This window comes from Vidua chalybeata, chromosome 2 (assembly GCF_026979565.1).
Source record: "Vidua chalybeata isolate OUT-0048 chromosome 2, bVidCha1 merged haplotype, whole genome shotgun sequence".
NCBI lineage: Eukaryota > Metazoa > Chordata > Aves > Passeriformes > Viduidae > Vidua > Vidua chalybeata.
In genome coordinates this window covers 2,109,558-2,250,051 of record NC_071531.1, presented here as the reverse complement: position 1 = coordinate 2,250,051, position 140,494 = coordinate 2,109,558, and the positions used below count along the sequence as shown (strand labels likewise).

Sequence of the window (140,494 nt, the reverse complement as noted above, 5' to 3'; positions counted from 1 at the left end):
CCCGACCCCTCCTCACGTCCCTGAAGCCTCCAGCACCTTCCCTGGGTGGAAACCCCCATGGGTTTAGAACTGGACTTGCACCACCTCATTATTTTCCCAAATTTCCTCCTGGAATAGGAAGCTTTTTTGGGTTGTCTTGGCTGGGAAGCCAAGGATACCATAATAAGCCAGGGAAGCTTTTTGGGGTTGTCTTGGCTGTGGGTGCTGCCCTTCATCTCATGGTTTATTCCTGCTTGGGACCATTCCCACATCATCTCTGCTGGAATTAAAATTCTCTCTCTTTGAAATGCTCCTCAAAAGACACCAAATGTTCTGTTTCCATCACGAAATTATGCAGCTTTTTGTGGTGTGTTATTTGGGGCTTTTTTTTTTTTTTTTTTTTTAGAAGAGGAAACTGGAAGTTTCATCTTCAACCTGAATTTTTATAAAAGTCACTAGACCTGGAAAAACTGGAAAGGCAACAAAGAAAACAGGATCAGGTCCACATTATGGTTCCATTTAATTTTACTCCCCAGATTTTAGAGTTTTGTCCCCTCAGTCCCACAGATGACCAGTGGTTGAGGAAGGTACATTTAGGGAGAGTTTTATGTCACATATGGCATTAATTGCCATTCCCCTCAAGGGCTGCCACCTGCTTTTTGGGGTGGCTGAGTGGATCGTTTGTCACATCTTGAACTCAGTCTCTCAGTCCTCCCATAAAATCTTTGGTGTGGAAAAAAAAAAAAAAAAAAAAAAAAAGAGTGAAAGAGCAAAATGATCTGACTGTGGTTATAAAATGATTGATGTGGTCAGAGGAAGGGATATTCACATTTAGCTCTTTGGTTGGCATGTGAACAAAAGCTCTTGCAGCTCATACTTTTGCTGAAGGAAGCCAAGATTATTAGTTTTGAATGATAATAAACATCCACCATGGGACAACAGAGAGGAGGATATTATAACTTATTTTATCTACATTTATAAATATATTCTGCATGCAATGGGACTGTTTAGTTCTGCCCTTTATTTATAGTATTAAAATACACACCAAACCCCTTCATTTCTTTTCAGAAAGTGACTGGATTTGGTTTACTGGAATAAAATAATAATAATAAAATAATTAACTGGTTTACTGAATCCTGGAGGTATTTGTTTGCCTGTCAGACTCTGCTGGAGGAGTCAACACCCCCCAAAAAATGGCTTTTTTCTTGCACTTGACTCTGTGGCTTTGGAAGAGTAATCAGTACCCGTCTGAATAATCTTAATTTGGATCTGTCTGCAAACACACAAACACGATGGAATCCTCTGAATGAACATGATAAATCAACATTTATTTCCTTTAGAGCCCATCCCTCATCTGGTCTGGAGTACTGGGTGGTAATCAGGGAAAGGAATCGTTCCCAAAGCTCTGGGGAGGCTTGGGCAGATCAGAGATGCCAGATTCCATTTCCAGGGGGTACCAAACACGACAAAAAATTCAGTGGCCGATGAGAGAAGGTGATGAAATGCTCGGTGCTGTTAAAATCAGGTGATTGGTTCTGTGGGAAATGGATTTATAGAAAATTATTAAAGCTTGATAGAAGGCTCACACAGTGTGCATCTGTGTGCAAACTTTGAGATAAGAAATGCTGACTTAGAAATGCCATGGAATAGGACAGACATTGCTGAGAGAGAAATGGAGCTAGAAACAAGTTTTAAAGGACAGTTTTGTAAATAAAATTAGATATTTTAGAGAAATAGAACTATGAAAGATGCATTGTAGTGGAACCCATGAGGGGTTATTTTAAATTATTGGCTTTAAGGCATTTACAGCATGGTGTGGCAAAAGCTGATAGGCCAAGAAACACTTATAGTATATTGTAATTAGGAAATAGTCGGCTTCTGAGTGTAATTCTGTATTGTCTCACCCTTCTCATAAGACTGAAAATGGAATAAAAGTTGTTAAAATGCCTCTCAGTTGCCCCATCTCTAAGTCAAAAAAAGGCATAATCCAACAGGTTCCGCTGACCAAACACGGGGTGACATTTTTTGATCATTTTGACTTTTTTTCCTCCATGAAAATAACTCCAGCTGAGGGTAAATTCATGGGTGCTTGAATCCCTGATGCTTTACAGTGAGACCACAGAGCCATTGCTCTAAACTTCATGTCGCATTTTTTTATAAGAGCATTGCTCTGAACCTCATGTAGCATTTCTTTATAAGTTGATACACGGGGAAAAGACAAGACAAGAGTTTATTTATTTCAATATTTACACACGGGATTGGAGTAAAACCAAATCTTTGCCCTAAAAAAATTGACGCGAGGAGCAAAATAGAATTTTTGTGTTTGGCGGGACCGTTTTCCTCCCCAAATAAGAGCAGCCAAAGCAAACTCAGAAAGTCTCTGTGCTGGAAACAAGCATATCCACTTGTGGAACATGATCTGTGGAGCCAGGGCCAGGCTGTGCGTAGGCTGGGCTTTTATCAGCCCCTCAGATTAGAGGGGAAGGGGGGCACCAACATCTGCACAAAGCCGTGGGGCTGCAGTGACGCAGAACTGCGGGGGGCTCGGTGCCCTGGAGGATTCCTGTCTGCTGGCAAATTACAGAGAGCCCCGGGGATAAATCAGGGTATTTGTTACCCTGGATGCCAGGGGATGATGGAGCTGGGGTAGCCCCGGGGTCAGCAGCTCTGCTCTGCGCTCCCATAAATCACCCGCACACCTCTGTGCAGGGAAAGGAGGGTCACAGTTTACAGCAGCAGGGCTTTGGGAGCCTGGGGGGCAGAGTCTGGAGCTCTGTGCCCCCCCAGTGCATGGGGGCAGTTTGCTGGCTGCCCATTGTCTCGGAGTTCTTGGCATTCACAGCCCCCCCTTCATATTGTAATTATTATATATTATATATTATATATTATATATTATATATTATATATTATTGTATCTGAGTTCTTGTAATTCACAGCCCTCCATTCATATTGTAATTATTATATATATAATAATTATATATTGTAATATGTATATAATATATATTCTTGTATCGGAGTTCTTGTAATTCATAGTCCTCCATTCATATTATAATTATTACATATTATATATTATATATTATATATTATATATTATATATTATATATTATTATATCAGAGTTCTTGTTATTCATAGCCCTCAATTCATATTATAATTATTATATATTATATATTATTATATTGGAGTTCTTGTAATTCATAGCCCTCCATTCATATTCTAATTATTATATATATAATAATTATATATTGTAATATGTATATAATATATATTCTTGTATCGGAGTTCTTGTCATTCACAGCCCTCCCTTCATATTGTAATTATTATATATATAATAATTATAAATTGTAATATGTATATAATATATATTCTTGTATCTGAGTTCTTGTAATTCATAGCCCTCCATTCATATTCTAATTATTATATATTATATATTATTGTATCGGAGTTCTTGTCATTCACAGCCCTCCCTTCATATTGTAATTATTATATACATAATAATTATATATTGTAATATGTATATAATATATATTCTTGTATCTGAGTTCTTGTAATTCATAGCCCTCCATTCATATTGTAATTATTATATATTATATATTATATATTATATATTATATATTATTGTATCTGAGTTCTTGTAATTCATAGACCTCTATTCATATTGTAATTATTATATACATTATATTTATATATATAATATTGTAATTTATATTTAAATATTATATATATATAATTTATATACATATAATATATAACTACAGTTGTATATTATATATATAATATATATTATATATAGAATATTTATAATATATATAATATATATATATATATAATATATATAATATATATTATATATATTATATTTTTATATATATTTATATATATATAATATATATATATATATATATATATATATATATATATATATAATATATATATAATTGTATCTGAATTATTGTAACTCACAGCCCCTGTTGTAGTTCAGAGACCTCTGTGCTTGCCCAGCTCCACGAGCGTTTCCCTCCCAATTGTTCTGGGTGATTTTCCCCACTCTTTTTTTAACTGGCTCAAGCCTTGGCGTTTCTGCCATTTCGCGTGGCAGATTCCTGCCCAGTCTGCTGCAGTGCACAGAAATCCACGCCGAGGGCCAAAGCAAACCCTCCTGCTCCTTCTCCCAGCCGGGTTTCCGTGCATCAGCCCAAACAAGTGACCTCGTTCCTGCCAGTATCCATTGAGAGCAGCCCTGCCTTGTTTATGATCCGTGTCCCACCTGGGCTCGCTCCTGCTCCCCACTCTCATGTTATTTGTGTTATTTAATAGTGCTTAGAACGGTTTCCAGCCCAATTTAACTTCACCTTTCTTGCGAGGTTTTGTGAGTTTTGGGGATTGTGATCCCCAAACTGGCTCGTTGCAAAATCTTGGTCGGTGCTATCCCGCAGCGCAGGTGCTTCCAGCAGCTTCTTCCCAGCATTTCAACCATTGCTTTGTTAAAAACCAAAAGGAAATCCGATGTGTTGCCAGTGGCATGACCTGCTGGGGGTCTGCATCCTCAGCTCTCCTCTCATTCCCAGATTGCTGGTGGCTTTCCAGAGGCAGCACAGCCCCTCTCCCGACCCTCCTTCCCCAGGCTCAGCCCCTGGGGTGTTGCTGTCCCACGTGGAGGGGCCGGAGCTCTCCCATGCAAAGATCTAAGGGAGAAAAAATGCGCCAGCACAAACCCTGAAACAGGATCTGGGCTGCCATGCTGCACAGCAGGAGGGGGAAGGGGAAGGGCAAGGCCATGTGCTGGATGCAGGAGTCAGCAGGGTGTCTCCCCTCATCTCCGTGCTCAGGGACTCAGGGCACCCTTCCCCTCTCACTTCTGCCCCCATCTCGGCCCCATAAACCTTCATCCCACAGCTGCCTGGGCATTCACAGCCCTCTCACATCTTTTATTTTATTTCTCTGCCTTTTTTTTTTTTTTTTTTTTTTTTTTTTTTTTGGTTCCCATGTTTCTCCCAGACTGAATTGCAGGCAATGTCTGAGCAGCTCGTCCTAAACGCAGAATCCTTGAGGTTGGAAAAGCCCTCCCAGCCCATGGAGTGCCCACCTTGTCCCCAGCCCAGAGCTCTGAGTGCCACCTCCAGGGGACACCTGCAGGGATGGGCACTGCAAAGCTCCCTGGGCAGCCCCTGCCAAGGCCTGAGCAGCCTTTCCATGGGGAAATTTTTCCTGATACCCAACCTGAGCCTCCCCTGGCACAGCTTGAGGCCTTTCCTTCTCATCCTGTCCCCATTAGAAAAGGGTGACTCCCAAGTGAGACAGCAAAATTGGCTCACTTTCTAAAGAAATATCAACAAACACAACCCATGCAGGAAAAAAAAAAGGCTGATTTTTGCATTAATATTTGTCTGGCTCAGCCCACAAGGAACATCCAAGCCACCACTCACCTGATCCCACTGAATGTTCCTTAGCTGAGCTGTAAAGTGAGACATTTCCACCAGGCTGCTGATGTTCCTGGAGATAAACGTGTTGAGTTCCTGCTGCTTTCACCACTTGGCAAGAGGAGGGGAAGGCTGGTGCCCAGCAGTGAAAGTGTTACTGAGCACCAGGGGCAGCTGGAACTGCTGAGGGAGGCACATGGAAAACATGACGCCGAGCAAGCGGGGCTAATTAACACTGGCTGCTTAAATTAGAAAGCTTTTAATGGCTAATGTTTAAAAATAACACCTTAATGACATCTAAAAATAGCTGCTGCTGAGCCCCAGAGTGGTTTGACCTCCATTAGATCGGGGGTCCATTTCCCAGGACTGGTGGTGTAAATCACATTTTCCTTTGAGGTCCTGTTCTCCCCGGGATCAGCTGCAAAGCCTCGTGCCTGACCTCGAGAGCCTCTTTGCAAACACACCAGAGTGAGCTGGATCACTCCTCGGGATGGTGGGCAAGGTGTGGATGTCCTGGGTGGGATGAGGAATTGGAGAGGATAAACTTGGGTCATGCTCATCATGAGGGAGTGAAAAAAGGAGACTCAGGGGTGACCTCAGCACTCTCCACAGCTCCTGAAAGGTGGCTGTGGCCAGCTGGGCTTGGGCTCCTTCTCCAGGAACTGACAGAACCAGAGCACACAGCCTCGAGCTGCACCAAGGGAAACACAGGTTGGGTATCAGGAAAAAGTTTTTTACAGAAAGGTGATAAAGTTGTGGAGTGGCTGCCCGGGGAGGTGGTGCAGTCACCATCCCTGGGTGTGTTTAACAAAGCCTGGATGTGGGGCTGGGTTGGACTCGATGATCTTGAAGGTCTCTTCCAACCCAGTGAATTCTGTCAATTCTGTGAGTGGGAGATTCCCAGCCCAGGCAAAAACAGGGATGAGGAAGGGGCTGCTGAGATTAAGGACACAGGAGATCCCAGCTCCATTTCCAGCTCTGTTGCTGATGTCTTGTGAGACGTCTTGAGGTCCCTCATGGTCCTGCTGTGACCCAAAACCATGTGGACATCTCCCTGATCCTGGAGGAATATTCCCAAGATAATTTCCCTGAGATGTGTTGCAGGCTTAGATCCAGATACACCTCACAGAAAATAAATAATAACATAAAAAGGTAAAGTACTGCTTAATTTTCCTTAATATGGGAATCAGACCCAAATAACCTGCAAGGCAAACATACATGAGGACTTCCCGTGGTTGGGACAGAAATGAAATATCTCCAGTGGTGCTGGAGGTAACAGTTTGCTCCTTTGTGTTGTGCTTGGCCCTAACTCGTGGCCTGTCATATCTGTGATAGCTGGGAGAAATCTGCAGCCTGACCTCCCCTGGAATGATGATTTCTGATATAAAACCTTCTGTGATTCTCTCGGAATCTGCAAACGAGGTAAATTCCTTCAGCAGCCACATAAACTCAGGTGTTTTCATTTATGTGTTACATGAAGAGTACCTGAAAGGCCGGGAATTGGCAACAGGAGGAAAAACTTTCCTAAAACCAGGCGCACTAAAGAAAAGCTGCTCTTTGGTTTGCTCTTCCCTTCCAGGCAGCAAATCCAACATCCCATTCCTGCCCATCCCATGGCACATTCCAAATAAAAGGAATGTGCAGAAGCACAGAGTCCTCAGCCAGTGGTGTTGTCCTGCCCAGGCCACAAAATCCTTGTGCTTTTCCATTTTCCCCTTTCTTTTCACAACATCCAAGGGATTGTTTTGGGAAGAGACAAACCATGCTGCAAGATGGAGAGAGAAAATTTCCAAGGGCTGGAGGGACAGGACCCAGGGAATGGCTCCCAGTGCCAGAGGGCAGGGCTGGATGGGAGATTGGGAATTGGGAATTGTTCCCTGGCAGGGTGGGCAGGGGCTGGGATGGAATTCCCAGAGCAGCTGTGGCTGCCCCTGGATCCCTGGCAGTGCCCAAGGCCAGGTTGGACACTGGGGCTGGAGCAGCCTGGCACAGTGGGAGGTGTCCCTGCCCATGGGACTGGCTGATCTTTCATGCCCCTTCCAACCCAAACCATTCCATGATTCCATGATTTTGCTGTCAGGCAGAGATCACTGAATGCCACAACAACAGAGACCAACCCTGGCACTGATGTCACCCCAAGCGCTCCAGACTTGTTAGAGCCAAGTCTGAGACAATGGTAATGTGGAGCAGCTTTCACTTTGCTCCCTATGCATCCTCCTGATGGCATTGATGAGTTGATCCAGATGGTTTTCCTCCCTTTTCCTGCTCGGGCCAGCTCCAGCAAACACTTCCACTTTCTCCTCCGAGCAGGAGTTCAGCACGTGCACGGGGCTTGGCAGAGCCGGAGCCTAAACTTGTTTCTCTTTCTGAGTTCCAAGCTGGGTTGTGACGCAAGGGTTATTTTATACATTAAAATATCGTGTTTCTGCCCACACACGTCTCGCGTGATGGATAACAGAGCTGGCAAGGCAGCCACTGGAAAAGGCCACTTAGTCTGGGATTTATACAGAAGGAAGAGTTGCCATTCCTTGTTTTCCAGCTTGGATTTATACACGACCAAACTGTGGAGGTGTTGTCCCTCAGAAGCTCCAGGATGTTTGCCTGATTCCACACTTCACCCACAACCTGAAATCACGACCTGAAACTCCCCAGATCCTAATGAAAATGATTCCCCTTTGAGTTACTTTATTGAAATGCAACCTCAAGAAGTACTGGCCAGTCAGGAAAGCAACTTTAATCCAATATTTGTTATCCTCTTCCACAGGCTTTAAATCACTCTTTTTGCTCCCTACTTTAAGCAAATACACCCTTATTGTTTTCCTAGTCCTGCTATGACCTTCTGGGAATGTTTTCATCGTGTAAAGCAACCTGCAGTTCCCTACTTTATAAATCTCCTTCATTCCAAGTGTTAACACTACCTAATTCTCTGCTTTAGAGAGGAAATCATGTTTGTTTTTTTGAAGAGCCTGCTGGGAAGAGGAATATTTGCATTTCAAATATTTTTTTTCCATTTCATAAATTGTCTTGAGTTCTCTTCCCAGCGGGCAGCACAAGGCTGTTTATATAAGGGAAGAGGGAAGCTTGCTTTCCCATTACTTCCACAAAAATACGATTAACAGCGATAACTATGCTAATTATTGCCCTCGCTGCACTTGAAATGCACCTCACTGGCTGGAGAGGCAATGCTTTGGGGTAATAATTAACTCCTTTTTCCCTCAATTACCTTTTATTAGGAGAGCAGGAGGTGTCGGGGTGAAACAGCCGCACATCTTCCAAGAAAAGCTCGCGCTTTCCAAGGGAAGCCAAGCGGAGGCGCCTCGTTAAGAGAACCGCGCAGGACAAACATTCCCATGGCGAGCTGGGCCTTGGAGCTGCTCGGCTTCTCCCTGAGCCTGCTGGGCTTCGTTGGGACGTTGATTGCCACCATCCTGCCGCACTGGTGGCGCTCGGCGCACGTGGGCGCCAACATCATCACGGCCGTGGCCTACGTGAAGGGGCTGTGGATGGAGTGCGTGTGGCACAGCACCGGCGTCTACCAGTGCCAAGCGCACCGCTCCCAGCTGGCGCTGCCCGCCGAGCTCCGCGCCGCCCGGGCCATGATGGTCATCTCCTGCCTGCTGGCCGTGCTGGCGGCCGGCGTGGCCGTGGTGGGCATGAGGTGCACGCACTGCGCCGAGGGCAGCCCCGCCAAGGCCTCCATCGCCGGCTCCGGCGGGATCGGCTTCGTGGCGGCCGGGCTGCTCTGCCTGGTGCCGGTGTCGTGGAGCACCAACGACGTCGTCGTGGATTTCTACAACCCCACGCTGCCCGCTGGGATGAAGTACGAGATAGGGCAGGCTCTTTATCTGGGATTTGTCTCCTCGGCCTTGACCATCCTGGGCGGGGCCCTGCTGTGCACGTCGTGCCTTGGGAATGAGACGCCTTTCCAGCCGCATGCCGGGGCCGGAGCGCCTCCATCCTCCAGGCCACCGAGTGCCTTCAAGGGCAACCACGCTCCTTCCCTGACATCTGCGTCCCACAGCGGCTACAGACTGAGCGACTACGTGTGAGCTCCTCCCGGGATCTGGCACCGCTGCCTCGGGAATTCTGTGCCTGGCGCCAGAGAACTCGGAATGGATGCTGAAGTTTACCGTTGTTTATTCCTTCCTTTTCTTCCCGGAGGAGGAAAGGATGTGGATGCGGAACTGCTGCCTGCAAAACCTGGGAAATAAAGGCAAAGGAGGCTGAGATATTCCCAAGGCAGCACATCCCTGTCTACCTCCCATCACGGCTTATGCAGGCAGGTAATTCAAGGGTAATTCTGTTAAAAATAATGGTTTGGTTTGGAGTCGGTGCCCTGTGAAGCGGAACTGGCCACATCGCTTTGTTTCTTCCCGAAAAAAGACAGTTTTCCCTGAAACCTGGCATTTCTTGGGGATACACAGTGATTTCCAGCACTGATTGCCTGCTCGGTTCCTCATTTCCATAATTCATGAACGCTTTGTCATGACAAGGTATTAATTTTGCTTTCACTAAACTTTTTGTTTGTTTTTTTGCAGTCCCTTGAAATATGAATTTCAATGGCACTGTGACAGATGTATTTGGCAGCCTGTTACAGCCAATATTTGAAGTTATATTACAATGTTTTGACCCGATCAAAATAAAATTTCAGCGCATTTTTTGAAATGCATCACAAGGTTAACAAACCCTCTCAGTGGCTCAGAATTGTTTTTTTGACAAATGTCAGGAATAGAATGGAACCAGACATTTGATATTAAATATGCTTTAAAAATTAAAATTAAAAAGTCTCAGAATTTGTCGCTTTTAGCTTTTGAGCAGATTTAGCATTCTGCACAATCTGTGCATTATAGGGAGTGGAAAAACAGTTTCTAGAATCCTATTTCATAAGTGCCATGTAATGAAATGTGCTCATTTCCTAGGATGAATGCTGGTATTTTGTGCCTGAAGGTGCATTAGGGTTGGCAAGGATATTTCCATCCCCTCCAGCGATTTCTGGGGAACTTCCATTGGGGCACAAGGCACCCTCCATGGACTGTGACCACTGCTCGCCAGAAGTACCAAATCCAGACATTCCCTTCTAAAATCCTCACAAAATTCCATCGTTCCACAGTGCATTCAAACAATCAGAAATCAAAATAATGAGCAAAGAAGGCCAGCCCTCTCCATTTTACATTACAGCAAAGTGCCAGGCACACATATTATTAGGATATAAAATTATGGCAAAAAAGAGAAAATCAATGGATTTCTCTTAAACCAGAAATTTATAGGTCTCCCATTTTCAACAGATGGACCAAGACACTAAAAAAAAAAAAAAAAGTAATTCCAAGACCTGTGAGGCAACAATTCTTCATCTGGCAAAAAGAAAAATCTGTTTGCAATTATATTGTCACCTTGTGTCGCCTCCAGAGCTGGGAGATTTTCAATATTTCCCCTGGTTCCACTCTGAACCTTCCTTTTTGTGGTTGACCACCATTGCCTTTGGCTTCATGTTGATTTGGACTGGGACAGGGGCTTTTCAGCACTGATTCATGTTGCCATCACCACTGTTTTCAAAAATAAATGGGAATTCTAAGCAATTTGCTGAGACCAAAAAATAATAAAAGTGATCTGGGACCCGACTTTGTTTTTTTGTGGTGATAGGTCAAGGGGAATGGCTTTAAACTGAAGGATGGCAGGGATGGATGGGATATTGGGAATTAGGAATTGTTCTTGTGAGGGTGGGCAGGGGCTGGGATGGAATTCCCAGAGCAGCTGGGGCTGCCCCTGGATCCCTGGCAGTGCCCAAGGCCAGGTTGGACACTGGGGCTGGGAGCAGCCTGGTGTGCACAGATTCATAGAATCCCAGAATCCCAGAATTGTTTGGGTTGGAAGGGACCTGAAAGCCCAACCAGTGCCACCCCTGCCATGGCAGGGACACCTCCCACTGTGCCAGGCTGCTCCAGCCCCAGTGTCCAACCTGGCCTTGGGCACTGCCAGGGATCCAGGGGCAGCCCCAGCTGCTCTGGGAATTCCATCCCAGCCCCTGCCCACCCTGCCAGGGAACAATTCCTGCCCAATCTCCCATCTAACCCCACTTTCTTGTCACTTTGAAGCCGTTCCCCTTGTCCTGTCCTGGAAATTGTCTCTCTCCAGCTTTCCTGGGGCTCCTCCAGGCCCTGCAAGGCCACCCTGAGCTCAGCCCAAAGCTTCTCCTGTGCAGGTGAACAATGCCAGCTGTGCCAGCCTTTCCTCCCAGCAGAGCTGCTCCAGCCCTCTGCTCATCCTGGAGCCTCCTCTGGGCTCTCTGCAGCAGCTCCAGCTCCTCCCTGGGCTGGGACAGGGCTGGACACCAGTGGAAGGTGTCCCTGCCCATGGCAGGATGTTACAACTGGATGATCTTTAAGGTTCCCCCCAGCCCAAATTCTGTGATCAATGACCCTGCAAACATCTCAGAGACACCCTGAGTTGCAGGGAATGGACACAAACTGCACAAAGGCTTCTTAAAGAAGATGGAGACAAACTGTTCGTGGTCCATTATGGATTTCTGGGATGCTTTTTTCAGCCCAGTGGAGGTGGTCAAAACCTTGGGCTTTTCCTGCGTTTCCATTAAGAGATGCTGCCAAGTGATTGGATATCAACCTGAGGCAGGGCTTTGGACAGCCATGAATGCTGGAGCACAGTTCCAAGGGAGGAAATGGGCTCTGGGTCATTAGGGGGGTGGTTGCCATCTATTGATAAATTCATTCACTTGCCAGGCTTTGGTGTGGTGGGAATACTCCTGTGTAGGGCTGTTCTTACTGCAGCAATCCCCAGCCAGGCACAATATGTGACAGCAGCAAGAACAGTTTATAAAGTCCTGGCAAAAATACCTGGAAGTGCTTGGATGTAAAATAAGAGGGAAATGGTTTCTTCCACAGAGCTGTGAACCAGTGGATCTTGCTCCATGCTAAAACTGGCATCAAGTTTCTTTTCTTTTCTTTTCTTTTCTTTTCTTTTCTTTTCTTTTCTTTTCTTTTCTTTTCTTTTCTTTTCTTTTCTTTTCTTTTCTTTTCTTTTTTCTTTTCTTTTCTTTTCTTTTCTTTTCTTTTCTTTCCTTTTCCTTTCTTTTCTTTTCTTTTCCTTTGTCTCCTTTCCTTTCCTTTCCTTTCCTTTCCTTTCCTTTCCTTTCCTTTCCTTTCCTTTCCTTTCCTTTCCTTTCCTTTCCTTTTCCTTTCCTTTCCTTTCCTTTCCTTTTCCTTTCCTTTCCTTTCCTTTCCTTTCCTTTCCTTTCCTTTCCTTTCCTTTCCTTTCCTTTCCTTTCCTTTCCTTTCCTTTCCCTCTCTTTCTTCTTTTCCCCCTTTTTTCTTTCCTTCTTTGATCTACTAAAATAGATCAAAGATTGATGTTACATGTTGCCATGTAACATCAATGCTCTTTTTCACTTTTTTCTTAAAAATGACAAATACAGCTTGGTCCCCACATTCCCTGTTCTCATCACTAAAGGGGCACCTGGATGTGTTGATTCCCAACTTCATTCAGATCATCCTTTCCAAATCTTCAGCCCATGGCATCAGAAGTCACGTTTAAACCCTTCACTGAGAATCCTGACAGTTCTTCAGACAGCTTCCCATAAACTCAAACATCTGAATGGGTTTAAAACGCTTTATGGACAAGAAAGGCAGGACAGACCCAACCTCCCTCCTTTTTTCCTGAGGGAAAAGGTGGTTAATTTTATTTTCTGCTTTAAGCAGGAGAAAAATACATTAATTTCATTAGCTCACACTTCAAAGATGTTTGGTAAGCAAACTGTTGGAAAGTGGAGTGAATCAATGCAGAGATCTGACCTGTTGAGAGCACATGTACAGACTTCATATAGATGTGTGGATATTTAAAATGCTGGAAATCCAGCTCCATTGACTTCCCTGAGGTCACAATTTCACCCATAAGCTCATTATTACTGTCAATACTCCCAAATCTATTAGAGAGCTTTTAACTAAAAGGCCTCCAGAGCAAAGAGAATCAAAGTCAGGGGGATTTTGCCCCCTCAGAGGGATGGGGTGGCAAGGAAAGGCTTTTGTTGGCCATTTCACAAAGTGTTTGGTATTGAGCAGAGCAGCTGCAACCCGTGGGATGTGTGAGGGAGTTCTCCCTTCCACTGGAGTCAAGGACAAGCAATTTTATTTCTGAAATGTCATAATCACTGGTATTGATCACCAGGGGTGCTCTCAAATCCATCCAGGCTGGGGCTATCACCACTACTGCTATCCCTGGCAATTCCAGCCCAAGTAGGCTGCCTTGCTAATGAACCTCAGCTGCTTTTCATGGCTCTCTGTGGGAGAAATGGGCTCATGGACAGAGCAATCCCAGCCTTCCACCCTGCCCTGAGCTGCCCCTTTGTTTCATTTGGTCACATTTTATCATTCCATGGAAAACACAGAGAGCGAAAGTTCAGAAGCATCAATAAGCCTTGAAAATCAGAGTTAGGACTAAAGGGCTTGGGAGAGATTGTGGCTGCCCCTGGATCCCTGGCAGTGCCCAAGGCCAGGTTGGACATTGGGGTTTGGAGCAGCCTGGGACAGTGGAAGATGTCCCTGCCATGGCAGGGGTGGATGATCTTGAAGGTCTCTTCCAACCTGGATGATTCTGTGAAACACATGGTAAAGATCAGATAAAATAACACCAGATTTGGGTTACATCATGTTTTCAAAGTCAGATCATTTTAAGCCCACTCACTCTTGAAAGGAAGTTGAGGATGAAGAATCTGGAAATTGGCCTGATCAGCCTTTCCATGGGGAAATTCCTGCTGCTGGCCAAGCTGAGCCTGCCCTGGCCCAGCCTGAGGCCGTTCCCTCTCCTCCTGTCCCTGTTCCCTGGAGCAGAGCCCGACCCCCCCGGCTGTCCCCTCCTGGCAGGAGCTGTGCAAAGCCACAAGGTCCCCCCTGAGCCTCCTTTGCTCCAGGCTCAGCCCTTTTCCCCACTTCCTTCAGCTGCTTCTCACAGGACTGACTCTTCAGAACCTTCACCACCCTCACCAGGAAAGATCCATGTCTGGAACAGAAGCAGAGACTGAATCTCCATCCCAGCTCCAGGTTATCTCCAGCAGCTCCATCTCCCCTGTCCAAAGGAAAAGCTCATTTCAGTAGAGAAATCATTTCAGGATGAGCTGAATTATCTGCTACATCTGATTCCAACTTCTCTCCAAGGGAGCCAAGTCCCACTCCTGTTTCACCTGAAAGCCTCTGGAAAAAGCCACCTCCAGCTCCCTGTGGGTTAATCACAGAATCCCAGAGGATGCAGCCAATAGCTCCTTCCCTATTTAAACACAGTCTGAATTGGGTATTAACTACCTGCTGTGTTTGGCAGCTCTCTTATTCCTAAAATAAATAACTGTATGAAAAGTCATAAACTCTATATTGGACTTTTTCATTAAAAAAAAAAAAAAAGCCAGAAGAAAAATCAAAGTACTGTCAGGATGTTAGCAGCCTCACTTCTTGCAGTAAATCTGCTTCCACAGCTGTTCCTGCTGTACTGTGTCCTTCAGCCAAGAGTAGCTGCAGTCCAACATTTCCTTCTTAAGTTATTCCTTACCCAGAGCAAAGCCAAGGGAATTTTGGACAGGGCTCGCTTGCTCAAAATTATGAATGTGCTCTTATTAGAGCAAGTTGCATGTTTTATATTAAATATTCATTCAAATAACAATCCAGCAAAATGTTTGTCGGGATAAGAGTTACTTTGGCTGAAAGGACACATTTTTCTTCCAGTCTCCACCAAAACTTGCCCCGATTTATCATGTCCAAGATCTGAGAAGATCTTGCTTGAACTTGGTTGAGCTCCTTCAGCTGTGCCAGATCCCGTTCTCCTGTTTCAGAGCTGCACCAGTTCAGGAATTGCTTGGTTGTCACTGGGGAAAAGCCTTTTAGAGGTTCCACTGCAGCTCATAAAAGGGGGGAAAAAAGCAAAAAAGGAGGGGAAAAAAAAAAGAGGAAAGTGGCATTTTCTCCTCCTGCCTCTTGAAAACCTGCCCGTGTTGAGCTGAGAGCCACGGAGTGTCTCATAATGGTTTGATTTCATGGAATCTTGGAATGGTTGGGGTGGAATGGACCTCAAATCCCACCCAGTGCCACCCCTGCCATGGCAGGGACACCTCCCACTGTCCCAGGCTGCTCCAAGCCCCAGTGTCCAACCTGGCCTTGGGCACCGCCAGGTTTGGGAAGTCCAAAACCTCCCTGGTCAACCTGTGCTTCACCACCCTCATAATAAAGAATTTCCTCCCAAAATCCCATCCATCCCTGCCTCCCTCAGCCTAAAGCCATTCCTCCTTTTTCCCATCCCTTGGGAAACGTCCCTGTCCAAGTCAAACCATGAAAGAAAAGTTTCCTCGAAACCCCAGAGAACTGCAGAACTCCACTCCTCGTTCTGAGCCAAAGCCCAGCTCCAGGAGCTGCTTCCATGACCGAAGTTAAAGATGAGCAATGTTGCCATCATGTGGCTGCTCCCAGCAAAGGCTCAGGCACGAGCCCGAATTTATTCATCAGAAAGCATTTTCCACCTGGATCCTGCTGGTAAAACTCAGAGACAATGGTGGAAGTTGTCACTATTGCAGGATATAATTAGAGTAATTATTTTTATAGCAAGAACGTGTGTGCAGTGGGTAAGGTGAAACCACACCTCTGACCGTGCTCCTTACCCTCGGGGATTCAGAGATCATATTGAAAACCTCACTGCAAAATTTATCTTGAGTTATCCAAGCAGAAATTCTAGAAGTGAAAATCCCCTCTTCCTGCAGAAACGAGAAGGAAGAAAAAAGGACAAGGAATCAGTTTCAATACTCTTCATATTTGACATGGCTTGAAAGTGAAATTTTAATGCTCCGACTCTTGAATTACTTTATCCTGACTGCTATAATAATTTGTGATTTTCAGTCATTTTATTATATTTTCTCTTATAAACCCTTCTGTGCAGTATCACATAAATTCTTCTACATTGACAAGAAAAATCCAAGGAAAGGAACTCCCACAGCCACATCAGAGCAGCTGGGGCTGCTCCTGGATCCCTGGAAATGCCCAAGGCCACGTTGGAGCAGCCTGGGACAGTGGAAGTGTCCCTACCATGGCACTGGATGGGCTTTGAGGTATCTTCCAAACCAAACCATTCCATGGTTCTGTGATTTATTTGGAAAATTTCTTCCCTCCTTCTGGGAAGCTGAGAGTGAACAGAAGCAATGGTGAATTTACCACCCCCCCACCCCCGCTCCAGGAACCAGCACATCTCAGGTCCTGGCAAAGTTCCCCAATTTTTTTTTTTTTGGTGAAACCCCTGCCTGGGCATAAAGTGCAGTTGTTTTATGCCCACCCTTTGCCACTACACTGGATTTCCCATTCCAAGGAACAATTACCATGGACAATAACCCATCTTTTTCCTGTACTCTCTGCTCAGAATGACATATTTTATCCAATAAAATACTGCAGCAGGAAAGTGTTTTTTGCTCTTCAAGGAACTCTGATGTGGCTGTTCCTGGCTGTCAATTTTCCCTTCTTCTAATAATCCATCCCACAGCAGAGATGCAGATTTTTTAGAGATTTCAAATTTGGAATATTGGAGCAGACAGCCAACACCTCCTCTCCTGCCCTGCTATTTATTTTTAAGCATATCCAGCTGGTGCAACCCCACTGGAAAAGGGAAAACAAAAATATCCAGAGGCTCCTGCAGCTCCTGCCTTGCAGAAGGAGCACTCAGGGAGCTCAAAGTATCATTTTGAAGGAGATAATTGAACAGGCAGAGATCCCACAGCCATTCCCATTCCAACCTGGCTCATTTCCATTTCCTTCAGCAAACAACACTTCAAAATTCCTTATTTCAGCTCGGCAGAAATCAAAACAAGAACTCCTGCCCAGCTTATTTATTTACTTTTGGTGGCTGAAGGGGAGAAGTTTATGCTGAGACAAAACCTGACATTATTTAGCATCAAAATTTAGCATTATTGTGCTTAAAACTCAAATCATGAGGAGGAAAAATGCCCAGAGAAATAATTCCCTTCAAAACGAAGCTTTCCTGGTTCAACTCTCAGCAAGGAAAACATTTTGAGTGGACAAATAATTGGAGCACAAAGAGGAAGATGTGGGGAGTTCAGTCCTCTCAGAAAAGATGGTAACAACTTGAAAGACACAAACAGGCTCCTCTCCTTTCAGAAGCACCAGGATCAGGTTTTCCCAGGCACTGGAAGAGCCCCAATTTATACCCAGTTTCCAGACAGAAAGAAATCTGTGAATTTTTTTAATTTTTCATGCTCTGAGAGGCAAATCCTCTCAGGTTGCAGGCCTGGAGGCCTCAGGGCCAGGGCTTTTCCTGGGATTTTTCAGCTGAGGGAATACTGCTCCCAGTTCATAGAATTCACAGAATCACTGGGTTGGAAGAGACCTCCAAGATCATCAACCCAGCCCCAACACCTCAGCTCAGCCCTGGCACCCAGTGCCACATCCAGGCTTTGTTAAACACACCCAGGGATGGTGACTGCACCACCTCCCCGGGCAGCCACTCCACAACTTTATCACCTTTCTGTAAAAAACTTTTTCCTGATACCCAACCTGTGTTTCCCTTGGTGCAGCTCGAGGCTGTGTGCTCTGGTTCTGTCAGTTCCTGGAGAAGGAGCCCAAGCCCAGCTGGGCACAGCCACCTCTCAGGAGCTGTGAGAGTGCTGAGCTCAGCCCTGGGTCTCCTTTTCTCCAGGCTGAGCACCCCCAGCTCCCTCAGTGGTTCCTCACAGGGTTTGTGTTCCCAGCCCCTCTCCAGCCTCGCTGCCCCCTCTGGATGTGCTCAAGCATCTCAAGGTCCTTCCTAAATTTGAGGCCTTTTCCTCTCCTCCTTTCCCTTGGGAAACGACAGCAGAGCCCGACCCCCACCTCACTGCCCCTCCTGTCAGGGATTGTGCAGAGCAATTCACAAAATTCACAGAGTTCACAGAATCCCAGAATCCCTGGGTTGGAAGAGACCTTCAAGAGCATCGAGTCCAACCCAGCCCCAACACCTCAGCTCAGCCCTGGCACCCAGTGCCACATCCAGGCTTTGTTAAACACACCCAGGGATGGTGACTGCACCACCTCCCCGGGCAGCCACTCCACAACTTTATCACCATTGCTGTAAAAAACTTTTTCCTGATACCCAACCTGTGTTTCCCTTGGTGCAGCTCGAGGCTGTGTGCTCTGGTTCTGTCAGTTCCTGGAGAAGGAGCCCAAGCCCAGCTGGGCACAGCCACCTCTCAGGAGCTGTGAGAGTGCTGAGGTCACCCCTGGGTCTCCTTTTCTCCAGGCTGAGCACCCCCAGCTCCCTCAGTGGTTCCTCACAGGGTTTGTGTCCCCAGCCCCTCTCCAGCCTCGTTGTCCCCTCTGGATGTGCTCCAGCCCCTCCATGACCTTCCCAAACTGAGGGGCCAGAGCTGGGCACAGCACTCGAGGTGTGCCCTCACCTGTGCCAGGCACAGGGGCAGAATGAGCTCCCTGCTCCTGCTGGCCACACCGCTCCTCATCCAGGCCAGGAGCCATTGGCCTTCTTTTGCCCATTCCAGCTTTTCTGCTGGGGTTGGAGCACCTGCAGGGAGACTCCAAGAGCATGGAAAAGCTTCTCCCACAGGGATTGGGAAGGAGGAGCAGCCTCAGCACCCCCAGTCCCATCTCTCTGCAGCTCTGTCAGATCCCCTTGGAAGGGGAATGGCAGCATCTCAAAATCCCACACCTGAGGAAGAACAGAGCTGCTGTGTGGGGTTGGGGCTGCTCAGGGAGAGGGATAATCGGGACCAAATGTTGGGATTTGACTTTGGAAATGATTGGTAAAACCACTGCTGAGTGAGGGCTGAGAGATCTGAGCAGGAACATCTGGAATGAGCAGGGGAAAATACCTGGGAAGGAAAGAGGGGTTTGGGATGGGAGAAACCTTAAAAATTATCCAACTCCACCTCCTGCCATTGCAGGGACACCTCTCACTGTCCCAGGCTGCTCCAAATCCTGTCCTGCCTGGCCTTGGGCACTGCCAGGGATGCCTCAGGTTTGAGCATTTCTATGTTTCACATTCTGTTCTGCTTTAGTGTGTGGGTCTGAGTTTCACATGAGGGGATGGTGAGTTCTGTTCACAGAGCAGGGAGACAAAACAATTCCTTCTCCAGCTGGGCACCAAGGACAAATGATCCAAAGCTCAGGCCCAGGAGCACAAACAGCGTGGGCTGGAGAGAGAAAAACAAGCAGGATGGGAGTGCCTGGGCTAAAGCTGGAATGGGACAATGAACTGCAAGGTGCAAATGGAGCAGAGCTGATCCCAGTGAGAGCCCCCGGGAGCGCTCGTGCATTTTGGGACCATTTTGGTTCCTCTTGGCTGCAGCCCTGGCTGGGCTCTGCTGCTGCCCAAGGTGGATCCATGGAGGAGATCCTTTCCATAAATCCCTGCTTTATAATTTAGCTCTGCCCAGCCTCTGCTCTAGGGCAGCCTGCACAAGGCACTGCCAGGGATCCAGGGGCAGCCCCAGCTGCTCTGGGCACCCTGTGCCAGGCCCTGCCCACCCTCCCAGGGAACAATTCCTTCCCTTTATCCAACCTAACCCCACTCTGTCATCCCAAACCACTCCTCCTTGTCCTGTCACCCCTCCTCTCCTGTCACCTCCTCCAGGCGCTGAACGCTCTTCCCTTGGTGGACTTTTCTCCCAAAGCCCAAATCCATGCCAGTCTCTCCATAAAGGCTGCCAGGAGCTCTGTGGGTTGTTCCCACATCCACAGGTTCTGCTGGATGTGCAGTCCTGGCAATCTGTGTCCCCTCAGCCCATGGCTAATCCAAGATCTGCTGCTTGGACCCTCCGTGGTGCCAATTCCTCCTGGAAAAGCCTCTGGATTCACTGAGTAGGAGAGGCCGTGCTCTGTTCATGACTGAAGTCATCCTGCTCTGTTTTCCTCCTCCCTCTAAAACCCTGTTTGCTTCTTCAGCATGTGGAAAGAAGCCTGAAATTATCAGGTTGTAGAACAAAAATAAAGAGGATGAAAAATGTCTGGGAGGATGAAGTCTGGAGTTTCTGCTCAGTTTGCAGTTTCTGCTCAGAGGGAAGTTTCTGCTCAGTTTGCTTTGCTTTAGAGAATGCTGTCACCTGCTGGCAGGAGAGTAAGAAATTAGAATTTTGTGGGAAAAAAAAAAAACCAAATCAAAGAGCCTCCTCACCCCAGAGAGGGGAAAAAATCCACAAAAAAACCCTCAAGTAAAACCCAGCCTGGGAAATGAGTTGATCTTGGGAAAGAAGGATCCTCGCTGGGCTCAGGGTCCTGGACAGGAATTCCCAAAGACACTCAGCTCCCTCTCAGCTCCCCTCCCACCCCACTGCTTCTCCTCAAACTCATTTTGTCTCCTTCTGCAGCCCCTCTGCACATCCCAGCTCCAACTCACCCACTCCTGTCCCTTCTCCTCTCCCAGCCACCTCCATTTCCATGGACACCCCTCCTCCTCTTCAACAATTTCCACGTGGCCAGAGAAAATCAGGAGCTCCCACAGGGCAGGAACATCTCACACCTGCCTCAATTCCACCATTTCCATTTTTCACAGGGAGCACTTGAGAGATTTGGGACTGACAAAAATTCCCTGTGCTGGGCACTCGAGGGCTGTGGTTAGTTTAGGAAAAAATCAGGAAAAATTTGTTCCTGGCAAAGGAAGGATGCCCAGGGAAGTGGTGGAATCACATCCCTGATGTCATTTAATTTCTGACATTTTGTTAGCACAAAATTCATCTGCCCCTTCTTCAGGATCCTGCAACTGCCAGAGCAGAAAACACCCAGAGATCCCTGAAAGGTCTTTTTTTTTTTATTATTAATTTGATGGTATTTATGTTTTATATTCTATTTATTTTAATATAGTATTTATTTATATTTTTATCTATTATATTTATTTCTTTATTTGCTAACAAAGTTCATATAAACATAGGGAATGTGCAGACAAAATGCAGAGTCTGTCTGGAATCCATGGGCAAGGATCAAGCAAATTTTGATCAGAAGGCAGTGGCTAATTAATGACAAGAGAAATTAATATTGACAGCTGGGTGGCTAAAAATTAAAACTTCAACAGCACAGGAGCACAAGGTCTGGCTGTTTAAAAATTAACCATTATTACACAGCAAAAAGTCTTTTCAGGAGCAAGACAATCATGAATCCTCACTCAGCTAAAAAGTCACAAAATCTGTTTGAAACCCATCTGAAAAACCACAAATTCTATTTTAAACCCATCTGAAAAAAATGCAAAATCCACTTGAAACCTATCTAAAAAAATGTAAATTCTATTTGAAATGAAACCAATCTGAAAAAATTGCAAAATCCACCTGAAACCTATCTAAAAAATATAAATTCTATTTGAAATGAAACCCATCTGAAAAAATTGCAAAATCCACCTGAAACCTATCTAAAAAATGTAAATTCTATTTGAAATTAAATCCATCTGAAAAAATTGCAAAATCCACCTGAAACCCATTAGAAAAACTGCAAATTCTATTTGAAATGAAGCCCATCTAAAAAACTGCAAAATCCACCTGAAACCCACCTGAAAAATTGCAAATTCGATTTGAAACCCACCTGAAAAATTGCAAAATCCACTTGAAATTAATCTGAAAAATTGCAAATTCCATTTGAAACCCATCTGAAAAATTGCAAAATCCACTTGAAACCAATCTAAAAAATTGCAAATTCCGTTTGAAACCCATCTGAAAAGTTGCAAAATCCACTGGAAACCCAAGAAATATAAGAATTATCTCTCTGCAATTCTTCACTAGAAGAAAACCCAGCTTTAAATAAGTCTAATGAAAATCCATCCTCATCACAGTGAGAAAACAATGATCTCCCACCAAGTTTCCTACAACTTTTTGTTTATTATTCATTGAAATTTAATTGGAGGCAAGAGTTCATTTGCCTGAAGGACTGACAGAGGTGTTTGTTAATATTTCCTCCCTGTGAGACCTTTGTGAGTCACTTCTGGAACATTTGTATTTCTGCTTTTATGAAGTATGAACTGCTAAAAAGAAATTTTAGGTGTAGAAGTTTCCCATCCACTGGATTGTGTTTTATTGGCTAAGGGAGTTAAGTTGGGGAAAAAGGAAAGGGGAAATTTCATTTACACACTCAAATCCTGCTGCCTCAGGAAAATTTCACACCTGCATTTCTTTTTTAAGTCCAGAAATTAAACAAGAAGAACTTTCTGCTGTTTCATTCTTCCAGCAGCTCTTCAGAGGATTTCTTCCTTTTGCTTTCTTGTTTCTTGCAGTTAAATCTTCCCATTTCTGCTTCCACATCCCAGTCCTGAGCTTTGCTGCTGCGTTCAGAGTGAATCAGCTCCACCCCACAGCTACTGGGGAGCATCATTGGACACCAGAAATAAACCAAAATGCTGGAATGACACAATTTCCTCTTTTTTTAGATCTTGAACCACATCAAATCTTATGAATGCATTCAATTCTTTTTGCCAAACAGTTACTGGAAGACATAATGCTTTCCTAAACATGGATTTGGGGACCCTGCTGGAGACTCACAGCTCACTGGCTGGATTTTTAATCCCCAGATTTCCCTGATTTCCTTAATCTTGACATCACTTCCCAACTATTTCTCCTGCTGCAGAACCACATTCCTGAAACCTGGGTCTTCTACTGGAAGTTTCTTCACAGAAATGTTGATGTTTCTACATCAAACATGCACAGGGAGCTTGCACTGGGAATTGAGGATTGAATTTTTGCAGAAAGAAATGCACTCAGACATGGCTGCTTTGACTTCAGGCTGTGAGGGGTCTGCCCAGCCTTTATTTGTTGGACTCACAGCTGGTTTGGTCTCCAGGAAGGGACAATTCCTCAGTCCTGGCACGTTTTGGTGCTGGGGGAGCTTGGAGGCTCTCATCAGATGGCAATGGCTTCTCTGGAAGAGCAGACAAGAAAATAATTTCAAATGAATAAATTCAGATTAAAAAAAAAAAAAAAAAACCCCAAGCCTGGTCTGAGAGAGTCCTGCACCTGCAACAAGGATAACTGGAAGTACAAAAGTCTTTAAAAGCTGGAGAACATCACACCTATGAATTTATCCTTGGTTTCACTGCTATAAAACTGTGGGACAGTCACAGTGAGCTGCCCCAGAGCAGGGAGAACACGTTTCATATTGCCCAAAGCACCTCTCAGACACATCAAAGCAATGAAGAAGCTTTAGAATTTGTAATTAGAGTGAGGATTTTTTTTACAATATAAATCTATAATGGAAAAAAAATTGACAGGGAAGAGACTTTGCTGGTGTTAAGAGCCACAAAAACTCACCATGTTCCTGTTCTGAGGAAGGAGGGATGGGGGCTGGGTCTGGATATGCAGAGGTTGGGGTGTCTGGCTTCAAGGAAATCAAGTTTATTCTCCTTTAAAAGAGCAGAAACAGTTCAATTGCTTTATAGACAGCACTTCCATGAGTATTCCACTTCAAGATTTCATTCATATAAAATCACTTAACTGCAAAGGCACTTCAGACATATTTTACTGCACATTTTCCCTTCTTTTTACCAGCTGAATGGAGCATTATCCACTTCCAACCCCCTGCCATGGGCAGGGCCACCTTCCACTGGAGCAGGGTGCTCAGAGCCCCAGTACAATCAATACCTGGATTATTGGCAATTTCTAAAAATTAGATCTTTTAGGAAGTCACCTAATCAATGTTTTAAGTTCCACAGTGAGGGCCTGGCTAGACTTGCACTCTTCTTAAAATACTCCTGGGCAGAAGGGTGTTTAAACAGTTCTTGGCAGCTGAAGGTTTCAGGTACCATTTTTGTGCAGAAAACTGGACCTTAAGACAGAATCACAGAATATTCTGAGCTGGAAGAGATCCAAGAAGATCAAAGTCCTCCTGGCCAAGACACACACCTTTTGTTGTGAAGGCTCAGGTGAATTTGCTGCCTCACATTTCAGGCAGAAACCTAAAAACTCCACATTTTTACCTCTCATTTGCAGCACAACAAAGAAATTCCACATCAAGAGAGCTTCCACTCAGTGCCAGGGCTGGGAATTTGTGTGCAAAGCTCAGCCTTTAAATGCAGCACAAGCACAGCTCGCCTTGGCCCCCGTATTCACAACTGGAAGGGGCACCAGAAATCTCACCTGGGTGTTTTGAAACAGGACTGCAGCGTGGTGAAGGTGACCCTCCTGGGCTGGGGGGCTCTGCTGCTCTGGGTGCCTGCCTGGCTGCTTCTCCTCTCCTCTGAGGATGGCACTGGAGTGGTTTTGCTGCCCACAGGGGTGGAAGGGGATGGCACTGGAGTGGTTTTGATGCCCACAGGGGTGGAAGGCAGCTCCTTCCCAGCAGTGCTGGGGGTTCGGGGTTGCAGTGGGGGATCCTTGCTGGGAGGGGTCCCCTCTGCCAGCTTGGAGCCTGGGGAAATCACTTTGTGGGATTGGCTCTTCTTGGCTTTCTTGTCTGCTGCTGCTCCAGGAGTCCTGGCATGGATCTGGGGCTTTTCCTTCAGGGGCACTCCCAGCTCATCCTCCTCGAAGGTGACGAAGGAGCAGTACCCGTCCGTGGAGGAAATGGCCAGGAAGGACCCATCACTGGACCTGTTTGGGATTTATTTTTTCCATTAAAGGCCATGATTTTCCTTCAACCAACTGATCAAGAGCCATAATTCTCTAATTTACAGAGCAAACAGGGATGGGTTGCTGCTCAGACACTGAGTGACCACGTGTGTGGCATAAATGAAATATAAACCCAAGGCAAGACTCAAATGTTGTGTGGAACTGGACATGGGAAAAGGACATTTCCCCATCACAATAAATCTGAGGAATACAATTCCTTACCATGAAATGTCACTCAGGGTGTGGTAATGGATGTTGGAGACGTAACCAAAGGGGAAGGACTGCTCAGTGTCATAAAAAAGCACAGAATCTTCTGAAGCAACAGCAAACACCAATCGATAGGGGAGGTTGAACAGGGCAGGGGGGGATTTGGGACTGATTTCATCTGCAAAGAAATGAACAGTGAGAATTCTCTTGTATTTACTGCAAGACTTAGCCATTCATTGAAATAAAATTACATCATCAATCACTATAAACACTGAGCAGACAGCTCTTGCATAAAATGTAAAATTTAACATTCCTGTTGTCTGAAATTGACTCTTTATTTTCTTAGTTGGAAAAACAAATGGCACCTTTCTCTCTCTGCATTGCTACTGTTTTGTTTTGTAAATTTTTCCCTCCATTTTCCAGCTGGAATTTTTCAGCATATTTATAAGAACTTTAATATTAAAGTCTCCCTTTAAAGGAGCTATGGAGACCAACTGCAGACCCTCCTTTCCTTCCTTTGCAAAACCATGGATATAAAATTATGATGGAAATAGAACAGGTAAATCCTGTAAGGAATACTACAAATTTAACCTCTAAAGAAAGGAGCCAAGCTCTGCCTTTTCACCTGAGTAATGTCAGTCTTGCTAAAATATAAACACTCCTGGACCCACAATAAAGCTAGATTAAATAAATAAATAATAAACTCTTGTGCAACTTCACAAAATCCTGTCCCCAGCTCAGAATTCCTGCTCTGCTCAGTAACACCAGCACTGCTTCCTTGAATAAACACCAGTGGTTGTAGCAAACTATTCCAAGTCCCTGTGATGTGGGCAGTTGAGACTAACAGGAATTATTTCACTGCATTGCTCCTCTAGTGCTAAACCAGGTTATTTCTTTTGCACACAAAATGGTTAACAGTTCAAGGAAAATATTTCACAGTGTTCCTGCAGCCTGAGAGGCCAAGGAACAACATTAATCCACTCTACCAAAAGCAACTCATGAGGCACTTGAGGTGAACTCAGGGCCTCAGAGTCAGGAAACAGCTTCTCAGCACTGTCTCAGAGGATTGCTGAAAGGCTGGGCCATAAAATAATGACCAGCCCCATCTTTTCCCAAATTTGTTCCCACTCCCTGAAGCTTCCCATACCTTTAGCAGAGGCTCCTCTCAGCTCAAAGTACACAGGACAGCAGCGAACAGCCAGAGTGCCCTTGCCAGGACAGGGCAGGTGACCCACGGGCCTTCAGAGAGAGGCAGGAGTTCAGAAAACACATTTGCACTATTTGAATTGTTTCTTTTTAAATCCAAACACATTTTTATCTCACTAAGCCCCTACCTTTTAAGATTGTTTCTGGAGAAAACATAGGTGGTGTTTGTAACGTTCTCTCCTGATTCCACGCAGCCAGCTGCAAAAACAAAACTTTAAACATTACTCATCACCTCAGAGAGCTCCTGAGCACACACCTTGTGTCCACAAACATTCCAATTCCTGGGAATTAGGCTTCTCCATAAAGATTCTAATTCCCAGGAATTAGGCTTGTCAGTTGGGCAAAAGCTGAATACATCTTAAAAAGGCATCCCAAATATTTATTTAGTGCTGGTTTTGTTTCCCTTATACACTTCCCCTCTTCAAAGCTGCTTTTTGATGTTGCCAGACATATAAAGCAGGGTTTGGACAGGCACACAGTGATCCCTCCTTGCAGGGCTGTTTTTACTCTGAATGCAGAATGTTCTGAGGGAAGGACAGAGTCAAAAAAAAAACCCACTCATTATCTTTCATTTCTATCTTAAGACTTCTGGTGTTGCAATTTATTCAGCAAAAATGCCATAAATAGCACTTTTATCACAGGAGAAAGGTGATGTTGTGGATTAGTTAATGGAGAGTATTGTGGGGTTTTTATTTTCTACAATAGGGAGAATGAGGAATGGCTTAATTACGATAAATCAGCATCCTTGAGATGCAGGAAATATTAAGGAACATTCAAATTAGGATATAATAGATTGAGGGAGCTGGGAAGGGGCTGAGCCTGGAGCAAAGGAGGCTCAGGGAGGACCTTGTGGCTCTGCACAGCTCCTGCCAGGAGGGGACAGCCGGGGGGTCGGGCTCTGCTCCAGGGAACAGGGACAGGAGGAGAGGGAACGGCTGGATATTGGGAAAATTTCATCCTGGAAAAGCTGCTCAGGCCTTGGCAGGGGCTGCCCAGGGAGGGCTGGAGTCCCCATCCCTGCAGGTGTCCAAGGAAGGCCTGGAGGTGGCACTGAGTGCTCTGGGGACAAGGTGGGCAGGGGGCACAGCTTGGATTCCATGACCTTGGGAATGTCTTCCAACCTCAGTGACAGAACCCAAGTCCCAGGAGATGTCCCCACACCTGGAGTGAGCAGATAGGAGCCGTCAGGAGTGAAGCTGAGCCTGCGGAAGAACGACTTCATGCTGTCATCGTGAAACATCCGAAAGCTCCTCGCCTGCAACACAGAAAACAGGAGTGAGGAAAAGGCCAGGAATGTGCCAGCTGCCATCCCAGGGACACAAAACATCCACTTGGACACTCCAGCCTGATGGAACTTTTCAATAAAACCTTTAAAAAGCCATGGCTCCTTCAAGCTTTCTAAAAATTCTTCACAGCTAAGAAAAATAATCCCTGATCCCTCTTGAGCTGCAAAGTAAAACACTCCCAGAGCTGTCACCTTAAACCAGCCATCAAAAAAATAGTCATAACCTGGAGAACAGCATTATTTAACACCCAGGGTTGCTCAGGCATCTCATTCTCACCCCAGGATTAGAGGTTGAAAGAGAACTTCTCCCATGGCAAAGTGCCTGCTCTCAGGCCTGTTCTTCAGTGTCTATAAAACTCTTACAAATGTTTTTCCCCAAAAAGAAAAGCAGTGAATAGAAAGAATTAAGAAAGTTATAGCCAGCCTGGAGGTGTTATTTTATTATCACTTAGGGCTGTTTGGGGGGGTAAAAAAAGCTCTTTGTTTTCCCCCTTAGGGTTAGAATTTCCTAAATTATCCCTAATTCATATTTTTCTTCAAAATCTAACTACCTTCCTGAAAATTCCAGGCTGTTAACTTTAAAATATTATTACTATTACATTTAAAATAGTATTACTATTTTAACTACTGTCACATCCATTAATAAACTCCCAGCTACTGCCAGGTATGTTTGAAGTTTTTCCTGTTAAGAACTCTTTTCTCCACATTATTTTTAACTTTTACAACTGAAGGATTGTGTTGCTGCTTTCATCAGCAAGAAATTTTGGGGATGTGGTTTCGGGGTGATGATGGTGGGAGTGGATGAGCGTGAAGGTCTCTTCCAACCTTGATGATTCTGCAAGATAGGAATTATTTGGATGGAAAATATTTGATCCTTTGGTTTCATGGAACAGGAAGTTCAGATAAAAGAGCCCCCAGCAGAGTTTCCAGCCCCAGCAGAACCCCGTACCTCTCCTTCAGTGCCCGACCCCGATGGCATCTTGGTGACATTGAAGGCCACGCGCTTGGTTTGGGTGCTGTAAACTCGCAGGACCCTGCGTGGGAGAGCAGAGTCAGCCAGCAGGGAATCATGGAATGCTTTGGGTTGGAAGGGACATGAAAAATCAGCCATTTCTGCCATGGCAGGGACACCTCCCACTGCCCCAGGCTGCTCCAGCCCCAGTGTCCAACCTGGCCTTGGGCACTGCCAGGGATCCAGGGGCAGCCCCAGCTGCTCTGGGAATTCCATCCCAGCCCCTGCCCACCCTGCCAGGGAACAATTCCCAATTCCCAATCTCCCATCCAGCCCTGCCCTCTGGCACTGGGAGCCATTCCCTGTCCCTGTCCCTCCAGCCCTGAGGGAGCTGGGGGTGCTCAGCCTGGAGAAAAGGAGACCCAGGGCTGAGCTCAGCACTCTCACAGCTCCTGAGAGGTGGCTGTGCCCAGCTGGGCTTGGGCTCCTTCTCCAGGAACTGACAGAACCAGAGCACACAGCCTCGAGCTGCACCAAGGAAAATACAGGTTGGGTATCAGGAAAAAGTTTTTTACAGAAAGGTGATAAAGTTGTGGAGTGGCTGCCCGGGGAGGTGGTGCAGTCACCATCCCTGGGTGTGTTTAACAAAGCCTGGATGTGGCACTGGGTGCCAGGGCTGAGCTGAGGGGTTGGGGCTGGGTTGGACTCGATGATCTTGAAGGTCTCTTCCAACCCAGTGATTCTGGGATTCTGTGAAATTGTCTCTCTCCAGGTTTCCTGGGGCTCCTTCAGGCCCTGCAAGGCCACCCTGAGCTCACCCCAAAGCTTCTCCTCTCCAGGCTGAACAATCCCAGTTTTCCCAGCCTTTCCTATGAACAGCTTCCTTTCACCCCAAGTTTCCCAAAAATGCCCCAGGATCTCCCTTCTCATCACCTCAAAATATAAATCTGGACCACCAATTAACCATTAATTAAAATACTCCTCACAGGACACCACCAGAGAGATGTGTTTTAATGACTAAAGAACCAATGAACCCCTTACAATGCCTGGACTCCACAAGCTTTGGGAAGTCCCAGCACATGGATTTATGGAGGAATAAGGGAATTATGAAACAAGGATCTGCCAAGCTGTTCCTACCTGCACTGTGGGTTCCTCAAGAGTGGGAACTCCCCATTCAAAACAATTAACTACATCTCCATCAGTCATATCATCATGGAATGCTTTGGGCTGAAGGGACCTTAAGGATCATTTAATTCCACCCCTGCCTTGAGCAGGGACCTTCCACTGTCCCAGGCTGCTCCATCCCCAAGGATGAATTTATAGCTCATAAACACAACCATGCAGCACTCTCTTAAGAGTATCAATAATGATCAATAACATCAAAACTTAATTCCTAAAGGCAGACTCCTACAAAAGTTTATTTGCTGCTAAGAGAGACTGCAGGAATCATTGAGCACAAGCCAAAAAATTGACTAAGATATCATTTTGCTTTCACATCAACCTGCTTACACAACAAAGTGAATAAAACAAAACCTCATGTTTATCTGGCACACTTCCTTTTAATTCATCCTATTGGAAAGAGGAATATTCAGGAAAAACACTCAGAAAAACAGCTCACCTGTCACAACTCAGGGTTGCAATATACTGGCCTAGAGGATCCCAGGTTACTCCTTGGACATAACTCTTGTGCTCATTAAATATTGAAACTTTCTGTCCTGAAAGTACAAACAGCTTTCAGATCATAAATTCCAATGTGTTTCCAAACATTTCAGACATCAAACAGGACAAAAAATGCTTCAAAACATAGGGAATAATTTTTTAAACATAAAAGTGTTAATTGGGTGGTGGCTGATAAGAATATCAGCACAAGTTGCTTTTAAAGTGCCAGTTTAAGGTTTGTTCACTACAAACTTAATAATTAATTAGAATTAATATTAGATTAATATCAGGAAAAGCAGGAGCACTCTGACTCCACTGATGCTCCACAAGGGAAGGTCTCAAAGCCAAAACATTGATGAGACAAAGTCACAGAGAGTTTCAGAAATACTCTGTGGAGTACTGGCCACAGGTGGGATTTTTCCTATTATTTAAGTGCTGCTTTCTTGCAAAGAAATACCAGAAGCTGACAAGTTTCAAAGTAAATAAATAGTTTTTCAAAAGGAAAGACACAAACAGAGCCAGACCATGCTGCACAACACCAAGAAGTGGAGTAAGGAATAAAGAGGATGTTTGTGCAAGAGTTTTGGGGGATAAAAAATGTGTGAAGTTATTTCCTGAACACTCCAAGGTGAACAGATTCCTCAGGTGTAAATTCTGTTGGCCTGAGAATATTTTATAACTACAAATAGAGGGGTCTCACAAACCGAGAAAATCAATCACAAAAAAAAAGATGTTTCTCATTTTTTGGGGGGGAAATGCCATGAGGCACTTCCAGCAGATCTGGAATTCCAAGGGATAACTGCAGCACTTACCTTTATTGACATCCCACATGATTGCTGTGTTATCCACAGAAGCAGATGCCATGTAATTTCCATCTGAGGTCCAACAAATATCATACACATCTTCCAAGTGGCCTCTAGAAGGCAGGAGAAACCAATTATTAATTTTACAATTAAAAGCTATGTATGAATATGAGTTTTATGAATTTTTAGGTTAAAAAAAAATATCAAGAGGCAAATAAAAACTCCTGCTGGTGCTTCAAGCACTTCTGCAACTCTTCTCACATCAACCCCAAGCAGCTGCCAGGAACTGCTCTTTCAGCTTAAAGCCATTGTTCCTTGTCCTGTCACCACCTGATTATTTAAAATGTCCCTCTCCCTCCTTTTTCTGAGTGCCATTAACAGGGATTAATATCAGAGCAAACAAACTGCAGACAGTGCTGGAATTCTACACAAACTGAAAAGTGTTAAAAACCACTGAGAACACAAACACACTGAAAAGAACACCAAATTCATCAAATAATAAATTACCTCAAAGTTTTGATGACTGCCCAGTTCTCCTTGTTGAGCTGAGCTTCATCTTCATCCTGAAAAACCAACGGCTCCAGCTCTTTGCTGTCATTCAGCTTCCACAGCAAAATGACAGCATCTGTAGGAGAAACCAGAGCAAGCAGCTTTACTTCCCACTCCCTTTTGCTCATTCAGGTGGATTTAATTTAGTTTAACTTCAAAATGATGCTGGAAGAGACAGAGGAGGAGCAGCTCTCACCATCCCCTCCTGAGGCCAGGATCTCCCCGCTGGGAGAGAAGCGCACGACGTTCACGGCCTTGGTGTGGCGCGCCAGGTTGGACAGGAACTCCACGATGGCTTTTCCATCCGGGCCTTTCTCCACTTTCCAGATCTAGTTAGGAGAGTGTTACAGCTTTCCAGGGCAAGATGGGATGGCACAGACTCATCAAGGTGGGAAGGGACCTCCAGGATCATCCAGCCCCACCAGCATCACCCCAAACCCTGTCCCCAGGGGCCACATCCAGACTCCTCCTGAACACTGCCACAGACAGTGACTCCAAACCTCCCTGGGCAGCTCATCCCAAGGCCTGACCACTCTGCCAGGGAAATTTTCTTTCCCAATCTCCAACCTGAGCCTCCCCTGGTGCCATTTGAGGCCATTTCCTCTCCTCCTTTCCCTTGGTAATGCCTCAGGTTTGAGCTTTTCTATGTTTCACATTCTGAGCTGCTTTAGTGTGTGGGTTTGGGCTTTGTATTGAGACATGGTGAGCTCTCTGCACAGAGCAGGGAGACAAAACAATTCCTGCTCCAGCTGGGCACCAAGGACAAATGATCCAAAGCTCAGGCCCAGGAGCACAAACAGCGTGGGCTGGAGAGAGAAAAACAAGCAGGATGGGAGTGCCTGGGCTAAAGCTGGAATGGGACAATGAACTGCAAGGTGCAAATGGAGCAGAGCTGATCCCAGTGAGAGCCCCCGGGAGCGCTCGTGCATTTTGGGACCATTTTGGTTCCTCTTGGCTGCAGCCCTGGCTGGGCTCTGCTGCTGCCCAAGGTGGATCCATGGAGGAGATCCTTTTCATAAATCCCTGCTTTGTTCTTCAGCTCTGTCCAGCCTCTCCTCTAGCTCAGCCTTCACAAAGCATCAGTTTCTGGCGACCACGAATCACTGGGACATGGCAGAAGAGCCTGACCCCACCTCACTCCACCCTCCTATCAAGGAGCATATTTTATGTCAAAGAAAACTGACATTTTTTCTAGCCCTAAAATATGTATAAAAAAATCCCTGAAACATAGGCACCATCAGGGAAGAATAGGTCCATTTGCCAGTGAGGAAGGAAAAAGTTTTATCTGAGACAACTGGAGTAAACTACTAGAGAGACAATTTACAATGTATGTAATGACAAGTGGCTTCAAACTAAGAGAGTAGGTTCAGATTTAATATTAGGATGAAATTGTTCCCTGCGAGGGTGGGGAGAGGCTGGGATGGAATTGCCAGAGCAGCTGGGGCTGCCCCTGGATCCCTGGCAGTGCCCAAGGCCAGGTTGGACACTGGGGCTGGAGCAGCCTGGCACAGTGGGAGGTGTCCCTGCCATGGCAGGGGTGGCACTGGATGGAATTTAAGTCCCCTCCCAACCCAAACCACCCTATAATTCTATAGACACCTGTACAATCTTACACTCTTTCCTGAAACCAGCCACTCCCCCTGGCATCTACCTGCCAATAACCCAGTATTTTGGATAACGAAACCAACCAAGTATTTTGATAATGGAATCAACCCGATATTTTGGATAATGAAACCAAGCCGGTATTTTGGATAACCCCCCACACAGGCTCCAGGTTTAGCTCACCCTCACGGCTGTGTCCACCCCTGCCGAGGCCAGGCGATTGATCCTCCCATCCGCCCCATGCTGGAAGTCCAAGCTGTAAACCGGCTCCTTATTATGCCACACTATTTCACACGTGATGACCTTCATGTTTCCTGGAGAAAACAGAACAAACCCCACATCAATTCTTGCTCCTTCTGGCTCTGGCGGCCAAACTTTGCGCACATTTCCCAGGCACCGCCGGCAGAGCCTGGAATTGCACTGCAGTCATTGACAGGACGCTTTGAGGAAGGTTGTTTCTAAAAGTTGTCATTGTTATGGCTAAAGTTCCTGTTTGGGGATTGCGAGAGGGCGGTGTCAAGCCCTGTGCATCGATTTAAAACTTGAGAGAAAAACTTTTTTTGGGGTAACAACCCTGCCCGGAATCCAAACAACGAGCGGGCACGGGCGGCCCGGCGCGGGCAGGGGAAGGGCAGAGGCGCCGCTGGCCGCTCCCGGAGCCGCGGGGATCCTCAATCCCGCTCTCCAGACCGCGAGGACCCCCAGTCCTATTCCCAAAACCCCAAATCCCTGCGCGGCTCCCCCAGCTCGGGTGCCCCCTCCGCCACCCTCACCTGCGGCCCGCCCGCGGCTCCCGCGCGCTCCCGCCTTCGCCCGCCCCGCGCATGCGCGCGCCCGCCCCGCGCGCCGCCTCAGGAGCCCTCAGGGGCTGGCGGAGGGGAAAAAAAACACGCAAAAAACATCAGAAAAAACCTAAAATGAAACAAGCCTAATGCTTGCACTTCTTCAAAAGAGTGTTTGTTTTGTTTGGTTTGGTTTTTTTAATTTCACAGGCATTGCTGTGCTTCACTGGTGTAAATATATAAAAGTCTTAATGGGTAATTGCGTCTCCAAACTTCCCAAAAACATAATAATAACAGCAAATTACATTGTGAGAAAACGGCTTCTGCTTTCACTTCTTGCCCGAGGGAAGAAGAGCCTCTGGGCAGGGGAGGTTGAAGCCCCGAACGGGGCTCTGGGAGCTCCCCAGACCCCACACGGCCTCACACAGCACGGGAGGGAGCAGCAGAGGACAAGGGAAGATTAATTCTACATCACGGAATCATGGAATGGTTTGGGTTGGAAGGGACCTTAAAGTGCCAGCCCTGCCATGGCAGGGACACCTCCCACTGTGCCAGGCTGCTCCAGCCCCAGTGTCCAACCTGGCCTTGGGCACTGCCAGGGATCCAGGGCAGCCACAGCTGCTCTGGGAATTCCATCCCAGCCCCTGCCCACCCTCTCAGGGAATAATTTCATCCTAATATTCAATCTAAACCGCCTCTCTTAGTTTGAAGAGATTCCCCTTTGTCCTTGGAATTTGTCTCTCTCCATCTTTCTTGTCGCCTCCCTTCACATCCTGGAAGGCCAAAATTAGGTCACCCCAAAACTTCTCCAGGCTGAACAATCCCAATTCTCTCAGCCTTTCTATTCCCATGGGAGAATGCACTGTCCTTGTCCCCCTACTCTCTGGACAATCCTTGAATTCTGGAGTCTTCTCTTTGGGTTACTTTGGCTCCACGTTGTGCCAGGGCCCAACACAATGCTCAGATCCTTCCCAGCCTGGTGCTCCATGGCAGGAGCCGCCCTGCTCGGGGACACAGGGGCTGTGCCCTCCTGTGCCACCCTCATGGGGGACAACAACACCCCGAGCCGGGCGTGTTGGGCTGCAGGAGAAGCCCAGGATGGGCTGTGGGGCTGTGGCCCCATGTCCCTTGTGCTCCCCACCTCTGTGTGGGCAGGGAGCCATGGCAGAGGTGGCAGCCTGTCCTCACAGAGGGCTGAGGTCTGGCTCTGGCTGCCCTTCCCGTCACAACTCGGCATGGCCTGTGTGGAAGCAGTTGCTTCCTTTTCCCCCAGTTCGCCACGGTGGGAATTTTTGCCCAAACAGCTCACTCGGATCAGCCTCACCAAGGCTGGCACCTTCCTGGTGTTGTGGCTGCACTTTTCCCACTGGGAATCCCAGTGCACACTGGGATCTTCTCCTGTGCTGTGCTCATTCCAAACCTTTCCCCTTCCTGTTTGCCAGCTGTGCCTGTCTTAGGTGAGTTATGCTGTGGGAACACCCTCCTTTGGCAGTGTTTGAGACCATTTATTGAATTAATTCTTGACACATCCAGTCCTCTCCTCATCCATCTCCATCAATCTTAACCCCAGTTCCCATACCCCAGAGACCCACAAACCTCTGGATCAATCCAACCCCTTCCTTCTCCATCTCCTTCCAGCTGAGGGAGGAGGATATGTATGGAATAGGGGATTTAAAAATTATTTTTACAAAAGTCCTGAGGAGTTCCACAGCAGTAGGAACTGCCTTAGGATGGTGCAAGTCCATGTGCTCGGTGAATTCTGAAGGCAAGGAAGCCCATCCATGTACCAACAGCAGAACTTCCTGAAATTCAGCTCCATTCCATTAACACCCTCTGGATTATACCAGCGCTGCTTTTCCCATGTCCAGGACATCCCCATCCCATTTCCATACTGGTGTGCCCAGTCCAACACCAGACTGAGCCAGGCTTTCTTCTAACACCCAACACTTCAGCCACTCTGCACAGGCTTTATTTAGAAACAAACACAAGTTGGGATCCTGCAAACTCCCAATTTATATCTTTTTATTTTTTACAAAAAATACATTTTAACAAGTAAATAGAAACCATTTCCATAAGTCCACCGTTGTCCAAAGTGTAAATGTACATTGTAAATTTGCCATTTTTAATATAGACATGTGTTCTATTTTGCCAGTTGTCTACAAGAAATTCAGCTACAGTCTGATGAAACGTAATAAATAATGATTAAGAAATGGAAAAGCTACACACCAAGAAATGGGAAATATAAACTTTGCAAAAGTCATATGTAGTTATATTACAGCCACCTCTTCCCAAATCAAACATTCAATTTCTCTTTTATAAAGTACAACAGTAGTGCATTCCCGATATTGGCATAGAGAGAGATCTTCCATTGAAATACTGTCCATGGAAAGAATTCCACTGAACTACAACTAAAAGGGACAGCAAGGGATTAACTCAGGACAGTAGCAGTGCAAAAGCCAACAATATTGGCTTTATAAAAAAACAAAAAAACCAAAAAAAAAACCAAAAAAAAACCAAAACTTTTTTTTTGAATTTCAAAGCAAGAATAATTTTTCTGGATCACTCTTTGGGTGACCAATCCCACCACAGAGGAAAAGATGGATTTGCTGTCTTTGCCACCCATTTTGTCATTCCCAATGACTTGGAAAGAAACCCCTGCAGCTGCCTGGGAATTTCTCTTGGTACCATTGCTTCCAGGTTTTCCCATGATCATGGAAAAACGAAGATTTACAGCACACAACTCTAAAAGGGGAGATGTGAAAAAGAGGAATTCCCTTTCCTTGCCTATAATAAAAACTGTCTAAAGCTGTTGAAGCTGAACATTTTCACCCTGTTGTTTACACCGCAGATAAAGAAACATCCCTCCTTTTCCAAGTGCTTCCATCCAACTGGTCCACCCCCTGTTTTCAGGATAAAACCCTTAAAGAACCCTTCTTGTGGTAGTACCACATAAATATTCCCCAAATATGGCCCAAATTCTCCCCTACTACTTACATTTCTATCCCATGAATGCAACACAGAACACTGCTGGGAGCAATGGAACAACACTGTGGGATACAACAACTCTGAGAAGGAAATCAAGGAAGTTCTTTTTTCTCTTTTTTTTTTGCATTTCTAAGATATTCCACTATTTTAGAAGAGGAAATACTCACAGGTATTAATTCTTATATAAGATCCAAAGTCAACCAAAAGGTGTCTGTAGAAAAGTATTAAGATTCCTAATAGTAAAAATATCTGCAAATTTAATTACAAATACATTTCCAAAGCAAAATCCTTAATTAAGTACATCAGGGTGGGGTCAGTATTGACAGGTTCCTTGAGGAGGAAGTGAACAGCTAAATGTGGAATATTTACACTGAGAGATCCACCTATGTCAAATATATAAAGTGAAACAGCCCTGTTTACCATTATAACCTACAGGTTATAATGGAAGAGCAATAAAACTCTGCTAAAACATGGAGATTTTAAGTACTGCTGATTTCATGCATTTGTTCTACCACTTGCCCTAAGATTTCATCCACCACATCGATGTCGTAATTCACTTGCTGCAGGTCCAGGTCGGGCATGATGGTGGCCAGGAGCTGTCCCACGTTCACCCGGAGAGAGCGGAGCTTCAGGCTGGGGAGAGAACAGCACAGGATTAGATGGAGATGGAATTCTGTGTTCAGAGCTCACCTAACAAAGCTGGACTCATAGTCCACACTGGATTTGCTCCATGACCCCCATAAACCAACAAAAAAAAATAGATGCCGGTAAAGCTGCATCAAGATTATTTCTAAATCTAGGTTTTTTCAAGCTTCTCTTCAGTTTTCAGCTCGAAGGGGGATATTCCCTCAGTTTCAAACCAATACTAAACTGAATTCCTGTCAGAAATATTTCAGAGTAAGCACTGGTACAATCCTTTCTGCCACAGCACCTGTATTTCTCAAAGCAATATTAAGGCCTGGTATTTTTATCCATTTAGAAACCCAAACTACCACAACCCACAGGAACAAAAGGAGAGAAAAAGAGGGGAGAAGGCAAGAAAGAGGAGTTTGTCCAAAGGCTTTAAAACATAAATAAAAAGTAAGAGGTATAGCCCAGGGAAAAGGCTGTGCCTCCCTTATTTTGGTTTCTTTCCTGGAGGTCCTTGCTGTGTCCTCTTCCTGATCAAATTGTTTTGCCATGAGCCATCCCTTCTGTGGCCCATTTCCTTCTACTCTCAGATCCTTTATCCAGTTCTCCCAGTGCTGCCATATCTCCATCAACTTGTGGGGGAAGTTACTTCCAAGTCCTGCATTTATTTGCTAATTCTTTTAATAAACACACGTCAGAGCTATAAGGGAAAATAAAATTAAATGCTGACAGATCATTTTTGTATGCCTTTTTTAAGACTGAAAGGGGTCTCTGGAAATTATCCAGGTTATTCTGCACTCTGCCAGGGTGGCCAGAGGTTGATGCAGCACTCCCTGGTTGGGCTCCCAGTGCTCAAAGGGAGGAGTCACTTGCCCAGCCCCGCCCAGCAGGAGCTGGTTGGTGCCACCAGCAGAGTGCACTGCTGGCTCACACTGCTCTGCCACCCCCAGCACCACGGGGAACTTCTCCAGCTGCTTTCCCAGGAGCTGCCTCCAGCTTCTGCCCCTGCTTGAATTCACTGGTGCCCCGGTGGAACTTTCAGGGGTTTTTTTCCAGCCCATTTGTCCAATCTGTCAAAGTCCCTCAGCAGCAGCTCTGCCCTCCTGAGTTCCCTCCAATTTGATGGCATCAGGAATTGATTGAGTTCACTTGGCTCTGTCACCCAAGCCATGAATCCCAGAATCCCCAGGGCTGGAAGAGAAATTTGGGATTATCCAGCCCAAAATGACATCCCCAGAGGCCACATCCAGACTCCTCCTGAACACTCCCACAGACAGTGACTCCAAACCTCCCTGGGCAGCTCATCCCAAGGCCTGACCACTCTGCCAGGGAAATTTTCTTTCCCAGTCTCCAACCTGAGCCTCCCCTGGTGCCATCTGAGGCCATTTCCTCTCCTCCTGTCCCTTGGGACACAGCAGCAGATCCCGACCCCCCTGGCTGTCCCCTCCTGTCAGGAGTTGTGCAGAGCCACAAGGTCCCCCCTGAGCCTCCTCTTCTCCAGGCTGAGCCCCTTTCCCAGCTCCCTGAGCTGCTTCTCCCAGGATGTGTTTTCCAGCCCCTTCCCAGCTCTGTTCCCTTCCCTGGCCACGCTCCAGCCCCTCAATGTCCCTTTAAAGTGGCACAGAACTGGGCCGAGGACTTGAGGTGCAAAAGCCTTTTCCATTCTGGGCCTTGCTGCTGATCCCCAGTTTGCCCTCAGTCACCCCATGCTGGTTGTCCTTACTCCCTTTTGACTCTCATGGGGCTGCAGGTGGCTTCCAGGTCGATTTATTCCATGTTTTCCCTGGGATTGAGGCTGCAGTGCCAGGATGGAGCTCTGGCTGTCCTAAACATGGGCATAACAACTGCCTTTTTCCAGGAATGTTAACTTTTGGAGATACTACAAGGCCCTCAGCTCCCTCTGAAATGCCTCTCATCTGGTTCCAGGGATCAATTTGCTGAATTGACCCCATAACTGACTCCCCTTTTATCACAGCTGATGCTTCCCCCCTTGGATTCTCCCCTGGCAGGGACCTCAGCTCACTCTGCTTCCCCCTGCTCTGGGTTCTTTTGTGTGTGTGCTATTCCCACTTCCCGAGAGCTCCAAGCTCTCCAGCTGGAAGTTTCAACCCTTGTTTAATTCCAACACACACCCTGGACCCTGATTCCACAGGATTTGCCTGCAGCAAGGAGTTCTTACAGGAAAGTTTCAAATCCAGACTCTTCAGTTGATTCAAGACAGAAAAACAGACTCTCAAAGTGAAGTTCATTACACTGCAGAAAATAATGATCACATTCCTCTTTCCTGCCTCCCTTTTCTCTCCTTGGTTTGCAAGTTGAGTTTAGAAATTATACAACATCTTGGATATTTTCAGAAGTATCGGTTTGCTATTCTGTTGCGGCCAATCCTGCTCACACAAATAAATCATAAATCACAAACATCACTTGATTAAAAAAAAAAAACAAAACAACATTAGTTAGGAGTCACAAAAGGCAGTAGAAAAGAATTGCAAGCATCACATTTTATTATACAATTATCAGACATAGCCTTCATCACAACATTTAAAATACAACCAACAAGCAAAAATCTTGAAATAACATCTAGAAAGAACAAAACTGATACCTTTCTCCATCAGAAAAATTTACAGAGTCTTCTACATTACTGGTGGTAGAATCATTTGCACGTGCTACAGCCTGTGGGATTGAAGCTTTTAACTGAGCCAGCTCTGCCTTGAGCTCCTCACACTGACAGGCCATTTGATTCTTCTCCACTTCCAGGACTTCAATCTGCCAATCAAAAGAAAAACAAAGCTGTAAAAACTCTTCAAAACACTGTGTAGTAGAAGTGCTGTGAAACAGGGAGTAAAAATAGAGATAACTGAAGTGTCAGGAGTGTTTTAGCAGACATACCTGGCTTTTGTATCTGTCTCTCTCAGTGGTGCACTTGTCCAGCTGCCTGAAGACATCATCCAGCTGCACTGCCATCTCATCCACCTCACTCCTGCTCTCTCCATCAGCACATTTGCTGCACTCAGTCTTTAGGTTCTGCAGGGTGCTGCACTGCTCCTTGAGCGTTGCTATTTCCCCCAGGGCCTGCTCATAGAGAGCTGTCACCTCGGCCAAGCTCCTCCCGTCGGCGTTCCCTTCTCCACAGGAGGGAACCGTCTGCGTTGCCTGATGGCACATTTCCTTTTTTACATATTTATTATTCATCTCCAAAAGCTGCTGTTCCAGTGTTTCCACCTGTTTGGTTAACGCTTCACATTTGCTTTGGTACATTTCTTTTTCTGTGTTCAATAACTGCAGCTGATTTTGCAGTTCATTTTCCATCTCTACAGATGGCTCAGGAACTCCATTGACCTTGTGCTGTTCCTTTTCCATCCCTGCCCCAGGAATCTGGACTGGGATGTCTTCCACCTCCTCCTTTTTCACCACCAGCTTTGGGAGCTCTGTCTGTGTTGCTGAGCTCAGCTGCTCACTTTTTGCCTCTGAAGTGGTTGCACTGCAAGGTTCCCCCACGGGAGAGTTTTCCTTCTGCTTCTCCTCCTGATCCAAATTGATACATTCTGTTTTTACCACAGGAACATCAGGATCTGCTGAAGGCTTTGGAGTGCTGCTCTCCTCTAAAATGATGACATCTTCATCATCATCCTCCTCCTCGTGGTTGCTGAATGTTTTGTCACTGAGCCGAGGTGTCTTTAGGGACACGGGTGTCGCACAGCTCTGCGTCCTCCTTTTGAGACTGAGGAGGAAAATATTAAAATAATCAGTTTATTTGCTTAAATGCTGCTAAATCATTTGTTTCCAACCGTGTGCAGAGTTTCTCTGAGCACTGTCCAAAAATTACCATTCCAAAAAATCTCCTGCAGGGGATTTTAATCAGAGTAAATTTCTGTAAAAACAAGTGCCTGCCATCCACATGCTCCCACATTATTCTGAAACAGACCCAGCATTCCCAGGAACAGTTTCAGGAAAACAGCCTGTGGAGTGTGGAGAACATCAACTCTGCTCCTGAGCAGACAAATCACTAAAAATGCTCCTTTGCCATTTTCTTGCATTCACTTTTGTCTCAGGTCCCTTTAACCTGCAGCTTCCCATGCTCCCAGAATTCCCACAGGAATTTCAGCAGCTGAAGCTGCCCCCAACACCATCATTTTCATTAAGTTATTAATTTTAGAAATAAATAGGAAACTCCTTTGTACAGGTCCACTCACCTGCTATCAGCATCCAAATGAGGGGAAGATACTTTAATTAAAATAGGCAGAGATCTTCTAACAGAAGCATCTGATGATTTTGGTATAAGTAACCTTGGCAGAGCTTCCTTTGCATTCGGAGGTGAGAATGTTTTGAAGTCTTTACTTGAAGAAACAGATGTTTTTAAAAATATTTCATTATTCATCTATAAGACAATGTAAGTTAAGAATGGAAATAAACAGATATTAGTAGATTCTTCAGGAGGGATTTAAGCAGTTCTTTATATACCAACACCTAAAATCCTGACATTTCCATATCCAAGTACCTCCTTGAACCCAGACTCAGCATTTTGGGATAAGAAAGGCTGACTAGACTACTCCAAATCCCAGTTTTTCATTTTAAAGTGCTGTGCAGAATCCCAGGCAAGAGCTTTTCCCAAGCTGTGTCTCTGTCTGGAGTTTGCCCATGAGACACAAACTCCAGGACAGACATCCCTGGGAAAGCTGCTCAGGGTTCATTTAGCTGGCCCAAAACAAGCTATTTTTTCAGTTTTAGAAATTACTTTTGTAGTGGGGGAAATGTAATGGCAGAGAAACAGTAAAATGAAATAAATAGGTTAAAACAGCACATGCAGTGTCTCTTCTCCAGAAACAAAGTGACCTTAGGTCAGAAATTGACTTTGAATGCAACCGAAACGAAATCCCACTTAGAAGATTTGATTCTGAGTTACAATTCAGACATTCCCACCAAACACCTTGATCTGCATCTGGATTCAATGTGAATGAGTGTCTCCTTGCACAAGTGTAGCTGTTCCACCTCTGTCTATCCCCACTGAGATCCCCACTTTTAAGGGCATCTTTACTTCCATATCCTCATCACATCTCTCTCCAACAAATCCCCTTTCAAGAACTGGGTGTCCTTCCATAAAACCAGCCACCAGTGACTGCCATCTCCTTTACTTTTGACCAGAGACCTTTGTCCCTCCCAAATTCCTTCCTAAGGAGAAAGAAATAGTGGATTTTCCATCACTGGGCAGCAAAGAAAGGGGATTTTGGGTTTCCTCATGGTGAGCAAACCCCGCAGAGCCACCAGAGTACAAGTGGATGCTGAAGCAGACATTGGTACCCAGGGCAGGCTCCTGCCAGCTTCAGGAGTTACCTGGTGGCTGTACTCCACTCGCCTCTTCAGCTTTTCCCTGTCCCTGCACAGCAGCAAGGAAAAAACAGAAATGAAGAGCTTAGATTCAAACTGTTCATTCATTATAAAACTAAATCTCAGATCTAAAAGCAAACACAATACTCCTCATCTCAGCTAGATATAATAATCCAAGTATTCTTGTTTATTGAAGGAAAACTTCCTCAGGAAGCTGGAAGCTTGTCTGAAGTTAGCTTAACTTCCAACAAGTTTGCTCTAGATTATTTATTAAATATTTAAAACAATCCCAAACTCCCACTTCTAGAACGTAAAGCAGCATCACAATTACCCAAATCAGTTTTTGTCATACATCTTAGCTCAGAACCCTTTTATTCCTAAATAAATGTATTAATCTTTTCAATATCCTTCAATGTGGACCTTTGAAAGTTACACAGCCAAGGTTTCCTAACAGCCCCCCGAGTTTGCTTCTGGGACATCCAAACCATTCCCACACTGCCAAATCCTATGGAACATCATCCCTCTGGGAGCTGAACTATCACCCCAACTGCTGCTGCACAGCTCTCCTTGGTAGTTTTTAGTGTTGAGAGCCCTGTAAAAGTCTCCAGAACTCACTTTTTCTTGTAGGTTTTCTCGTACGTGGGGTGTATTAAATCGTCATCCTCTGGTTCTTCTGGCACGTTGCAATTCCTGAGGGAAGGAAGAGGACAGAAATAAACCCACAACAGAAGGAGCTGGACACCCCTGCTGCTGCCAGGTGGTCTCTAAGGGCTGGCAGGTGTCCCTGGGCTGTGTCCTTACCGGAACTGGGGGTCAGGGTTGAGGGAGCAGTACCACTTCTCCGGCAAGTGCTCGATTCCGTCCGGGAGCTTCCGCCACTTGAGGCACGCGTCACACTGCACCCACGTCTGGTCAGGCTGTTTCCTGGGCAAAAACCAAAATAAATCAGCACCTGCACACCAGAGAGGGTTCTCCTATCAGATAACCCAGTGTTCATTTCTCTGCTGTCACACTGGGACTCACTGGATCTCCTCGACGGGCAGGGCTAAGGGATATTCCTCGTTTTTCTTGGTTTTCATCTCGTTCCAGTAATCGTTGAGCTTTTCTCCCAGTGCTGCTATCGTGAGTCTACAAAGAAAGGAATTTAAAGACCACCTTGAATAATTCAATTCTAGCACAGAAAGAACCTTTATAAACTCCAGTGACAGGAAAGGTGCATGAACCACTTCAATATTTCTAATTGCACATGAGTGGGAAAAAAGCTTTTCTAAAAGCTTTTCCTTTTATAAAAAGTTTTTATTTCAAAACCTGTAGAAATGAGGAATTGCCTGAAGTCATGTTTGTCAGCAAAGAAATTCCTGGAAATACAAGTCAGTGCACAAAGACTGAAATCAAGAGTGCTGTTGATGGACAGAGGAAATCCTGAAGGGGCTTCACCAGTTCAGCCTCAACCAGAGAATTAAAAAAAGCACAAAACCAATCCAGCACCTCACTCTGGTTCTGGCTGTTCCTGTACATCCCAAGTGCAGGTCCATGGCTACTCTCAGGCTGATGTCCAACTTTACAACAAGGAGCTGGCAAACATTTGATCCCTTCAATGTGATACAAAGTCTGCACTCTGATAAAAGGAGCAGCTCAGTCTCACCCAGGGTAATTTTCAGTTTTGTTTCCTGCTCAGGGCTCACGGTGCAGCTCAGGGACTCCCAGAGCTGGCATGCCCAGGTGGGAGAGGTGAGGAACAACAACAAAGTCCCCAGGTGAGCTGGAGGGGAGGACAGCCCCTGGAATTCACCTCTGAGCAATCCAGGGATGAGTAACCAGGCCCAGCCCTCCCTGGCCTGGCTCAGTCCCTGCCACCGCCCCGGGCCTTGAACCAACACAAATGTTTGTGCAGTGAACTCCTGTGACCCAGAGCTGGGATCCAGGTCACCTCAGCAGGGACTGCTGAGCCTGGGGACACCAGGAGGGCACAAATGAGCAGTGAGGCATGGATGGGACCACATCTCCTTTGTGGGGAGGGAAAAAGTGCAGGGCACCTTTCCATCAGGTCCACAACTTTCCAGCCCAAACCAAAAACATCTTGTGAAGGGCTGGAGCACTCCTGGCACAAAAACCACAGGAGATGTTTCAAGTGTGGTGTCACTGTGCCCACCCACATTCCACGTGCAGGGGAGGTAAAACCAGAGAAAGCTGGGGAGTTACATTTCCATTTAACAGTACTGAAACCAGAGGTGAAATGCAGTTGCTGCTTCCTGGATGGAATGCAGCTGGCACGGGGAATCTGCTCCTGGGTGATAAACAGCACAGCAGAGTGGAGACAGCACAGCCAGTCCTGCTGGAATCCCTGCAGGAATGGGAACTCCACGGCACCAGGAGCTCACAGAAAACAGAGCAGCCAGGAGAGGAGAAACTGTTTTGCTGCTGAAGCAGCAGCTGGGGTGAAATCCCTCTCCTCAGGTGAACTTGGCTCATTATTTAATTTAATTTAATTGTAAGATTAACTCACACCTCCAACCCAAAATTATGTCCAAGAACAACTGGATGTGACACTCTAAGGTTTGAAGGTCTTTTCCGACCTTACTGATCCTCTGATTCCCCCTGCTTGTCTGGATATTGACTTAATTCTATTTTTTGGACAGACTGGTTGGGCACAAAGTTCCCAGATTTCCTGGGGTGCTGACACACAAATCAAACCCAAGGGATTGAGGAAACCTCCCTTGCATGTCAAGTGTTCCAAAAACCCCAAAATTCCCTGCTCACTGTGCCTGCCAAGGGCATTCCCAGTTCCTGCCCCTCTGCCAAGAGAACTGCTGGTGCCACACAGGAAATGGTTCAGCATCGCCAATGTTTGCAATCAACGCCCAAAATTTCCACATTAAAACCCACATTAAAACCACTGTTGGGCACATGGAAAATGCCTCCTCCTGAACAGCCACAAAAGAATATCCAGGGAAAAACATGGGAACAAGGCTGGTGTGGATATTGTGGGAAAATATTTATAAGGAAAAGGAAAGAGACAAAGAGGGGACAGATAAAAAAGGGTCTAAAAAGAGCTGTTTGCATTTAAACCAGGTTTGGCCAGAACACCAGAAACTTTTATTCTTCCTATTTAAAGAAGCAGCTTTATCAAGTATTTCCTAGGAAATGGTAATATGGGCTAGAAAATGCAGATAAAAATACCTGTATTCATTGGTGTAGTCAAAATCTTGTTTGTTGTGAGTTGGTTTTAGGAAGTTGCATTCAATAATCCCAACAACACCCACACCCATGTTGTTTGCCTGCAGGGAATTAAAGTTTATCAGGAAAACCAACACAAAATTCATGCCAATATTGCAAGAGTTTGCTGGAGGTAATTATTAACTGTATCTACACTGGGTAGAAAAGATTTTCTGGCTTATGACTCCTCTCCAAGGAGAGAGTCTTGATACAAACCCCCTAAAGAACAAATCTTCTTCTCCACCCCTCTTTTTGTCCTGAAAGATGTGAACAGATTCATATTTTTGTATCAGCCTCAAAACCAAACAATATAATTTTTAACTGCTGCACACAGCAAAAAAGGTGATTTTGTAAAGTATACATCAATACCTTGCTTTCCATCCATATTCTTTTTTAAAATCAGTGTTTGAATGAAATTTGTCAGGATGTTCAAATATTTTGAAGCCTCAATTTCTTACCTTTAACTGACAGCCAACTCTTTCATAAGCTTTGATGAGTCTGTTTTTGTGGTACATCATTATTCCATAATGATCTTTGTTCCTGCAGTTAAATCCAAAAGTAATCCTGACTGTTTTGGCCTTTGAGCAGATATTAAGGAAAAATAGGGCGAATCTCATGGAACACAAAAAAAAAAAAGAATTACTCTGAGTGGGTCTTAGAGCTTTCTTTTCTTATATTGAGATATTTCCTTCAGCAGGACTTAAAAAAACAACACCACCACCAAAAAAAAACCCAAAAAATAACCCAAAATTGATCAATATAACTGAACAAAATCCAGTCCCAGAATTCACTTCTGCAATGGAAATATCAAAGGATACATTGAGAAATTTGGGTCTGTAAATATCCCTCTCAATGAAGGCCAAACTTTTGGAAACCAGTTGTGTTTTCACCTTCTGTCCTCTCAGGATGATCTGCATGGTTGGCTTCAGGTACAAAATACTGCAGTAAGCCTATAAAACAGATTACATTAAAATTAAAACATTTACACCCTCCAGCATCCAAAAATAATCCCAATTTTAACAATCCAACACGTACTCTTAGGGAGTAATCACTTTCTGGAACAATCTGGTCCAGTCTCTCCTGTTTTTTGTAGCCTCTTTTGCCTGTTTCATCCAAGTCTTCTGGAATTCTGATGTCATATTTATCCTTGTCAAAGTCAAATTCTGGTCTGTTGTTTTTATCTCTAAGAATGAAGATGGGAAAATGTATTAATTACAGGGGAAAAAGCAAATACATGAGGAAGTATTGTGGTGAAGCCAGGAAAGAAGGAAAAAAGGGAGAATTCTTCAGAGATTTGCTAAAATTCACATTTGAGTCCAGCTTGCCATTTTTTTTAAACTGCACACAGCTTGTTCCAGTTATTCCACACACAAAGAACCCCCAAATCCTTCTATGTTTGCACACACTGAAAGAAAAAGTGAAATTAAGGAGAGGTGAGAGACTGGCTTTATCTTACTTTCTAAGATTCCAAATGATGATCCTGGTGCCTTTTTCCCCCATGATGGCATCCAGCTCTGCCAGTAATTTCTCCTCAGAGGAGAACAAGGAATGTGTCAGGATGGCCTTGAGGCTGTTCTTGGATTCTGCTGGGTCACTGATCTGCCGTGGGCACTGTGTTAAGGAAAGGGACTTGGAATGGAGGAGAGATTTCAGAAAATGAGGAAATTTCAGGACTCACTTCCCAGCTTCTCATTCCACATCTCAGAACTCCTACAATGTTACAAGTTTTAACCAATTACAGCATCTCCCAGAATTTTCTACCTTATGACTCCTCTCCGAGGAGAAAATATTGATATAAGCATCCCCATATAAATTTGAAGATTTGATATAAATTTTCATGTAATTTCATATTTGATATAAATTATAGCAAATTTGAAATTTTGATATACATTTGAAATTTTGATATACATTTGAAATTCTGATATACATTTGAAATTCTGATATAAAATAGAAAATTTGACATCAATTTGATATAAATTTGAAAATTTTCTCCTCTCCAAGGAGAAATTTTCTCTCCAAGGAGAAAATTTTGATATCAACATCCATAAAAGCAGCCAAATACTTCCTCTGGGTGACGTTATCCCCCAAATTTGGGGCGTATCCACAACTTTTCACCGGGAATGCTGAAAGGATATGTTGGTTGGTGAATGTCACGATGGGAACCATGACATGCTCTGCTTTGGTGACTTCCAGGTAAGTCTGGGACAGCAGCCCCACGCTCATGGTGTCCCCGTTCTTGGTGAAGACGATGGCGTCCTTGCCCAGGCGCATGGATCCCGACTTGAAGCCGTTCCCGTAGAGCCCCACGGGAACGCGGCCGTTCATCACCGACTTCTCGCTGAAACCGAAGCTGCAACGTGCAAAACATGAGGAGGGTGAGGAGGGTGATGCCTCAGCTTTGAGCTTTTCTACTTTTCACATTCTGTGCTGATTTAGTGTGTGGGTCTGAGCTTCACATTATGGGATGGTGAGCTCTGTTCACAGAGCACGGAGACAAAACAATTCCTTCTCCAGCTGGGCACCAAGGACAAATGATCCAAAGCTCAGGCCCAGGAGCACAAACAGCGTGGGCTGGAGAGAGAAAAACAAGCAGGATGGGAGTGCCTGGGCTAAAGCTGGAATGGGACAATGAACTGCAAGGTGCAAATGGAGCAGAGCTGATCCCAGTGAGAGCCCCCGGGAGCGCTCGTGCATTTTGGGACCATTTTGGTTCCTCTTGGCTGCAGCCCTGGCTGGGATCTGCTGCTGCCCAAGGTGGATCCATGGAGGAGATCCTTTAATAAATCCCTGCTTTGTTCTTTAGCTCTAGGTAAAGAGCTTTAGCTCTTTATTCTTTTGTTCTAGGTCAGCCTTCTCAAGGCATCAAGGGCGGGAAAAAATTCCCTGGAAAACTTGAGGGTTTGAGAGATGCAAGTGCAAGACTTGGCAAATGACTTAATCCAACCCTCTTGTTTCAGAGGTCAGGGACTCCTGAGCAATGAAATCCTAAAATCACCTGAACAATGCTGCTAAAACCACACAGCAAAAACTCAGGAAAATCTACTTCCAGCTTTCAAGTATGGAATAGAAATATCAAGTTTGGAATTTGGTGAAAAAGCATTCTTATGGGATTCTGGTAGTTATCCTGTAATTTCACAATAAATACTAATAAAAGCCCCTAACCCTGTCTTTTTCCTCTGTCCATTTCCTAGAAAATGTTTGATTCACAAGTTTTCCATTTCCCTATCACACTTCAAGTAAAACAGGGAACTGCATATGAAATTTAGGATTTATTATGGTATCTAACATAAAAATAACAGTTTGAATTCAAGCTTGCTCAAATTTAAATCTGCAGGCAGAGCAATTTTTTACACTAAGAGAAATTGCACAGAAAGCTTTTTGCTACTGTAGAAATAAGAGAAAAATCAGTTCCAACCCCCTAGAATATTAAAAGACACAATTATTTAAAAAATAGAAAATCCACTGATTTTTCTACAATACATTCTATTATTAATATTCCAATGGGTTTGTGTTGAATATCCCTTTTTCTCTCATTCACTAACTTAAACTAAAGTAAGTGTGTCTGTGCCCACAGTGACCAAAATCCTCTCTCAGGGGGTGCTTTGTGCTTTTAGCACTTGGATCTCACACATTTCATGTACCTTATTATTATTATTATTATTATTATTATTATTATTATTATTATTATTAATGATGATAGTAAAAATAAAATGTTTGAATTCTCCTTATCTCCACTAGCAGCCACTACAGACAGTTTCCACAGCATAAAGGGAAGGCTGAAAGAAAGGACAAAAGGAAATTATGAGGTAAAAATTCCCTGACAAAGTTACAGAGAAGCTTTAGCAGCATCTGCCCGCTCTGGAGTCTCACCTGGACCTTCAGAAATGCTGAATTTATGAGCAAAATCAGTGAATTAGAGATGAGAAACTGAGCAATACCAGAAGCAGAGCTGGAATTTGTACAAGACAGGTGTAAAGAGGCTGCCCACCTGAGCATTTTGTGCAGCTTCTCGGAGTTCATGCCGTTGCCGTTATCGGTGAACGTCAGGCAGATGTTGTCGTTGATGACGGTTTTGTCGATCCAGATCTGTTTGGCACTCACATCTGGATCGTAGGCATTATCTGAGGGCAAGGAAGGCAAACAGCGTGGGAGACCAGAAAACAAAAATTCAACTGAGTGCAAACACATTTTAAAGTCAATCAGAGTGTTAGGATGGAACAGCTGCACCCAACCCAGGAGAACCTCACGCAAACCAACACAGAATTCCCCAGATTACCAATGACAGCTGATCAGGGACCAAAGATGTGGCTGGAGGTGAGCAGCTCACACGAGAACAGAAAATGAAAGCAAGCCAAGATTCCAGTTTCATTTCCTGCCTGCAGAGCAGCTGGTGCAATGTCTGCTTTCTCCCAGCCCTCACAGAGAAGAGCTGCAAAATGCTTTAGACTCAACTTTCTGTTTACAGGATGTGAAAATCAAACACGAGTGAAAGAGAAACCAGGGCTCCACAAAGCCCTCCTGGCAGCACAGCCAGGCCCAGCCTCAGCTGCCCCAACACCATTTTCTTCCATCTTTGCCCCTCATCCCCAGGGATTTGTGAGGGGGAAGAAGGGTGGGCTGTGATGGCACCTCTGCCTCACTGCCTGCTCTGCAGGTTCAGCTGAGAGACAGAAAACAAGCCAATGAAAGGAATCACAGGTTGGTGATTGAAATCTTGGCAGGTTTCTTCCTATAAAGTTTAACTCCAAATTGCATCTCAGTGAAATATTTCATAAAATGTATTTCAGCATCACAAAAGAGGACAGACAGGTACAACTGAGAGTTTGGAAGTATTTGGAGTGTGAAAAGAGCTGAGATGATTGAACAGATTGTACTCCCACAACAGCAAGGCCTTTCCACAGCCACGGGGCTCTGCTCTCCTCCTTTGGGACAGCTTTGGTCTTATCCAGCTGAAAAATCCTGGTTTTCTTCTGTTAGGTTAATTTCCTGGAGGAAAGGGGGGAAAGAAGCAAAGGGAGGGAGGGAGTGAGTTGCGGAAGGAAGGAAAGGGGGGGAAGGAAGGAAAGAAGCAAAGGGAAGGAAGGAAGGAAGGAAAGAAGCAAAGGGAAGGAAGGAAGGAAGGAAGGAAGGAAGGAAGGAAGGAAGGAAGGAAGGAAGGAAGGAAGGAAGGAAGGAAGGAAGGAAGGAAGGAAGGAAGGAAGGAAGGAAGGAAGGAAGGAAGGAAGGAAGGAAGGAAGGAAGGAAGGAAGGAAGGAAGGGAAGGAAGGAAGGAAGGAAGGAAGGAAGGAAGGAAGGAAGGAAGGAAGGAAGGAAGGAAGGAAGGAAGGAAGGAAGGAAGGAAGGAAGGAAGGAAGGAGGGAAGGAGGGAAGGAGGGAAGGAGGGAAGGAAGGAAGGAAGGAAGGAAGGAGGGAAGGAGGGAAGGAGGGAAGGAGGGAAGGAAGGAAGGAGGGAAGGAGGGAAGGAGGGAAGGAGGGAAGGAAGGAGGGAAGGAGGGAAGGAGGGAAGGAGGGAAGGAGGGAAGGAGGGAAGGAGGGAAGGAGGGAAGGAGGGAAGGAGGGAAGGAGGGAAGGAGGGAAGGAGGGAAGGAGGGAAGGAGGGAAGGAGGGAAGGAGGGAAGGAGGGAAGGAGGGAAGGAGGGAAGGAGGGAAGGAGGGAAGGAGGGAAGGAGGGAAGGAAGCAAAGGGAAGGAAGCAAAGGGAAGGAAGCAAAGGGAAGGAAGCAAAGGGAAGGAAGCAAAGGGAAGGAAGCAAAGGGAAGGAAGCAAAGGGAAGGAAGCAAAGGGAAGGAAGGAAAGAAGCAAAGGGAAGGAAGGAAAGAAGCAAAGGAAGGAAAGGGGGGGAAGGAAGGAAGGAAAGAAGCAAAGGGAGGGGAAGGAAGGAAAGAAGCAAAGGGGGGGGAAGGAAGGAAGGAAAGAAGCAAAGGGAGGGGAAGGAAGGAAAGAAGCAAAGGGAGGGAGATGTGTGACCAGAGGAGCTGCTCCCTTTGGCAGCAGCAAAGTTCTCAGTCAGTGCTTGGCTGGGGTCCCAAGCCACACCTTTATTGTGAGTTACCAGTTCATCATTCCCTGACTGTGGAAAAGAGGAACACTGGAGATGCCCAATTAACTTCTGCTGAAAGTCAAAGGCAAGATGATCAACAGGAGCTAACAAACAGATGCATAAGCCCCAGGTAATGCAGGTAACAGGACCAGAACAAAGAGCAAAACACTGAGGATGTTCAGCCAGGTTTTTCCCTAAAAGGAAGGAAAAAGGGTTTGTAACAAGAAACAAGAATTATTCCAAGCTGTTGATCACCTACCTATGAGTTCTGCAATTGCACTGAAGGGCCAGGTGTGACTGGTGGAGTTGGTGTGCAAGAACTTTGGGGACAGCTGGAATAAAGCACAAGCAGGGACATTAGTTTGTGCTCTCCAAGGCAGAAACCAGGCTGTCAATAAAGGAAGATTTCATGAGGCTGGTTTGGACAACACCACCAAAAGGCTGTAATTGAGGTGGTTTCTGGGTATTGGCAGGGAACATAAATACAGTTCTTGAAGAGGAAATCCAGCACAGTCTCAGCATGTTCATCCTAACAGTCTTTATCTTCATAAAAATGTAAGGAACTATTGCTATCAATGATGCCACAGGTTACAGAAAACATCAAAGCCGGGGTCCAAACCCAGTAACAGAAGCTCTCAGATGTTAAAAACTCACATTTTAAATCAGGAGGATTCAAACTTCATGTGAAAAGTAAGCAGCAACCAATACCCTCTGTGAGTCACTGTCTGTGCCCACAGTGACCAAAATCCCCTCTCAGAGGGTGCTTTGTGCTTTTAACAGCTGGATCTCACACATTTCATGTACACAAAGGCACAGGCACTGCCAGAATTAGATTAAAATATGCAAATAAAGCACCTCTTTATGGGATGTGACTTGGAGATGTCAGTGCCAAAAGAACTGCCAAGCAGCCCCAGCCTAGGCTCACATACATTCACTTCAAGACTTGGAAAACCAGAACTAAAAATCCACGTAAGTGAAGGACCTGTCCATGCAACGTTTGGAGAAATTTGAACTGCTGCAGCTGCTACCTGTGTTTGCATTGTCCCTGAGGAAATCCATGGTTACACTCCCACAAAGCCTTGAACACAAACCCCCTGCACAGATTTGCTCAAGCCCCCCTGCCAGAGTCGTGGTGATGGCAGAAAAAGCAGCACCTATGAACACAAAACACTGAAAACAGCCCTTGTACCACTGAGTCACACAAAAACCACAACATAATCCACATTATTATACAGAGAAAATCTCAGAGATGTTTTAAAATACTGTGTACATATCAATACTGCATAATTTTTACAGAGTTACTCATTGACAAGCACTTTTATCGAGGTATGAAATGTAAATAAAAGTGCAAATAAAAGCAAGCAGCCACTTCAAAACTCCAAGGTGAAAAGGAATGATGCTAAAAGCAAATCCTAGAGCCACAAACCAGGCACCAGAGCAGGAGAAAGGCACAAGGAGAAGCAGCAGCCCTGCTTCAGAGCAGCAGAACATGCCAAGAGCCGTCACCTCGATTCCCAGGTCACAGCAGCACATGACACAATTCCAACTGCAACCTAATCCCTGCTTTTCTCCATGGAGCACCAGAGGGAGCAGACAGCACCTTCCTCGTTGCCATCTGTGCTGCAGAGCTCCAGGTTTACAGAATCTGGTGCACGGAGTCAGGCTAAGCCAAGGTGCTCCCAACAAACACTTCCAAGTCATTCTGAATCCAAAAGAAAAATTCCTCTGGGCTATTAATGGAAAACTCACATGTGCCATGGCACGTGGGCAAAAGGATCTTTGGATTTCTCCCTCTGCTGTGCAGGAGCTCAGGGGATCCTCAGAGCCCTGGGTGATTCTCCTCATCTGATTCTCCAGCATGTGCTCCTTGGTTTTCTAAGCTTCGGGATCAAAATCCACCAGAAACAAATGCTGGGGTTTTTCCCACCTGAAATCCCTCCCCGGCAAAACAAAACCACATTTAAAAATCCCAACCCACCAGAGGGATGCACATTCAGGGATTTGGCATCTGCTCAGCTCCCTGCTGAAACACTGAACAAACTCCAGCACCACAGGGGGCTGGAAGTGCTGGATTCCCTGGAATCTCAGCAAGAGGGACTTGGCAAGAAGTCCTGACTGTGGTTTTGACAGAGGCATCAACTCACACTTGAGAATTCCATGGAATCCCTGAGGCTGGAAAAGCCCTCCCAGCCCATGCAGTCCCAGCTGTGCCCACCTTGTCCCCAGCCCAGAGCTCTGAGTGCCACCTCCAGGGGACACCTGCAGGGATGGGCACTCCAAACCTCCCTGGGCAGCTCTTTCCAAGGCCTAACCACCTTTTTTCCAGGAAGAAATTCCTTCTGAAAAGGAAGCAGCACCTCCCCTGACCATCAGACAATGCTGAGAAGGACACCTCAGTGTCACCCACAGTGGCACCATCACCAATAAATGTCCTTTTTTGCCTGTGAACCAAACCGTTCTGTGTGCACAGAAATCAAACCTTGCCTGTGTAACACAACAGCTCCACTGCTGTGAACCACTGGGAATTCTGAAAACAACACCACAGGAATCCTGCTGCCATTCTCCCATCTCTGCCTGGGGAGGCTTTGAGAAAGGCTGCAAGTGGTTCACAGGACTGGGAATTGTGACAGGTGTAGGAAGGGCTGGAAGATGGGAACTGGAACAAATGGGGTCTTGGCTCTCATATCTCCCATCCCTCAGCAAAAGCTGAGCAAGTGATCACAGGGAATTCATGGGGAAGTTGCCTCAGAGCACACAGCACCACCTGACCACGGAATTCCTGACTGGGCTGGGCTGGAAGGGACCATAAAGTCCACCCAGACCCAAGCCCTGCCCCAGGCAGGGACACTTCCCAGCAGAGCAGGATGCTCCAAGCCTCATCCAGCCTGGCCTTCCTCGTTGAAACAAGGGCACAAAACCACATTAAAGACCAGGAGAACAGTGGTTTAAGGCCATCAGTTTTGTAGTTTCCTCCAGAGCAATCCAGCTCTCAGCAACCACTCCCTAATTCCTGATGAACTCACCAGGAAATATTTCAGTCCGTTTGTCCTTACACTTCATTCATCAACGCACCACTTTAATTAGCTCATAATTAATTGAGATTCAGTAAGAGCTGAACACTCACTTTGCCAATCCAGCTGCTTTGCTCGCTCAGACAAACATATTTCGTTACTAAGTGGGTTTTGTTTAGTAATTTCTTTTTTTCTGTGCAGCCAAATGCAACTCAAACCTGCATATCTGAAACTAAACTGTCCTGAGAAGAGCACCTCCTGCAGTTATAACCAGCAAATATCGAAGAATAAAGCAGTTTATCTCTCAAAAACGACAGGCAGCTTTGGGAATTTCAGCTTCCCATCCCTTGCAGATCCTAAGGTGTGCACAAATCCCAAACCCCTGCACAGTTTGCCTCATCTTAGGAACTTATTGCTTGCACATAATAATTTTTTATTATGACCCATCATCACTACACCAATTCATTCATTTGAGTGAAAAATACCTCTTGGTTTAGCCTGCATTTATTTATTCTTGGGAACAACTCTGCCATTTTCATGGAATTGTTTAGGCTGGAAAAGCCCTCCCAGCCCATGGAGTTCCAGCTGTGACAGCTGTGCTGTCACCTTGTCCCCAGCCCAGAGCTCTGAGTGCCACCTCCGGGTGACACCTGCAGGGATGGAGCTCCCTGGGCAGCCCCTGCCAAGGCCTGAGCAGCCTTTCCATGGAAAAAAATCCTCCTGGAACTTCCTGAAATTTCTCCTGCCAGCTTACACAATGCCAGGTCACCACTGTTCAATGAACCACATCAAGGGACCGATCCAAATTGAAAACCACTCTTAAAATATTAACCTGGATCACTTCCCCGAGCTGCTTCCTCGTTCAGCTGGACAAAAATATTGCCAGAGCACCAGCAGGAGATAAATTCCAGGGTGGGAATGAGTTCCCAGGCCCTCCCAGTGCCTCTGAATCCATGGGAGATATTTTATATTCCCAAAGAGCTGTGATTATCAGCTCTCCTCACCATTCTCTGCATTACAAAGCCTTTTACAAAACCTGGTCAAAACTGCATCAGCTGCTTCACCTGAAGAAAAAAAAAAAAAAAACAAAAACAAAAACAAAACAAAAAAAACCCAAAAAAACAAAACAAAAAAACCAAAAAAACAAAAAACAAAACACACAAAAAACAAACAAACAAACAAAAAACACCCCAAAAAAAAAAAACCCACCAAAAAACAACCCTACAAACCCCACAGCTTTCACTGGAAAGCCACTGAATGCAAATTCTCAGTTGTGCCTGCAACAGACAAAACCAAAGATCAGCCTCAAAATAACTCAGAAAGTTACCAAGTTCATCTTGTTTCATTTGTACCTCTGAGAGTTCAGCCTGGCAAAGCGATTTCAGCCTGAGAATGATTTTAAACTCTGAACTGCCACATGCAAAAGCTGATTTTTGATATTTTTCCTCTCAAGATGACCAATAATATGTCCAAAAAAGTAATAATAAATCCAAATCTTTATCTAAAGAAGCAGGATAATCCTGCTGCAATAAAATATCACACAAACTGTGGGTTTCAAACACTCCCAAGATTTAAAGGCCTGAAATCAAAATCAAAATGCAATTTTGGAACTTCGGGGAGATGATGTTTAGGGCTCATCTCAGGAATAATTTATTTTAGCTACATTTATTAGGGCAATATAAATTCATATTAAGGTAACAGAAATGGATATTAGGGTAACATAAATCGATATTAGGTGATAAAATTTCAGCCAGAGTTAGACTCAATGATCTGGGAGGTCTTTCCCATCCTAAATGATTCTGTAATTCCAGCAGAGCTGAGCATATTCGAACACACCTTTTTCACTCAAATATTTCCTAAGTTACTCATCAGAGCACTCCCGCTTATTTTCACTCTTTTAAAGCAAGGTGATGAGAACAGGTGAGATTTCGAGGCATTGACTTGGGAAAAACCCCTCCCGTTTCACCTGAAAAAGCAGCTTTAACTTCACTTCCACGGGCACAAATAAACGACCAATTGCCACAACAGCTCGGCAACAACACCGCGACCGAAAACACAACACAGCAGCATTTAACTGCGTGAACACTCATCCCTCTCAGAGGCAATTAGGGTTAAAATCTAATTAGGCCGCTTGCAATAAAAGTAGTTAAGATTTGAAGTTCCAAGTCGGCAATTAGAGGTCACGGCGCTCACCAGAGGCGGGGAAATCCCGCCCCCGACACCGAGCCCACCCTCAGCCCTCACCTTCCCCTCGGCACAGCCCGGCCGGACCCAGAGAAGCGAATTTTCCCGGATCAGAGCCGGGATAAGGGCGGGGAAAGCCCCCGGCCCCACGTCCCCCCGCAGGGACGCGGCGGCGCTCCCCGCCCTCGCTGAGGGAGTGACCCTGGAAGTGCCCAAGGCCAGCCTGGACGGGGCTCCGAGCAGCCTGGGACGGCGGAAGGTGTCCCCGGCCATGGCAGCAGGCCGGGAGGAGCCGGTCCCGAGCCGGCCGCCCGGCTGCCTTGCCCCGGCCGGCCGCGGCCCCGCCGCCCCCCGGCACTCACCGCGCTCAGGCGGATCCCGCCCTGTGTTTTCGCCGCCATCTTCAGGCCGCGGCCCCGCGCGCGCGCTTCCGCCTCCCCGCGGCCTTTCGCGCTTCCGGCGCCGGGCGCGCGCGCGGGAGGGGGCGGGGCTTGCGGGGATGCCACGCCCCCCTCGCGCGGTGGGCGGGGCTGGGCGTGAGGGCGCCGTGAGGGGACGGCGGCGGGGCGGAGTGAGGGGATGGCTGAGCTTGGGAAGGGGCTCGGCTGTCACCCTGTGCTCCTGTGCGCGATCCACGCCTTGTCCCCAGCCCAGAGCACTCCAGGGATGGGCACTCCAACCCTCCCTGGGCAGCCCCTGGCAAGGCCTGTGCACCCTTTCCAGGAAAAAAAAAATTCCCAGTATCCAACCTAAACTTCCCCTGGCCCAGCCTGAGGCCGTTCCCTCTCCTCCTGTCCCTGTTCCCTGGCAGCAGAGCCCGACCCCCCCCGGCTGTCCCCTCCTGGCAGGAGCTGTGCAGAGCCACAAGGTCCCCCCTGAGCCTCCTTTGCTCCAGGCTCAGCCCCTTCCCAGCTCCCTCAGGAATTCTCCAGCCCCTTCCTGTCACCCTGGTTATCAAGAGTTTTCTAAAGCCTTCTGAGTTTACATTCTTGTAGAGAACTTTCTCACACAACTTTCTGTAAACAACCTGTTGTTTTGCATTCTTTCATAGAGGCAGAGAAATTTGATGTACAGGTAGTTTGTCCAGTGTCGTTGGAGAGGTGTCACGTTCACCCTCCAATCCACTGGCATCTTTTGAGAACTATAAAAGATTGGAGTCAGAGAAAATAAATTAGTCTCTTCATCGTGACCAAGGCTGTGGTGCGTCGTTTTTGCTTGTGTCATTTGGTGACATCTTCCCAGCTCCATTCCCTGCCCTGGACGCCTGGAATCAGCAGAAACGCAGAAGTAGAAACTGCGCTGGGAGGCAGACACGGGAGCACTCTGAGTGCCTGGAGAGCAGGAACGCTGTGGAAAAGTGCCCCAGTGGGAAAAGCCCTGGGGGTGCTGGTGCCAGGGACTGGACACGAGCCCAGGGGTGCCCAGGGGGGCAAGAGGCCACTGGCAGCAGGGCTGGGTGAGGAATTGTGTGTCCAGCAGGAGCAGGGCAGGGATTGTCCCTCTGGGCTGGCTCTGAGAGGCCCCTCGAGGGCTGTGCCCAGTTCTGCTCCTGCAGGAGAGACCTGGAGGGGCTGGAGCGTGTCCAGGGCAGGGAAGGGAGCTGGGAAGGGGCTGGAGAATTCCTGAGGGAGCTGGGAAGGGGCTGAGCCTGGAGCAAAGGAGGCTCAGGGGGGGACCTTGTGGCTCTGCACAGCTCCTGCCAGGAGGGGACAGCCGGGACAGGGCTCAGAAAAAGGGACAGGAGGAGAGGGAATGGCCTCAGGCTGGGCCAGGGCAGGCTCAGGGAGGATATTTGGAAACATTTCTTCCTGGAAAGGATGGCCAAACACTGGAACAGGATTCCCAGGGTTGTGGTGGAATCCCCATCCCTGGAAACATTAAAAAAAACTTGTGGGTGTTGCACTTGAGGCCGGGGTTTAATGGTGAATATGATGATGGTGCTGGAGTCGTGGCTGGGTGTGAGGAGCCTTCAGGGACTGAAATGATTCATGCCTTGGACATTGTTATGAAAGAGTTTTGCCCATTATAACAAAAACTGTGTAAAGAAGCTGCAACCACAAAAGCCTCCACCTGACTGGGACTTTGGACTCTAAGTTGAACCCCTAGATACACTATTGTTCAATCATCCCAGGCTAGGGAAAAACAAACAGGACTGAGGGAGAGGGAGAACAAGAGCCAAAACCCAGCAGAGATCCTTGCCTGGCTGGGTTTGGGGTGTGGAGACCTCGGCCCACAGTGGCCTCCCCCTGAAACGAGGAGGGAAGGAGGTTTTGGGTGTCACCTCAGAGGCACTGAACAGCCATCCTTACACAAAGCCCCAGCCCCACAGGGCACATCCACGGGACATTCACACTCAGGGGGTGTCAGAATCCATCCCAAAATGTTCCCCAGAGTCATTCCTGAAGTTTTGCACCTCAGGACTGCACGGGATGCAACAGATCCAGAGTCTGCTGCAAGACACAGCCCTGGACATTCCCACCTGGCCTGAGCTGCATTAACCCATGGGATGCTGTGCTTTTGTGGGATCATCACCACCAAGAGCACTGGAGGGGATCAATAAACATCACTGGGATCCGTGGAGTGGTGATATTTTCTTTATTCTGTCACTCTCTTTCTGTGCCCCATACCCCACCACTTTTCTATCTCTTTATTTTCTGACTCATATTTGCTATCAGATAAAACCCAGACTACTGCCATGGCATATGGGCTTGTTAATTCAGGCAGAGGCATTGTTAATAACTTTAATAACTGGATCTTGACAGAGCCTAAAGCTTTTCCAGCTTTGATGATTCTGGGATTCTCTTCTTTGACCCCAGCAGCCAAGCTTGTCTCCTGGAGCAGAGCAGGATGACCCTGGAGGAACATCTGGGAATTTTGTCTGACACCTCATCCCTGTGCCAGAACAAAGACATTTGTCCCAGAAATTGCTGTCCCACCTCCTCACGGCCCCTTCCCCAGCCACATCCTGCTCTTCCTCACAGCAATCCTCGGATGGCTCCGCAGCTCTCGGTGTTTTCACATCCACATCCATCCCTCACACGATGTTCCAGGGCAGACCTGGATACAGGGAGGGGTGAAATGGGAGCAGCAGCTTTCCCACAGTGCAGCCTCCATAAAGGAAATGTGTGGCAGCACATTCTTCTCTCAGGATTTTTTTATAGAGGAGCACAGAGAGAAAGAAAGAGAAAACAATTTCTATTTCTGCTCCTTGTTTTCCCCATGTGGAATGTGTTTGGAGAATTGTTTCCCTGGGGTGATGGCTTGGTTGGATTCTGGTGAGGATTGTTGGAGCCTGGTGGCCAATCCAACCCACCTGTGGCTGGGCTCTCAGAGAGGGGCACCAGTTGTGGGTTAGATTTGGGAGTGAGAAAAGTAGGTTTGTAGTTTTAGTATCTCCTTTAAACAGTATATTAATGTATTATAGCAGAGTTATAATAAAGAAATCATTCAGCTTCTGAACTGGAATCAGACATCAGCATTTCTTCCCACCAGGTTCACCTGCATTTACAGTAGAAACAGATGTTAAAGTAACTGTGATCCTATGAGAACTTCAAACAGAGAAAGAAAGAAGCGTGATAAAGATCCTGTACCCCCAAGAAGATGATTTCAGAGAGCGATAATGAGAACCTTTACCTTTAAACAACTCATCTTTAACACAGTACCCCATAAGTTACCATAGCCCATAAACACAACTATAAGAAAAGCTTATAAAAAACGAGAAGGATTTCACAATTACAAATTTCCCCGGGTGGCTGCTGTTCATAAAGAGAACCACAAGAAAATTGTTTTCTTGTAGAGAAGTCTCCATAACATTAACAAGAGGGACTTCTCTCCCTAGGGAAACTAAAACAAGGCTATTTTAGAAGTAGTAAACTGACTAAAATTTTAGGTTTTATTTCTTTATATTGTCAGTAAAAAAGAAAAAGTTATAAGAAAAAGAAAAGTATCCTAAAGATTTTATGCTAATTCTTATTACTCTTTCTTTTAGTTGCTGTTAATAATTTTTTCTTCACACCCTTTTAAAATTTTAAACCTACTTTACCTTTCTCCTAATCCTATATCACAGCAAAAAATAAGTAAATACATTCTAGTGAGTACACTAACAATTAACCAACACTCAACCCACTGCAATAATGAATGCATTAATCAAAAAATCTCAAATTAACAAACCAAAACCACTACACAAAATCAGTATTTCCACCCAATTTCAAACTAAAACTACCACACACATTTAGACCACACTCTCCAGCCTGAGGTGTTAAAGCTCATGGTACAGAAGAGTTTTCTTCCCTCTGGATGAACAGGAAAGAGTTTTCTTCCAGGGCATTCCCTTGGATCTGTAAAATGTTCAGGCTGGAGTTGTGCAGCAGCAGCTCCCGACTTCCTGGGAAGTCTCCCCTTCCATCCAGGGTCAATCCATGATCCCTGCAGCAGCAGCTGCCTCCACGTGCTCCCTGCTCCATCACAACTCCCCAGAGCTTGTCCCAGGCAGGGACAGGGATCTCAGTGTGGCAATTCCAGGGATGCAGGAGGTGGAGCAGCAGGGCTGTGGGATCAGAGGGGGAGAGGCAGAGCCAGCAGTGAGTCCTGCTGGGATCCACAGCCCTCATGCCCTGAGATGGGATTTTCAGCAGGAATTTCCCCATGGAAAGGGTGGTCAGACCTTGGGAAGAGCTGCCCAGGGAGCTTTGGAGTGCCCATCCTTGGAATTCCTGGATGTGGCACTCAGTGCTCCAGACTGGGGACAAGGTGGGCATGGGGCTCAGCTTGGGCCTGATGATCTTGGAGGTCTTTTCCAACCTCAGTTACTCTGTGATTGAATTTGGGAGCTTTTCCAGACTCAGATAAAAATTAAACTCGGTGAGTGAGCAGTGAAGGCAGGTTGAAAAATAAGAACTGCATTTGAAAAGGCAGTGCAAAATAACATTTAATATTAATAGAAGAATTACATTCATGTATGGTATGGGATACACAACCATCACTTTATGCTCTACACTTCAAGTCCTGCTGCTCTTCAGCAGTTTACCTTGGTTGCACTTCCTAATTTTTTCCTTCAGGAAAATGAAATCCTTTGGAATATTTCCAAGTCTCCCTTTGAGCACTGTGGCTCTGCTGTGTCAGAGCTGAAGTGTCCAAAAGACAAAGCTGAGCTTGGTTAGACTGAAAAGCAAAATCACAGCAAAGCAAAAGCATTTCCTCTCCTGGAGCAGGAGAGAATGTCTGGAGTTCCAGGCAAAAACCTTTCCAGATCCATGGACAGTCAGGTTGTTCTGCTTTGGCAGGACCAGCTCAGAGCAGGACAGCCCTGCTGTGGCTCCCCAGTGGATTTATCAGTAGGAGAAAACAACCACAGGTAGTCCCACATGGAAAAGTAATGAAGTTATGGAATAAAGGAATAAAATATTCCCCTTTGGGCCTGTGGAACTGTGCCCCTCCAGCACTCAAGCAGGACTTTTAGTTAAAGCCCTTTCCTCCTTTTTCACATGTTATTTATAATTATAAAAGATCTGCTTGGATACTAAATTTTAAAGAACTTTTTCTTCTGAAGTGGAAGGATTCTGCAAGTCCCTTAAATGTCTGATGCCACTGAAAGCAGTTTAATGGCAAAAAGTTGTCTTAGATTTTTTTAACAGATAGAATCATGGAATAACAGAATCATGGAATCCTGGAATGGTTTGGGTTGGAAGGGACCTTAAAGCCCACCCAGTGCCACCCCTGCCATGGCTGGGACACCTCCCACTGTCCCAATGTCCAACCTGACCTTGGGCACTGCCAGGGATCCAGGGGCAGCCCCAGCTGCTCTGGGAATTCCATCCCAGCCCCTGCCCACCCTCACAGCCAGGAATTCCTTCCCAACATCCCATCTTACCCTACTGTCCTTTATCAGCATTTTAAGGGAAATATCCAAGTATGGAATGCAACCAGAAGGAAACTGAAGGTAAAAGTACCAAACCATCCTGAGTATTCAGATTATCCATAAAAATTATTGAAGGTAGGCAGGAAATGAACACCAACATCTTAACAGTGGCCTGCTCCAATATTCAAGCAATGCTTTCAAAGGGTCACTTTTCACTTGTGCTCATTCCAACAGCATTAGAGAACATTCATAAATTATATTAATAGAAATAATTCACATTCTTAATGACCACACCTCAGTCCACCACTTTCCTTCACTGTAAAAATGCAAAGGATTTAAATAAGTTTGGCACGAGCCTATTGTGGTGTTATTATTGTACAGTGTTCCAGTATGAGAGTAAAGGGTGTTTCACTATTTTAGTTTATAAACCCAAGATGAAAATCTCATCCATCTGTACCTAAAACCCACTGCAGAGAAGCCTCCCTTGTTTGTTATGGGAGTTTGGGAAAAAGAAATCCTTGATTCCCAACCAAATTTTTCCCATGTCCTTTTTCATTTAGGAAAAGTCATTTAGGGATGATCCCCCTACCTCTCTCATCATCCAGGAACAGCCAAATACATTCTTTTGTACAAAAAATGTTCTTACAAAAACAAAAAAAAAAAAAAAAAAGAAGAGTACTATTTTCATTTTAGTTAAGCAATTTCTGTTTTTACAGCATTTTCTTCATTTAGTTGCATTTCAGAAGCTGCAGCCACCTGAGTCACTGAAAGAACGAAAGTTTTTAGTTAAAAAATATTAATTAAAATATTTTAATCACTTAATTAAAATAAAACCCCCTCGAGTTATGCTAATACAACGTGTTCCTGCATAGGTTTGTGCTTTATGCACATTTCTGATTTATTAGGAATTGCTAAGCCTGAAGATACTGTTCTAGCACAGAGCTGAAACTACAGCCAGGGCAAAGCTGCAGCTCTTTGCACAGTGCTGAGACTTAGACAATCCATCTGTGAGGAATTTGGGGCATTTATTTAGAATTTGATCAATTTAGGCCAAATGAGGGGTTTCACCTCAGGAAATGACTCACTGCAAACTGATTGTACACTGACATGCAATATTGGATTTTCCTTCAATTTTCCTTCAGGACACAGTTCCAAAAGCACTTTAAAGTACTGGAGAAGTCCCAGGGCAGCTGCTACTTCCACCGAGTCCAAAATATTCTTCTCCTATGTACAAAATGTCTTTAATCCTTCCCAGGGAAAACAAATAAACCACAGGAACTCTGAGAAATTCCCACCAAACTGCCCTTTTTTCCCACCACAGCAACTGGAGATTCCTGCTTTTCACCACCAGCTCCCGAATAACTGAAGAGAAATCCCAAAAGGTAGCTGGAAATTTGGGGGTGAAAAAGCAATTTCAGCCAAGCTTTCCCTGTGGTTGATCCAGCACCAGTGTCCCAGGTGAGGCTCAACTTTCCATATTTTCCAGGAAATCACATTCCACACCATCCTCCAGCTGCTGCAGGATCCTGATGCTGTTGCTGCCAAGAGAATCCATGGAGGCAGCTGCAGAGGGGTGGGAATTTTGGGGGTCACTGCCACGGGCTGTGAATGCCCAGCACAGAGTCTGGAAGAAAGGCAGCAGCTGGGTGATGCTGGACACGGAGCGCAGGCTCAGCAGGGGGAATCTGGGATTCCTGGCAGCTCCCTCGGGGTGCTTTGGGTCCTGAAAGGAAAAAAAAAGCTGGGATGTTGTCACACTATGACATGAAATAACTCACACAAGCATGTAAAAGAGAGGAAGAAAAGAACCAAAAATTTTATTTTCTAACTCCACTATATATAGATTTTCAAAAGTGACAGTGGATTGGAGGGTGGAATTGCCTCCTCTCCAACCACCCTGGTCAAACCAACATCCATCAATTCTCTCCTCTCACAAAGAAGAATGCAAAACTATCATTATTTACAAGAACGGTGTAAGAAAACTCAGTAGAAAGATGTAAACATCAGAAGGCACAGAAAACTTTTAGAAGAACTTTAAAACTCTCAAAAGAGCAGGGCAACAGGATGTACTAAAGGTAAAGGTTGGAAAGGACCTTGAAGATCATCCAGCTCATCCATGAGCTCTTCCACTGTGCCAGGGTGCTCCAACCTGGCCTTGGACATTCCAGGGATCCAGAGGCAGCCACAGCTGCTCTGGGCAGCCTTTTCCTCTTCCTCACAGGGAATATCTAAAAATCCCTTGAATAACTTAAAAACTGGCATTTAAGGAGAGCAACAGCAGGTCAAGAGTGGCTGGAAGATTGCCATGAAATAATCACATTTCCAGACCAAAGGCCTTGAAACCACGATTCCTGTCTTTCCTTGCTGAGGTCATTTATCGGGTAGAACTCAGAGATTCATAAATTTTATTCAAAATTAAAAAAAAAAAAACAAAACAAAAAACCAAACCCCAAAGCATTTGTTGGAAAAGAGGTGCCTTTGCTTTCTCACAGAATTTATATCATGGAGTGGTTTGGGTTGGGAGGGACATTAAGGATCAGCCAGGTCCATGGGCAGGGCCACCTTCATCTACCCCAGGCTGCTCCAAGCCCCATCTCAAGCTGCCCTTGGAGCCTGCCAGGGATCCAGGGGCAGCCACAGCTTCTTTTCCTCTTCCTCACGGGGAATATCTTAAAATCCCTTGAATAACTAAAAATCTTGTGTTTGGAAAAGTAAGTTAATGGATTAAAAAACAAAACAAAAAAAAAACAAAACAAAAAAATAAAAGGAGAAGTTTCTTTACCCCATATTTCATCTTGAGCAGATCCATGATCCTCACGATGTGTGGTTGGCATTCCTGGTGGTTTTCCACCAGCTGAGAGGTGACAGGAGATGATTCTGTGTCCACCTCTGGCACAAAGGCCCATTTGTACCTGGAATAAATTATTATTATAAATTATATCATCTTAAAAAGATGAAAATCCTTGTTTGGATCATGCCTACTTTAGTGCAGCACTGGTTGTTTCTACAAAAATCTGTCATAAATGTTCTTCTTTGCTATTAATGAATTATTACATGACTAATTTGCCAATATTTAAATACAACCAGCTCCAAAACACTCCCAGGTGTGTGCAGATGGAAAACAATCTCCACCTTTCTCCTCTCCCAATTTTCCAAGTTAAGGACTCCTAAAGAGGATGGGGAAATCCTCCTACACCAAGACCAAATTCTTCTTCCAAATCCCATTTATCACCATATACTCAATATCACCACCCCTAAAAGGAACTGATGAAAGGCCAAATGAAATCTTGGGGAAAAGAGAATTCTTTTGAAGGATGAGGGAACAGGAGGAGAAGAGGGACTCACATTTGGAAGAGCTGCATCCTGTCAGGGGGGAAGGAAAGGGCTGTGTCCAGGAATTTGCAGGCTGCCAGGTACAGGCACAGCTCGTTGGGCTGGATCTCAGCCCCGCTGCCATCCCCTGAGCCTTTGGCTTTGCTGATTTTGCTGTTGCTCCTGTGTTTAAATTTAAAAAAAAAAGTCCCATTCAAACTCCAATCCACTCAAGGTTTTTCAGTCAGCACAAGAGGAATGCCCACATTTACACAAAGGAGCTCTTGGACAATTATTTTTATTCTGTAGGAGGCTCTTGTAGGAGTATTTTTTTTTTATTTTTGCTCTATAGGAGCAAAATAATCTAAAATATATTAAAAAATGGCATCACGTTAAAATATTCAACTGCTGACTTAGCATTTAACTTTATTTTTACACACAATTAATAATTAGTACCTATATTTTTAAGCATATCACTATTTTACCTGCTTAAAAATTCTAAATTATGATTTAGCAGTAATAGAAAAATAAAAATGCAATAGCAAAATGTCCTGTTGGCTCCTCCCTATCTCAGAGAATTAATTTATTAATTTTCAAGAAATCTCTCAAACTCTCCTCCCTATCCCAGAGAATTAATTAAATTAATTAATTTTAAAGAAGTGTCTCAAATGGCAGGTCTTACTTTGCTGGTTCCTCTTCCTCAGTTAAATCTTCCTCCAGCTGTAGAAATGTCTGGATCTTTAAAGAAATAATTATTGAGAAGCTGAAATGTTCACACAACTCAATCCCAACTAAAAGTGATGATTTACATTGAAAAGGAACCTTTATGACTTGTAACAAATTAATAATCCAGGCAAGGGATTCTATTAACACCACCAAAATTAATCCAAAAGGAATTTCCTAATGACAATTTTATTTTTCCCCCCTAAATTATCAGATTAATGTAAGAGTGTGGAAACATTTCCAAGCAGGGAAGAGGAAAAAGGTAAGCTGGGAAAAACCACAGGCTGATTTTTTTCAACTGTAATTTCTTTTTTAAATGTAATTTTTTTTTTTTTCAAATGTTCAAATGTTTTTTTCAGATATAATATATTTTTTTTCAAATGTTCAAAACTTCTTTTTTACCAGTTCTGTCACCATGATTGGCCACAACGAGGTGAGATGTTGAGGGGAAATCCTCAACAAGAGAACTCTGAAGAAGAGAAACATCTGGGCAGCCACCAGAGAAGTCTGGCCCACACGGAGGTTCTCAGTCAGGCGTTCTGCAGGAAGCATAAAAAAAGGAAAAAGCAAAATAAAAGCAGCATTTTCCTGAATTTGTGTTGGTTTTGGGAATTAAAATGTGGAATCATGGAATGGTTTGGGTTGGAAGGGACCTTAAATCTCACCCAGTGCCACCCCTGCCATGGCAGGGACACCTCCCACTGTGCCAGGCTGCTCCAGCCCCAGTGTCCAACCTGGCCTTGGGCACTGCCAGGGATCCAGGGGCAGCCCCAGCTGCTCTGGGAATTCCATCCCAGCCCCTGCCCACCCTGCCAGGGAACAATTCCCAATTCCCAATCTCCCATCCAGCCCTGCCTCTGTCAGTTTAAGGCCATTCTCCCTTTTCCTGTCACTCCTTGTGAAAGGTCTCTCTCCACCTTGTGGGAGGTGGCAAAACACAGTTTTTACTTTATCTTCAGTTTTGGGCTGAGTTCTTTGCATTGTATTAACTAAATTGTAATTCAGACAAAGCCTGAGTGGGTTTATGGTGCACAAAATGTGATCAAAGCTGACATTTAAAGAGAACAACAGCAGGTCAAGAGTGGCTGGAAGATTGCCATGAAATAATCACATTTCCAGACCAAAGGCCTTGAAACCAAGATTCCTGTCTTTCCTTGCTGAGGTCATTTATCTGGTGGAACCCAGAGATTCATAAATTTTATTCAAAATTAAAAAAAACCCAAAGCATTTGTTGAAAAAGAGGTGACTTTGCTTTCTCACAGAATTTATATCATGGAGTGGTTTGGGTTGGGAGGGACATTAAAGATCAGCCAGGTCCATGGGCAGGGCCACCTTCATCTACCCCAGGCTGCTCCAAGCCCCATCTCAAGCTGCCCTTGGAGCCTGCCAGGGATCCAGGGGCTTCTGTGGCCAAAGGGATTTGCGTTCCAGCTGAAGGGAAGGGCAGGGCTGGGGGCTCACCTTGGATCAGGGGCAGGTACAGGTGGTACTGGTCGATCTCCCCGCTGAAGACGGCGAACGCCTGGCGCTTCAGCAGCATGGCCTTCTGCTCAAAGCTGGGGTACAGCTTCAGGGCACTGCTCTGCATGGCTGCAGCACACAGCACAGTTATGCACCCCACAAAAACTGCCTGCCTTTGGGGCTGGGAGCAATCCCTGCGTCCTGACAAAAAACTCTCCTGGGTCACCCACCGTCAATTCGTCTCGCGTAATAAAATTTGTCCTGTGTTTTTTTAATTGTTCAGTCATTCTTTTAGAAAGGATGAAAAAGAGACTAAAGGTGCTTGAGGCCAATGGATTTGTTCTTCCACGCTGCCCTCGAGCCTGAATTAGAGGTCACAGCACAGCAATGGAAGGTTTGCTGCACTCCTGCAGAGTTTGCCCAAGTCTCCTCCTCAGAGAGGTCACACTCAGACAACTCAAAATTAGAGCAAAATGTGAATGTGGGAACCCAACAGAAGCACCTCTGCAGCAAAACCTCCTCTGGTGTGTTCTAGACATGACCAAAATCCAGATTTAACACAGCTTTAGCTGGGAATGAAGTTAATAAAATGGCCAATTATACACAGTCAGCACTTTATGGATAAATCAGAGTAATAAAAATGCACCCAAATTTCTCAAATGCAAGTAGATTTCAAATTGAGGTAGAAATAAATGATCAGCAGCTGATACTTACTCATCAAATCCTTAAACATCGTTTTCTCGTGTGTGAGGAGATGATCAATGATGGATCTCCAGCTGCAGGAGAGAAAGAAGGAATTAGATATCCAGGGAAAGCTATGGTGTGGATTCATCTCAGAGATTATTTGGGTCAAATACAGGAAACAGTTTCCAGGCAGGATTTGTGTGCAGACTCTTGTCTGGAGCAGAATTAGTGCTGAGACCCATTTTTAACATTATCCCATTCCATTAGAAAGCACTAAATGGAATTTTCTTCCCAATGTTACTCTTCTCCTTTAAAGCCTTTCCTTGTAAATTCAGAATACAAGCTTGGAGTGCTGCAATTCCATGTCTTACTGAGTGCAGGAAGTGTCCATCTGGAAAAAAGATGGATCCATGTACAATTCCAGCACTTCTTTTTTCCAGGCTCTCTTGGTGTAGGCGTATCCACTCAGGGAGCTGAGCAGCTGAGCACCAGCACGGAAACTGGGAATGTTGTAGGCACTGGGGGAGAGGACAAAAATGATCAATATGGGCTTTTTTAAAGTTCAGAGGTAGATTGCAACTCACAAAAGGGTTGGTTTGAGTGAGATCTTTAGGTAGGAATTATTCCCTGGGAGGGTGGGGAGGGGCTGGGATGGAATTCCCAGAGAATCCCCTGGATCCCTGGCAGTGCCCAAGGCCAGGTTGGACACTGGGGCTGGAGCAGCCTGGCACAGTGGGAGGTGTCCCTGCCATGGCAGGGGTGGCACTGGGTGGGAATTAAGGTCCTTCCAACCCAAACCATTCCAGGATTCCGTGCCCTGTTTCCCCATTGGATATCATCCATCTCTCCCACACCTGTGAGAAAAACTAGGAAGGGGATAGGGAGAGATGATGCTTTTCCTGCTTCCTGGTGGATCCTGGGACCTGCCCCATCCCCATTCCCCGACAGGCACAGAAAGGGGAGATCTGAGCAAAACTCAAAATCCCAGGTGGGGGAATCAGAGCTCAAACAACAACAAGTTCAGCTCCTGGGGGAAACAGTGCTCAAAGCCATTAGAATGGGAACAGAGAATGGAGAAACAAGGGCAAACAGAAAGATGAGGCAGGGGAAATGGCAGGAGCAGGGGGAGACTGGCCTGTGGTTCCGCAGGTACGGGAACACGAAGTAGAGCAGGCGGGAGATGAGGGGCACGGCCTTGTCCTTCTCATCACTGCGGTACACCACGTCCAGCAGGGAGGCCAGGACCTGCACGGGGGACAGGAGAGCTCTTCACACCCACAGCTGGCACTGCTGCAAACGTTCCAGCCACATTCAGGATGGACGTTTGTGCAATGGCATAGCCCCGAAAAGACTGGCACTGCTGTTTAATCTATCAGGAAAATCCTCCTCACAGAATTCAAAAGGATCACTGGGTTGGAAGAGACCTTCAGGACCATCGAGTCCAACCCAGCCCCAGCACCTCAACTCAGCCCTGGCACCCAGTGCCACATCCAGGCTTTGTTAAACACACCCAGGGATGGTGACTGCACCACCTCCCCGGGCAGCCACTCCACAACTTTATCACCTTTCTGTAAAAAACTTTTTCCTGATACCCAACCTGTGTTTCCCTTGGTGCAGCTCGAGGCTGTGTGCTCTGGTTCTGTCAGTTCCTGGAGAAAGAGCCCAAGCCCAGCTGGCCACAGCCACCTCTCAGGAGCTGTGAGAGTGCTGAGGTCCTCAGCTTAAAAACCCCACAGGTGAGAGGGCCCCACTGACCTCTGCCAGGAGAGAAAGGGCTTGGACACTGTAGATTGAAGGAGCAGAGGCAGAAACCATTGAAGATGGTGCCACTGATGTATCTAAAAGAGGCAAAATAACCGAGTTTTCTCTTCAGACAGGTTTAAAAGTTGCTGTTTCCTAATCTGCTGCCCAATCAGAACATTTATGTGCAAATTGGTGTTACACTGAAATATAAAATCATGCAGACCACACATCATCAAACCCCTTGTGCTCTTCACTGCCTGCAGCAGAGGACAGGGAGCAGCAGGAGTCTGTCACTATTGGACACTAAATGAGTACACAGAAGCTTGGGAAGTTCAAAAGAGAAAAAGAGCCAGTTTTAGTCAAACATCTGGTATTTATAGAATTCCAAAGGTGGTTGTGGATTGGAGGATGGAATTACTACTTCTCTAACTACACCGGTCTAAAGATCAATTAATCATTTCTCTCTACCTCTGGAGAAATATGTAAACGATTCTATTTATACATGAAATTGTGTGGGAACTCTGACTCTCAAATATGTAAACATTATCAGAAGGCTAAAGAAGTTTTATGAGAACTTTAAAACTTTTAAAAGAACTATAAAAGAAAAGTTAACACTTTTAAAAATCAGGGCAACAGGAGTCAGGGAAAGTCACGTTACCATTTGCATCCTCCACGTTGAATTCATCTGGTAAAATCTGAGGCTGAGCTTTCACTTCCAAGTTCCTGCTCAGCCAACTGGTCTGTTCCAGGGAAGAACCAGCAATGGTCCCCACAGCCTCCAGGATCTTCTGGGTCACATCCTGTAACGTAACCAAAGTGGCATCAGATATTTAATTGGTATGTGTAATTCCCAGGGAAATGAGGAGCTGCAATGAAACCAAATCCCAGCCAGCCAAAGCGAGGCAGAGGCTGTAAAATGACATTTTCTGTCATTTTGCTGGCAAGACTCTCAAGCAGAAGGGGAGATTGAATTTCTCTGTTGGCACATGAAACCCAAGCCACAACCCAAAACCACTCAGGTAAGCAGTGTTCACACTGTGCTGGTGAAATAAGGCAGTACAGGAGGATCCTGCTCTGCTCCTTTCTTTACACAGCTGAGCTCAGAGTCATTCCCATTGCAAGCTCAGCTGGGAGTTCCAAGGATTAATGAATTTTCCTAGACAGATTGGAGATTTCAATATCCACACACAGGATGTGAACTCGTGACATCCCATTTGTGTTACCAGCTCAGTTCTGAGAAAAAAATCATAATAGTGCACAGAAAAAAAAAAAACAGCTTTGAGAAGATTTCAAGCATTTGGCACAAAATTCTGTTTGTCTCTCATGTTTGAGTGTCCCCTGTTCACCAGGCCTCAGCCAAAACGGGTGGATGCACATCCAGGTATTCCCAAAAGCACAGGAATTCAGACCCAAAGCACAGATCAGGTCACCTCCACTTGTCCTTACATGAGCAGTGCCAGGTTTAGGAACCAAAAGGTGAATTTGAACCCTCTGTACCTGCAGGTCTTTCTGGTCCTTTTTGTTTTCCAGGGTGGGTGTCCTTGTCACAAAGTCATTCAGGGTGCTGGGGGGAGATCAGAGCACCCTCAGTTAGGAATGGCACAGTGTAAAAACCTCAGGGAAACCTCTGCTCTCTCCCACAGTACCTGAGGAGAAGGAAATGGCCAGGAGGAGCCAAGCTCAGCTGCACACACTCTCTGAGGAGCCCTAACAAGGGCTGGAAGTTCTCCTGCAGGGCTGGGACAGGGAGTCTGCCAAAAAAAAATAAAACCAAAGCACACCTGGGTGAAGGTGGAGATGAGGAAAGAACAAAAAACAACGAATGAAAGGAACTTGGTGGCCTAAAAGCTGTAGGATCAGTCCTGCCCTTCCTGAGTGTCAGTGTCACAGCCCTGGCACTCTGTGTCTGTGTGTCAACAACCAAGGGACAACACATTTCCTGCAGAGAAGTGTTCTGGGACAAGGAGGCCAAAGGAAAGCAAAATGGCAATGCTGGCTGTTCCCTCACTGGAGTCACACAGAAAATTCCCTTTCAGAAGGAGTGAGTTACCTCTGAATGAAAGCATAACTGAACTGCAGCACTGGGATGTCCACGAGAGAGGATTTCTGAAAAAGAAAAGCAAAGCCACACTTGTTGGCCATCAGAAGGGAAAAGAAAATCCAAGCTGGCCTTGGGCACTGCCAGGGATCCAGGGGCAGCCACAGCTGCTCTGGGAATTCCATCCCAGGGCCTCCCCACCCTCCCAGGGAAGGATTTATTCCCAAAATCTCATTTTAGTACTTTTTGATTTATAGCACTTCCTAATTATATAATTTCATACACATTATTTATTATATATATTATCTAATTAATTCTTAATTATTACCAATATCTTCTTCACTACATACATTGTTTACTCTAGTATTTCCTCATAACTAAATATTATTAATAGTAACAACTTATATTGTTATCTTACATATTTCTATACAATTTTACAAAACAAAACTTATCAATATTTTATTCCTCACACAAAGCACCATTATTTGCTGCTTTTTGGCTTCTTTTTCTACTTCTGTTAGAGTCAGGATTGAAGGCACTTGAGATGGTATTTTGCATTCAGAATTAGATGTTTATTTTTTCTTATTTATGTTGCAGTCTCACAGCAGTGAGTTCTGCAGTATTCTACTAACAAGGCACAAAATGGTTAACTATCTTTCTATAAGATAGTTTTTTTAAGGATAAACTGTGCAATTCAGAAATGACACCTCAATTATTTTCACTTTTAACCCAATACCCAACCACCCGTGCCCGCAATGGGGACTTTTTGATCCAATTGCACAAAACCACCCAAAGCCATGGAGGAGGAGGTGAAGAAGAAGGAGCAGCCTCCACCCTAAAACCTCCACCTTGCTTTCTATCTATTCCTATTTATATCTATATTTTTTTATTTTATATTCTATTTTTTTGTATTTATATTACAGATTTTATATTACACATTTCTATTTTAAGTATAAAAATGTTGAATTTGATGTAAAAATGAATTTTGATACAATTAAAGATTTTTAATTTTTGGTGTTTAAAGGATGTTTTAGGAAGGAATTTGGTTTAAATACTTTATTAGAGGGATTTATAATGAACTGTGCAAGATGTGGAGGAATGGTTTTTGGTATTTGTTAAGTATTTATTGGTAAATTGATTAAATAAGTTTAAAATGGGTTTTTAGGTTTTGAATGAGTTAAACATATGGTATTTAAGTTTGATGTACTGGTTAAGGTTATTTAAATAATGTTTTTTGATTGATTAATGGGTAAAACTGTATTGTTGAAGGTCAATAAAATGAAAATATATAAATATGGTATTAGATTTAATTTTATGTTTATAGTTTTTGTATGTGAAGTAAGAAGTGTTTGTTCTTAGTTGTAATTTTTTGTGTAGTTTATGTTTGTGTGTTTACTTTTTTGTTTTTAGAGTTGTTAACATGTTTTTGTGTTTGATATGGTTTCATGTTCTTTGCTGGAATTTATTTTGCTTTTGAACTTGTGGAGATGTAAGTATACTTTCTGCTTTAGGTTATTAGTGGAAATGGATTTTTGATTTGTTTTCATTTTTTTTATTAGGATTAAAGGATTTTTTTTAAAAATTTTGTTTGTGTACTATTAGAAAAATGCTAATGCTTGGTGGATTTGGTTTTGTAAAAGAGCTGTTTAAAAACTTTAGAACATAAAATACCTCTTCCCCCTTGATTTGTGCTGGTTTCTTGACCACCTCTTTGACCAGATACAATATGGTGTCAATTTTCAATGTGTTCAGGGCACAAATTAAGTCCACGAGAATGAGCTGGGACGCACTGGCCACTGGGAGAATCTGACAAGAGAAAACAAAACAAAAGACACACCCTCAAAATGAAAAGTGAGTTACAGAGGATCATCAAACACAGCCCTTGCCATTTAAAGATCTTCTCCCAACACCTTATGAAAACAACTGGATTCTGCCCCAGTGAAAGCAGCAAAGGGAAAGGTTCTCCCCAAAATAAAGAATGATTCCAGAGAACACAGCTCTCGTTTTCTCTGGAAATTGAGCTGATTCATGGGCTTTAAAATAGAATTGGCCAATTGCAATCCAGTATTGAATAAAAAATGGCTTTTGCTCAGATTTAAACCCACAATGTGGGTTTTATTTGATTATTTATTGAGGTTTAATTGTAATCCTGATGCTTTTTTCTTAAGAGGATTTCAGATTTTTCAGTCCTATTTAAAAATCCCCGAAGAATCTACAAACAGAGTTGAGAACTGACCATATAAATGTAACATTTGCCTCTATATAGGAAATAAAAGGCTGCTTTTCTTTAGCTTCACCTTGGTTTTACTGTGACTCCTGTGAGGTTTCTTGCTGCTCCACACTGCTGCCACTGCTGCCATCAGCTGGATTCCAAGGTGTGCAGTCAAGGGATTCAGGAAATCCAATATTTTTGTTCTTAATGTCTGTAAAGGGAGGAAAATAATTATCAATGTAAGGCAAAGACCAGCTCCTGGTTTATAAAATATTATTTCTTTTCCCAGGATATACAGAAAATAAACAACAATAAAATAACTCCATGTAAAATGCACTGGGGAGGAGGAGGAGATTAAAAAAAAAGCAGCATTTTAAAAGAGCTCCTACTTTGGTTGCTTTAAAGTAGACTGAAGAGGAGCCTTTAGTTGTCCCAAAGAAGTCAGTTGGTCTTTTTTGGGAATCTTCCCTTTTTATGACACTCCAGAGGAGGCTCATGGTGTTCATAATTCGGGGCAGCTCCTCCAGGATGGCATTCCTGGCATTCCTCAGGTTGGCAGGTTCAGCTGAACAGGATGCCTGGGGAAAAAAACCCAAAATATCAATGTTAAAATTATTTCTTATGCACGAGAGCCTAAAAATTGTAGGGAACACATCAAAACATTATCAACTCAAAAGAAAATAAACCAGTTTGTTAAGGACTGATATTTGCATCACCAAGATCTTCATGAACAATGACTTAAAATTCACTTTGCAGGCTTCAGATACAGAAAGATTAAGCTCAGTCCTTTCACTTTGAGTCAGTTCAGTTCTTTGGGTGTGCTCTGAGGCCTCTCTAAGGTTATTTTCTTGTACAAGTCCCTGTTTATATTCACCTGGAAGGAAAGGGGATGGGACTCTGGTGTCAGGGGATTCCCATGTACCTTTTTTGTTGGATGGGGATGATCCAGAAGGCAGAAGTGCCCGATGGTTGTCAGCCCTTCCAGAAGGGTGAGGGGGTAATCAGGAGTCACATTTTCTCTTTTAGAAGTGAAGCTTTGGGAAAGGGGAAAAAAAAAAAAACCCAAACATGTTAATAAGCCAAGTGGTAAAAGTTGACTAAAAAAGTGGTAAAACTTGTAAGCCAAGTGGTAAAACTTGACTAAAAGTTCCTGTTTCTGTTCCATAGCTAAAATTGGAGGGAATATTAGGAATATCAGGTCAGGAATATCAAAATGAAGGGATCCATAAAACTGGGAGCTTTTATACTTGGATGGGAGGCAGAGGGAGCCAGGAAATATCAGAGCTGCTGCTCCTCTCTCCTCTCTTGCTTCAGCTGCTGCACCAATCCTGCCTCCAGCTCACTCCAGGTGCAGCAGGAATTAAGGATCAAACTCTGGGAGCCGCGGTGCTGAGCCAGGGAGCTCCTCCACACTCCCAGCTCTGTGGAAAGGGGAATTTTTGAGATAACAAATCCCCCCCAGGTGGCTCTTACCTGGCAGATGTTTTGGCAGAAGTCTTCACAGCTTCGTTTTCATACTGCTTGACAAGCTCATCCAGGTTTTTACAGATCTGCACCACAAATGGGGCCACGGTCCAGCCTAAGGACTTCCCAAAGTAGGGCAGGGAGCCGGTGACCAGGCCCACCCACGTGGGATGCATCCCATGGCCGTACTCGGGCTGGAGCCCCCTCACCACGGCAGAGACAAACAAGCCCTGGGAAGTGATGGGGTGTGGGTGCACGTACTGCATGGCCCCAATGGCCTCCTGGAAGTTCAGAGCCTGCTGCCACTCCTTGGAGAGGTCTGGCTGGTTCTCCTGCTCCTCAGGCCTCTGGCCAAGGTGGTGCTCCAAGACAATCAACACCTGCAGCAGCTTCAGCAGCTCAATCTGGAGCGGGTGCTCGCTCCAGATCTGATCATGGCCAAAATTGATCAGGCTCTCCTCGAAGAGCTCTGGCTCCTGCTGGTGGGCCCCATCAGCCACGAGCAGCTGGTAGCGTTTGCGGCTGACGTACATGGAGGCCGAGAGCGAGAGCAGCACCAGCTCCTGCACTTGGCACCTTCCCAGCAGATCGCGGATCCACTCCACGTTCTTGGGCTCGGCCGCCTTGGCCGTGGTGGCCAGCTGGGCCATCATCCTGATGAGCACCTCCACGCTCTTCACCTGCACGTCCCTGTTGCCCAGCAGGTCCCTGTGGCTGAGCTGCAGGCAGCAGGGGTAGTAGGAGCGCAGGAAGCGCAGGCACAGCGAGGTGAGCAGCTCGATCAGCAGGGAGTGGGGACACGCCGTGGGCGACTGAGGCTGCAGCTTCCCGTAAAAGCTCTGCCCTAGCAGAGCTTCCTGGTGGCGAGCCAAGAGGTTGTAGATGAGGTTCAGGTGTGCTGTGGAGCTGGTGTCCATGCTGGTGGTGGCCACAGCCTCGATGAATTCCTTGGGGTTGGTTTTGAGCACGGCCTCCAGCACGGAGAAGGCGTAGAGCACCCGCCTGGAGTCGTAGGGCTGCAAGTAGAGCAGCATGTGCTTGAACAGGGCCTCTGCCAGCTCCTGCTTCTCCTTCTGCTGCTTCAGCAGCCTGCAGTGGGCCATCTCCTGCAGCTCCAGGTCCAACTCCTCGTCACTGGACAGAGTCTCCGAGGCCTGAGTCCTCTCGGAGTCGGCCCTGACGAGGTCGAGCCCCGCGCCGGATCTGGAGCTCTCGGAGGCACTGAGGGAATTCCCGTGGCTTGGGGCCTCTCTGCCATCGGCTGCAGCCTCCCTGTCCTCGCTGCTCACCTCCTGCAGCTCCAGGGAAGGGGACAGGGAGGAGGTGTTGTCACTGTCATGGCCTGTGCTGGTGTCTGCAGACTCCGTGTGCTCGCTGTTGTCCATGTCCTGGGAAGAGCCATCATTTTCAGGCTGCTCAGCTTTTAGCTCTGCTTTCTCCGGATCATTTTCCACTTCTGCCCAAATTGCTTCCCTGTCCACAGTAGTGAACTGGCTCAAGGGAAGGTTTTCCTCAGAATTGCTCTCAGAGATGCCAGACTCTTTCAGAGGGACCTTTTTCTTGCAAAGCCAATCACGAACATAGTCTGCAAAAAAAGATTTTTTAAATTTGACTTCTATTTCACGCATAAAATTATATCAGTCTGGCTTGGAAGGGACCTTTAAGGGTCATTTAGTCAACACATCATGCTTTATATTCAATAAATAATTTTTTTAAAAGTTTATAAAGCTACTTTGCTCCAGTCCAGTATTAGTTGTGATGAGTGGGGCTAAAAAATTATACTTAAGGCAAGAATTATTTCTCTTTTAAAGTGGTTAAAGAGCAGTGCTAACTTACTGCAAAAAGAACAGGATCAAAACATAAAGCACTTTTAGGCTGAGACACCCTAAGAGTGACAATTGTCTTTTTTTAATGCTTCTGGAACATTACATATTTATGGAGATCAGGAGGGCAATGAGAAGAATGGCAACAGAGGGATTGATTAATTAATTAATTAAAGAGCTAATGTTTTCCTTGATTAAATGCTGCAGAACAAGGAAGGAATAAATTAGCTCTGTGTTTCTATAGCAGCCCCGTGGATGCCTTAATTGTGTGACATTTATTTGTCAACTGAGACCAAAAAGTGATGCTGAAAGCACAGCCTGGTAACAGGCACAGGACAGGAGACAGGAACTTCCTGTATATAAAACTCCCAGAAGCTTCTCCACTTCCTGCTCTACTGCAGTAAAAAAAAAAAAAAAAAAAAAAACAAAAAACAACTTTGATATTTGGGCCAAATCACAGAATTGTAAAAGTTGGAAAAGACCTCCAAGATCAGAGTGCAGCCATCACCCAGCACCACCCTCCTGTTCACCTCTAAGCCTTGGCCCAAGGTGCCACATCCACATATTTTTCAACACTTCCAGGGAAGGTGACCCCATCACTGCCCTGGGCAGCACCGTCCAAATGTTTTATCACCTTTCCCATGAAGAAAATTTTCCTAATATCCACCCTGAGCCTCCCCTGGTGCCATCTGAGGCCATTCCCTCTCCTCCTTTCCCTTGGGACACGGCAGCAGAGCCCGACCCCCCCGGCTGTCCCCTCCTGGCAGGAGCTGTGCAGAGCCACAAGGTCCCCCCTGAGCCTCCTTTGCTCCAGGCTCAGCCCCTTCCCAGCTCCCTCAGGAATTCTCCAGCCCCTTCCCAGCTCCCTCAGGAATTCTCCAGCCCCTTCCCAGCTCCCTCAGGAATTCTCCAGCCCCTTCCCAGCTCCCTTCCCTGCCCTGGACACGCTCCAGCCCCTCCAGGTCTCTCCTGCAGGACCAGAACTGGGCACAGCCCTCGAGGGGCCTCTCAGAGCCAGCCCAGAGGGACAATCCCTGCCCTGCTCCTGCTGGACACACAATTCCTCACCCAGCCCTGCTGCCAGTGGCCTCTTGCCCCCCTGGGCACCCCTGGGCTCGTGTCCAGCCCCTGGCACCAGCACCCCCAGGGCCTTTCCCAGCTTTCCAGCCCCTCTGCCCAGCCCGGAGCTCCCCGGGGGGGTTGTTGTGACCCAAGGGCAGGACCGGCCCTCGGCCTGGCTGCCCCTCGCCCCGCTGGCCTCACGGCGGGCATGGGGCAGTGCCTCAGCCGTGCCCGGCTGTACCTGGGGAGGTGCCGTGGCCGATGCAGCCGAGGGAGGTGCGCTGGGTGCGGGGGTGCAGCAGCAGCAGCAGCACCGGCTCCAGGATCCGCGCCACGTCGCTGAGGGACAGCGCCCGCAGCAGCCAGCCCTGGGCCGCCGCCCCGATGGCCCCGTCCGAGCAGGTCAGGCTGTCCAGCACCACGAACAGCGACCTGCGGACACACCGGGGATGCCTCAGCGCCTCGGCCTGCCTGGTTCTTAAATCCTGCGCTGCGCTGGAGCGAGATCCCGTTTCTCACATCAGTGCATGGACCCTTACAAATCCGTTCTTACAAACCTTACAATGGGTTCTCACAAATCTGTGGGACACACCGGGGATGCCGTAGCGCCTTGGTTTTTCTGGTTCTTAAATCCTGCGCTGCGCTGGTGCGAGAAATGGATTTCCCGTTTCTCACATCACTGCACGGATCCTTAGAAATCCGTTCTTACAAACCTTACAATGGGTTCTCACAAATCTGTGGGACACACCGGGGATGCTGTAGCGCCTTGGCCTGTCTGGTTCTTAAATCCTGCGCTGCGTTGGTGCGAGAAATGCATTTCCCGTTTCTCACATCAGTGCATGGATCCTTACAAATCCGTTCTTACAAACCTTACAATGGGTTCTCACAAATCTGTGGATATTCTCAGTTCTGTCAGAGAGAAAAGGATTTCTACCAGGCTAAGCCTGGGAAAAAATCCGAGAGGAATGTAAACAATTATTATCTCTCTTTCTGTTCATATTGTTTATAGACATGTTCTACCACTGTGTGCTATTCATAGCGCACCAATGGTGTGAAATGTTTTTACTCTAAGACCAATTAAATTAGTCCTCACAATGTTCTCTATAAAAGAGAGATGTACTTTTAATAAACGGATCATTCTTTGCCTTCTGAACTTGGAGCCATTTTCATTCCCGTCCCTGCCTCAATAGCGACACAAATCCATTTCTCACACACTAGTAAACTCCTCATGAAGTGTTAGTTACTGTTGATGCATTAAGTTTTAGCTTTCCTATTTCCACATTCTGTGCTGCATTAGTGTGCGACTCTGAACTTCATGTGAAGTGTTAGCAAGTTCTCCTCACAGTTCAGCCACACAAAGCAATCCTTTTCCAGGCCCAAAAAGCACAAACAACAGGGAATTGAGGAGAGCAACCTGGGAGGATGGGACTTCATAGCCTGCAGCTGGAATTGGACCAAACCCCAATATGGAAATGGACCAAAACCTGTAAAAGTGTGAAAACTCGTGGCCCAGGGTCCATCTTGGGTCAGTCTTGGGTAGAGCCTCAGCTGGGCTCTTGTACTGCCCAAGGTGTATCCTTTAAAGGCCTTTTAATTAATCCCTGCTTTATTCCTTTAACTCTGCCTGGCCTCTGTTCCAGGTCCCCTCTCGAGGCATTGCTGTCTTCACATTTTGGTCAGACAAAACAATCCCTCTAGGCCTGAAATCCAGGGACACCCTACAGCCTCAGGCCCTGAAAAGGATAAACAAAAGTGAATTGGGAGGGAGCAAAATGGGGATTAATGACTTCATTACCTGCAGCTGTAATTGGAGGATTAACCCCTGATATAGAAATGGACCAAACTTATAATTGTGTGTGACCATTGTCCAGCCTGGGTGAGGCCTCTGGGAGGTTTCTGACTGCCCCAGGTGTGTCTGTGGAGGCCTTTAATAAATACCTGCTCTTATTCTCTTAATCTTGTCTGGCCTCTGTTCTAGGGAGCCACCCCAAGGCATCACCAGCACCAAGGACAGCTTGGAAATCCCTAAAAAAAGTTAAATCAAGGAAATCCCTCGAAAAAGTTAAATCAAGCAATAAAATCCTGGCAGGGAACACACCCAGAGTGTGCTCAAGGAAGCACCAGCCCATGGCTCAGGTCTGCTCCCAACAGCTTTGGCCAAGCAGCTTTCCCTGGACTGACTTCAGGAATTGTACAAGCAAGGTCACACAAATCCTCCCACTTTTAAAAGTTCTTTCCCATATTTATTTGCTTTTATTTCATTTTATCCCATAGGAAGTAAAACTAAACTAAGATTTTTATTTTTACAAGGAGCTGGTGTTATTTTCTTTGGAAGGCAAATTTAATTCACTCCAAGATAAAAAAAAAAAAAAAATCTACTCTCCAGAAAGGCTACTCCTCCTTTATGAAGCTCTTTCTATTTTTACAGCAACTTTCTCACCCAAAAAAACCCCACAGCATGCACAGAATGCCCTGCAAAGATAAACTCCAAGGAGTGGAAAATGTTCTTTCTGTTCATTTTTTTACTCTCCCTACAGAGAACTCCTCTCCACCTCAGAAAAGAGAATAAAGCACGATGTAATTGAATATAAAAAAATCAAATGGAAGTGGAAATACCTATCAAAGGAGCGATTGTGGGAAGTCACTCTGCTGCCTTGGATCTCTCTGGTCAGGTGCCACATGACAGAGAATCTGAACAGAGCTTCCAGCCTTGTCCCCTTGGAAAAAATGGAGATTTAGGGAGGTTTCCAAGTTGGATGAAAATGGGAATACATTGGTATCCAGGCAGTGGTTATGGGTGGAAAGCTTTAACAAGGTTTGCAAATTTTTATGTTGCAAAATTGCAAGGAGAGGAAAACAACAGCAAAGACTGGTTAAAGTTTTATTGTGCAAAATGTTCTGTCAGCTGTTAAAGAATTGTGCTGTCATTATATCAGGGAAGGAAAATAATTAATAACTGGCTCACTTAAAAGACAGCTTATTGTGAGACTAAATACTATAAAAAAATAAAGTGATTTTACAGATATTGGTAGAGCTGGGGCAGTGGGAAATCCTGACAAAAACTACAGGATTTGGGCTTGAACTAAAAACTCCAGCTAATATTGAGTGATAGATTTTGTATCCAGGGGTTAGGTCCAGCACTAATCCCATGCTGAACAAATCCCAGGGAATTGTAAAAGCATGGACAGAGCCTGTCAGACTCTTGGAAAACACAGCAACCACGGGAGTGGACACGTGGAGAAGGGAACAGCAGGAAATTTGGGAAGCACTGGAACAATTCCAGAGTGCTGGAGGGGCTTCAGTGCATGCAGGACTTACTTTATCCCGATCCAGAAGGGCCTGGCAGATGATGTCCTCGCAGATGTTTGCTGAGGGAGCCAGGCAGTGAAGTCTGTAGAACAATTCCACACAGGCAATGTGGTGCTCCCGAGTCTCCTTGTTCAGCTGATTCCAGAGCACACAGGCAACTCTCTAGGCAAAAAGAGCAAACAACTAAATATAAATATATTCATCATTATATTAATAATAAGAGCCATTTCCCTCCTGGCTTCCTGTTACCAGAAGGCATTCCCAAATTGCCTCAGAATCCCAGGATTCTATGAATTAGAGGGTCAGTTAAAAAAGGAAAAGAAAATGGACACCTGGTAGAAATCTGTTTTCTCTGAGATCATCTTCAGGACTGCAGGAGCAATGGGAGGAAGGGTGACCATCTGCAGCTTGCCAAGGAAAGGGTTGTGGCCAGACACTTTGTACCTCTTCATCCTGTCCTCAATCACCAGTGCCAGGGACTGGGAGTGGTTGATGACCTCCAGGAGGGTGAAGATGGAGACGTTCTGCACATGGCAGTCGTTGACACAGCAGCAGATTGTCATCAGGGACTTCAGCCACAGAGGGAAGCTGGGATCACCTCCTGCTCACCAGGGAAGGGACAGAAAGGGTTTGAAACTGTTGGAGCCCTGGCTGCTGAGAATTCCAGACTTTCTGTGCTGCCAGGCCCTGACCCCCAGGAGAACACTGCATTGACCTGAGGCCCTGGAGAAGCTTCCAAAATTCAATAATAAAACTGAGATTATAGGTGTGGAGTTAGAATAGAAGTGTGTGATAGCACAGGGTGGGAAACTCAGAGTTGAAGGGTTTGGAATGCAGGAATAGATAGAAAGCAAGGTGGAGGTTTTAGGGTGGAGGCTGCTCCTTCTTCTTCACCTCCTTCTCCATGGCTTTGGGTGGTTTTGTGCAATTGGATCAAAAAGTCCCCATGGCGGGCACGGGTGGTTGGGTATTGGGTTAAAAGTGAAAATAATTGAGGTGTCATTTCTGAATTGCACAGTTTATCCTTAAAAGGCCTTGCAGAGAGAGAGATGGGCTCCATTTTTAGTTTGTTGGAGTGAAGTGCTGCAGAACTCAGGGTTTGTGAGACTGTGACAGAGATGAGAACTGATAAACACCTGAGTCCCAACAAGAAATACCCTCTCACACATTTAATCCTGACCCTGGCAAAAAAAAGAAGCAAAAGAATCCACATGAAACAACCTTAGAGTTGGGGTCACACTCCCAAAAATCCTTTAAGCAAGGTCATAGGACCAAAATGACTGCCCAGATCCCATCAACAATAACTCATGGAATCACAGAAGGTTTGGGTTGGAAGGGACCTTGAAGATGGCAGGGACACCTTCCACTATCCCAGAGTGCTCCAAGTCTGGCCTGGAACATTTCCAGGGATGAGGCAGCCACAACCTCTCCATGTTTTCCCAGCAGAAAGCTCTTGCAGGACCCCAAAGCCTCCAGGATTTCTGCTTTCCCCTTTCTGTTTATTCCCAACCATTATTTAGAGCTGCTGTTTTGTTTTCCAGCTGCCATTGTCACAAACAACTCCAGAGGGCTCAGGATCCATGGATGCTCTTCCAGTAGCACTGAGGCTGCTCCTTTCAGGATTTAGACATTTGTAACTCAAGTGGCTGACATCAATCCAAGCCATCTTTTCCTGAGGGAGCAATGGAAGTGTTCCATGTCCATGCCATGCTCAGCCATGGAGATGATGGGGATATCAGCAGACAGCAGGAATATGGAGTGAGGTGAGGAACAGAACCCATTTTTCCAGTTTCCCACCTCCCCATTCCCCACCAACCTGTTTGTGAGTTAACCTTCAGGTCAATACCAGCTCCTGCTAAAGCTAAGGAATGAACTGGAAATCCAAGATCAGGCCCTCCAGCTGTACAAAATTATCCTTATTTGTTACATTGAACTCCTTTGAATCCTGAGGGTTTGGGATAAGAGATGATTTTGCCTCTGTTATGGTTTAGAGCTCAAATTTTCCACCTACACCCATCTTCCTCTAAAACATCCTTTTTTGGTGACACAACCATGGACAACTGAGATGGATATCCTGAAAATCCTGAACCGTGCATGGCTGCACAGGCCAGGAGGTCTTTGTATCCCTTCAGCTCCAAATTTTCTAGAGGAATTTTTCCAAAAAGATTTGAATTTAAGAAGCTTGGCAAAACCCAGCTGCCAGGCACACCCCAGATGCTGAGGTGGGTGAGGCCTTAATTCACAATTTGCCTTCAGCCCTGTCCAAGGGTTTTTACTGCCTCTGGTCTTAAAAATAGCCAAGCTCCCACTGTTTGCATCCTAAAAATGCTCAGGAAAGGAAACTTTTCTTACCAGGCCCCTGAAACAGAGAGAGGTACAAGTGTTCCATCTCCTCCTCGGACAGGTAAACTGGGAATGTGGTGCAATCCAGCAGCAGGTGACAAGCTGCAGAGAAAGCTTCCTTGCAGTCCCCTCTGAGGGGTCCCAACACCAGCTCCAAGTCCCACTCCTCCTCCTCCTTCTCCTTTTTGTGCCCAGAGCTGTGTTCTGAGAGGAGAGCAGTGGGATTCTTGTTCCTGAAGGGTGAGCCCCGGGCTGAGAACAGCTCTGAGAGCATTTGTTTGACCTGAGGCACAGTGATTTGCTTGCCATCCCAGGGACTCTTCTTCTTGTTGCCACTCTCAGGTAACCTGTAGCCGTTCTCCTTTTTCTCCTTCCCACTCAGATTCATTGCTGCAATCCCTTCAGGACTCATTTCTTGGAGCTGCATCCCAAAAATGTATTTGCTGGCAAACTTGGCAAGCAGCTCCTGGATGCAATGCAGAGTTTTCTGGATGCTCCCTCCTTTTTTCCAGACATCATCTCTCTCCAGGGTCACCGTGGGCACCCCCAGGTGCTGGGACAGCTCTGGGGAGGAGGCACTCAGGCCAATGCCGCTGTCCTCTGACTTGAGGGTGGGGAATGGAGCCTCCTCCTCCTCCTGCAGCCCAGGTTTGGTCTCCAGGGTTATGTCCACATCTTCCTTTGGCACTGGGCTCTGCAAGAGCAGTAGGGATGTGGTTAATGTGGCTCTGCCAACAGAGGTCTCACTTGGAGAACAGCAATGACAGAAAAAGCAAAAATTGCTGTTTGTCATTCCCAGTTTCAGGATCACAGTTGTTTATAAAGAGCTCCACTCATTCCCCTTTAAAACCCAATATCTGTATAAATATATAATAGAAAATAAATTATATATATATTTATTATATATAAATATCTCTATAGAAATCACAATTGACTCATCAAACAGAGGGATGTGCTCCCTTAAAACCAATTTCCCCCCAGAGCAGTGTTCCATCTGTTGCATTATTTCTGCTCAAATGCAGGTATTTATTTGTTCTGCTGACAGATTTTGGCAGGCTGTGCTCCTGGGGTTGTTTTATCCCATTTATTCCTCATTCCTCAGCATGGTCCTTTGCACACCAACAATGCCCCATTGTGTTCCACTGAAATATCCATTGAGAGCCCTGCAGACCTAACCAGCTGTGAAGCTGGGCTGCATTGGGTAACTCCAGTTTTTAGCTACTGCATTCTGTTCCCAAAACCATTTAGATCCCATCCTTCTCAGGGGCAGACAAGACTAAACCCCTTCAGTGCCACAAATAATTCAAACAGGCCAGAACTGAACACCCAGTGAGAGTAACAAGGCAGCAGAGCGCTCTGGAAGGAGCCAAAGAAGGGAAGTTTCAAAAAAAAAATCTTTATTGTTGCATTTAAAAATTTCATAGAATTGCAGGTTTGGGTTGGAAGGGATCTTAGAAATGATCCAGTGCCACCCCTGCCATGGCAGGGACACCTTCCACTGTCCCAGGCTGCTCCAAACCTTGTCCAAGCTGGCTTTGGGCACTTCAGGGATGAGGCAGCCACAGCTTTTCTGGGAATTCCATCCCAGCCCCTCCCCACCCTCACAAAGAAAGAATTCCTAATTCCCAATATCCCATCCAACCCTGCTCTTTTTTAATTTAAAGCTATTCCCTGTGTCTTGTCCCTCCATCCCTTGGAAATTGTCTCTCTCCATCTTTCCTGTGGCTCCCTTCAAGTGCAATTGTCATCTAGGTTGAAGGAGAATTAGCATTTTAAATTCTGTCCCAAAATCATTTAAACCAAGAGTTTTAAAGGGTTTTTTTTCCCCATCTCTGAGGGGTTGAAAATCACCTACCCCATTGCCACTGCCTGTCTCAATGTCCAGGTAGGAAGGGGGCATTTGCACCTTGCTGAGCACCTTAAAACAGGTTTTTAAGGCATGAGTGAGTTCTGGCAGTCCCAACACTTCCATGTTTTCCAGGAGAGACTGCACCATGTAACTGAGCATCTGGGGCAGGTACTGAGTCTGCACTTCTGAGTAGAGCTCCTGAAATTAAAAATGAATTTTTAAAGGAGTTATCCCATCTCATCCATCACGGAGCAGTGATTGTTCAACCCAGCCTTACCAGAGGAATCACATCCAGCAGGAACACCAGCAGTGTGCAGAGCTCTGAAATGGTGGGAGGAGTGCTCACATTTTCCAGAGGATACCTCACCCCTGTGGATTTGTTTCTAGAGTGAAAGAAGGGTTTTTTGTTTTTTTTTTTTTCATGGCAAAATTCTGGTTACAAGCAAAAAGCTTCATTAAAATCAGCACAAAATACTGAACAGCTCTGAGGCAAAGGGCTTCTAACACAGCAGGGGAAAATATTCTGTCAAAACAACCTCAGCTCTGTGTGGTATGATGAAGAGCTGCTAATTTTCAGATTGCAGAATCTTCTTTCTTAGAGTTAGAAAATGATAAAAAGAGAGATATCATCTAATCAGAGGGTTGGAAGAGGCCTTAAAGCCCATTTAGTATCTTTATTTTTCTTCTATAAAGACCTCTCCACCTCCCCTCCCACCCATTTTTCCTTTTTCTGTTGATTTGAAAGGAATTTTTTTTTGTTGTTCCCAGGTTGAAATTTCCATCTAATTGTTTACCTGGTTGCATTCCTGAATTATTTGTGGACACAACTTACAGATCTGGCTGGCTCTACTGTGTGTGATGCCCCTTAAAAGCTTCAGTAAATATTGTTATCCTGAACAGACAGCTCTGAAGTGGCATTTTTGAGAGCACAGCATAAACACCTGAAACAATCTTCAAAGCATTTGGTCAGGTAATCCCAGAGGAAATCAGTGCTTAAGGATGTGATCAACAAATTCACTGTTTTGACAATTTCTGAAGCATTTTTGTTCTCTTTGATTGCACTGGAAGGGAGAGAAAAGGAAAAGAAAAGCAGATGTCAGTGAGGATTCGCATCACATGAGCTGAGGGACTCAAAAATCTCTTTTCCCCTTTCTCTACAAGCTTAAAAATGTTGGTTTTTTAAAATCAAAGACTAAATCATTCTGGAATAGCTGGAGCATTTTTCAGATGATGGAAATCACAAGGCTGAGCTCTGTCAGCAGCCTGATGTCACTGTGGTTACTCAACACCCATCACATGCAGCAAACTTCATTTTTGCTCTGCTAATCCAAGAGAAATTCATTGTGTGTGGGGAAAGGGGAAGCCAGAGGAAAAAATCATCCTCTGGCCAGAAAGTCACTTTGTTACCACCCAAAACTTCATTAGACTCCTTCATTTTAACCATTTAGCTTAAAAAATGATTCAGTTTCAGCTCAAAGCTGGAAATTTGTCCTACCTTGCCAGGGTGTTGCCACTTTGATTGTAGCTGAGTTTGAGATCAGAACCCAGGGTGTCTTTGCAGTAGGAATAAAAAGCTCTAAGAACTTCCAGGAACAGATCTCCAACAACCTGTGGCCCTGCAAGGAAAGGGAAAAAAGAATCCAGGAGTTGTCTACAGAGGAGGGGAAGAAATAATAATTTCAGTGCCCTAAACTTGGAATAATTAAAAAAAAAAAACCAAAAAAGTAGTGTATAAAGCATTGCAATGAGTGCTTTTAAAAATTAAAATATAAAAGTTTAAGTGACTAAGAATAGCACAAAAGGTCAAAGCTTGTTATGTTGGATTTGATGCCTTTAAATAATTGTTGCATTGTTAAATCCATTTCTAAAGGAAGTGAAAGTCTTAATGGCTTAAGGCTCAAGGAGTCAAACTTTATGTTCTGACTGGAAAGATTAAACAGTAATAATGCAGTTTAGCTAAATATCCCTGGTTTAAAAGGGATTTATTTTCCCTTTATTTGTACTTTGGATTAATGCAGATTGTCAGGCAGCCAAGCAACACATCCAGTAGGGCAATGCCTCTCATTTATTTCTAAATTAGATTAATCAATACATTTCTAACAGAAACAACCTCTTTGGCAACATCACTCCCCACCCAAAATATTTTTAAAAATTTGTTAAGCCGCTTTGGTTTAATTGTTTAGTGCAAAAAAGTGAATTTGCCCTTGAAATAAGGATGGGCAGAGCCTCATCCTCCAGGTGCTGCATGGGCAGCCACAGAGAGGGAAGAGCAGATCCACCCAAGGAACAAATGGAGCTCAATGCTGACACAAGGGTGGAAATGCTTTTTTAAAGTGCCCCTCAGAGGCCAGCTCAGGGCTCAGAATCCCAGAATTGTCAAGGCTGGGAGAGCCCCTCAGGATCATCCAGTGCCACCCAGTGCCACCAGCATCACCCCAAACCCTGTCCCCAGGGCCACATCCAGACTCCTCAGGGACAATTCCAGTGACTCCAAACCTCCCTGGGCAGCTCATCCCAAGGCCTGACCACTCTGCCAGGGAAATTTTCTTTCCCAATCTCCACCCTGAGCCTCCCCTGGTGCCATTTGAGGCCGTTCCCTCTCCTCCTGTCCCTGTTCCCTGGGAGCAGAGCCCGACCCCCCCTGGCTGTCCCCTCCTGGCAGGAGCTGTGCAGAGCCACAAGGTCCCCCCTGAACCTCCTTTGCTCCAGGCTCAGCCCCTTCCCAGCTCCCTCAGGAATTCTCCAGCCCCTTCCCAGCTCCCTTCCCTGCCCTGGACACGCTCCAGCCCCTCCAGGTCTCTCCTGCAGGAGCAGAACTGGGCACAGCCCTCGAGGGGCCTCTCAGAGCCAGCCCAGAGGGACAATCCCTGCCCTGCTCCTGCTGGACACACAATTCCTCACCCAGCCCTGCTGCCAGTGGCCTCTTGCCCCCCTGGGCACCCCTGGGCTCGTGTCCAGCCCCTGGCACCAGCACCCCCAGGGCCTTTCCTGCTTGAGCAGCTCTCAGGACACTCTGTCCCAGCCTGTAGGGTTGGGATTGGCACAACCCCCAGCCTGGGTTGTGCTGACCCTACAGGAGGGCACAGATTTGCATTTCCCTGCCTGGGATCCATCCATGCTCTGCAGGGCTCTGTGGGGCAGCCAGAGAGAACCTGGAGAGGGAATTTGTTCTAGAGCAGGGCCAAGGCAAGGAACAGCCTCCTGCACATTCCCACACAGGATTAGGATTGTGCAGGGTTTTCTTAAGTCCTACTCAGATTTGGGATGAACACTTTACCTATTTCAGGTTTGTCCAGGAGGCTGATGAGGATCCGGAAGGGTTTGAGATAAGCCTGGTGCTGCTCCTCTGGGTCAGACTCTGGGGATTTCTGATGCAGAATCACAATCAAACTCTAGAAAAGGAAAACATCACAACGTTATCCATCAGGGACAGACTGTCCTCTTCATAAGTGCTGAAGTGTTTCTAAATTTTATTTTGTTTAGGACTGACTACAAATGAACTCCAATTTTTCATCCAGGGCAAACAAATCAATTTCATCTTCCCATCATCTCAAGGGCTGATCTTAACCAGAGAAACATTTTTAAATAATTCAGGTAGTTGAGCCAAGATACTTCCCTTTGGTTTCCTTGGATTCCATAAGCAGTCCAATATTGGGATAAATACAGCACAGAGGCTTTGAGATAGATGGAAATGTAACCACAAGGACAGAGAGGAAAGAACAAACCAATAACTGGGAATAATTCTGGACACAGTTTGAGCTAAAATTTCAAGGATCATGTATTTATCTGGAATATATCTGTATAAAATGAACACCTACCTCAACCAAAAGATCTTTAGAGTATTTTCCAAAGAAATAAACAGCATGGTCTTCAGAAGTGGTGGAGTCTGGAGCAAAAGTGCCACCTTTAATATCAGAACCTACAAGAAAACAGAGGCAGGAGGAGCTCAGAGAGCAGCACAGAGCACTGAGGGGTTTATATTGAATTTACACTGCATTTTTAATCTTTGGCATTTCAATAGCCCACAGGTCCCAGTTTGAGGGCATCCAGATGTTCAGCACAACACATAAATCAAAACTGAGGCCAAATACAGTGGGAATCACTATTTCTTCCAGAAAGATAAGGTTAAAATCTAACTTTTAGTCCTTTTAGTCCACTGAACTACTTTACAACAAGCTGTGGGAAGAATCAGAATTTATCAAATTCCCTGGGATTCAGAGAGAAATAAATTCACCTCTGAAGAGAAGCCCTGTTTACCAAATATTTAATTGTATTAAGGCACTTAATAAATGGCAAATAAACACCACTTTATCATCACTCATTAAAACCTAAAGAAGAGTATTTCAATTTTAAACACTGATTTTTTTTTTTTTTTTTGCTCTCAAGGATGCAGAACACTGAAAATCTCTGGATTTTGCACAGTACCTAGCAGCCATGCATACAATCTCCTGTTGAGGGACATGTCTCTCCTCAGCAGTGTCTGAGTGGCTGCTGACAGGATATAAACCAGATCAGCCCTTCTGAGCAGGATGGTGCTTTCCTTGCAGTCCTGGGGGTGAAAAGAAAGATTTTTCAGCTGTTGGTAAGCGCTGAAAGGAGTAAAATTGGTGATGGGCTGGGTTTTTGAACTGGGAATGTTTTGGGAAAAAAAGTAACAGCATCAGCAGGAAAATGGTTTGAGTGCTAAAAATGTCAAGAATTCACAGAGTGACCTTCAAGAGCATCGAGTCCAGCCCAGCCCCAACACCTCAGCTCAGCCCTGGCACCCAGCCCCACATCCAGGCTTTGTTAAACACACCCAGGGATGGTGACTGCACCACCTCCCCGGGCAGCCACTCCACAACTTTATCACCTTGCTGTAAAAAACTTTTCCCTGATACCTTTCTGTAAAAAACTTTTTCCTGATACCCAACCTGTGTTTCCCTTGGTGCAGCTCGAGGCTGTGTGCTCTGGTTCTGTCAGTTCCTGGAGAAGGAGCCCAAGCCCAGCTGGCCACAGCCACCTCTCAGGAGCTGTGAGAGTGCTGAGCTCAGCCCTGGGTCTCCTTTTCTCCAGGCTGAGCACCCCCAGCTCCCTCAGTGGTTCCTCACAGGGTTTGTGTTCCCAGCCCCTCTCCAGCCTCGCTGCCCCCTCTGGATGTGCTCCAGCCCCTCCATGACCTTTCCAAACTGAGGGGCCAGAGCTGGGCACAGCACTCGAGGTGTGCCCTCACCTGTGCCAGGTACAGGGGCAGAATGAGCTCCCTGCTCCTGCTGGCCACACCGCTCCTGATCCAGGCCAGGAGCCATTGGCCTCCTTGGCCACCAGGGCACTCTGCTGGCTCATGTTCTGGTGGCTGTCCAGTGCCCCCAGGTCCCTTTGTGCCTGGGCACTGCCCAGCCACACCATCCCCAGCCCAGAGCATTGCAGGGGATTATTGTGGGCAAAATGCAGGACTGGGCACTTGGACTTATTAAATCTCATCCCACTGGGCTCTGCCCATCCACCCAGCTGTTCCAGGTCCCTCTGCAGAGCCTCCCTACCCTCCAACTGATGACACAGCTCCCAGCTTAGTGTGGTCTGCAGATTCACTAAAGAAAGGCTCAACACCCTCATCCTTGTCGTCAATAAAAGAAACATGACAATCTCAAGGGATCTGAGAAAAGTGGGATCGTGGAGTCACAGCATGGGAGGGACCTTAAAGCCCACCCAGTGCCACCCCTGCCATGGCAGGGACACCTCCCACTGTGCCAGGCTGCTCCAGCCCCAGTGTCCAACCTGGCCTTGGGCACTGCCAGGGATCCAGGGGCAGCCCCAGCTGCTCTGGGAATTCCATCCCAGCCCCTGCCCACCCTGCCAGGGAACAATTCCCAATTCCCAATCTCCCATCCAGCCCTGCCCTCTGGCACTGGGAGCCATTCCCTGGCTCCTGTCCCTCCATCCCCTGGAAATTGTCTCTCTCCAGCTTTCCTGGGGCTCCTCCAGGCCCTGCAAGGCCACCCTGAGCTCACCCTGAAGTTTCTCTTCTCCTTAAGACTTAAAAACTCTTCCTCCATCCTAAACACTGCCTGTCCTACAGGGAGGTGAGGAAACAATAGGAACAAATTTTGTTTTAAGTAAGATTTTCTCCTCTGGTCTTTACCAGAAATAACTTCATGTGGACAATTCTACATTCTAAAATCCTACTTGAATAAACTTCATATGTTTTCCACATGAGCTGCTCAGGCCTGAATAGTTCAAGCACATCCCAAATATCCCCCAAAAGCCCGTGTGAAATCATTTCTTCAGCCTTGGAAGCTGTAAAGACTCTGAGAAGCAGCAGAGTCTGCTCCACTCCTCAAATTGATGGGGCAAAAGAAATCCCAAAATTCATGGATTTTGAAAGTTCAAAATTCAGCCTTTTGGCAGTAACAGAGGTGGGAGCTGGGCTGCTTGCACAGAACACACCTTCCATGGGAAAATCCCAAAATAATCCCCTTACCAAAGCTGTATAAAATGGGAAAAAGAACAGGATTGCTTCCAGAGTGTTCCTCTGCACAAGGACATTGGAATCCAGCACTGACACGCACAAAGACTTTATCTGGAAAAGGAAAACACAACATTTTATTTGATTTTGCTATCAAATAATCGCTGAAAGTAAAGAAAAAAAAAACGGGCTACCTATGAACAATATCTTGTTTAAATAAGAGGATAATTACAATTTAACTCCTACACCCAAAGTGAGTAAAACAAATTTTTGTGGCTATTAAAAGAATTGTTAATATTGGGTTTGTAAAAGTACAGAATGTACTCCCAGAGTTACAAGATGTAAAACCTCCAAAATTGCATATATTAGTCTAATTAGCCTTACACTTATTCCATCACTCAACACAAATTACTCCCGACAGAAGATTTCAGTTTTACTGGAAAAAATAAAAAGACACAAAATTTCACAACAGCAAACACTTTGGGAACTGCACACTAAACATTGAAACCAGAAAAGCTGCTCCTCAAATTAAATGGATGGAGCAATTTCAGAGCATGGACTTTTCAGTCTCAAGATATTTTTAATTGCTTGGCATCCAAATTTAATCTAGAGAAGGCTGGGATTATGAGGCTGTTTTAGGTTACAAGATGTGGCTGGGGTTGTGTTCTGTCTCCATCTGTCAGAGCTGGGGCAGTTCTCTGCTGTTCCCTGGGCAGTTTTTTCTTTATCTCTCCCACAGCCAATCCTCCCTCCAGGAGATCTCTTCTGTTCATGGGCCAGTAATTATTAATTATCTTCTGTTCATGGGCCATTAATTATTAATTATCTCCTGTTCATGGCCAGTGAGTGTCCCTGCATGGCTGAGAAAATTCCATCATCCCATGGGGAGATGCTCCGCCCAGGGGAGGAGCCAAGCATTCCTACCTGGATACAATCTGAGGCTTTGGGACACCACAGCAGCCTTTGCCCACTGCATTCCCAGAGGAGCAGCTTTCTGCCCCACTGCATTCCCAGAGGAGCAGCTTTCTGCCCCACTGCATTCCCAGAGGAGCAGCTTTCTGCCCCACTGCATTCCCAGAGGAGCAGCTTTCTGCCCCACTGCGTTCCCAGAGGAGCAGCTTTCTGCCCCACTGCATTCCCAGAGGAGCAGCTTTCTGCCCCACTGCATTCCCAGAGGGAGCCCAGGCCCATCTCCAGCAGCCCTGGAGCTCCAGAGGAAAACTCCAGCCTTGTCCAGGATCCTGCTCCAGCAGAAGCACAGCTGGCACTGCAGGAGGGCTGAGCCCCCATGGAATGGCATTGCTGCCACACCCTGACCCACAGGCTGCCAGGGCCTGCTCTGACACTGGCACTGGCTTTATTTTTTTTTTTTTTTTTTGTATTATTGCATTTGTATTTTAATTTTCCTAGTAAAGAGCTGTTATTCCTACTCCCAAATCTTTACCTGAGAGCCCCTTAATTTCAAAATTATAATAAATCAGAGGAGGGGGTTTGCATTTTCCATGTCAGGGGAGGCTCCTGCCTTCCTTAGCAGACACCTGGCTTTTCAAACCAAGACAGGGGTGTAAAATGAACTTACTGTGAGTTTATAATCAGTGCCCAGCATGAATTTCTGCTGTTTGCCAGAGAGTTCCCTGTTGATGTGGCTGACAACGAAGAGGGAAGCAGGGAGCCTGATGGAGGGGCTGCCCAGGACACTGCCCCAGAGAGCTCCATAAAACACCTCCTGGCCCATCAGCAGGGACAGCTTCACCAGCAGAGCATCTGTTCTGTACAAAGCCAGAGAAAACACCCCTTTATTAGCTGATTTTATACCACAGAAATGGAATTATATAGAGCTGATACAATTTATTCAATGTTGTGCAGCTTTGTGTTGTCAGTATTTCCCTTTATCACAGAATCTTGGGAAGGTTTGGGTTGGAATGGACCCAAAAATCATCTAATTCCACCCCCATTTGTCTATCCCAGGTGGTGATGGATGAATCTCATTGTACAAAAAAATCAAACTCACTCAATTCTTTATCACTGAAACCAAGTCTCTGTTCACACACTGGAAAATTCTCCAGGAAATATCGGCAAATATTTAGCTCTGACCAAACAACTGCAGCACCTGTGATTGCAGAATGTTTATTGTCAGAGGTGTGAAGAGCTAAATTGGAAGTCATTTAAGCAGATGTTAAAATCTGAAACGCAATTTTGTCAGTCTGGGAGCTGGAGGTTATCCTAAAAATTCCTACTTTCAAACCAACAGAGTTAATTTTTAAGGCACTGGATGAAGAAAAACAAGAGATGTGGAGTCCTCTGGATCCCTGGCAGTGCCCAAGGCCAGGTTGGACACTGGGGCTGGAGCAGCCTGGCACAGTGGGAGGTGTCCCTGCCATGGCAGGGGTGGCACTGGGTGAGATTTAAGGTCCCTTCCAACCCAAACCATTCCATGATTCCATGAGATAAAACAACAAATTGCACACAGGACACCCTGAAATAAATTCCAGACTATCCCACTGAAAATCCTGTGGCTGGAGCACAGTCCCTGCTCTGGAACACTTTGGTATTTTACCATAAAGGAGGAATTAAAACCTCCCAAGATTGAGAAAAGAGGAAAATCCCAGCTCAGAAGAGGAAACACCCTCCCAATGTGATGTTTTTTTTTTCCATTTCTTTATTTAAAAAATCCCTCAAAGCAGTTTTCCTTTTCCATTTTCCATGTGAGTGCACAAATTCAGGGAAATTTGGAGCTGGAAATGGTGTCTAGGCTGAAGCACAACCTCAGCACTTTGTTCACTTTCAGGAACAGCAGGAGATGGATTAATTTTAGTCCTCAATATTGAAGGTTCTGAAAACACTCAGTGGAGAGCCCCTTATGAAAAAGAATTGAAAATTAACCTAACATACCTTCTGACAAGATATTTTTAACACAGGATCATTGCAATGAGTAAACAAAAGAAAAACTCCCTCTGTAAACTGGTATTTCATAAAAAACCCAGTTAAATTAATTTTTACATAAATATTTCCCAAGATTTATGAAATATACGTCAGATCCTGTTTGTTCAAAGAGGAAAATGATGCCATCAAAAATAGGGCAAAAAGGTGTAAAACCAGAGGTCAGATATTGGAATTTCACTTGCAACTCCCATTAACTCCCTGCTCCGTATTTTTGTCAGATTATAGAGAAATTTTGGAAAGAATTCAGCTGCTCTCTCATGTTACAGAATTCAAATAGAATTTATCTCCAGAGCAGTGGTTTGGGGAGTCAGGTGAATTATTTAGGAGTCAGAGGAGCTTTAAGAAATTTTTTATTCTTTTCTCTCAGCATTTCTATTTTTAAGCCTCCTTTTCCTCTTCTCTTTTTTTTTTAATCCTCCTTTTCATCTTCTCCTCCTGGGATGAAAATAGAGAGGAAAGGTTTTTTTTATTTCAGCATTTTTCCAGGTCCCACCATTCACCCCCCTTTAGAAACTCTTTTATTTATAGAAATATGACAGAAATTTCTTGAGAATTCCCTAGAAAATCAAAATATTGGATATTGCTTCAATGAATATGGAATAATTAATGTTACCTGTCATAAATTTCTGATCCTTCTTCCAAGCCAGGCAGCAGCCCAATTACAAAGGCCTGGAGACCAGGCAGGAGAGATTTTTGGAGAGGGAGAAAATATTTCTCATACAAGCCAAGGAGAACAGGTCTCACTGACATTGCTGCATTTGCCAGCAGAGGGAACAAACCAGAGCTTTGAATCCAAAAGAAAGACAAAATGAGAGTTAATTTTCATAGATTGAGATGGTTATGCCTTAAAAAGAAAAAAAAAAAAAAATTAAATGACCTGTACAAAAATCAATCCTTGGTGAGCTGTTTTTGTGCCTTAGAAAAAAAAAAATTCAAATTACCTGTACAAGAATAAATCCTTGGCAAGCCATTTTGTGCCAATGATTTTAAAGATTATTTCATAGGTTTCTAAAGCCTTTAAGTGCACCCCACTGGGCAGGGCTGGGTGCAAGCACTGGGATAATCTTTTACTGATGATCAACCTTCTGGGCAGCAGAGAATATTTCAAGTTACTCTGCAGAGCCTGGAGGAGAAAGGAGAGGAGAAGAAATAGTTATAATGTGAAATATAAAATATTATAGATATAATATAAATAGCTGTTTATTAAAGGTTGAGGAGAATATTGGGAAGAGTTTGAACTCCTAACTGCATTTTGTTACAGCAGGACTCTGCAGCTGAGTTCTCATTTGGGATCAGCCATGGAAAATTTGGAAAAGCCTGGTGTGAGTCTGCTTAGAGGAGGGAAAAGGGAGTCAAGGAACAGGATTGGGACAGGGCATCCCATTATCCCAGATTATCCCATCTCCAGGGGAAAAGGGAGGTGACCAGAAGAGCATCTCAGCTTTTAGGGAATAAAGGAAGAATTCAAGATTTCTCTTTCCTTATAAAGTCTCCCTTCATGGATGGAATCGTGGAGTGGGTTGGAAGGGAACTTAAAGAGCTTCTTGTTCCAACACCTTCCACTGTCCCAGGGTGCTCCAAGCCCTGCCCAACCTGGCTTTGGGCACTTCCAGGGATGAGGAGCTCACAGCTTCCCTGGAAAACCTGTGCCAGGCCTCCCCTCCCTCACAGGGAACAATTTTTCCCCAATATCTGAAACAAAAAAAACCAAACCTTCCAACCAAAGCAGAGATGATGAAATGGGATAAACCCTCGGATCTGGAATTCTCTGTGGCTGCATTCACTGAGCTGGAAAACTCACTGCATTCATGCACAAGCAAAAGATGTTTAGGACAGGAAATACTGAAATAAGATTTGATGATGGGCAAGGTTTTAGGAAAAAAACCTTCTTGGGAAAGGTAACTCCTTTCCTTGAGCCACCAGAGCATTTCAGCAGGGAAATAAATCAGTTTTCACTTCAAGTCAGAGACAATCAAATAGAAAATTTGGAAGTCAAGGGCACTTCAGGCTATGCTCAATGGGCAAACACAAACAGATGTGTGGGAGTTCTGGATGCTGAAAATTTGGGCTTTCTGTGCTGCCAGGCACTGACCCCCAGGAGAACACTGCATTGACCTGAGGCCCTGGAGAAGCTTCCAAAATTCAATAATAAAACTGAGATTATAGGTGTGGAGTTAGAATAGAAGTGTGTGATAGCACAGGGTGGGAAACTCAGAGTTGAAGGGTTTGGAATGCAGGAATGGATAGAAAGCAAGGTGGAGGTTTTAGGGTGGAGGCTGCTCCTTCTTCTTCACCTCCTTCTCCATGGCTTTGGGTGGTTTTGTGCAATTGGATCAAAAAGTCCCCATGGCGGGCACGGGTGGTTGGGTATTGGGTTAAAAGTGAAAATAATTGAGGTGTCATTTCTGAATTGCACAGTTTATCCTTAAAAATCTTGTAGAGAGAAATACATCACCATTTTTTTACCTTGTTAGAGTAAAATACTGCAGAACTCAGGGTTTGTGAGACTGTGACACAGATAAGAAATAATAAACATCTAATCCTGAACATGAATTGTGGTCTCAAGTGCCTTCAATCCTGACCTCAAAAGAGGTAGAAAACGAAGCTGAAAACCAGCAGAGATGTTCCAGAGCACGTGGGCATTTGGGATGTTTTCAGGATCAGGCAAATTCTTGTCTCTTCCCAAAATCATGGTTTTAGCCTATGGAATTATTTTCAACTTGAGGTTCTCCTGTTTTGCTTGGAAAAGCAGCAGAAAGTGGAATAAACCTAAAGCAGGTGACTTTTCCCTGAGCACTCCTCAGCAGGAAGGGGAGGAAATAAAATCCTTTTAGTGAGAGCAGCTGGCAGGAAATTTACCCAGGAGAAAAAAAAAAAAAAAGCTTGGGAGTTTATAACAACAGCAAACAGAAATGCCAGCCCATCCTGGCAGACACACAGATGTCACTTAGAGCCACTTCATTTCCCTCCTCCTCCCCCCCAGCACGGGCAGAGCTGCATTTAATGGATGATAAAAACCAGAATCCAAAAAGAAAACCATTATTTCACGTATTTGTGGAGTTGCTTTTTTTATTCCTTTTATATTTGGGCCTTTTACTCATGTGGTACATGAGGAATATTATTTCAACATTAGAATCCTTAGGAGTTGTAAGAATTGTGAAGATTTCTGGAAAGCTGGACTTTGGAACTTTCTATTTATATTGCTTGGCATGTATTTGCCCACACCCTCTCTGTATATTTAGAGATATAAAAGGAGTTAATTACAAAAAGCAGGCCAGTGATAAATTGTGATAATTCACCTGTGAGCAGTTTTGGAAAGGAATTTGAGATGGGATTTTTGAGTTGGTTTTGATGATGTGGGGTTTTTTTAAATTTTTTTACATAGGTAAGAAGGGTGAGTTTGGTTTACATTGTTCCAGTATGGTTTAGAAGGTTTAAAGATTTTTAGTTATAAGACTTTTTAAAGAGTTATTGACTAATAAAACACTGTTAATAAGGATATTTATGTTTTTGACTTAATTTTTAAGTATTTTGTTTTATGGACTCATACTCTAGTGTGTTTTCTTAGTTAATTATGTTATAACACATAAACTCACAGTATTGTATTTTAAATTCTTTGTTTATTTTGTAGTTATTTTTTCTATATTTTAAACTTTAAAACTCTAAACTTTTTTTTTTAAAACGTGTTTTTGTTTTAAATTATAAATTTACAATTTTCCCTTTTAACACCGAAGTTTGGAAGCCTTTTCCAAGGTTTCAGATTAAATCTTGTGTTTAATTCTAAGTTTTGGTTTACAGGCTCAAAATTCTGAGAGTTTTTTGTATTTTGGATTCTAACAGCAAATATTTTCCCTCTCAGTGTTTAGAATGAACAAATACCATCTTAATATTCCAACAGTTTGAATTTTAAAAAATGGGAATATTCACTGTTTATTCTACAGAGCATCAGCTCCACCACAGCAATAATGGCACCTCAGCTTTGGCTCCAACATTTCCTCAGGTTTTGAAGGAAATAAGAACTCCCTTCTGCAGACATCAGGGATAATGATATTTAATGATAAACTGAATATTTAGAATCATGGAATGGCTTGGAAGGAAACTTAAAGATCATCCAGGGATGGGCAGTGACACCTTCCACTATCCCAGGGTGCTCCAAACCCCATCCAAAATCCCTTTGGACACTTCCAGGGATCCCCAGCTTCTCTGGGCACCCTCCCAGCCAGGAATTCCTTCCCAATATCCCATTTTATTAAAAATTCTCACTTGTCCCTGATAACTGGCACACCAAAAGAGATCATACACTGAATTTGATGAAAATTGTGATAGCCAGTGTGGTGGTTTTAGTTTGAAACTCGGAGGAAATAGTAATTTTGTGTAGTGGTTTTGGTTTGTTAATTGAAGATTTCTTTAATTTGATGATTTATTGGTTTGATGTACTGAAGAGTGTGGTATGTTTTGGTGCTGGTTAATTACCCATGTACTAATTTTTTGTTGTGAGGTAGGAAGATAGGATTAGGAGAAAGGTAAAGTAGGTTTAAAACTTTAAAAGGGAATAAAGAAAATTTTATTAATAGTAACTAAAAGAAAAAAAAAGTAGTAAGAATTAAAATAAACCTTTTAGAACACTTCTGTTTCTCCTACAATCTTTCTTTTTTCACTGATAATGTAAAGAAACAAAATTTAAAATTTTCAGTTCGTTTACTACTTTAAAATAGTCTTTCTTTAGTTTACTTAGGGAGAGAAGTTTTTCTTGTTAATGTTATGGAGACTTCTCAACAAGAGGAAAAAAAACAGTTCACTTGTGGGTCTTAATTAATTAAGGATTACTGTCATGATTGGAACAAAGAAAAGAGAGCTGTGTTGTTTCTATTTTTCCCTTGGGTGGCCAGAGCTGAGGGTCCTGTTGGGCTTTCTCATTGGCATGTTGGCTGAGTGAGCAGGCAAGTGCCACCTCTGTGCCCGCGGTGACCCTCGGTGACCCTCGGTGACACTGGCACTGCCAGGCACGCAGCACTGCAAAGCCAAGCAGCAACAGCCTCCTTATTGCTTGCCCATGCCTTGGTGCTGGATAATTCCCTTCTTCTGACCCAGAGATGGGGCACCTGAGAGGTGTTTTTTAAAAACTTTTATTCCATTTTCAGTCTCATGTGAAGGGTGAGACAATACAGATGTTATAATTCACACCATCACAATCAGAAGCCAATTATTTCCTAATTACAATACACAATATTGTGTTTTAATTACACTCTAAGTGTTTCTTGGCCTGTCAGCTTTTGCCACACCATGCTGTAAATGCCTCAAAGCCAATTATCTAAAATTACCCCTCCTGGGTCCCACTGCAGGGCATCTTTCATTCTAGTAAGAATATAAATGGGCAGGTGGATGAAACAGGCAGGAAATATGGATGTCAGTGTTTTAAAGAGGTTTCAGCTTCATTTTTCAGTGAGAAATCACTGTCATACTTTGATAAAAAAGCTGCTGGGGAGGAGGGAGGTTTAAACTTAAAAATGAAGCTTAAACTTTTAAACTTAAAAATAGCTGCTGGTTCAGTACAGGTGGGTTTGTCAATGAAACAGGTGCTTTTAACATTATTTTTATATCCAAAATGCCTGTCACTGTATTCAGAGTATAAACCGTATTGTATTGTAATACGTATTCAGAGTATTTATAAAAATAAATAATTCTGTTTCTCCAAAGGATCCAGTCTTATTTGCAAACTTTGAAACTGGGATTTCTCTCTCAGCAATGTCTGTCCTATTCCATGGCATTTCTAAGTCAGCATTTCTTGTCTCAAGGTTTGCACACTGTGTGAGCCTTCTGCCAGGCTTGGAGAATTCCCTACAAATCCATTCCCAACACATGGCTGCCAAGACTTTGAAGGGATGAGCTGCCTCAACCTTTCCTCACACTCAGAATCCATCCACGCAAGCATCCACAAGCTGAGGGAGCAAGTAAAGGAATTAAATTTGAGAACTCAAATTGGATCCATGAACTTTTCAGACAGTGGGGGTTGACAGGATGGGTTTTCACTCTTGTTAAAGGAATTTTTTGGGTTGTAATAATTGTTTTTATCGTTTTACTCGTGTCTGCAGGGAAGTCTTCACAGTAAGAAAAAACAGGGGAGTTGTGGAATCCTTTGGAACCTTCAGGGAAATCGCCCTGGAAGAATAAACCACAGAGCCTCCACCTGGGCTGAAAGAGAACACTTCCCCATGGAGCCTTGCAACACCATGATCCCTCCCAGTTCCTTTCCCCACATCTCCCAAATCCTCCTGCTTTCTCCTTTCCCTGTTCCCTCACTGCCCGTGGTATCCCTGGCCAGCCCCAACTTCCCTGTAGGGCAATGCCCTTTGTGCCATCCCATATTTAACCCTGTGCACACCCCATTGTTTGTCCTTTGTCCCTGATTTCCCTTGGGATTGCTGGAATAAACCTCGCTGGAGCTGACCCTGCAGAAGGCCTTTCTGCCATGGTGAGGGTGGTGTGTGTTGCTGCTACACCTAAAACCACAGCAGCAGCAAAACTTCACCAAAAACTTCACCAAAAAAACCAGCAGTGTGTGGTTTTTGCTTCGCCTGAATTCCTCCCCAGGAATTCCACAGGAGATGCTTATTGGGAATTAGGCAGCAGCACCCACCATCCAAACCCCACGCTGCTACCCCTGATCTCCAGCAGATCCAAGGATTTCAAACCCCATTCCAACATTTTAGAAGGTCGTGGTTTATCCCAAGAGCCCTCCCTGCTGCTTTGCTGGAAGGTTCAGGTTCTTCCCAGCTTGCCCAGAATTGCAGCTCCAAGGATTTTAAAAGGTTTGAAAGGCATTCATTAGCAGAGGGATCTCAAAGTGTTCCCTGAAATAAGAGTGAGGTGGTAAGAGATTTTTAAATGATAATAGATCATAATTATATATTATATATATAATTTTTATATATTACACATATATAATATATAAAATATATATAATATATATAATTATATATATAATTTATTATATAAAATAATATCTCCTCCAGCTGACAGGTAAAGTTGAGGACTTGGATTTTTAAATATCCTGAGCTTCCACAAAAGAAAAAAGAACAAAGAATCAGGAGCCAGGAATGCTGGAATGATGACTTTGGCCAGTAGAGGTGAATAAACTCCAGATCCCATCCCACACCTTTTTTTTTTTCCAAACATGAACACCTGAGGGTGCTCAGAATTTCTCTGAAATTGGGCTAAAAAATACAGAATTGCCTACAGAAGGGAAACTTGCTATATTTTGCACCTGTGCCTTAAAATTAAACCACAAGCATAGAAGAATATTTGCATTTCCTCAATTCCTGGTTTAATTCCTTCTGCACTAGAAATCCGTTCAAAATAATGATAAAAACTCCATGCAAATCAAGTAAATATTTTTATTTCTATCACTAGAAAGGCAGCATCAATTTCTAAGATAATTTTCAATTAGGAAATACCTAATAATATAATTCAGAATTCCTGGTAATATATAATAATATAATACATAATTCTTGTTTAAACAACAGTGGTTGTGAGGAGAGGGGGAGAAGAAGAACCTGTGATTCTATTTTCCACTGATTCATTTTCCAAGGAAAAAAACTAATTCCAAACAGAGCTCCAGCTTCTATAGAAATACCACGAACAGAATTAATTTGGAAATAGGAGAATTAATTTTAAAATTGGTTGTAAGGAAAGCAGGGGCTGGAATTGCATTTAAAAAGGGGAGAAAAGATGAATAAAATATCCCAAATCCTGCATTTGTCCATTGGGTTTGGGGGAAAATTCTGGGCTTTGTTTTCCTCTCCCCTCCAAACACACAAAGGATTTGGGGGAGATCGGGTTCAAGAAAAGCCTTCAGGAGCAAAAAATCCCAGATGGATTTTCTGTTGGAAGTTGGATTTTGAAAAAAAATCGCTTTGAAATTGCAGAGTAAAGGTTAAAACTTGGATTTACAGAGTTGTGTTCTGTCCAAGGATAAAAAATTTAGATAATAAATATATAAAAAATAATTAATACATTAATATTAAAATTTTTGTATATAAATTTAAATAAATTTTATCTACATAAAAACTTATTTATAATTATATAAAAATTAATATTAAAAATTTATCCAAGCATGAAGAGCCGTTTGAAAGTTTGCAATCTATATAATAAATATATTTAAATAATTTATAATTTAATATTAAATAATTAATATATAAACAATATAAAGATATAAATTTAAATATTTACATATAAAATAATTTATAATATATAAAAATTATAATATAAAAATTTTTATCCAAGGGAAAAACGCAGTTGCAAAGTTTGAAATTTATATGATAAATATATAAAATAATTTATAATTTATATCTAGAAAAAAGTAAATAATTTTTATATATATATATAAATATTCATAGAATAAATATAGACATTTTTATCCAAGGATAGAAAGCAGTTGCAAAGTTTGAAACTTATATAATAAATATATAAAAATAATTTATAATTTATAATTTATATATATATAAATTCATAGAATAAATATAGAAATTTTTATCCAAGGTTAAAAAGCAGTTTGAACGTTTGAAATTTAAATAATAAATATATAAAAATAATTTATAATTTATATCTAGAAAAATTTAAATAATTTATATATATATTAAAATTAATAGAATATAGAAATTTTTATCCAAGGATAAAAAGCAGTTTGAACATTTGAAATTTATATAATAAATATAAAAAATAATTTATAATTTATATCTAGAAAAATTTAAATACTTTAAATATATATATATATAAATTAATAGAATAAATATAGACATTTTTATCCAAGGATAAAAAGCAGTTTGAACGTTTGAAATTTATATAATAAATATATAAAAATAATAATTTATAGCTAGAAAAATTTAAATAATTTTTAAATATAAAAATAAATATATTTTAATATATATTAAAATTAATAGAATAAATACAGAGATTTTTATCCAAGGATAAAAAGCAGTTTGAACATTTGAAATTTATATAATAAATATAAAAAATAATTTATAATTTATATCTAGAAAAATTTAAATAATTTAAATATATATATATATATATAAATTAATAGAATAAATATAGACATTTTTATCCAAGGATAAAAAGCAGTTTGAACGTTTAAAATTTATATAATAAATATAAAAAATAATTTATAATTTATATCTAGAAAAATTTAAATAATTTAAATATATATATATAAATTAATAGAATAAATATAGACATTTTTATCCAAGGATAAAAAGCAGTTTGAACGTTTGAAATTTATATAATAAATATAAAAAATAATTTATAATTTATATCTAAAAAAATTTAAATAATTTAAATATATATATATATATATATAAATTAATAGAATAAATATATAAATTTTTATCCAAGGATAAAAAGCAGTTTGAACGTTTGAAATTTATATAATAAATATAAAAAATAATTTATAATTTATATCTAAAAAATTTTAAATAATTTATATATATAAATTATTTAAATTTTTTAGATATAAATTATAAATTATATATATATTATATATATTATATATATACTATATATATACTATATATATATATAAATATAAATAAATAAATATATAAATTCATGGAATAAATATAGAAGTTGCCAGCTGTTAGAGGTGTGGTGTTATCTTCTCTTAACTGGGCAGTTTTCCTTATCTCTTCCACAACCAATCCTCTCTCAGGGGAGACATCAGCTGATAATGGGCTATTGAATGAGTTGGGGAAGATGAAATAGGAAAGCCTTATAACTATGATTGCCTGGCAAAAGATTTGGAAAATACAGAAACTGTAAGCGAGACTGAAATGAGAACAAGCTTGGAGACACCAAACCTGAGTTGCTGAACAACTAGAAAACAAAGTACAGCCAGCTGAAGGCAACCCCCCCTTTGATTAAACAATGCCCTCCACCTACAGACAGCTCCAAGGGGCAGAGGGAATGTTCTGTCTCACCCCAAATGTTCATCCCACACCTGTAACCTTCCCCTGAAGCATCAGGTACCTGCAATCCCACTGGCCCAAGTCTTACTCCGTGCCCACTTGGAAGCCCCCTGATAAGGGGTGCCCGGGGGACTGGACACTCACTCTCTGTATATCTCTGTCTCATCTCTCTCACTCTCTAGATAGCTCTCTCTTATCTTTCTATACATCTATATCTCTCATCTCTCTCTCTATCATCTCTCTATCTCTCTCATTTCTCTCTGTTCTCTCTCTCTCTTTATCTCTCATCTCTCTCTATTCTCTATCATCTCTCTATCTCTCATTTCTCTCCATCTCTATCTCTCATCTCTCTCTATTCTCTCTCTCTCATCTCTCTCTATTCTCTCTATCTCTCATCTCTCTATTCTCTAATCTCTCTCTATTCTCTCTCTCATCTCTCTCTATTCTCTCATCTCTCTCTATTCTCTCTCTATTCTCTCTCTCATCTCTCTCTATTCTCTCTCATCTCTCTCTATTCTCTCTCTATTCTCTCTCTCATCTCTCTCTATTCTCTCTCTCATCTCTCTCTATTCTCTCATCTCTCATCTCTATTCTCTCATCTCTCTCTATCTCTCATCTCTCTCTATTCTCTCATCTCTCATCTCTCTCTGTTCTCTCTATCTCTCATCTCTCTCTGTTCTCTCATCTCTCTCTGTTCTCTCATCTCTCTCTGTTCTCTCATCTCTCTCTGTTCTCTCATCTCTCTCTGTTCTCTCATCTCTCATCTCTCTCTGTTCTCTCTCATCTCTCTCTGTTCTCTCTATCTCTCATCTCTCTCTGTTCTCTCTATCTCTCATCTCTCTCTGTTCTCTCTCATCTCTCTCTGTTCTCTCTATCTCTCTCTGTTCTCTCTATCTCTCATCTCTCTCTGTTCTCTCTCATCTCTCTCTGTTCTCTCTATCTCTCATCTCTCTCTGTTCTCTCTATCTCTCATCTCTCTCTGTTCTCTCTCATCTCTCTCTGTTCTCTCTCATCTCTCATCTCTCTCTGTTCTCTCTCATCTCTCTCTGTTCTCTCTCATCTCTCTCTGTTCTCTCTCATCTCTCATCTCTATTCTCTCATCTCTCATCTCTATTCTCTCATCTCTCATCTCTATTCTCTCATCTCTCTCTATTCTCTCATCTCTCTATTCTCTCTATCTCTCTATTCTCTCATCTCTATTCTCTCATCTCTCATCTCTCTCTATTATCTCATCTCTCTCTATTCTCTCATCTCTCTCTATTCTCTCTGTTCTCTCTATCTCTCATCTCTCTCTATCTCTCTCTCTATCTCTCTCTCTCTCTATCTCTCTCTCTCTAGCTATCTCTATCTCTCCCTGTCCCCGCTCCTTGGGGACAAGCTGCAGCTGGCAGCTCCAAGCAGGGCCCCACACCCGCTCCCTTTGCAATAAGCCGCATATTCCAAGACCTGACCGCAGAGATCTCTCGTCTCCATCCATCCCGACCATCCAGGAGTCCTGCGCTCCCTACAGAATGTCACTGCACGGCTGGTAAGGACTGCAACATCCCACTGGGAGATGCTCTGCCCAGAGGGAGGAGCCAAGATTCCTACCTGGATACAATCTGGAGTTTCTGGAACACCAGCACAGCTTTTCCTGCACTGGATTCCCCAGAGGAAGAGCTGCCTCTTCCATTGCAGGAGAACAACACCCTTTCCTACAGGATCACTGCTCCAACAGAACCACACCTGTGGCAGCACATTCTTCTCTCTCTCAGGATTTTCCATAGAGCAGCACAGAGAGAAGAAAGAGAAAACAATTTCTATTCCTGCTCCTTGTTTTCCCCATGTGGAATGTGTTTGGAGAATTGTTTCCCTGGGGTGATTGCTTGGTTGGATTCTGGTGAGGATTGTTTGAGCCTGGTGGCCAATCCAACCCACCTGTGGCTGGGCTCTCAGAGAGGGGCACCAGTTGTGGGTTAGATTTGGGAGTGAGAAAAGTAGGTTTGTAGTTTTAGTATCTCCTTTAAATAGTATATTAATGTGTTATAGCAGAGTTATAATAAAGAAATCATCACACATCAGCATTTCTTCCCACCGGGTTCATCTGCATTTACAATACACACCTGCCACTCCAGGATTCTATATGAATTCTATATAAATTCTATGAAATTCTAAAAATTCTAAAATTCAATTTAAAATTTAAAATTCTAAAATTTAATATAATTCTAAAAAATTTTATTTATATAAAAATTCCATGAATTTTTACATATAAATTTTTTACATTTTTCTCTATATAAGTTATTTTAATCAATTTATTATATAAATCTCAAACTTTCAAACTGGACTTGGACTGCTGCCAACACCCTGACTCTGTGTTGTGTTCTGACTCTGTCAGTGTTGATTTGGTTCACTGCATTGTTTATTTTATCTTTTTATTTTCTTCCCTATTAAAGAGCTGTTCTTCCTGCTCCCATATTTTTGCCTGAGAGCCCCTCTTAATTTCAAATTTATAACAATTTGGAGGGAAGGGGTCTACATTTTTTTTTTTTTTTCCATTTCAAGGGAGGCTCCTGCTTTCCTTAGCAGACACCTGATTTTCCAAACCGAGACAGAATTCTGTGCAGGGCCTCACCACCACAAATTTCAGGGATTTTTTTTAAAACCACTCCTTTCCTTATTTCCTTACAAAACCAAAATCCAATATTTTCTACTCCTCAGTTCTTCATTTTGCCACTTCCCTACTTCTTGCCTACACCAGAGTTGATGTTTATGCAAAACACATCCCTATAATCTGAATAACAAACCCTAATGCAAATTATACATTTGGATTTTCCTAACTGCAGCATATTTTTCTCCTCTTAATTGCCTGAAATTCCCCACACATGAACATTTTATATATATTTGCTATTTGTTTATACTCTGAATACAGTGACAGGCATTTTGGATATAAAAATAATGTTAAAAGCACCTGTTTCATTGACAACCCACCTGAACTGAACCAGCAGCTATTTTTAAGTTTAAAAGTTTAAGCTTCATTTTTAAGTTTAAACATCCCTCCACCCCAGCAGCTTTTTTATCAAAGTATGACAGTGATTTCTCACTGAAAAATAAAGCTGAAACCTCTTTAAAACACTGACATCCATATTTCCTGCCTGGTTCATCCACCTGCCCATTTATATTCTTATTAGAATATAATATGCATAATTTTATTATAGTAGAATATATCTCTATAAATATGATATTTACATATTATAAATACTTATATTTATATAATATATACATATATTTATATGAAAATTATACTTCTAGAAATATTTATATAAATATTAGACCATTATATTTCTATTATATAATATAATTTATAATATATTGTATATATATTATATTATATACTATATATTTATAATATATTGTAAATATCAACTATAATATAAATATTATTATATTTATATTAGAATATTTTAATTCTTTATATAATATTTATATATTTGTATTTGTCCATTTATATTCTTATCAGAAATATTACTTTCCACTGGTTCTCATTTCCCACAATGCTCTATTACACCAACATTATTCAAAATAACCTCCCAAGATCTTTCCTTTATAGGTTTGGGGTGTAAAATAAATGAGCAAATTCTGCCAATTCTCTCATGCTCACACGTGGTACCTGCAGTTTTTTTAACTCTGAAGGGGAGATTCATCTCTCCTGACCTCAGAAACCCAAAAATCAGCTCAAAAAAAGGGGTAAAACTGCAGCAACTCCTCAGGCTCCCCATAAACCCCACGAGGAACACACACAATGTTAGGACAACATTCCTCTGACCTACTTTAAGCAAGAGATGAGTCACAAAACAAAAAAAATGAACCCCTTTATTGCTCTGCCTGCCTCAAAGCAATTCAAGGTGAAGCTGTCTGTGCTGGATTATTGTCAAGTCACATTAAACTCATCTCCCTTAAATGATAAAATGAAATTTCTGCACAAACTGAGCATTCAGATGTTGCTTCCCTGGTTCTACAAGTCACCAGGAAATATTATTTGAAGCTGTAGAAGCAACAGAGGAACTCAGAACCAAGCTCCAGTTTATCCTGAGTAGAATCATTGAGGTTGGAAGAGATTTTAAGATCAAGGAGCAACAGAGAAGTAGCAGAGTTGTTTCTCTTCACCAAGCTCCATTTTTTACCTCATTTTTAAGGGATATTTTAAGGGAGCCTTCCTTCTCTCCTTTGCTACCTCTGACACCAATTCTGTTGGAAAACACCAAAATATTCTTCTAGGATAGTTTAAATATGCTTGGGTTTAGGTCAATCCCTGCTGCATCACTGATACAGAAAAGAAATCACAGCTCTGGAACAAAATATTTTACATTTCTGAAGGACACCTGCTTCTTGCTTTTTCCAGACCTTGGGATTACCTGGAGGGTGATGCCACTGAGCTTTATGAAAATAAGAGAGTGTTTGTGTCTCAACAGTGCCTGCAGGAGAAAAAGTCCCCAAAAATATTACACCCATGTGGTGTAATGCTGATTTCACACTGCTCTGGAAAAGAACTTCTGAACTTCTTGACTTCTTGTGTTTTGTGCTTGCCTTTCTCAGCATTTTCATGGGTGACTGATCTCAGTTATCCCTGCACACAAGTGACCCCCAGGATCTTTACTACAGCCACGTGTAGTTTGTAAAAACAGTTTTATCACTGATCTCCTTCCTGCTCATCCACCTCCACCACTGAGGTTTCCTGCCAGAAGCACCCTGATAAAACTCAACAATAATAATTAAATTTGAGGCTGTCAGAGACCAAGGAATCCCAGGAGTTCAGGGAATGGTTACTTGCTGGAATCTGAAATACAAAAAAACTCAGAAATTTGGGCCTGGAAGCCAAAGCTGAGAATTAAACCCAGGATTTGAACTGAGAACTTGGAAAAGGCTCCTAAACTGAGGTGCTAGAAGTGAGAACATAAATTTATAGTTTAAAGCAGAGAAGGGTTAAGCAAAGTAAAAGAAAGTTTAAAGTTTTAAAGTTTAAGATATATAAAAAATAAAATTAACTACAAAAGTAAACAAAGAAATTAAAATGCAGCACTGTAGGTTTGTATGTCATAACATAATTAGCTAAGAAAGCTCACAATGTAGTCCATAAGATGAAATACTTAAAGATTGAGTCAAAACCATAAATATCCTTATTAACAGTGTTTTATTAGTTAATAACTCCTTTAAAAAGTCTTATAACTGAGCATCTTGTGACCTTCTAAACCCTACTGGAACAATGTGAGCCAAACTCACCCTTCCTACCTGTGTATAAAATAAAATAAAAAAAATTAACCACATCATCAAAAACAACTAAAAAATCCCATCTCTAACTCATTCAAAACTCCTTTAAAAATCCCCATAAATCCTCCAACAATCCCCATAGTTACTGACATCTTATTTTCCTTCCCCTGCCACATCCCCCCTGGTTTTCAGACAGCAGACAGGGATGAACACTGGGGATGATTTGCTTCACCAATTCTTAAGCTCCTAAAAAGATTAAATCCATAAAACCCCACAGCAGATGGGCTCTGGATCAGCAGATTCCTTTGGTTTCTGCTCTGCTGCCACAGATTTTGGCAATTCTGTACCTGAATAAGAGCTCAGGTAGGTGCTCAGTGTTCATCTAGGTCAAGACAAAAGATCAAAGCCTTCCTCTCACTCTAATTATTTCATATTTTCCCTTTGGAGAAAAAGCATTTTGAAGGCCTCTGGCTCTTGATGAGAGCCAGAATCATGATGAAAAACTGCAGGTAGAAATGTGAAACTCTTGTTCCAAACCAATATTTCTGACTCTCTCCATGGTCATACAAAAACCACCAAATTTCCCCAAATCCGAGGGGAGGGCACAGCCAAGGAAATGTGACCTTTAAATAAAAGCTTTGACTCAGAAAATATTCTAAAACTTGTCATTTCCTCTTTTCTAGAAAAGCTTTTTAGCTGCTTTAGAGTGAGGGTTTCTTTGATGCAAAAATTAAATTAATTAAATTAAATTAACTTAGCAGCATAAGGACAGCAAATACCATTTGCAGGAAAGCTCTTTTATATATATGTGAAAAATGCACCAGAATTTCTCACATTTATATAAAAAAACTACTGACTTAGCTCCTTCCATTCTTTTTCTTGAGTGAATTTTCAATTTTTTCAAGTGCTGGAAGTGCCAGGAAAGTTCCCACCAATACAAATATCATAAAGAAATTACAAAAATTCCCCTCTGTACCTTATTGAGCTTGCCAAGGGAAGAGATGAGATCTGCCCATTCACTGGATGATTCAAAGTTCCTCAGAGCTTTCTCAATTGCTGAAGAATAATTCCTGTATCTGTAATCCCCAAGTAAATCCTGCTCTTCTGGATCCATCTTGGCAGCTCATAGCAAGGTGGAGCCTCTTGGAAAACTCAAACATGCAAAGAGTTACAAAAATCACCCAAATTTCAGTTCTGCCAAAGCTGAGATAATAAATATGGAGAAGCGCTGCCAGAACAATAAAATTTCAACACCAAGTTAAAAATAATTCCCAAAATAATTTTGACTCCCCACTGCTTCTCCCAACAGATTTTCAGTCACTCTTTCCTATTTCTGGAAGGTGTTTTTCCCTATATAACAAAGGGGAGGATCCCAAAATCTCCCTCCAAGGAGCTGGGGAGCTGGGAATTGCCTTCAGAACTCATTCCCTGCGCTGTGCTGTGTCACCTGGAGCATGGAATGGGGAATATTCCCTGTGCAAACACAGCCTCCCAGGGGAATCCTGCTCCAGGGCTCTCAGCCCTCAGCAGAAGGAGCTCTCAGCTCCACTTGGCAGCAGCACGTGCTCAAGTGCAAGTCCAAGGTGTTGTGCCAAAATGCCAAGCCACGCATTATAATCTTCCTGTATTTCAACAAAACAGGAATATGATATAATATAAAACCAAAAAAAAAAAATTTTTATATTTAAAATATATTTTTTATATTTAAAGATCAGCTGTTCAGACTTGATTTTCCTGTGTTTTGCAAGGTATTTAGGTTAAAAATTCAAATATACCTGGTTTAGAACAATGGAATCCAAGCATGGTTGGATTTTACCTACTTAAAAAAATCCTTCCTTCTCTCCTTTGCTACCTCTGACATCAGCTCTGTTGGAAAACATGAAAATATTCTTCTAGAATAGTTTAAATATGCTTGGGTTTAGGTCAATCCCTGCTGCATCACTGATAGAGAAAAGAAATCACAGCTCTGGAACAAAATATTTTACATTTTTGAAGGACATCTGCATTCAGTCTCCTGCTGTTAGGGCACAAAAATAAACCCAAGCCATCCTCCACGTCCTTTAAAACATTAAATATGTTGTAATAAACAACTTAAACTCCATCAATAGAAGGGATTTGCTAAGAAACTCTCAAAACCAGAAAAATGCTGGATAAAATGAACAACCAGAAAGGATTTTAAGTGCAGGTTGAAGCCACCTTTGCACTCCCCTGAGCAGGATTGAGGCATTGCCAAAAAAAGCATTCCGGGCCAGCCAAGCCACATCCACCTCCATGGAAAAATAAAATTATCACACAATGTCATCAGGGTTGGTTTGTTGGTTTGTTTAGCTACAAAGAGGGTTTAATTTTGTCTTTATCAGGATGTTTGCAGTGCTGCTCACAGCAGAGAGAGTGAAATCAGGGAATAACATTTCATTCATCTGGGATCCAGCTCTGCTTGTTCCAAAAAAAAAAAAAAGTCAATCCTCCTATAAAACCCAACAAAGTGGAAAAGCTGCAAGATACGGTCAGCAAAAATTAGAAGTAATCTGATACAAACACTGGGCAAGGACTGGAACTCTATTTCCCTCAGCTCATCTAGAGATTTTAATCCTGGGATTGTTTCTGCTCCTGAGGACAAGGCAGGAGCTGGAAGTTTTTCCAGCAGCTCGCTGCAAAGTCAGGGCTGCTGCCACTTGCATGGAGAAGAGATTTGTCTGGGTCACTCAGAATCAGGCAGCTGCTTTGCTGACAGGACACATCAGCTCTTAAAATCATCTGGATTTTTTTTGCAGTGAAAAGACAGGTAAAGGGTTGATCTCCACCCAGGAAAGCAGGGATGGAAGTGATGGTTTAGTGTGGATTGATATTCCTGCACCTCAGCTTCCAGATGTCAGCAAGGCTGGATAAAATCCAATAATCGAAATAAGGCAAATAGATAATGTTTGTGCTTGGGCACAACGGCAGGAAAATAAGTAATAACATAAAATAATTTAAAACCCATACAAAACCCACTTGCCAGCGACCTTTAGGCACGTAACCCAAATCCCAGGTCACAAACCCCGATGTAAATAACCACTCATCACCTCCCACCACTGATGCCAGGCTCCTTTCAGCAGTCAGGACGAGGAGCGATGGCCATAAATTAAACCAGGAAATTCCACCTCAGCCCGAGTTAGAGCTTCTCCCCATGGAGGTGGCGGAGCGCTGGGAGAACCACGGAACACGCTGGGCTGGGGAAGATCCATCGGGATCACCCAGAGCCTCCCACGATCCCCATCCCTGGCAGCGCTGTCCGAACGCTGCCGGGAATTCGCCGGGAATGGCCGGAGCCGCTCCCAACCCGGCTGTGTCACCTGCTCCAGGTGAGGCAGGGCTGGGCTGGGCTGGGCGATCCCCTTCCAACCCCGGGATCCCGGCATTCCGGCCTGGAGCAGCGCTGCCCCTCAGCCGGGTCCCCTCCCGTCCCTTCCCCGCCACCGCCTACCTGCGCAGGGCCCCCGCAGCTCCCGGGGCCGGCGGCGACGTGTGGGGAACCGGGCGGCGGCGGGGCGGGAGCGGCTCCCGCAGTCCCTATGGAAACGCGCCCTACGGAGAGCCGGCCCTATGGAAGCCCGGCCTAGGGAAACGCGCCCTATGGAGAGCCGGCCCTATGGAAGCCCGGCCTATGGAAGCCCGGCCCTATGGAAATGTGCCCCATGGAAGCCCAGCCCTATGGAAGCCCGGCCCTATGGAAATGTGCCCCATGGAAGCCCAGCCCTATGGAAGCCCGGCCTATGGAAGCCCAGCCCTATGGAATGCCGCCGCCCCCGCCCGCGCCGCCAGGCCCTCAGCGGGGCCGCACCACCGAGCCCCGTGCGGGGAGCGTCGAGGCATCGCGGTGCGGGAGGGCTCCAGCTGCGCCTATAAGCCGAGGGCGCCGGCGATGTCGCCCGCTGTCGTCGTCACGCGCTGTCGCTGTCACCTTTCTCCCGGTGTCAGCCTCTGTCGCGTCGCGCCACAGCCCGCAGCGCGTCACCTGCCTCCCCCCCCCTGCGGGGAGATGGTACAACCCGGCGGACGGGCCGGGGCGCTGAGCGCCCTCTGGCGACGCCGGTGGGAACGGCGGCTCCGCACCGGGAAAGCCCCGGGATGCACCGGGAGAGCCCCGGGATGCACAGGGAGAGCTCCGGGATGCACTGGGAGAGCCCCGGGATGCACAGGGAAAGTCCCGGGATGCACCGGGAGAGCTCCGGGAAACACCGGGAGAGCCCCGGGATGCAGCGGGAGAGCCACGGGATGCACCGGGAGAGCTCCGGGATGCACCGTGAGAGCCCCGGGATGCACCGGGAGAGCCCCGGGATGCACCGTGAGAGCTCCGGGATGCAGCGGGAGAGCCACGGGATGCACCGGGAGAGCTCCGGGATGCACCGTGAGAGCCCCGGGATGCACCGGGAGAGCCCCGGGATGCACCGTGAGAGCTCCGGGATGCAGCGGGAGAGCCCCGGGATGCACCGGGAGAGCTCCGGGATGCACCGTGAGAGCCCCGGGATGCACAGGGAAAGTCCCGGGATGCAGCGGGAGAGCTCCGGGAAACACCGGGAGAGCCCCGGGATGCAGCGGGAGAGCCCCGGGATGCACCGGGAGAGCCCCGGGATGCACCGGGAGAGCCCCGGGATGCTCGGGGATGTGACAAACGCTGTTACTCACTATTTAATATTTGAATCAAAGTTTACTAAGGGATAAGATGCAGCGCCGGGCGCGGGGCTATTTGCCAGCAGCGCGCCTGGAATTAAAGCACGTTCTCCATTTACTGTCACACTACAGGGGGCACATGCATATTCATGAGAGCTCATACATATTCAAACATTCCCTTGAGTACCGATGCTCTTTTTGCTCTTTTTGTTTTAACTTTTGACTTGTCTTCATGCCGTCTCGTAGATTAAACGAATATATTTTATTTCTTCTTGCGGCTCCATGCTGTTGTATTTTCACTCCCTGATAACGAGGCTCAATAAATTCTTATTTTTTTCAGCGCTCTGCTTTCTCTTACCTTGCCTTTCAGAGAAAAGAGTCCCCGAATCTGGGAAGTCACCCAATTATTTTTTTACACCTTTTAATAATACTACAATATTATTTTGCACCTTTTTCTGAGTTAGTGATATGAAAAAGCATTTCAACATTTCACAGTCTCTATTATGCTACGGTCTAAAGTAGTATATATTACACTGCTATGTGGATTGAGGAAAAAAAAAGCATTTTGGGGAAATTTTTATGGTTTTTATGAGAGGTCAGATGTCGCATTTATAGAGAGTGATTGTGCTGGAGGAATTTTAGTCCTGTGACAGCAAACCAAAGGAACAAACCAACCAAACAAAATCAAAATCAAATCAAAATACCCATGGGAAGTAAAATACAGGATCGTGCCCCAAAAGGATTCATAGAGTGTGGAAACATTATTGAACCTCAGTTTTTCTTCCCCTTCCCCTTTTTTTCTTCCCTCTTTCCCATGTCTCTTTTTTTTTTTTTTTTTGTTTTGTTTTGGTTTTTTTTTAACACGCAGACAGAAAATCCTGGCTGCTCAAAGCAACTGGGAAAAAAAAAAAAATCAAGGGAAATGCATTAATTCAGTTATTCAAGGTGAGAGAGGAGGAACTGTTCAGATTTGGATGATACTGTTTCAGTAGCAAGTTACATTAAGTATTAAATAACACATTAAACATGAAGTTACAATACATTAAGTACAATAAATATATTAAGTGGCACATTAATGTACTGTTTTCCTTTCTTGGCACCACCTGCCTCTCCCCTTCCTGGCCAGATTTTAGGAATTTAACCTTTCCAAACTGCAGCACCACCAGTTTAGAAATTTCAATTTCTAAATTTTAGAATTATTGTTGGAAATGCTGGTCAGAGCTTCTAAGCATGTGCCTGACTGAGCAAAGAATTTGTATTTTTGATGATTTCCTTAAGACATAACATTTATGTCCTGAAATATGGTGTATTTTTTAGGACGTTTTCCAATTTCTTTCTCAGGGGGTAGAGCTGGATGTTCTTTAAGGCCCCTTCCAACCCAGATATTCTGTGGTAGTGACATGCCATGAAAAGACCAGTAAATCACGTGTAGAAGTGTTGTACAGGACAGAACTTAATTCTGTATATAGACAACATGATTTTAAGTTTTTTGGTGTGCTCTCTGGCTGTTCATTAAAAGCACCCCAGTGCTAGAAATATAGTCATTTTTTTATCCTAATATTAAACTTTTAAAAATTCTAAGGAGTGAACTCTGTTTTTCACAACTCTGGGATCAACACCCCCGTGAGGAATGGCAGTGACTGTCCAGCCATCACCTCCCACTTTGCCTCCTCACCCTGACACAGAGGAATTTGGTTTAAAAAGAACTTAATTGGAGAATTTGAAACGCGCTGAAGTATCAGAGAATGGTTTGGGATGGAAGGGATCTTAAAGATCATCTAATTCCAACGCCCTGCTATGGGCAGGGACACCTTTCAGTATCCCACATTGCTCCAAGCCCCATCCATCCTGGTCTTGGACACTTCCAGGCATGGGGGAATTTATAATATCTCTGAAAAACGTGTGCCAGGCCTCACCACCCTCACATAAAGAATTTCTTCCCAATATCCAATCCAAACCCGCTCCCTTTCCGATTCAGGCCATTCCCCCTTGTTCTGACTCCATGGCCCTATGGAAAGCCCCTCTCCAGCCCCTCCCCAGCCCCTTTAGGCTGCTCTGAGTCACCCCCAGAGCCTTCTCTTCTCCAGGCTGGGTCCTACACAAAGTTTTACAGCTCCACAAAACACTCCAGCCCGAGTTTAACGCCTTTGGTAAAACTTGCAAACCTTGAATTTGGGTGAAGCTAAACAAAACCCAGACCAACAAAGCGGATCCTGAATTAGCCTTAAGCAGGAGCTTCACAGATCCCAGGGGATGCTGAAAAACTAATTTGTATTTAGCACTGGATATTTCCTGGCTGTGGTCAGGGGAGCCAGGATTCTTCCAGGCAGGTCCTTGCACAAAACAAGGCCAAGGTGTGTTTGGAATGTTTGGAGATGCCACACAGATGGACACACAGCTTTTGAAGCTCAGTGACTCAGGCAGCACTTGAGAGATGAAGAGTTAGGCAGGATTCCCCACTGCAGGATTAAGTCTCTTAAAGCTCTGACTAAATCCAAGAGCCACGTTGTGTTTTGCTGAGATCCCAGTAACACAACTGCAAGGGCACACACAAACTGGATTTACTCTGTGGCACAGCAGCAGGGTTGAGTTACGGTGTAGCAGCCAACACTTTCACAGCTTTTGTGCCAGTTCTTGGCTTCTTTTTTCTTCTGTCATATTGGGATTGAAGGCACTTGAAATTATAGCTTGTGCTCACTCAAATGTTTATTATTTATCTGTGTCACAGTCTCACAAACCCTGAGTTCTGCAGTATTTTACTCTAACAAGGTAAAAAAATGGTGATGTATTTCTCTCTACAAGATTTTTAAGGATAAACTGTGCAATTCAGAAATGACACCTCAGTTATTTTCCCTTTTAACCCAATACCCAACCACCCGTGCCCACAATGGGGACTTTTTGATCCAATTGCACAAAACCACCCAAAGCCAGGGAGAAGGAGGCGAAGAAGAAGGAGCAGCCTCCACCCTAAAACCTCCACCTTGCTTTCTATCCATTCCTGCATTCCAAACCCTTCAACTCTGAGTTTCCCACCCTGTGCTATCACACACTTCTATTCTAACTCCACACCTGTAATCTCAGTTTTATTATTGAATTTTGGAAGCTTCTCCAGGGCCTCAGGTCAAGGCAGTGTTCTCCTGGGGGTCAGTGCCTGCCAGCACAGAAAGTCCAAAATCCTCAGCACCCAGGGTTCCAACACTTTTATAATTTTTTCCCCTAAAGCCAAGGCCTCTGAGTTTTTTACTTCCCACAGAATTGATTACCCTGAGAACTTTTGGCCTTCCCTTCAAGGAGCTCTGGGGCATGACTGATGAGATAATTCTTCACAAAAACAATGCTCCTGTATGCTTAAAAAAACAATTTATAACCAGCCCTTTGTTCTGTGCTGATAAGCAATTTATAATCCCCCACAATATTTATTCCCAATGCCTTCCACTCCAAGGCTTCCCAACCCAAGCTGTTCTGGGGGAGGCCAATGTCAAAGCCAGCCAGCATCGCCTCCCTGACTCCTGATTAACAATTAACAAGCCCATTATTGATTTGTCATTACTAACAACAGCTTTATGGGCAATTGTTTCCAGCTCCTTCAGCCTCAGAAGAGGCAATTTTTCAACTCTGAGAGTTTGAAAGGTAATAAGCAGCATTTCAGCAAATGTAGAGCTCTCCATATCACTTACAGTTGTCATTGCTGCTATGTGGAGAGCACTTAATTCAGATTTTATTAAAGAGACTTCTGGCTGTGCAATAAAGGAACTGAGGAACACTTTGCTGTGTCAGGTCTGTAGTTTATTTTCTCTGTATCCAATGCAGACATCACAAATCCCAGCCACAAACTCTGCTGCAGAAAATGAAAATATATTTTCTGACTTTAGAAGTTTTTAGTACCAGAATAATTAAGTACCAGAATATAAATCAGTAATTATTTATTGATATATTAATGACACCAGCTGATTATGTTTGGGTATAAATGGTGGATCAGTGCTATTTTTATTTTCACCTAATTCCATTTAGTTCTGACAGTAACAAATGTCTGTCCAACAGTGATTCTGATCTTGAGTCTCCCCCCAGAGAGATCACAGCAGCTCTAGAACAACCCCATCCTCTTTAGAAAACCCTGTGCAGACTCCAGAGCAGCTCTGGGTCCTGGAAAATTCTACTGTGATGAGAGATAAGGCACCTGCTTCCTCATCCCAGCTCCATGAGACCCATGCCAGGGGAGAGGGAAAAGGGAATGATGGAATTAGGAATGAAATCAGGAAAATGAGCTCAGCCCCTGGAACCCATCCCCAGCTCCCTGAGCTCACCAGGGTTTGACAGTTTTGTCACTGACAAATTGGCCATGAGGAGCATCAGCACTGGAAGGCAAAAGGGCCAAATAAACGGGGGTCTCAGCCCCCTCATCTGGGGACTTGGTGGCCTTGGGACCTGCCATGTCTGTCCTGACCCAGCCAGGGCAGCAGGCATTGAGGAGGATGTGGTCACCTTTCCTCTGCTCCTTTAACAGCCGCGCTTGGATCCTGGACAAGACGGTGACCCCGATTTTGGACACCCCATAGGCAGTGTTTGGCCAGCCCTCTTTGTCATGGACATTTCTCTTGGTGTCTTCCACGAACTTGGCCATGAGCTGCACCAGCTCATCCTCAGTGATGGTGTCACTGCGGAATTTCTGCTGGAGCTCCTGGCTGCAGCCTCTCAGGGCTGAGCTGCTCACCATGCTGGAGACATTCACCACCCGACCTGAAACGAGAATAAAAACTGATTATTTTCACACTTTTTAAGCTCTCACTGAAGTGAGGCTGCTCTCCAGTTCTGGATTCACTCCTCAGGTGAAGATCTGTAAAATATTTTAGGTGGGTTGTTTTGCAGAGCTCCTGGAAAATCAGATTAACTCAATGTTCTGATTTCTAATAAATACCATGAGAGGTAATTTAAGGTGTGAACCTGCAAAAGTTTCAGATAAACCTCCAAGAAACAACTTCACAATCAGCAGGTACCCTCTTACTACAGTTGAAATAATACCTGGAGATTTACAAATTTAAGGATTTATCTCCCAGCACTTCAGTAAGAGGAACAAGTCAGCTGAATCAGTAAATCACTCATCATCTCCGAAGTTATGTTGCACTGTTTCCTCTCTTTCCTGATACTTCACAGCCGTTCTGGTGGTGAATTTGGGGATTTAATCTTAAAAGCCACCCACAGAAATTAATCCTGTTATTGGCATTATTAACATCAGTCATCCTTCACTGTAGTACCAGAGGACTAGACTGCAACTTTGGCACTGTTTCCCCTCTCCCCAAAATTCACTCACTCTGTTTATTCCTTCTCCCTCAGGATATAAAAACCTGTTTTTCATCTGCTTGATTTCTTTTTTCCTTGAAAACCTCGATGTATTTAAATATTAGCAGAGACTACATTTCATTTATAGCAGCAAACACTTCACAGCACCACATCTGAAACACTGGTGCAGTGCCTGAGAGTGGACAGGATTTCCCATTGAAAAGGGCCAAAATTCAAACAAAACTCTTCCTCCACTTGTTCTGTTTCACTTACCATAAGGCTTCATGAGAGGCAGCAATTCTGTGCAAACATTCCTGGTTCCAAAAAAGTTTGTCTTCAGTGTAACCTCAGCTTGGACTGCAAATGGAGTGGTGTCATGAACTGGTCATAAGAGGTAGGAAGGAAGGGGGAAAAAATAACAAAAATGAGAATTGTAACACAGTTTGAATAGAAGTTACCAAACCCCAAAAGTTTATCTTAGTTGCTGTTTTTAATAATGAGAATATGATTACAGTCTGGGCAGGTGTTCATTGTCTCCAAATCCATGATAATTCAAAAGAGAAATTGTAACAGGTCATTATTTGATGTGGTTTTTATTGCAAAACACGTTTAATGACCCACACTCATTTGCAAATCACTCACTTGCATTTAAATCTCACACATGAAGGCAGATCATGACCCATGGCCAGGGTTATGGCAGGGGGAGAATTAAACCCTGCAGAACCCCAAATCCTGCTTCCATATCCTTCCTTCCTTGTGAGAGAGAATCTCCTTACACCCCAAACCCCACTCCTGTGTCTAACAGGGTATGTGGTAACATCCTGAGCTCCCCTGGTTAAAGAAGCTTTATTAGACAACTCTTCCCAGAGAGGCTCATCCAGAAGACAACCACAGCTCCACCACCATTTGATACAGGAAGTTTTTGCTGGATTAAGGACTTTGCTGGACAAATGCAGCACAAAACCAAAATAACAAAACTTCACGGCAAATCTAATCTTTGACAGATGCAATAGCACATAATGCTACAACTAAGAAAGGAAAGCTTAAGTTCTGGGATGGCAGCAAAAATTGGTGAGGCAAGAAACAAGCTTGGGTAGAAATACCAATCTGGGAAGCAAAAATTAAAACTATGAGAGAAACATCACAGCAAGTTCTTACACAGATGTTTCACCCTCTGTGCTTGATACTCACAGCAACAGTTCCTTTATCACATCCTAAATTGTGTGACTGCTGACTCAGCTCTTGTCAGCTTGAGGAAAGTCAAGGCTAAACATCCGGAAGTGATATTTTAACTGCTGCTGGAATCTTTCCTGAGCACACCCTGAAGCTCAGACAATTCTATTAAGAGCTGCCTCCCAATAAGCTGATTTGAAGCAATTTTCCTATAAAGTAACAGGCAAAAGAGTCAGAAGATCATCACTGCACCCCCACTCCATGACAAGTTCCCTACTCTTTTTCAGTGTGAAGCCATTCCCTCATGGAATGTCCCAATTAGGCCACCCCAAAGCTTCTCCTGTGCAGGTGAACAATGCCAGCTGTGCCAGCCTTTCCTCCCAGCAGAGCTGCTCCAGCCCTCTGCTCATCCTGGAGCCTCCTCTGGGCTCTCTGCAGCAGCTCCAGCTCCTCCCTGGGCTGGGACAGGGCTGGGGCAGCTCTGCAGGTGGGCTCTCACCTGTGTGGTTTTATCTTCTCCATAAAACCATCAGCCAGACTTGTGATTTGCTCTGTCTGGAGCAAATTCTGATTCTGGATTTCATACACACAACAAAAATGCATGCTTCCACCTTGGAACTGATGTGTCTTTCTCACTTTCCCTGCCTTTCTGCCCACTGGGAGGTGAAAGGGTTAAATTCTTGCTCAGCACAGCAGGATTTGAGTGGCTTAGAGGTGACTGAATGGCCTGAGAAAGTTCGGGATAGCAAAGCCCACCCAGGGACAATAAAGGTGCTTGTTCATCAGCTGGAATCCCTGAGCAGATAATGCACAGAACAGAGCATGGGGGTGGAGAAGAGAGGAAACAGCTCCCTGAGGCACAGGGAGACATTCCCAAGGGAGATGGGCTCCCATGGCCCTGCTGGGCACTGAGGCAAATAACCCAACCCAGCCCAGCTGCCCTGTGTGCCTCAACATCTCCATGTGGTGCAAACACAACCCTCCAGGGAAGCACGTTCACAGAATCATGGAATTGTTGCAGCTGGAAAAGCTCTCCCAGCCCATGGAGTCCCAGCTGTGCCTGATGCTCACCTTGTCCCCAGCCCAGAGCTCTGAGTGCCACCTGCAGGGATGGGCACTGCAAAGCTCCCTGGGCAGCCCCTGCCAAGGCCTGAGCAGCCTTTCCATGGGGAAATTCCTCCTGATGTCCAACCTGACGCTCCCCTGGCACACTGTTCTCACATCATCCTTAAGACCTGAAGTTTGCCCAAGCAAAAAGCAGCATGGCAGTAGCACAGAAGTGTTGCATGCATCTGTAGGAATGTGCCTCCTGTTAACAGTGACCAAATTACCCTCTGTCTCCTTAAAAAGGAAAAAAGCCCAGAAGTTTCACTCCTCAGTTTGGTTAAAAGACACCTCATAGGACCTTGAGGACTTCACCTCAAATCTAAGGACACACAATTGGACAGAAACCAAAAGGTCCCGCCTAGGTAATTCACTAGGAAAAGAAGAGAACAAAGGAAATAATCGCTTTTGTGAAGTGTTTTAGCAGGAGCAAGAACCTCTTGCCCTGGCTCGGGTTTTCTCCGCAAAGAGCTTTGTTATTTTGCCTTTTATTAAAACTTTTCTGTTTCCAGCACTGTCTCAGAAGCCATCCTGCTAACCTTATGCCATCCGAGGTAGCTGGGCTATCTCGGGTGTGATACCTTTCTCTGAGAGCTTATGAGACCTGTCTCGAAGAGATGAGCATCAGGCATCCACAGAACACAGGACTACCCCAAGAGAGCACTTCCTACCTTTGAAAGCGATGCCAGCGTTGTTCACCAGCACGTTGAGCCCTCCATACTTCTCCTTCAGGAAGTCCCGGAGCGCTCGGATGCTCTGCAGGTCATCGATGTCCAGCTGGTGGAAGAGCGGGCGCAGCCCTTCCTGCTGGAGCTGAGCCACGGCAGCCTGGCCGCGGCCGGGATCCCGGGATGTCAGGTACACATCCCCCGGGAACTGCTTGCACAGGGCCCGCACGATGGCCAGGCCAATCCCTTTGTTGGACCCTGTCACCACAGCCACCTGCACGCTGGACATTGTCCCCTCGGGGCGTGAGCCAGCCTCACGGGAACTGTCAACAGCAAAGAAAAGCTCAGTCAGACAGACAAAATCGCTGCTTGGAAAGGAATTAAGAGTCGTGGGATGGTTTGGGTTGGAAGGGTCCTTAAAGATCATCTCATTGCCATGGACACCTTCCACTATCCCAGGCAGCTCCATCCGACCTGGCCTTGAACACTTCCAGCAGTGTGGAGCCTCCCTGGAGAAATGCTTTTTCTTTAAAATTCCGCCTTGGATTATGTGAAACTACATTCCTGTGCAAGCCGTGTAAATTCCTAAGGCAACATGAGGTATTCACAGAGAAATCTGGTGTTCAATGTTCTGAAGAAAGGCCAACTGGTGATGGGTAAAAATAAGAAAGAAATGTCTTGACTAAAAAATGCCAGTGACTAATCTTTAGTACTAAATTAACTTTTTGTAGGAGTAAGCTCTTCTGCACTAAAATCTCACAGAAAGACTTTCCATCTTTTGGGAAGATTCAATTGGTTCAGCTCAAGTTTTGCTGAAAACTTCAGGCTCAAAACCTGAGCAAACTGGTTCAGTGCAAGGTATCCGTGTCCATAGCAAGGGTTGGAAGTGGATGATCTTTAAGGTCCCAAACAATATAAAAAAAAAAAAAAAAAGGATGGGGTAGCTTTATCTTCCAGGGCCAGGCAGGAGAAGCAATTACAGCCTTTTCGGGGGAAAACAGCAGAACACAGGCTGACTACAATGGTTGGTTATGTAACACAGCATCCGAAAACCTGCCTGCTGCTTTTCTAACAGATACAGTGCATTAAGAGAAGCTGCATTTCCCCCATAAAAGCAAGTTGGAAACGCTGGGTTTGCCCCCTTTTGGCATTATAACCATCTCTCTTCCAAACTTCCTTGTAACCCTAAGCAGGCATCCAGCGAGTATATATCGCTCCAAGAATCTCCAGAGCGACGTTCCAGGGTAAGGAGCGCCCTTCCCACCTCACCGCAAGCCTCCCTCTCTCCCCGCTCCTCTCGTCCCCCTCACGGGAGGGAACACGCGGGCCGCCATGAACCCCGACGCCCTCGGGGGTGAAGGGTCCGGGAGGACACCCAGCACCCCATCACCCACCTCCAGCACCGCGGGCGCCTCTCCCTCGCCCCTCAGCTCCGCACGGCGAGGACAGAACGCGTTACCCCCAAAGCACAGCCACTGGCAAACCGCGGGGAAGGGAGACGGGGACGCCCCTAAGATGGCGGGGCAGCCCCGCCTCAGGGCCGGGAGAGCGGGCGGGGACTCGCGGAGAGGGACGGCGAGGGAATGTCGGTCCTTGTGTCCCCTTAGCAGGTGGGTTTGGGGCTCCCGGCAGCAATTCCAGCCCGGGAGAGACTCGGGAATCACAGTCTGGGCTGGCAGGGGAGGATGCGGTCGTGGCTCCCAGGGGGAGTGCGCGGGGCACTTCCCTCAGGAAGTTCCCGCTCCCGCAGCGCTGCCGGGGCCGTTTCTCTCCCTCCCGTCCTGGGGGTTTGTGCCGAGCGGGGAATGGGGGTCTGGTTAGCACAAGATTCCCAGTTCTGGGCGTGGGATGGGATGATGGGCGATGGGATTTGGACTCGATGATCTCTGAGGTCTTTTCAACCCAAAGGAATGGGATAGGATGGAGGGCCGGCCTCTGGAGGAGCCCGAGCTCCTGTGGGTGATCCCGGCTCCCTCCGGCCCTCCGTCCCGGCAGGGAAAAGCTGCGCTTTGAGGTTCAGTTCGGGGCAGTTTTGGCACAAGGAAAGAGATGAGGGAAAGGTTCTCCCCCCAGAGGGTGCTGGCACTGCCCAGGCGCCCCAGGGAATGGGCACGGCCCCGAGGCTGCCAGAGCTCCAGGAGCCTTTGGACAGCGCTGCCAGGGGTGCCCAGGCTGGGGTTGGTGGGGGTCTGGTCTGGGCAGGGCTGGCACTGGGGGATCCCTGTGGGTTTTTCCTAACTCGGGATATTCCATAAATCTATAAAATATCATCCCATCCCATGGGCAGGGACACCTTCCACTCTCCCAGGCTGCTCCAAGCTCCAAGCCTGGCCTTGGGCACTGCCAGGGATCCAGGGGCAGCCACAGCTGTGCCAGGGCCTGCCCATGCTCACAGTAATAAATTTGACTTTAAATGTTTCTAAAACAGTTATTTTAAAATTTATTTTAAATTCAGGTTGTCTAAAAAAGGCTAAATCCGTTGCTTAATATGAGGAAGAGCAGAGGTCGGACAGGTCGAAAGAGAAGAAGAAAACACTTGAAGAGTTTTATGGATGGAGGTATCATCATGCCTGGAAGTTAAATAATAAAATAACCAATTGTTCCTCAAGGTGTCATTTTATTATTTATATTTCCAAAAGCCTTTGTGCTTGGAAATTTTTTTATAGGCATATATCTAAGCGTTAGTTTACAGTCCCAAGCAGAGCACGGTGAATTTTCTGAGCTCACTTTTCTGCCTAATGGCAAATATTACATTATTCTAAAATTCCTTGGACATGCTGAATAACTCACACATTTCTGAGACCTCCCAGTGACCAGAGACCCCAAATTTATGTAGTTCAATTCCTTCTTGCTATTCTGTTATGCTTTAAAATGTCCAAAACACAGTTTTTCTGACTATACAGAAAAATGTTTATATTTCCTTTATTGTCCAACAGAATGCTCTTTCATAGCATTAATTTTTTTTTTTTCTATTTTTAGTCAACTGCAGTCACAAGCTGGAATACATTAAACTTAAGAAGTGGCTAAAAGAGAGAGGCTTTGAAGACAGTAATTTAAGGCCAGCGGAATTCTGGGGTAATGCTTTAATTATTTATCGATGGTACAAATTTCTGAATCTTCTAAGAGTTTTAGATTCTTGCTTTCCTTTTGAATTATGCCCCTGTCTGGCATCAGGAAAAAAAAAAAAAACCAATTACTGATACTCTTCCAAGGATTCTTGGAATCTCAATTTAATATGAAAAAATACATATGGAGGCCTGAAAAAGCCAAAATTGGAAGTGTTAATAACACAGTTTTTGGAATTTAACCTTGTTATAACTTGTTTGTCTTTTTATCCCCAAGCAAGTTCAGCAGAGAGCTGAGGTTCACTTAGCAATCTTTACAGTAAAGATTTATACTTATATTTTAAATCTTTCTGTAGGTTATATTTTAAACATTTTCTGGTATTATAGACAGAGCAGAAATAATGGAATGGATCAGAGAAAAATATTGTGACTAGAAATGCTAAAGTTTAGTTAAAACTCTGAAACCAAGAGCTGCAGCTGGTGCTGAAAGATGTGTTTGAGGAAAAAATGGAGAAAAAGAAGGTGAAGAATTGCTATAAGTGGGAAGAAAAAAAGCTGAACAATTGCTAGAACTGGACAGCAAATGCTGCAGGATATGCAGGGAAAAGATCCTGAAAAATAAAGAGAATTGGAGAACAAAGAAATGAGGTAAATCTGGAATAGTCCATAACTGAATTTATGTTTTGTAAGACATAGTGCCTGTTCTTTGAGAGCTTTTCCTTGCTCACCTGATCACAGATCACTGATTTTCCATATCTACATTTATTTGCTCCTTCTTCAGAGACAGGAAGGGGATTGATGACAACAAAAGCTCTTCAGGTGAGTGATGTTGTTTCTAATGCAGCTCTTCAGGTTTTTTTGACATTTAATGATTTTTGCAACAAGCAAAGCTCAGAGAAATCCATTGTGATTGTAATTTCTGACTTTTGGACTGTTGCAGCCATAATGTGAAACCACCAGTCCCCACAGTAATTAAATGAGTCTTTACACTTGATTTTTACTGGTTTTGTGGGTAATTTTTTTCCTCCTCCCTCAAAGGCAGGAGATCTGATTATTTCATTGCCTGAGAAGTGTTTGCTCACCACGGGCACTGTCCTCAGCAGCTGCTTGGGAGGACACATCGAGAAGTAAGTGACAAGTGACACTTGGTGGCTTTTTCAGCAGTAATAAATCCTCTGAAGGGGTGGTGGAGCTTTAAACTGAATATCCTGAGTGGTGCCAGCATTTCAGGGATGTGGAATGCTCAGATAGGGAATAAGTTTGAATGGTGAACATCCCCTTTTAGCTTGGCAGAGCTGGAGAGAGAGCACAGGCTGGAGCTGGAGCTGCCTCAGAGCCTGCTTGGCCCTAAAGGCCAGTTAGAAATGTTTTTTTTTTTTTTTGGGAATTTGTGACTCAGCTGCAATAGGAGAAGGAAGATAAAACTGCGCAAATTGGAAATCTGGAAAATTTGGAACAAAGCCCCATGCTGGGCATTGAGTACTTGTGTATCCTAAAAAACCCAACCCAAGGAGTGAACCTGAAATTGTTACCAAAACCAGCTTTTATTGCCCCTTTAAATCAGCCAAAGGACTTGGAGATGAACTACAAAGAAGTTTGAAATAGAAGCTGTTTATAACTTCCAGAGAGGTCTGAGAGAGGTGAAACACTGCTCTGCTCCTTTCCCATCTCACCTCTGTGGGTCTGCTGCATTGGTATTTTATTATTTTTTATTTTTATTTCTATTTTAGTTTTATTATTTAATTATATTTTATCTTTGATTATTTAATTTTTTTATTATTATTAAATTATTTTGGTTTTATATTTGTTTTTATTTCTTTTTTAATTTTAATTTTATTTTTTACATTTTTATTTTAATTTCTATTTTATTTTTTATTTTATTTGCATTATTTAATTTTCATATGTATTTTTATTTCTATTTATTTTTAATTTTATTCCTATTTGGTTTTTTAATTTTTATTATTATTTCTATTTCTTTTTTTAATTTTAATTTTTTAAATTTTTATTTTAATTTCTTTTTTATTTTTATTTTTAAATTTTTATTTTAATTTTTTTATTTTTATTTTTTTAATTTTAATTTTAATTTTAATTTTAATTTTTTATTTTAATTTTTAATTTTAATTATATCTGTTTTTTAATTTTTAATTTTAATTTTATTTTTATTTATTTTTATTATATAAAAATATATATAAAATTATATATAATTTTAATATATTATATATTATATATTATTTATATAATATATATAATTTATATATATATAATTATATATATAATTATATATAATTTAAATTTTTTAATAGTTTTATTTTCATTTTTATTTTTTCATTATTTTAATGTTTTGCCTTTTTTTTTACTTTTATTTTATTTTTCTTCCCCAACAGATGGAAGCCCCCGGTGTCTCCTTTGCTGGCGCTGTGCACGTTTTTGATAGCAGAGAAACACGCTGGGGAGAAATCTCCATGGAAGCCCTACCTGGATGTTCTACCCAAGGCTTACACTTGCCCTGCTTGTTTGGAACCTGATGTAATAAATCTGCTCCCAAAACCCTTAAAAAAGGCAGCTCAGGAGCAAAAAATGATCATCCAAGAGCTGTTCAAATCTTCCAGAGCTTTCTTCTCTTCCCTGCAGCCTTTATTTGCTGAGAACACAGGAACCATTTTTAATTTCAGTGCTTTGGAGTGGGCTTGGTGCACTGTAAATACCAGGACAATCTACATGAAACACCCACACAGGGAGTGTTTGTCCCTGGAGCCAGATGTTTATGCACTGGCACCGTATTTAGATTTGCTAAACCACAGCCCAAATGTTCAGGTAAGAAGCTCAAAACAGATCAGGAAATGTCTTTATTTTTATAAAGTGCACTCTGCCAATGCCAGCTGCATTTCTGGGATGGGTGATGAGTGTGGGGAGGGCAGGGAGAGGTGTCACAGGGGGAGAAATGTCTCAGATCCTTGGGACCTGGAGGGACAGGAGCCAGGGAATGGCTCCCAGTGCCAGAGGGCAGGGCTGGATGGGATTTTGGGAATTGGGAATTGTTCCCTGGCAGGGTGGGCAGGGGCTGGGATGGAATTCCCAGAGCAGCTGTGGCTGCCCCTGGATCCCTGGCAGTGCCCAAGGCCAGGTTGGACACTGGGCTGGAGCAGCCTGGGGCAGTGGGAGGTGTCCCTGCCATGGCAGGGGTGGGATGGGATGTTTAAAGTCCCTCCCAACCCAAACATTCATTTTATTCTATATTTCTATAATTCAAATATTTCAGTTGATGCAGCAAAGCCAAGGTACAGGGAGACCCTACAGTGGCTGGGGGAGATTTGCATCCAAAAGAGCTTTTGGGAAGAGCCTCTTGTAAACATCCCCCTACTCTGCTCCTAAAAGCAAGACAAATTCCTTGTCCTGACACATATTCCATGGTTCCTGTGTTACTTCACCTCTGGCTGAAGCCTCAGAGCAGCCTGAGGGGAGTGCAGAGAGAATTTCCAACTTCTCTCAGGCTCTGGGTGCCACCACTGAGCTGGGGCAACACAGGAGAGGCCAAACTGTCTGTGTTTGCAGATCTGGGGTCTCTCCAAGAAGTCCCACAATTGAACAAGAAGTTCAATCCTCCGGGGTTTCAAAATTCAAAGGTTTGTTTCCTTTTTCACCCTACCAAGAGTCAAAACCTTTTATTTTTCACTCCCTGAAGGTCAAGGCTGGGTTTAACGAGCAGACAAGGAGCTATGAAATTTGGACAGATTCACAATGCAAAAAACACCAGGAAGTTTTGATCTGCTATGGACCTCATGATAATCAGAGGCTGCTGCTGGAATATGGATTTGTTGCCATGGACAACCCTCACAGCACTGTTTATGTCTCAGCAGGTTGGATTTATGGACTGAGTATGGAAAGGCACAAAAACAGAAAACTGAGTGTGTAAATTCTCAAGGAGTAGAAGAGGGTTTGCATAAAAATTAATGATTTAATTTTTTCTTAATTAAAAATAGTTTTTGTTATATTTTTTTTAAAATTGTGATTATTAACAACATCTGTGTAGAGATTCCAGGTGGATGTCTTAGATTGCACCATTGAGGATTGAAATCCAGACTCCACAAACTGAACTTCCTTGGAGTTTTTCATAACTTAAATTTGAGTCAGGATTTCTGTTATAGGACACAATCCTGGAGAGTGCTGATAGCTTTTGAGAATTCTGAAAGGCTCACCAAAATTTAACAGGTTTTGATCTTAGTCCTACATGAAAAATATGGTTGAAATCTTTTTTTGCAATTGATTGTGGTTTCTCTTACATACAATTTATTAAAATATTTAAGCTGTATTTTCCTGCAGATACTCTCCTCAAATATTTCTCACCACTGGACAAGCAGAGAAAGGCCAAAGTTTCCATTCTAAAGGATCATGATTTCCTAGAGTAAGTATCTGTAGTTTTTCTTTTCCTGATGAGAATTTATTCAGTTTTTCTGGGAGTCAGATTTTGCTTCTAGTATCAAAATCCAACAAAAAAGTACAATTACTTGTTTTTTAGCAAACTCACTGCTTGGCAGTGATGGAGAAGCTGTAAACACCAGTATCAAAGCTGGAGATCTTCCATGGCTGATGTGTCTCAGGAAGAAAACTCACTCTAAAGCTCAGCTTAACTTCATCTCATCCCTCTGACTTTGTAGGAACCTGACCTTTGGCTGGGAGGGACCATCCTGGAGACTCCTCACAGCCCTCAAGGTGCTGAGTCTGGCAGCAGATGAATTGTAAGTTGGAGCACCCTGAAGATTTATTTGGTGGATGTGCAGGTGCCTTTTGCTTGGATTTCATGGAGTCACCAGGGTGGGAAGAGCCCCTCAGGATCACCCAGTGCCACCCCAGTGCCACCAGCATCACCCCAAACCCTGTCCCCAAGGCCACATCCAGACTCCTCTGGGACAATTCCAGTGACTCCAAACCTCCCTGGGCAGCTCAGCCCAAGGCCTGACCACTCTGCCAGGGAAATTTTCTTTCCAGATCTCCACCCTGAGCTGTCCCTGGTGCCATTTGAGGCCATTTCCTCTCATTTTTTCCCTGCCCCTCCTGTCAGGAGTTGTGCAGAGCAGTGAGGTCCCCCCTGAGCCTCCTCTTCTCCAGGCTGAGCCCCTTCCCAGCTCCCTCAGCTGCTCCTCCCAGGATTTGTTTTCCAGCCCCTTCAATATTTTCTGTTTCCCCTCACTCTTTGCTCTCTGCTGGCTGTGAGTGACACACTGGGACAATTTTTGGATCTCCTGTGTCTGTCTTTGTTGACCCCAGGTGAGAAGTGAAAAGAAGAAAGGCAGAGAACACCATTGACTGTAAACTCACTCCCCTATTGCAGCTTTGGTGATTTTCTTTCTTGTATTATTTTCCCTTTCTGTTTCAAGCCCCAGATATTCCCTCAAGGTTCAGGCTCCAGGCCTTTTTCCTGTTGGTTTGATGAAATTTTAAATGCTCTTAACCTGGCTTGATTTCTTTGAGTCATGTGTTCCACAGGCTGGAATTCCAGGGCCAAGGAAGTTGCTGAAATTCATCTCCAGGGACTCTCAGTGCACTTGGAGCATTTATTCCAAATATCAAATCTGCCTCAAACATCAAGGGTGGAAAATTATTACCTACACTTTGCTTGGGATAAATGAAATGAGGGGATAAATTAATGAGAAAAGGCTTCTTCAGGGTTGTTTGTGCTTTGAAGATTCATTGCTGAGTGGAATAAATTGATCTAAGAACTAAAAATAAATCCCTGGGGTGGGTTATGAGCCCAGGTGAGGGCCAGGGCAGCAGAGGCACGTTTGGCATCCAGCTGGGGAGTGCAGCAAATAATTCTGTATTCTTCAACCATTTGGGTTCCAGTGCCTGCTGGAGGAGGGTCCTGCTTGGTGATGTCACTTCAGCCAGGAATGAACAGCAGGCTTTGGGTACAGCAGCAAAAATTTGTCAGTTTTTAATAGAGGAGACCCAGCACGTCCTTCTCCAGGTAATTTGGAAAAACCAGGGAGCTCAGATTCCTTTCTCTATTAGAACAATGTCATTTTTGGGGTGAAAATTTTGATGACTTTTCCCTTTCTTTTTTTTTTTTTTTTTTTACTACTGAAGTTTCTCTTGGGGAATTAAAAAAAAAAAAAAAAACACTATCTTAACATAATCAATAAAATCCTTACAGATTTCCACAAATTTTCTCTTCAGGTCCTATTAAATAATCAAAATTTTGAATAATTTCATCCCATTTGTCTCAACTCCAGATTTCCCAGCTGAAAAGGGACAAAGAGAACCTCAAAACCCACCTGGCTTTGGTGGAGATGCTGCGCTCAGAAGACCTCAAGATCCTTCAGAAATCAGCTGAGATTCTTTGCAACTTGAATTTAGGAACAACTTGAGCCCCCTGGAGCTGTGACAGCTGTGATTGCTCAGGGATTATTGCCAGATTATCACTCTTTTAATGGACCTGAACAGCACAGAATAATTTAAAAATTCACCAGAGTAATTTTGTTCTTTGCTGACCTTCACACAAAAGGTTCTGCTGAGGTGGAGAGCTCAAGCTCCTTGGTTTGGAGAAAAGAGAATTTTTTAAAGGGCATTTCAGGGCAGGACCCTTATTTAAGCTGCAGAAACTTCATTTGGAATTGGGATTCTCTTGTGATTCTTTTCCATGATGTGATTTTAAAAAAGTGCTTATTTTTGTAAATATATGACTTCATTTTCTACAAGCCTTGTCTGTTTTATTTTTCTAAAATCCTTTCTGGAGCTGGAACTCCATTTCTTACATCCTTGATGCCAATTTACCTTCAGATTTGCCTAAATTATGTTTTTAGGTCACTTGCCACCATATTTTACACTCTAATCAGTCTCATTAAGCCCTGATCAGTTTAGATTGGATATCAGGATTTTTTTTTTTTTTCATGGAAAGGGTTGTAAAACATTGGAACAGGATACCCAGGGAAGAGTCACCCATCCCTGGGAGTGTCCAAAAACGTGGATGTGGCACTTGAGAACTTGGTTTGATGCTGACCATGGGGTGATGGTTGGACTTTGAGCTTAAAGTCTTTTCCAGCCTTAAGGATTCTGGGATTCTCTGGCTCTGAAGTGCCTCCAGAGATTCCTTTGGATTTGGGAATGCTGTTCTGTAGGGAATTCTCACCAGTTTGCCTCCAGGTCCTCCTGTGCCACTGACTGGCTCAGCCCTGCCCCTCTGACTGTTTGACCTTCCTTTAATAAACCTTTAATAAACCTTTTCATTCTCTAACACCAGCTGTGTTTCTAATTTTACCATTTTATCACAAAATGGTGCCAGAGTTAAAGGAGATAAGGATGTTTGGCTGGTTTATTTCTCTTTTTTTCCTGAGGATGGTTATTTTAAGAACAGCTCCTGTACAATGTGTCTGGCGAGGTGAATACAAGTTTGACAGAAGTTGATTTGCTTTTGCTGGGGGCTCCACATTTATTCCAGGTGCTCCTGGAACTCCTACACACCCTCCAGGGAGAGCAGGAAAGAAGGCAGAGCACAGCAATTTATGTGTATATATAAAAATATACCTTACATTTAAGTTTAAGCTTAAAACTTTTTTGATTCAACCTAAATTATGTGCAAGACAGGGCTGAGAGCTGAGGTGCCTGAGGAAGCAGCAGCCCTGGAGTGCTCTCTACCTGTTTTACAGACTAAATCAAGATTTCAGAGTGAAAATTCTCCCTCTCAGCCTCTACTTTGAGCTGCAAACTGCTTCTCCTCAGTGATGTGCTGTTAGCATTTCACTGTGTTCCCTGAGAAAGGATTGAGCTGGGATCTTACTGTGGGAAAAGGAAAAAAAAAAAGTTTGATTTCCCTCTTGGTATAAATTCCCTTTCAGATTCAACCTGCAAATCTGAGCATCAGTGAATAAACTCAGCTTCTGCCCAGGAGTGATACAAACATTGGCCAGAGCAGGGCAGGGAGTTGGATTCTCTCCCAGCTTGTGGAGTGTTACCCAAAAAATTACATTGAGGGGTTAGAGCTTGGCCAGAGAGGGCAAAAAAAAAAAAAAAACAAAAAAAAAAACCAAACTGGGAAAGGGATGGAAACAAATCCTGGGAGGAGCAGCTGAACTGAGGGGGCTCAGCCTGGAGAAAAGGAGGCTCAGGGGGAGCTCACTGCTCCCCACAACTCCCTGACAGGAAGGGCAGGGAAACGAGGAGAGGAAATGGCCTCAAATTTCATTCCTAATTGGATATTAGGAAAAAAAAAAATCCCTGGCAGAGTGGTCAGGCCTTGGGATGAGCTGCCCAGGGAGGTTTGGAGTCACTGGAATTGTCCCAGAGGAGTCTGGATGTGGCCTTGGGGACAGGGTTTGGGGTGATGCTGGTGGCACTGGGGTGGCACTGGGTGATCCTGAGGGGCTCTTCCCACCCTGGTGACTCCATGAAATCCAAGCAAAAGGCACCTGCACATCCACCAAATAAATCTTCAGGGTGCTCCAACTTACAATTCATCTGCTGCCAGACTCAGCACCTTGAGGGCTGTGAGGAGTCTCCAGGATGGTCCCTCCCAGCCAAAGGTCAGGTTCCTACAAAGTCAGAGGGATGAGATGAAGTTAAGCTGAGCTTTAGAGTTGGATGTGGCCGTTGGGGACAGGGTTTGGGGTGATGCTGGTGGGGCTGGGGTGGCACTGGGTGATCCTGAGGGGCTCTTCCCACCGTGATGACTCTGAGAGCTGACGTGGGAATTCACTCAGTGGCTGCAGTGAAGACACACTGGGTTTGTTTAGGTAATAAGAGCCACCAGATTTCATGTGATAAGAGCGCGAGGTAGAAATAGCACAATTGATTTCTTTCATTTTTTTAAAAGAGGTGTTGATTTAGTGCAGTCACTGAAGTCACTGAAAAATTATAAACATGAAGCCTCCTGACAAAAATCTTTGCCCTTTCAGTTTATGTCAGTAAAACATGGATTTCCTTTGATCTTCAGCAGAAAGTGGCTCCCACTTGAGAGTTTTCTCCTGTAATGTGTGGAGCTCATCCATCACTGCTGAGTGCCCTCAGGCCTGTCTGGGCTGGGACAAGATAAGGGAGTATCAACTTCTCAGCCTGATAATTAAAGCTTTTAAATAAGCTGTGAAAACACTACCAGGACGACGTTCCCAAAGAAAGAGCTTTTAAAAATGACGTTGTCCAAAAAGTGCCACACTTGGGCAGAGTTTGAAATGATTGTTTGCAGTCAGTGACTCAAGTGATGGATTTAATGTTCTCTGGGACACAGAGAAATATCCCAAAAAAAAACCCCAACCTTTGTGGGTTTCTTTAAACAGTAACAGGATCAGGTTTCTCACAGAAGCTGTGGCTGCCCCTGGATCCCTGGAAATGTCCAAGGCCAGGCTGGATGGGATTTAGAGTAACCTGGCAGGGGGTGAAATAATTTGTAATGTCCCTCCCAACCCAAACCATTCCAGAAATGGAAAGAAAAAAATTACATTTCCAGCTCATTTCACTGTATGTTCTAGTGGATATCTGTAGTCCCAGAATTCAGGTTTAGGAAGCACTGCAGTGAAGGGTATTCAGGGGAAACCCAAAGATAATTAATCCCAAATCAATTGTACGACAGGTAAAACCTTTTGTAATGCAATCTCTGTGCTGCCCACTAGATGATGCAGCTGCACTGCAGAGAAATGAGGAATTGCAGTAGATCCACATCCAATTAGAATCCTATTTACTGTATTACATTTTTAACAGTAAAAAGCATTGTCTTCAGTGATATACCACAACTGTATTTAGATAAATAGTTCAAAATGTCATTTCCTTTCTGCTCTGAAAGTGAAACACGAAGGTTTGTAGTCTTTTATCTTAGTTTTATTGGAATTTAACTTTGTTGTTGCTCCTCTCACAAGTTTCCTCATGGCATTCCTCTGGGAACTGTCACTCAAGACAGAGTTGAAATCATTGCCTGGACGATCTTGAAGGTCTCTTCCAACCTTGATGACTCCATGAACTCCACTCCGATGATTTAATGAGTGGGATTGCAGTGGAGAAATGTCTGTTCCTGTGTTTTATTCCTTCAGAATTAGGGGCCTGATGGATCTTTGGCACAGATCCCTCTCAATAATTTCCTTGGATGGAGCAGATTGAAACATTTCCTCTGACTGGAGGGATTTTGGAGAAGAGAAATGTCAGGGTGACCTCAGTGTGGCCTTCCAGGACCTGAAGGAGCTGAAAGAAACATGGAGAGAAGCATTTTCCAAGGTCTGGAGGGGCAGGACACAGGGAATGGGTTCCCACTGCCAGAGGGCAGAGTTAGATGAAATTTTCATGGGAACTTTCAGTCACCTGGACTTAAAGAGATGAATAATGATTCAGTGAGTTGTTCCATGGGGATGGGAGGGAAAATCACCCACAAAATAGAAAAGAATGGGATTTAACATTCACCTGTTGAGACTCCTGGAGCATCATTTGGGGAAATCAGGGAGGATGATTGGCATGAAACCCTTGGTGGGTGGAGGGGCTTTGGAAGCAGGATGAGCAGAGGGCTGGAGCAGCTCTGCTGGGAGGAAAGGCTGGCACAGCTGGCATTGTTCACCTGCACAGGAGAAGCTTTGGGCTGAGCTCAGGGTGGCCTTGCAGGGCCTGCAGGAGCCCCAGGAAAGCTGGAGAGAGACAATTTCCAGGGGATGCAGGGACAGGAGCCAGGGAATGGCTCCCACTGCCAGAGGGCAGGGCTGGATGGGAGATTGGGAATTGGGAATTGTTGCCTGGCAGGGTGGGCAGGGGCTGGGATGGAATTGCCAGAGCAGCTGGGGCTGCCCCTGGATCCCTGGCAGTGCCCAAGGCCAGGTTGGACACTGGCACAGTGGGAGGTGTCCCTGCCATGGCAGGGGTGGCCCTGGGTGGGATTTGAGGTCCCTTCCAACCCAAACCATTCCATGATTCCGTGATGCCGGAGTTGGGCTGGAGGAATCACCAGCTGAGCTCTGCACCCCTTGCAGACATTCCAGAGGCTCTGGATGTGCTCCTTTAGAGCTCCCTCCTGCTGGGGCTGCTCTGGCAGGAGCTGGCAGGGACAGCTGGGCCCTCGTGACCCCTGGCAGGCAGTGATGAGGGGACAAGGGACGCTCTCAGCAGGAGCCTGGTGCCACTCCTGGCTCTACCAGCCTGCCCGGGCTGGCATCCAGAGCTTGTCCAGAAGAAGCCAAGAAGGAATTGTGTGGGAAATGGATTTATAGAAAATTTTTGAAGTTTAATAGGTTTATATCGTGTGTATACAAGGCTTATATAGGTTTATATGGTGTGTATACAAAATAAGTTTATTACAATAATTATAGTGTGTTGAAACATAAGTTTATATACATTTCTTTTAAGTTTATATAATTGATTGAATATTATATTAATTATGTATAATTATAAGAGAATTAAATTTATATACATTATTATAGTGACAATATTAGTAATAGTATTAATAAGTAGTATAGTATTAGTATTAGTAATAGTATAATATAATATTATTTTATTAATTATATATAATTAAGTTTATAGACATTATTATAGTGACAATATTAGCAATAGTGCCTTGTGTACTTCACTGTACATAACAATCAATGAACAATAAATTTATAGTGTACTGTAATTAATAAATAATTGGCTTCCAATTGTGATGGTGTGAATGATAACATCTGTATTGTCCCACACTTCTCATGAGACTGAAAATGGAATAAAAGTTTTTAAAATGCCTCTCAGTTGCCCCATCTCTGGGTCAGAAAAAGGCTTAATCCAACAGAATTTCAGGGAATTTGTGTGTCCTTCCTATGAGATGAGCTCTGCATGGACAGGGATGGAATTTTGGGGAATTTGGGTGTCCCAGGGATGGAATTTCAGGGAATTTGGGTGTCCCAGGGATGGAATTTCAGGGAATTTGCATGTCCTTCCCACGAGATGAGCTCTGCAAGGACAGAGATGCTTGGTGAGCACAGGATGTTGGGGAGGGATCACGAGGGACCTTTTGGCATTTTTTGGCAGTGCTGGAGCCTTTTAGTTGTACTGGTCCAGCTGGGTGTGTCACTGCTCCTTGCACAGATGGATATGGACACAGATCCCAGGTGGGAAATCTCTCATTTCCCATTCCACTTTGTCCCAGAATTCCAGAATTTTTTGGGTTGGAAGGAACCTTGAAGACCATCCAGTTCCACTCCTGGCAAGGGCAGGAACACCCTCCACTGGAAAAATCAGTCAGGGAGTTGCGGAGAGCAAGAAAAAAAAACAAGGAAGAGAGAAACTGCACTGAAAAAACCGAATTGTTAAACATTCCTAATTTCCAAATAAAATGTTTTTGTTAGAGAAAATGGGCAGAGGATTGTGAAACAAAGAAACCCCAGACCCCTGCGAAATGAAAGAGCGTGAAAAATGTTCTTAATGCACCCACAATCTCTGGAGCTTCCCCCCTGCTTTCCCCACTGGTCCAAGATTTGGATGTAAGTCAATAACAAAATGCAACTGTTGAGTGTCAAGGAGGGGGAAATGGGAGCGTTCCTTGGATAATTCACAGAGCAGCTGCTGCTGTTGGGTTGTGTTACTTAGAAAAAGATGCTGCTCCCCTTGGGAGGAAGAGACAAATTTCTGCTAATTTGGTGTTCGAGGGGCAGCAGGGTTGTGATGCTCTGTGGGCCCAGCAGACAGCAAAGAGGACACAAGGACTGAGACAAACACTCCTGACAGTTTAGATACAAATGTGCAGCTAAATGGACCCAAATGCT

At 44.3% G+C, this 140,494-nt stretch overlaps 6 protein-coding genes across 9 annotated transcripts; 2 read left to right on the top strand and 4 right to left on the bottom strand.

The window, feature by feature from the left end:
- The first annotated feature begins 8,748 nt into the window (after positions 1–8,748).
- CLDN14 (claudin 14) lies at positions 8,749–9,531 on the top strand. The gene has a single exon (XM_053936745.1). It carries the CDS (start codon positions 8,749–8,751, stop codon positions 9,445–9,447), a length of 699 nt encoding a protein of 232 aa, XP_053792720.1. The 3' UTR covers positions 9,448–9,531.
- An 11,628-nt stretch (positions 9,532–21,159) lies between these two features.
- CHAF1B (chromatin assembly factor 1 subunit B) lies at positions 21,160–35,343 on the bottom strand. 2 transcript variants are annotated; one of them, XM_053936744.1, is made up of 14 exons: positions 35,323–35,343; positions 33,400–33,530; positions 31,811–31,943; positions 31,573–31,690; positions 31,075–31,178; positions 30,222–30,318; positions 28,601–28,685; positions 27,528–27,621; positions 26,495–26,564; positions 26,308–26,399; positions 25,176–25,338; positions 24,483–24,935; positions 23,658–23,749; positions 21,160–23,268 (listed from the first exon to the last, which is right to left on the bottom strand). In XM_053936744.1, exons 2-14 carry the CDS (start codon positions 33,523–33,525, stop codon positions 23,156–23,158), a joined length of 1,740 nt encoding a protein of 579 aa, XP_053792719.1. In that variant the 5' UTR covers positions 33,526–33,530; positions 35,323–35,343; the 3' UTR covers positions 21,160–23,155. The 2 variants fall into 2 exon arrangements, with proteins under 2 accessions (XP_053792719.1, XP_053792718.1); XM_053936743.1 differs by lacking the exon at positions 35,323–35,343 and adding an exon at positions 33,990–34,024.
- Positions 35,344–36,003: 660 nt separating this feature from the next.
- Positions 36,004–57,834, bottom strand: MORC3 (MORC family CW-type zinc finger 3). The gene is made up of 17 exons (XM_053936746.1): positions 57,751–57,834; positions 52,453–52,525; positions 50,143–50,275; positions 48,290–48,504; positions 47,611–47,758; positions 47,190–47,337; positions 46,973–47,104; positions 46,613–46,732; positions 46,119–46,216; positions 43,962–44,066; positions 43,740–43,862; positions 43,554–43,628; positions 42,945–42,987; positions 41,807–41,991; positions 40,503–41,334; positions 40,216–40,379; positions 36,004–37,616 (listed from the first exon to the last, which is right to left on the bottom strand). Exons 1-17 carry the CDS (start codon positions 57,787–57,789, stop codon positions 37,463–37,465), a joined length of 2,787 nt encoding a protein of 928 aa, XP_053792721.1. The 5' UTR covers positions 57,790–57,834; the 3' UTR covers positions 36,004–37,462.
- A 4,455-nt stretch (positions 57,835–62,289) lies between these two features.
- On the bottom strand, positions 62,290–115,652 carry DOP1B (DOP1 leucine zipper like protein B). Its single transcript, XM_053934083.1, has 37 exons — positions 115,326–115,652; positions 112,836–113,010; positions 97,598–97,779; positions 97,270–97,440; positions 95,293–95,482; positions 93,729–93,827; positions 91,694–91,817; positions 91,087–91,187; positions 90,546–90,660; positions 88,764–88,884; positions 88,210–88,329; positions 87,546–87,651; positions 87,275–87,466; positions 85,429–86,113; positions 83,409–83,677; positions 83,086–83,238; positions 82,384–82,484; positions 80,009–80,199; positions 76,892–78,467; positions 76,341–76,452; positions 75,808–75,996; positions 75,504–75,629; positions 74,878–75,012; positions 73,219–73,274; positions 72,815–72,919; positions 72,666–72,732; positions 71,827–71,968; positions 71,181–71,263; positions 70,561–70,670; positions 69,797–69,943; positions 69,456–69,517; positions 68,742–68,870; positions 67,683–67,819; positions 67,240–67,295; positions 66,591–66,740; positions 66,028–66,157; positions 62,290–64,968 (listed from the first exon to the last, which is right to left on the bottom strand). Exons 2-37 carry the CDS (start codon positions 112,971–112,973, stop codon positions 64,711–64,713), a joined length of 6,828 nt encoding a protein of 2,275 aa, XP_053790058.1. The 5' UTR covers positions 112,974–113,010; positions 115,326–115,652; the 3' UTR covers positions 62,290–64,710.
- A 4,624-nt stretch (positions 115,653–120,276) lies between these two features.
- Positions 120,277–126,235, bottom strand: LOC128784243 (carbonyl reductase [NADPH] 1-like). Its single transcript, XM_053935653.1, has 4 exons — positions 126,129–126,235; positions 124,738–125,057; positions 122,063–122,170; positions 120,277–121,249 (listed from the first exon to the last, which is right to left on the bottom strand). The coding sequence occupies exons 2-4, from the start codon at positions 125,021–125,023 to the stop codon at positions 120,813–120,815; spliced, it is 831 nt and encodes a 276-aa protein (XP_053791628.1). The 5' UTR covers positions 125,024–125,057; positions 126,129–126,235; the 3' UTR covers positions 120,277–120,812.
- Positions 126,236–126,256: 21 nt separating this feature from the next.
- SETD4 (SET domain containing 4) lies at positions 126,257–134,494 on the top strand. 3 transcript variants are annotated; one of them, XM_053935651.1, is made up of 12 exons: positions 126,257–126,344; positions 127,190–127,292; positions 127,714–127,809; positions 128,581–128,618; positions 128,838–128,926; positions 130,184–130,325; positions 130,431–130,613; positions 131,482–131,656; positions 132,120–132,201; positions 132,455–132,535; positions 133,641–133,764; positions 134,030–134,494. In XM_053935651.1, exons 2-12 carry the CDS (start codon positions 127,223–127,225, stop codon positions 134,162–134,164), a joined length of 1,215 nt encoding a protein of 404 aa, XP_053791626.1. In that variant the 5' UTR covers positions 126,257–126,344; positions 127,190–127,222; the 3' UTR covers positions 134,165–134,494. The 3 variants fall into 3 exon arrangements, with proteins under 3 accessions (XP_053791626.1, XP_053791625.1, XP_053791627.1); XM_053935650.1 differs by having other exon boundaries at positions 130,184–130,613; XM_053935652.1 differs by lacking the exons at positions 126,257–126,344; positions 127,190–127,292 and adding an exon at positions 128,156–128,447 and having other exon boundaries at positions 127,729–127,809; positions 130,184–130,613.
- Positions 134,495–140,494: the final 6,000 nt, after the last annotated feature.

What these genes read in the sequence shown, in the direction of transcription:
- CLDN14 (XM_053936745.1), top strand. Translation starts at nt 8,749, where the DNA reads ATGGCGAGCTGGGCCTTGGAGCTGCTCGGCTTCTCCCTGAGCCTGCTG.
- CHAF1B (XM_053936744.1), bottom strand. Translation starts at nt 33,525, where the DNA reads ATGAAGGTCATCACGTGTGAAATAGTGTGGCATAATAAGGAGCCGGTT. An exon ending in GAGAGGAGCCTCTGCTAAAG is followed by an intron (nt 25,339 to 26,307) that starts GTATGGGAAGCT and finishes ATTTCTTTGCAG; the next exon opens with ATGAAATCAGTCCCAAATCC. An exon ending in TTCCTCAGAACAGGAACATG is followed by an intron (nt 23,269 to 23,657) that starts GTGAGTTTTTGT and finishes CTGCTCTTCCAG; the next exon opens with AGAAGCCATTGCCATCTGAT.
- MORC3 (XM_053936746.1), bottom strand. Translation starts at nt 57,789, where the DNA reads ATGGCGGCGAAAACACAGGGCGGGATCCGCCTGAGCGCG. An exon ending in GCGGGATCCGCCTGAGCGCG is followed by an intron (nt 52,526 to 57,750) that starts GTGAGTGCCGGG and finishes GCTTTATTCCAG; the next exon opens with CTGTCCCCAAAGTTCTTGCA. An exon ending in GAGACAGATACAAAAGCCAG is followed by an intron (nt 40,380 to 40,502) that starts GTATGTCTGCTA and finishes TTTGATTGGCAG; the next exon opens with ATTGAAGTCCTGGAAGTGGA.
- DOP1B (XM_053934083.1), bottom strand. Translation starts at nt 112,973, where the DNA reads ATGGATCCAGAAGAGCAGGATTTACTTGGGGATTACAGATACAGGAAT. An exon ending in CTAAAGATCTTTTGGTTGAG is followed by an intron (nt 90,661 to 91,086) that starts GTAGGTGTTCAT and finishes TTCCTTTTCTAG; the next exon opens with AGTTTGATTGTGATTCTGCA. An exon ending in TGCTGGATGTGATTCCTCTG is followed by an intron (nt 87,467 to 87,545) that starts GTAAGGCTGGGT and finishes TTTTAATTTCAG; the next exon opens with GAGCTCTACTCAGAAGTGCA.
- LOC128784243 (XM_053935653.1), bottom strand. Translation starts at nt 125,023, where the DNA reads ATGTCCAGCGTGCAGGTGGCTGTGGTGACAGGGTCCAACAAAGGGATT. An exon ending in CGCTGGCATCGCTTTCAAAG is followed by an intron (nt 122,171 to 124,737) that starts GTAGGAAGTGCT and finishes TCTTATGACCAG; the next exon opens with TTCATGACACCACTCCATTT. An exon ending in GCCTCTCATGAAGCCTTATG is followed by an intron (nt 121,250 to 122,062) that starts GTAAGTGAAACA and finishes TTCTCGTTTCAG; the next exon opens with GTCGGGTGGTGAATGTCTCC.
- SETD4 (XM_053935650.1), top strand. Translation starts at nt 127,223, where the DNA reads ATGAGGAAGAGCAGAGGTCGGACAGGTCGAAAGAGAAGAAGAAAACAC. An exon ending in GAAGAGTTTTATGGATGGAG is followed by an intron (nt 127,293 to 127,713) that starts GTATCATCATGC and finishes TTCTATTTTTAG; the next exon opens with TCAACTGCAGTCACAAGCTG. An exon ending in AAGGATCATGATTTCCTAGA is followed by an intron (nt 132,202 to 132,454) that starts GTAAGTATCTGT and finishes CTGACTTTGTAG; the next exon opens with GAACCTGACCTTTGGCTGGG.